The sequence below is a fragment of the Triticum urartu genome, chromosome 3, assembly GCF_003073215.2.
Source record: "Triticum urartu cultivar G1812 chromosome 3, Tu2.1, whole genome shotgun sequence".
In the NCBI taxonomy this organism is placed as follows: Eukaryota; Viridiplantae; Streptophyta; class Magnoliopsida; order Poales; family Poaceae; genus Triticum; species Triticum urartu.
The window spans coordinates 718,165,875-718,310,053 of NC_053024.1; the positions used below are offsets into that span (position 1 = coordinate 718,165,875).

General features: G+C 45.1%; 3 pseudogenes; 1 reads left to right on the top strand and 2 right to left on the bottom strand.

Moving 5' to 3' along the window:
• Nucleotides 1–50,386: 50,386 nt before the first annotated feature.
• On the bottom strand, nt 50,387–53,707 carry LOC125549387 (annotated as a pseudogene).
• Nucleotides 53,708–56,555: 2,848 nt separating this feature from the next.
• On the top strand, nt 56,556–118,597 carry LOC125546173 (annotated as a pseudogene).
• Nucleotides 118,598–126,528: 7,931 nt separating this feature from the next.
• LOC125547281 lies at nt 126,529–128,208 on the bottom strand (annotated as a pseudogene).
• Between the last annotated feature and the right edge of the window lie 15,971 nt (nt 128,209–144,179).

A 144,179-nucleotide genomic window follows, 5' to 3' on the forward strand; every position in this document is an offset into this window, starting at 1 on the left:
GCTTACCCAAGCACCGTTTTGAGCGGTGGGAGCTGAGTAGTCGACGACTCGCCAGAAGATGAGTGGGAAATAGCCTGATAATCGGAGTCAGACGGATTAAGAGGTTGACGAAAGCAGCCCGCTTAAGGACAAGTACTGACAAGCGAATTAGAGACCTCGGAATGACGTTTCCGAACCGGACTGTTCGGTAAACCAGCAGAGGTAACTACCTGGCCGCTGTGCCGGGTGGTGCGGCAAGCTTCGTGTTGTTGAGTCTTCATAAGAAGTTTAGGATCCAAACAAGCAAGAGGATGAGAAAATTTAACTTTCCGGTTTGCCTGACGGATTTTTTGTGAAGACAAAGTTTCTGAATCAGAAGAGAGAATAATTACCTCTGCAACATCCGCATGGCTGGCTTCAGCATCATCCTGACAAATATCATCATCAATAAGATGCATGAAAAATAAACCAAGTGAGTCAAGCTCTACCTCAAAGTCCGGATTATCCACCTCGTCATCAGGGGCCGGATTAGAAGATGCAGTGGTTCTTTTCCGGTGGGCAGTCTTCTTCACAACTTTAGATTTTGCCGGGTTGCTCTTTCCGGTTTATCTGTTTTCTCTGGTTTCTCCTGCGGCAGCTTTTTGCTCCAAAACGGATCATCACCCTGATTATGCAGACACTGATATTAGAAACAATGGCCAGAGATATCGATAACAGATTCAGCAAAGAGAAAAATTAAAGTCTTACAGTTGGCGGTTTGTTGGAGGCGCAGAAGGGAAGCAGGCCGGTTCTAGCGCAGATGTGCTCCGGTTCATTCAGTATCTTACGCACAGCCTCCGTGATTTCTTCACCGGACAGCTGGAGTCTTGAATGTCGCAGTGGGTCATCCACACTATCAGTATATTCGCACATCAAACCGGAGCGCTGACTAAGGGGCAGTATGCTCCATGATATCCAACAGCGAGCAAGGTCAACCCCTGTTAAACCGTTGGCCATAAAGGCTCTGAGCTTTGACAGCTCGGGAGCATATTTGCTTCTCTCCTGGGCAGTCAATCGTTGAGGAAAAGGATGGGTATTGCTGAGCCGCTCCGGACGAAAACCAGGCAAGGGATTCTCACCAGCAGGGGAGGTGTCTTTGTAGTAGAACCATGTCTGATTCCACTCCTTGGGGTGACTGTGCAGCTTGGCGTGAGGGTATGTGACCTCTTTCCTTTTTTGAATCGCCATGCCACCCAACTCCGTATTAGAGCCATCAGTAAACTCGGTACGGCGGTTTAGATGGAAAAGATCTCTGAATAATTCCACTGTGGGCTCCTCTTGAAAGAACACCTCACAGAGCACTTGGAAGTGGGACATAATTGTAACAGAATTGGGGCCAGTGTCTTGCGGATGGAGTTGGAAATCAGCTAGAACATCCCGGTAAAATTTAGAACCGGGCGGCTTAAAACCCCGGGCTAAGTGGTCTACGAAGACAACAACCTCTCCTTCTCGAGGTGTGGGGGGGCATTCTTTGCCAGGAGCCCTCCAATGGATGGTGTCTTTGCTGCCCAAGGCGCCAATCAGGACTAAATCGTCCAGTTGATCCTCTGTGACGCGAGAAGGGACCCAGTTGCACTCATACACTTGCTTGGCCATGATGAAATCTACAAGGTACATTGATATGTGAAACGTTAAACCGGAAGCAGATCTATCTAAACCGGAGTTTTATGAAGCAACAACATATGGCGGTTCAACAAGGGGACTAATGGCATATACCGGTTTGGAAAATTTTCTATCAGGTTAAACCGCCTGATCTAAACATTGAAGCAATTGAGATTGCGGATGGTTAAGTATGCAGAAACAAGTTTCACAAGGTCTTGTTACGGCGTTGGATCTGAAGCAAGTTCAGAAAATAAGAAAAATAGTCGAAGATCAAAGCAGAACAGTATTGAATCAATGGGCAGAAGTATATGTGAGATCTACGGTTTTGGGCAGGAAACTAACGGCGGATACTAAAAGTTACCGCTACACAAAGCAAGGGTTCACATGTGCATCCAGGAGCTAGTACATGAGTATGAACTGGTGATGAACACCGCAAGAACACGAAGCCCTAGATCAGATCTATGTTGAGAAGAGCAGAAGGCCTACCAGAGCTGAGGAAGACGCGGAAGGTCGCCGCGGTTTTCTGGTGCGTTCAGGTTGATGCAGCGGCTAAAGATGATGCAGAAGACGACGGTGGCGGAGGAGCTCTCAGACTGGCGACGCGAAGAAGACGAAGAGGAAGGGCATGAAGGGGAGAAAGGAAATGACCCTTCGGACCTATTTATAAGGCAAAGGACATGTGTCAGGCGCGTGAATCAAGGGACCGCAGATTTTGGAAGTGGAGCTGTCACCTCGGTCATTGCGAATCTATTAAACAAGAAGATATCATGGATGTTTTTCTTTATGACAGATGACGTCACACCGGTTTACAGCAAATAGAGAAGATGACATCACAGCGGTTCAACAATTACAAGAAGATGTTGAAGACGAAGATTTTTTGCTAAGGATTGACATGAACCTGTTCAAATCAATCTGGGGCCTAATCTTGGGGATATTACTACTGGGCGTAAACCGGCCTACCTGGGTCGGATTAACTTCATCAGTAGTTCAAAGGTGTTAAAGCCCAAAGAGCCAGGTAAAGGCCTAGGGCCCGTAGTTGGTTTAAAACCTGTAGCCGTATACCGGCGTTTGTACATATACTTGTACTATAAGTTAGGAACAAGGAGAGACCAACCCGGATACGAGTATGAACCGGTGTTGGGACTCTCTGAACCGATAGGCGTCACCCGTGTATATAAGGGGGCGACCCGGCGGCGGTTCAAGGGGGATGACAACTCGAGACATAGGCGAAGCTTGTTTGCTCCCTAGTCATCGAAACACCCATCAATTCCATCACAACTAGACGTAGGCTTTTAGCTTCATTGAAGGGGCCGAACTAGTATAAACTCCCCTTGCGTCCTTGTGTCCGCTTTTACCCCTTCAAGCTAACCCGTCACGATGGCTCCACGACTAAGTCCTTTTCTCTAGGAAATCTGCCGTGACAACCCCCCGACATTTATGCTTTGCAGAATAATTCTACATTATCTCCGATCAACAATATGTCATTCACATATACTTATCAGAAATGATGCAGTGCTCCCACTCACTTTCTTGTAACTACAGGCTTCACCGCAAGTCTGTATAAAACTATATGCTTTGATCAACTTATCAAAGCGTATATTCCAACTCCGAGATGCTTGCACCAGTCCATAGATGGATCGCTGGAGCTTGCATATTTTGTAAGTACCTTTAGGATTGACAAAACCTTCTGGTTGCATCATATACAACTCTTCTTTAATAAATCCATCAAGGAATGCAGTTTTGTTTATCCATTTGCCAGATTTCATAAAATGCGGCAATTGCTAACATGATTCGGACAGACTTAAGCATAGATACGAGTGAGAAACTCTCATCGTAGTCAACACCTTGAACTTGTCGAAAACCGTTTTGCGACAATTCTAGCTTTGTAGATAGTAACACTACTATCAGCGTCCGTCTTCCTCTTGAAGATCCATTTAATCTCAACGGCTCGCCGATCATTGGGCAAGTCAATCAAAGTCCATACTTTGTTCTCATACATGGATCTCATCTCAGATTTCATGGCCTCAAGCCATTTCGCGGAATCTGGGCTCATCATCGCTTCCTCATAGTTCGTAGGCTCGTCATGGTCAAGTAACATGACCTCCAGAACAGGATTACTGTACCACTCTGTTGGAAATATGCCCTACAGGCAATAATAAATTAGTTATTATTGTATTTCCTTGTTCATGATAATCGTTTATTATCCATGCTATAATTGTATTGATAGGAAACTCAGATACATGTGTGGATACATAGACAACACCATGTCCCTAGTAAGCCTCTAGTTGACTAGCTCGTTGATCAATAGATGGTTACGGTTTCCTAACCATGTACATTGGATGTCGTTGATAACGGGATCACATCATTAGGAGAATGATGTGATGGACAAGACCCAATCCTAAGCCTAGCACAAAGATCGTGTAGTTCGTATGCTAAAGCTTTTCTAATGTCAAGTATCATTTACTTAGACCATGAGATTGTGCAACTCTCGGATACCGTAGGAATGCTTTGGGTGTGCCAAACGTCACAACGTAACTGGGTGGCTATAAAGGTACATTACAGGTATCTCCGAAAGTGTTTGTTGGGTTGGCACGAATCGAGACTGGGATTTGTCACTCCGTGTAAACGGAGAGGTATCTCTGGGCCCACTCGGTAGGACATCATCATAATGTGCACTGTGTGATCAAGGAGTTGATCACGGTATGATGTGTTACGGAACGAGTAAAGAGACTTGCCGTAACGAGATTGAACAAGGTATCGGGATACCGACGATCGAATCTCGGGCAAGTATCGTACCGCTAGACAAAGGGAATTGTATACGGGATTGATTAAGTCCTTGACATCGTGGTTCATCCGATGAGATCATCGTGGAACATGTGGGAGCCAACATGGGTATCCAGATCCCACTGTTGGTTATTGACCGGAGAACGTCTCGGTCATGTCTGCATGTCTCCCGAACCCGTAGGGTCTACACACTTAAGGTTCGATGACGCTAGGGTTATAAAGGAAGTTTGTATGTGGTTACCGAATGTTGTTCGGAGTCCCGGATGAGATCCCGGACGTCACGAGGAGTTCCGGAATGGTCCGGAGGTAAAGATTTATATATGGGAAGCCCTGTTTTGGTCACCGGAAAAGTTTCGGGGTTTATCGGTAACGTACCGGGACCACCGGGAGGGTTCCGGGGGTCCACCAAGTGGGGCCACAAGTCCCGGAGGCTTGCATGGGCCAAGAGTGGTGAGGGACCAGCCCCTGAGTGGGCTGGTGCGCCTCCCACAAGGCCCAAGGGGCAGCTAGGAGGAAAAAAGGGGGAAACCCTAGGCTTAGATGGGCCTAAGGCCCACCCTAGGGGGCGCCTCCCTCTCTCTTCCCCTCTTGGCCGCCTCCCCTTTCCCATATAGGGCTGCCGCCCCCCCCAGGGGTGGGAACCCTAGAGGGGGTGCACCCTCCTCCCTCTCCCCTATATATAGTGAGGCCTGGGGCTGCCCATAACACGTGATCTGATCTCTGCCTATTGGTGCAACCCTCCCTCTCTTTCTCCTCATATCTCGCGGTGCTTGGCGAAGCCCTAAAGGATAGCCATGCTCCTCCATCACCACCACGCCGTTGTGCTGCTACTGGATGGAGACTTCCTCCACCTCTCCCTCTCTCCTTGCTGGATCAAGGCATGGGAGACGTCACCGGGCTGTACGTGTGTTGAACGCGGAGGTGCCGTCCGTTTGGCACTAGGATCTTCGGTGATTTGGATCACGACGAGTACGACTCCTTCAACCCCATTCTCTTGAACGCTTCTGCTTAGCGATCTACAAGGGTATGTAGATGCATTCTCCTTCCCCTCGTTGCTAGTTTCTCCATAGATAGATCTTGGTGACACGTAGGAAAATTTTGAATTATTGCTACGTTCCCCAACAGTGGCATCATGAGCTAGGTCTATGCGTAGTTTCTATGCACGAGTAGAACACAAAGTAGTTGTGGGCGTTGATTTTGTTCAATATGCTTGCCGTTACTAGTCTTATCTTGATTCGGCGGCATCGTGGGATGAAGCGGGCCGGACTAACCTTACACGTATGCTTACGTGAGACCGGTTCCACCGACTGACATGCACTAGTTGCATTAGGTGGCTGGCGGGTGTCTGTCTCTCCCACTTTAGTCGGATCGGATTCGATGAAAAGGGTCCTTATGAAGGGTAAATAGCAATTGGCATATCACGTTGTGGTTTTGCGTAGGTAAGAAACGTTCTTGCTAGAAACCCATAGCAGCCACGTAAAACATGCAAACAACAATTAGAGGACGTCTAACTTGTTTTTTCAGGGTGTGCTATGTGATGTGATATGGCCAAAAGGATGTGATGAATGATATATGTGATGTATGAGATTGATCATGTTCTTGTAATAGGTATCACGACTTGCATGTCGATGAGTATGACAACCGGCAGGAGCCATAGGAGTTGTCTTTATTTATTTATGACCTGCGTGTCAACTTAAACGTCATGTAATTACTTTACTTTATTGCTAACCGTTAGCTGTAGAAGTAGAAGTAATAGATGACGAGACAACTTCAAGAAGACACGATGATGGAGATCATGATGATGGAGATCATGGTGTCATTCCGGTGACAAGATGATCATGGAGCCCCAAGATGGAGATCAAAGGAGCTATATGATATTGGCCATATCATGTCACTATTATTTGATTGCATGTGATGTTTATCATGTTTATACATCTTATTTTCTTAGAACGACGGTAGTAAATAAGATGATCCCTCATTACAATTTCAAGAATGTGTTCTCCCCTAACTGTGCACCGTTGCTAAAGTTCGTCGTTTCGAAGCACCACGTGATGATCGGGTGTGATAGATCCTTACGTTCACATACAACGGGTGTAAGACAGTTTTACACATGCAAAACACTTAGGGTTAACTTGACGAGCCTAGCAAGTACAGACATGGCCTCGGAACACAAGAGACCGAAAGGTCGAGCATGAGTCGTATGGTAGATACGATCAACATGAAGATGTTCACCGATGATGACTAGTCCGTCTCACGTGATGATCGGACACGGCCTAGTTGACTCGGATCATGTAATCACTTAGATGACTAGAGGGATGTCTATCTGAGTGGGAGTTCATAAGATGAACTTAATTATCCTGAACATAGTCAAAAGGTCTTCGCAAATTATGTCGTAGCTCACGCTTCTGTTCTACTGTTTAGATATGTTCCTAGAGAAAATTTAGTTGAAAGTTGATAGTAGCAATTATGCGGACTAGGTCCGTAAACTGAGGATTGTCCTCATTACTTCATAGAAGGCTTATGTCCTTAATGCACCGCTCAGTGTGCTGAACCTCGAACGTTGTCTGTGGATGTTGCGAACATCTGACATACACATTTTGATAACTACGTGATAGTTCAGTTAAACGGTTTAGAATTGAGGCACCGAAGACGGTTTTGAAACATCGCGAAACATATGAGATGTTTCGAGGGCTGAAATTGGGATTTCAGGCTCGTGCCCACATCAAGAGGTATAAGACCTCCGACGATTTTCTTAGCCTGCAAACTAAGGGAGAAAAGCTCGATTGTTGAGCTTGTGCTCAGATTGTCTAAGTACAACAATCGCTTGAATCGAGTGGGAGTTGATCATCCAGATGAAATAGTGATGGTTCTCCGAAGTCATTACCACCAAGCTGCTTGAGCTTCGTGATGAACTATAATATATCAGGGACATATATAATGATCCTTGAGATATTCGCGATGTTTGACACCACAAAAGTAGAAATCAAGAAGGAGCATCAATTGCTGATGGTTGGTGAAACCACTAGTTTCAAGAAGGGCAAGGGAACAAAGGGATACTTCATGAAACGGCAATTCAGCTGCTGCTCTAGTGAAGAAACCCAAGGTTGAACCCAAACCCGAGACTGAGTGCTTCTGTAATAAAGGGAACAGCCACTGGAGCAGAATTACCCTAGATACTTGGTAGATAAGAAGGCTGGCAAGGTCGATAGAAGTATATTGGATATACATTATGTTAATGTGTACTTTACTAGTACTCCTGGTAGCACCAGGGTATTAGATACCGGTTCGGTTGCTAAGTGTTAGTAACTCGAAATAAAAGCTACGGAATAAACGGAGACTAGCTAAAGGTGAGCTGACGATATGTGTTGGAAGTTTTTCCAATGTTGATATAATCAAGCATCGCACGCTCCCTCTACCATCGAGATTGGGGTTAAACCTAAATAATTGTTATTTGGTGTTTGCGTTGAGCATAGACATGATTGGATTACGTCTATCGCAATACGGTTATTCATTTAAGGAGAATAATGGTTACTCTGTTTATTTGAATAATACCTTCGATGGTCTTACACCTAAGATGAATGGTTCATTGAATCTCGATCGTAGTGATACACATGTTCATGCCAAATGATATAAGATAGTACCACCTACTTGTGGCACTGCCACGTAAGTCATATCGGTATAAAACGCATGAAGAAGCTCCATGTTGATGGATCTTTCGACTCACTCATTTTTGAAAGGATTGAGACATGCGTACCATGTCTATTGGTGTATATGCATGAAGAAACTCCATGCAAATGGACCGTTTTGACTCATTTGATTTTGAATCACTTGAGACATGCAAATTATACCACATGGGCAAGATGACTGAAAGCCTCGTTTTTCAGTAAAATGGAACTAGAAAGCAACTTGTTGGAAGTAATACATTTTGATGTGTGCAGTCCAATGAGTGCTAAGGCATGTAGTGGATATCGTTATGTTCTTACTTCATAGATGATTTGAGTAGATGTTGAGTATATTTACTTGATGAATCACGAGTCTGAATTATTGAAAAGTTCAAGTAATTTCAGGGTGAAGTTGAAAGATCGTCGTGACAAGAAGATAAAAGATCTATGAGATGATCATAGAGATGAATATCTTAATTACGAGTTTGGCACAGAATTAAGACGTTGTGGAAATTGTTTCACAACTAATATATCCTGGAACACCATAGTGTGATGGTGTGTCCGAACATCATAACTGCACCCTATTAGATGTGATGCATACCATGATGTCTCTTATCGAATTACCACGATAGTTTATGGGTTAGGCATTAGAGACAACCACATTCACTTTAAATAGGGCACCATGTAATTCCGATGAGATGACACCATATGAACTACGGTTTGGAGAAACCTAAGATGTCATTTGTTAAAAGTTTGGGGCTGCGACGCTTATGTGAAAAAGTTTCAGGCTGATAAGCTCGAACCCAAAGCGGATAAATGCATCTTCATAGGACACCCAAAATAGTTGGGTATACCTCCTGTCTCAGATCCGAAAGCAATAAGGGATTGTTTCTTGAATCAGGTCCTTTCTCGAGGAAAAGTTTCGCTCGAAAGAATTGAGTGGGAGGATGGTGGAGACTTGATGAGGTTATTGAACCGTCTCTTCAACTAGTGTGTGGCAGGGCAGAGGAAATTGTTCCTGTGGCACCTACACCAATTGAAGTGCAAGCTTATGATAGTGATCATGAAACTTCAGATCAATTCACTACCAAACCTCATGGGATGACAAGGATGCGTACTACTTCAGAGTGGTACGTAATCCTATCTTGGAAGTCATGTTGCTAGACAACAATGAACCTACGAGCTATGGAGAAGCGATGGTGGGCCCGGATTCCGATAAATGGCTCGAGGCCATAAAATCCGAGATAGGATCCATGTATGAAAACAAAGTGTAGACTTTGGAAGAACTACTTGATGGTCGTAAGGCTGTTAGGTACATATGGATTTTAAAAGGAAGACGGACAATGATGGTAAGTATCACCATTAAGAAAGCTCGACTTGTCGTTAAGATGTTTTCCGACAAGTTCAAGGAGTTGACTACGATGAGACTTTCTCACTCATAGAGATGCTAAGAGTCTGTATGAATTATATTAGTGATTACTGCATTATTTATGAAATCTTGCAGATAGGATGTCAAAACATTGTTTCCTCGATGATTTTCTTGAGGAAAGGTTGTATGTGATACAACCGGAAGGTTTTGTCAATCCTGAAAGATGCTAATAAGTATGCAAAGCTCCAGCAAAGGTTGTATGTGGACTAAGGAATTTTTTCGATTATGGAGGTGGTAAAAGAGTTCGTCGTAAAGGGTTACGCCGAGTCAAACTTTGACACTAATCCAGATTATTCTGAGTAGTAGACTGGATTCGTATAGTAGAACAGTTATTTGGAATAGCTCCAAATATAGCGTAGTAGCTGCATCTACAAGATGACATAGAGATTTGCGAAGTACATACGGATCTGAAAGGTTCAGACCCATTGACTAAAACCTCTCTCACAAGCAACATGATCAAACCCAGAACTCATTGAGTGTTAATCACATAGTGATGTGAACTAGATTATTGACTCTAGTAAACTCTTTGGATGTTGGTTACATGGCGATGTGACCTGTGAGTGTTAATCACATGGCGATGTGAACTAGATTATTGACTCTAGTGCAAGTGGGAGACTGTTGGAAATATGCCCTAGAGGCAATAATAAATTAGTTATTATTATATTTCCTTGTTCATGATAATCGTTTATTATCCATGCTATAATTGTATTGATAGGAAACTCAGATACATGTGTGGATACATAGACAACACCATGTCCCTAGTAAGCCTCTAGTTGACTAGCTCGTTGATCAATAGATGGTTACGGTTTCCTAACCATGGACATTGGATGTCGTTGATAACGGGATAACATCATTAGGAGAATGATGTGATGGACAAGACCCAATCCTAAGCCTAGCACAAAGATCGTGTAGTTCGTATGCTAAAGCTTTTCTAATGTCAAGTATCATTTCCTTAGACCATGAGATTGTGCAACTCCCAGATACCGTAGGAATGCTTTGGGTGTGCCAAACGTCACAACGTAACTGGGTGGCTATAAAGGTACATTACAGGTATCTCCGAAAGTGTCTGTTCGGTTGGCACGAATCGAGACTGGGATTTGTCACTCCGTGTAAACGGAGAGGTATCTCTGGGCCCACTCGGTAGGACATCATCATAATGTGCACAGTGTGATCAAGGAGTTGATCACGGGATGATGTGTTACGGAACGAGTAAAGAGACTTGCCGATAACGAGATTGAACAAGGTATCGGGATACCGACGATCGAATCTCGGGCAAGTATCGTACCGCTAGACAAAGGGAATTGTATACGGGATTGATTAAGTCCTTGACGTCGTGGTTCATCCGATGAGATCATCGTGGAACATGTGGGAGCCAACATGGGTATCCAGATCCCGCTGTTGGTTATTGACCGGAGAACGTCTCGGTCATGTCTGCATGTCTCCCGAACCCGTAGGGTCTACACACTTAAGGTTCGATGACGCTAGGGTTATAAAGGAAGTTTGTATGTGGTTACCGAATGTTGTTCGGAGTCCCGGATGAGATCCTGGACGTCACGAGGAGTTCCGGAATGGTACGAAGGTAAAGATTTATATATGGGAAGCCCTGTTTTGGTCACCGGAAAAGTTTCGGGGTTTATCGGTAACGTACCGGGACCACCGGGAGGGTTCCGGGGGTCCACCAAGTGGGGCCACAAGCCTCGGAGGCTTGCATGGGCCAAGAGTGGTGAGGGACCAGCCCCTGAGTGGGCTGGTGCGCCTCCCACAAGGCCCAAGGGGCAGCTAGGAGGAGAAAAGGGGGGAAACCCTAGGCTTAGATGGGCCTAAGGCCCACCCTAGGGGGCGCCTCCCTCTCTCTTCCCCTCTTGGCCGCCTCCCCTTTCCCATCTAGGGCTGCCGCCCCCCCTAGGGGTGGGAACCCTAGAGGGGGCGCACCCTCCTCCATCTCCCCTATATATAGTGAGGCCTGGGGCTGCCCATAACACGTGATCTGATCTCTGCCTATTGGTGCAGCCCTCCCTCTATTTCTCCTCATATCTCGCGGTGCTTGGCGAAGCCCTGCAGGATAGCCACGCTCCTCCATCACCACCACGCCGTTGTGCTGCTGCTGGATGGAGACTTCCTCCACCTCTCCCTCTCTCCTTGCTGGATCAAGGCATGGGAGACGTCACCGGGCTGTACGTGTGTTGAACGCGGAGGTGCCGTCCGTTCGGCACTAGGATCTCCGGTGATTTGGATCACGACGAATACGACTCCTTCAACCCCATTCTCTTGAACGCTTCCGCTTAGCGATCTACAAGGGTATGTAGATGCACTCTCCTTCCCCTCGTTGCTAGTCTCTCCATAGATAGATCTTGGTGACACGTAGGAAAATTTTGAATTATTGCAACGTTCCCCAACACACTCTGGTGCGGATCTCACTCGGGTTTACCTACGAGGTTCAGTAGTAACTTGATCTGAAGTTACATGATCATCATCATTAGCTTCCTCACTAATCGGTGTAGTAGTCACAGGAACAGATTTCTGTGATGAACTACTTTCCAATAAGGGAGCAGGTACAATTACCTCATCAAGTTCTACTTTCCTCCCACTAACTTCTTTCAAGAGAAACCCCTTTTCTAGAAAGGTTCCATTCAAAGCAACGAATATATTGCCTTCGGATCTGTGATAGAAGGTGTACCCAACATTTCTTTTGGGTATCCTATGAAGACGCACTTCTCCGATTTGGGTTAGAGCTTATCAGGTTGAAAGTTTTTCACATAAGCATTGCAACCTCAAACTTTAAGAAACGACAGCTTAGGTTTCTTGCCAAACCATAGTTCATACGGTGTCGTCTCAATGGATTTAGATGGTGCCCTATTTAACGTGAATGCAGTTGTCTCTAATGCATAACCCCGAAACGATAGTGGTAGATCGGTAGGAGACATCATAGATCGCACCATATCTAATAAAGTATGGTTATGACGTTCGGACACACCATTATGCTGTGGTGTTCCAGGTGGCGTGAGTAGTGAAACTATTTCACATTGTTTTTAACTGAAGGCCAAACTCGTAACTCAAATATTTTACTTCTGCGATCATATCGTAGAAACTTTTATTTTTGTTACGATGATTCTCCACTTCACTCTGAAATTCTTTGAACTTTTCAAATGTTTCAGACTTGTGTTTCATCAAGTAGATATACTCATATCTGCTCAAATCATCTGTGAAGATCAGAAAATAATGATACCTGCCACGAGCCTCAATATTCATCGGACCACATACATCAGTATGTATGATTTCCAACAAATATGTTGCTCACTCCATTGTTCCGAAGAATAGAGTCTTAGTCATCTTGCCCATAAGGCATGGTTCGCAAGCATCAACTGATTCATAATCAAGTGATTCCAAAAGCCCATCAGCATGGATTTTCTTCATGCGCTTTACACCAATATGACCTAAATGGCAGTGCCACAAATAAATTGCACCATCATTATTAACTTTGCATCTTTTGGTTTCAATATTATGAATATGTGTATCATTATGATCGAGATCCAACGAACCATTTTCATTGGGTGTGTAACCATATAAGGTTTTATTCATGTAAACAGAACAACAATTTATTCTCTTACTTAAATGAATAATCATATTGCAATAAACATGATCAAATCATATTCATGCTCAACGCAAACACCAAATAACACTTATTTAGGTTCAACACTAATCCCAAAAGTATAGGGAGTATGCGATGATGATCATATCAATCTTGGAACCACTTGCAACACACATCGTCACTTCACCCTTAACTAGTCTCTGTTCATTCTGCAACTCTTGTTTTGAGTTACTATTCTTAGCAACTGAACCAGTATCAAATACCGATGGGTTGCTACAAACACTAGTAAAATACACATCAATAATCTGTATATCAAATATACCTTTGTTCACTTTGCCATCCTTCTTATCCGCCAATTACTTGGGGTAGTTCCGCTTCCAGTGACCAGTCCCTTTGCAGCACTCAGTTTCAGGATTAGGTCCAGACTTGGGTTTTTTCACTTGAGCAGTAACTTGCTTGCCGTTCTTCTTGAAGTTCCCCTTCTTCCCTTTGCCCTTTTCTTGAAACTAGTGGTCTTGTCTACCATCAACACTTGATATTTTTTTGATTTCTACCTTCGTTGATTTCAGCATTACGAAGAGCTAGGGAATCGTTTCCGTTATCCCTTGCATATCATAGTTCATCACGAAGTTCTACTAACTTGGTGATGGTGACTAGAGAATTCTGTCAATCACTATTTTATCTGGAAGATTAACTCCCATTTGATTCAAGCGATTGTAGTACCCAGACAATCTGAGCACATGCTCACTGTTTGAGCTATTCTCTCCTCCATCTTTTAGCTATAGAACTTGTTGGAGACTTCATATCTCTCAAGTCGGGTGTTTGCTTGAAATATTAACTTCAACTCCTGGAGCATCTCATATGGTCCATGATGTTCAAAATGTCTTTGAAGTCCCGATTCTAAGCCGTTTAAGCATGGTGCACTAAACTATCAAGTAGTCATCATATTGAGCTAGCCAAACGTTCATAACGTCTGCATCTACTCCTGCAATAGGTCTGTCACCTAGCGGTGCATCAAAGACATAATTCTTCTGTGCAGCAATGAGGATAATCCTCAGATCACAGATCCAATCTGCATCATTGCTACTAACATTTTTCAACATAATTTTTCTCTAGGAACACAATAAACTAGGAGCAACATCGCGAGCTATTGATCTACAACATAGATATGCTAATACTACCAGGACTAAGTTCATGATAAATTAAAGTTCAATTAATCATATTACTTAAGAACTCCCACTTAGACAGACATCCCTCTAATCTTCTAAGTGATCACGTGATCCATATCAACTAAACCATGTCCGATCATCACGTGAGATGGAGTAGTTTCAATGGTGAACATCACTATGTTGATCATATCTACTATAAGATTCACGCTCGACCTTTCGGTCTCCGTGTTCCGAGGCCATATCTGTTATATGCTAGGCTCGTCAAGTTTAACCCGAGTATTCCGCGTGTGCAACTGTTTTGCACCTGTTGTATTTGAACGTAGAGCCTATCACACCCGATCATCACGTGGTGTCTCAGCACGAAGAACTTTCGCAACGGTGCATACTCAGGGAGAACACTTGTACCTTGATAATTAGTGAGAGATCATCTTATAAAGCTACCATCGAACTAAGCAAAATAAGATGTATAAAAGATAAACATCACATGCAATCAATATAAGTGATATGATATGGCCATCATCATCTTGTACTTGTGATCTCCATCTCCGAAGTACCGTCATGATCACCATCGTCACCGGCGTGACACCTTGATCTCCATCATAGCATCGTTGTCGTCTCGTCAATCTTATGCTTCCACGACTATCGCTACCGCTTAGTGATAAAGTAAAGCATTACAGCGCGATTGCATTGCATACAATAAAGCGACAACCATATGGCTCCTGCCAGTTGCTGATAACTCGGTTACAAAACATGATCATCTCATACAATAAAATTTAGCATCATGTCTTGACCATATCACATCACAACATGCCATGCAAAAACAAGTTAGACGTCCTCTACTTTGTTGTTGCAAGTTTTATGTGGCTGCTACGGGCTGAGGAAGAACCGTTCTTACCTACGCATCAAAACCACAACAATAGTTTGTCAAGTTGGTGCTGTTTTAACCTTCGCAAGGACCGAGCGTAGCCACACTCGGTTCAACTAAAGTTGGAGAAACTGACACCCGCCAGCCACCTGTGTGCAAAGCAAGTCGGTAGAACCAGTCTCTCGTAAGCGTACGCGTAATGTCGGTCCGGGCCGCTTTATCCAACAATACCGCCGAACCAAAGTGTGACATGCTAGTAAGCAGTATGACTTATATCGCCCACAACTCACTTGTGTTCTACTCGTGCATAATACATCAACGCATAAAACCTAGGCTCGGATGCCACTGTTGGGGAACGTAGTAATTTCAAAAAAAATCCTACGCACACGCAAGATCATGGTGATGCATGGCAATGAGAGGGGAGAGTGATGTCTACATACCCTCGTAGACCGTTCGCGGAAGCATTATATCAACGCGGTTGATGTAGTCGTACGTCTTCATGTCCGACCGATCCAAGTACCGAAAGTACGGCACCTCCGAGTTGTGCACACGTTCGGCTCGGTGACGACCTCGCCTTCTCGATCCAGCAAGAGGGGCGAATTAGTAGATGTGTTCCGGCAGCACGACGGCGTGGTGACGGTGTTGGTGATGAACAATCTCCGCAGGGCTTCGCCTAAGCACTACGAAAACTATGACGGAGAATAAACTAGAGGGGACGGGGTTGCCGGCACACGGGTTGGTGTTTCTTGATGTCTCTTCGGTGCTAGCCCTACCCATCTATTTATATGTTGAGCCCTGGGGTCGAAACTTGGAGTAAAAGACTCCTCAAAGTCGGTTTCACCCGAAAGGCAAGAGTCCTTCTCGGACTCCAGGGCTAGACGCCAGGGTTCCCGGCGTCTACCCCCTAGACGCCAGGGTTCCTGGTGTCTAGCCTCTGGTCTCCGCAAAACTTCCTTTTGCACTTTCCAAAAGCCTCATGGGCTTTCCCCTTTGGCCTAGATAAAGTGTTCTCGTGCCCAAACATTTCAGAAAACATCCGGAACCCCTTCCGGTGAATTCCGGAACCCTTCCGGAGATCAAACACTACTATCCCATATATCAAACTTTATCTCCAGACCATTCCGGAGTTCCTCGTCATATCTGTGATCTCATCCAGAACTCCGAACAACATTCGGTCACCAACATACATAACTCATAGTACTATATCGTCAATGAACGTTAAGCGTGCGGACCCTACGGGTTCGAGAACTATGTAGACATGACCGAGACACCTCTCTTATCAATAACCAATAGCGGGACCTGGATGCCCATATTGGCTCCTACATATTCTACGAAGATCTTTATCGATCAGACCGCATAACAACATACGTTGTTCCCTTTGTCATCGGTATGTTACTTGCCCGAGATTCGATCGTCGGTATCTCAATACCTAGTTCAATCTCGTTACCGGCAAGTCTCTTTACTCGTTCTGTAATACATCATCCCGCAACTAACTCATTAGTCGCAATGCTTGCAAGGCTTGTAGTGATGTGCATTACCGAGTGGGCCCAGAGATACCTCTCCGACAATTGGAGTGACAAATCCTAATCTCGAAATAAGCCAACCCAACAAGTACCTTTGGAGACACCTGTAGAGCACCTTTATAATCACCCAGTTACGTTGTGACGTTTGGTGGCACACAAAGTGTTCCTCCGGTAAACGGGAGTTGCATAATCTCATAGTCATAGGAACATGTATAAGTCATGAAGAAAGCAATAGCAACAAACTAAACGATCAAGTGCTAAGCTAACGGAATGGGTCAAGTCGATCACATCATTCTCCTAATGATGTGACCCCGTTAATCAAATGACAACTCATGTCTATGGTTAGGAAACATAACCATCTTTGATTAACGAGCTAGTCAAGTAGAGGCATACTAGTGACACTCTGTTTGTCTATGTATTCACACATGTATTATGTTTCCGGTTAATACAATTCTAGCATGAATAATAAACATTTATCATGAAATAAGGAAATAAATAATAACTTTATTATTGCCTCTAGGGCATATTTACTTCACTCCCCCCTTGCTCCATTATATACGGGGGCAGGGGGCACCCTACGACACACAAGTTGATTGTTCCAAGCCGTGTGCGGTGCCCCCCTCCACCATATTCCACCTCGGTTATATCTTTGCAGTGCTTAGGCGAAGCCCTGCGCCGGTAGCTTCATCATCACCATCATCACGTCGTCGTGCTGACGAAGCTAGTTCGTGGGACGTCACCGAGCCGAACGTGTGCAGATCGCGGAGGTGTCGTACGTTCGGTATTAGGATCGGTCGATCGTGAAGACGTACGACTACATCAACCGCGTTGTCATAACGCTTCTGTAAGTGCATCTAGTGCCACCCCTAGTTGGTTTTGGAGTATTGACGACAAACCTAGTTGAGGGACTAATGTGTTTGTGAGAATTGCAGGAAAACACAGGTAGAAGTCCCTCATTGATTCGGTTTCACTACCAGAGATGACCCCTAAAAATGTACGAAGACATTGAAGACAATGGTGGTTTATCAAGATATTCATATTGAAGACAATGACATGAGAAGACTCCCTATGAAGCTTATGGAACTCGAAGACTTAGATCCTTCGTAGTTTCATTTCATTTATGTTGTGTCGTAGGAACCACCGTACTGTTAAGTGGGGTCCAGGAGAACCAGTCAGAATGACTGAAGTGATGCCAAATTCAAATCCTATGTCTTCGAGCGAAGACTTTGAGAGAAAATCTTGTCCAGAGTCAGACAAGTCAGCTTTACTTGTAGCCCAAGTAAAAGTTGCCGTGTGAGTTTGAAATCCGACCGTTGGTACACGTGTCAGTTCCTTAGTGACCCAGGGTCATTTCGGACAGATCAGGTCGGGTTGCCAAGTGGCTATAAATAGTCCACCCCCCACAACCTTAAATGGTTGGCTCCTCAGATTTCAGCGCACGGCTTTTGTCATTTGAGAGCAACCCACCTCGAAGCCTTCGAAAGAAAAATTCCTAGTGAGGAGAAAAGCCCTAACCACCCAGAGCCAGAGTAAATTGGGCATCACTTAAGTCTTCGTGTCTGTGTGATTTGAAGACTTATTACACTTGAGGACTGTGCATCCTCCAGACGGTTAGGCGTCGCATTCTGAGCATCCAAGAGAAATTGTGGATTGCTAGTGAACGAAGTCTGTGAAGGTTTGGGAGTCTACCTTGAAGACTTACCAGAGTGATTGGGCGAGGTCTGTGTGACCTTAGCTCAAGGAGAAAACGGTGAGGACTGGGTGTCTTGGACTAAGTGTCCTTGACTGGGTGTCCGGGACTGTGTGTCCTTCGGTTTAAATACCTAGCTGCTCCAACCAGACGTACAGTTGTCACAGCAACTGGAACTGGTCCAACAAATCATTGTCTTCAACGTGTCACTGGTTTCATCTTCACTTCCCTTCATTTACAGTCATTCATTGTGAAGCCATTGCATGCTTGCTTTATCTTTTGTCTTCACAACATGAATGTATGACCTGTTCGGCTTCATAACTTCTTCCTACCTGATCCTTATTACACTGAAGTTGTTTGTCATTGCGCTTTCACTCTATTGAATACATGACCATGGCTGCCCTAGTGTAATCTAACTTCCGCTGCATAGTAATAGGCATAATCTTCACTGTTTGTCTTCATAACTCTCACGTTTTGAAGACTTTCATAAAAATCGCCTATTCACCCCCCCTCTAGTCGATATAACGCACTTTCAATTGGTATCAGAGCTTGGTGCTCCCTTGTTCTGTGTGATTCGGTTTAACCACCTGGAGTTTTAGCTATGTCGACTGCAGGGATAATCAAAGTCTCCGCTGCTTGTCCCGTCTTCGATGGAACTGAATATCCCTACTGGAAGAATAAGATGCGCATGCATCTTGAAGCCATTGACGTCGACCTATGGTATGTCGTCGAAAACGGCGTTCCCAAGGCTTGAGAAGGTGTCACTGCTGCTGATGTCAAGAAGTTCGTTCAACTGGACTCTACTGCCAAGAATATCATCTGTGGTCATCTGACCAAAGGACAGTATGGCCGTGTGAGTGCCTTGAAGACATCCAAACTGGTCTGGGATTGGCTCTCCAAAGTTAATGAAGGCATATCAACCCAGAGAGATCAAAGAATCAGTGTCCTTCGCAATCTCTTCAACCGCTTCAAACGAAATGACAATGAGAGTGTCCAGCACACCTTTGATCGGCTCACTGACATCACAAATGAGCTTCAAGCCCTCGGCGCTACTGAGATCACCAAACATGAAATCGTCAAGACGCTGCTGAGATCACTTGATAGTTCGTTTGACATTCTGGCCCTGATGATTCAAGAACGTCCTGATTTCAAGACACTCGATCCGTCTGACATACTTGAGAGGCTCAACACACATGAGTTTCAGCTTTCTGAGAAAAGAGATATCTACGGCCCAAACTATGGGCGAACTCGTGCCTTGAAGGCAAAAGCTGCCTCCTCATCTGAAGAAGAATCTGACTGCAGTTCTGATGATCCTGAAGACATTGGAAGAGAACTTGCAATGCTAGTGAAGAAGTTTCAAAAATTCACCAAGAAGAAAGGCTTCAGAAAATCTTCACGATCAAGCTCAAGGAATGATGAAGCTTCTGCTCATGACTACAAGAAGAAAACATGTCACAAGTGCAAGAAAACTGGGCACTTCATCTCTGAGTGTCCACAGTGGGACAATGAGAACAGAAGGAAGAAGAAGAGCAAGGAATATGACTCTGACGACAAGAAGAAGAAGAAATACTCAAAGTCTTCTTCCAAAACTTCATCAAGGTCTTCATCACACAAGAAGAGCTCATCTGGCAAGGCACGTGCGTTTGTTGGAAAGGAGATGGATTCAGAGGAGGAGTCCGCATCTGAGGAGGCAGAGGTGGAGTCTGAGGAGGAGTCTGATTCTGGCATTGCGAGTCTGGCTACAGCATACGTCGCCAAGTCCATCTTCAATACTGAAGACAATGACTGCATCACCGACACCGACGCAAATGACAAGAACGACTCCACTCCTACCTACTGCTTCATGGCACGCGGTGCCAAGGTAAACACACGCACAACTCGCTATGAAACATCTAGTGACGATGACTCTGAATGTGATTCAAAACCTAGCTACAAAACACTTGCTAAAATTGCAAATGAACAACAGAAAGCAATGGAACATATTCAAAAATTGTTAGACAGAAGCGATGATCTGTTGGGTGCTGAAATGACTCGATCTGAATCCCTAATTGAAGACATAAAAAACCTTCACGTTAAGTATCAGGAACTTGAAGATCGTCATGATACTCTCTCAACAACTCATGAAAAGCTTTCCTATGATTATCTTCAAAGGAAGCAAGAACTTGAGAAATTGAGGGTGGCTCATGAAGATCTTCAAAAGGAAAACGAGTCACTTCGCGCTGAACAGATCAGTCCCGCTCAGGAAGGATTTGAACCACCATGTCTTAAATGCATTGAGCGTGATAATGCTGCTTCTGTTGCTGAATGTTCCACTGCTACTACTGTTTCAATATCTTCAACTGTTGATGTGGTAACTAACCCCTGTGCTGAGGATACCACTGCTATTGCTGATGAGAATGCTAGGTTGAAGACATTGCTTGAAACAGGGATGTACAAAAGTCTGAAAGGGCATCAGACATTATGTGATGTCCTTAAGAAGCAGATTCTGAACCGAAACCCTAGGAAAGAGGGTGTTGGGTTCGTGAGGAAAATTAATGCAGATGGGTCTTACTGGAAACCTGAGCAGTACCCCAAAACCACATGGGTTGCTGCAAAGGAATCCTCAGCAGATCCATCCAATCTGTCTGGCTTCACTTGTGCTAACCCAATTATCATTGATGAATCCTTTGATGGAAACTATAAATTGTTTAAGAATCAGAATGATGAAGTGTTTGCCAGGTACATTGGTACTAACTGCAGGAATGGACCGCCTATGAAGAAGATCTGGGTTCCGAAAACATGTCTGGAAAATCTTCCTGTGAATGTCTTCGTGACACCTCACTTGAAGAAGACAAACCTCAGACCAAAGGCTTCATATGGTCCAAATGCTTCATACAAACAGGGGACTCACCTGAGTCGCACTAACGCAAATGTTTTGCAGGGGAACCATACTCAGGCATATGAATATGAGAGTGGTTCATCGAACCGTCATGTTCATATGACCAAACATTATTCTGCTTATTCCTATGAGTATTATTGTCCACCTGCTAGACTGTTTGCTAAGGTTTCAAAGCCAAAATTCTCAGATGCTGCACTTAGACTTATAGCTTCTAAGCCACCCTTGAAGATGTGGGTGGTTAAGAAAGCTTAACTCTCCTTTGCAGGGAAAGGTCTCCAGCACAAAAACAAAATCTTCTGATGCTATTGCTGGGGACCATAAAAATCTTGTGGGGCGCAAGATAAAATGCCCAAATGGCATCATTATGTACTTCATTCCTGAATCGCATGCTACTCTCCCCATTAGTCCTAATCTGGATCTAAGTTTTCATAACCCACTGGTTCGTCAAATGTTTATGCTTCACAACACTCTTCGTGAAGCCTATCCCCCTAACTGCACTGTAGGGTACGATACCAGTGACTTCAAAGTCTTCAGAATGGATTATTGTCAGTGGGTGTACAAATCACATGACTGGCAGAAGAAGCCTTCTTATGGACTCAACTTTACGTCCATCCAACAAGAGCCACATTACATTCGCTGACACTGGTAAAAGTAAGGTATTGGGTCTAGGTAGAGTTGCAATCTCAAAGGATCAACACATGGATAAAGTCATGCTTGTTGAATCCCTTGGCTTCAACTTAATGTCTGTCTCAATGCTTTGCGATTTGAATATGATTGTAATGTTTGGCAAATATCGCTGCCTGGTGCTAATGGAATCTGACAAATCTCTAGTGTTTGAAGGGTATAGGAAAGATGATTTGTATGTGGTAGATTTCTCAGCAGGACCACAAATTGCAGTATGTCTTCTTGCAAAAGCTTCAGATTGCTGGCTTTGGCATCGAAGGCTTGGGCATGCTGGCATGAGGAACCTCCACACCCTTGCGAAGAAAAAGCACGTCATAGGCATCGAGGGCGTCAAGTTTAAGAAAGATCACTTATGCGGTGCTTGTGAAGCAGGGAAGATGACAAGGGCAAAACATCCTTCGAAGACAATCATGACTACTACACAACCCTTCGAACTGCTTCACATGGATCTTTTCGGTCCCACTCACTACTCAACTTTTACTACTTCTGCATGCCTCTATGGCTTCGTAATTGTTGATGATTATTCTAGATATACTTGGGTGCACATAATCCTTTACAAGACTGAAGTGCAGGATGTCTTCAGACGCTTCGCAAATCGAGTTATGAACAATTTTGGCGCCAAGATAAAGCACATCAGAAGTGACAATGGCACCGAATTCAAGAATACTGGCCTTGATACATATCTGGACACCTTGGGCATCACACATGAATTCTCAGCTCCATACACGCCACAGCAGAATGGCGTCGTCGAACGCAAGAACAGAACACTCATTGAGATGGCCAGAACAATGCTAGATGAATACAAGACTCCAAGAAAATTCTGGACTGAAGCCATTGATACTGCATGCCATATAATCAATCGTGTTTATCTTCACAAGATTCTGAACAAGACATCCTATGAACTCCTAACTGGCAAGAAGCCAAATGTCAGTTATTTCAGAGTATTTGGCGCAAAATGCTGGATCAAGGACCCACACCACACCTCAAAGTTTGCACCAAAAGCACATGAAGGCTTCATGCTTGGATATGGAAAGGATTCGCACTCCTACAGAGTCTTCAATCTCTTCCACTACAAAGTGGTTGAAACAGTGGATGTGCGATTTGATGAAACCAATGGATCACAAAGAGAGCAATTGCCAAATGTGCTAGATGAAGTTCCATCAAATGAATCAATCAAGCTTATGGGAACTGGAGAAATTGTACCTTCTGAAGCTCAACCTGAAGAAGAACTTATCATCTCAGCACCTGATCCACATGAAGACAATGCTCAGCCTGAAGATATACCTTCAAATGACCACATAGATCAGCAAGAGCAAAGTCTTCGCCCCACACACTCTCGTGTTGCAAATGAAGTACAAATTGACAAAATACTGGACAGCATCAATGCACCTGGTCCACTCACTCGTTCAAGGGCAACTCAGCTAACGAACTTCTGTGGGCATTTCGCATTTGTCTCAATATCAGAACCCAAGAAAGTTGAAGAAGCCTTCATGGAACCTGAATGGATTCAAGCTATGCAAGAAGAGCTTCAACAGTTTGAGCTGAATAATGTATGGGAACTGGTTAAGCGTCCTGATCCACGGAAGCACAACATAATAGGCACCAAATGGATATACCGCAACAAGCAAGATGAGCATGGTCAAGTTGTCAGAAACAAAGCTCGTCTAGTTGCTCAAGGATATACTCAAGTGGAGGGCATTGACTTCGATGAAACATTTGCTCCTGTGGCTAGGCTTGAAGCCATACGCATACTACTGGCCTATGCAAATCATCATAACATACTTCTCTATCAGATGGATGTGAAAAGTGCCTTTCTCAATGGCAAGATTGAAGAAGAAGTGTATGTTGCACAACCACCTGGCTTTGAAAATCCAAAACATCCTGATATGGTATACAAGCTCAACAAGGCACTGTATGGCCTCAAACAAGCCCCTAGGGCCTGGTATGATACACTCAAGTACTTTCTGAAAAGCAAAGGCTTCATACCTGGTTCCCTGGATCCCACTCTTTTCACGAAGACATATGATGGTGAACTGTTTGTGTGCCAAATATATGTGGATGACATTATCTTCGGCTGCACCAATCAGAAGTATAGTGAAGAGTTTGGATACATGATGCAAGAGCAATATCAGATGTCCATGATGGGGGAGCTGAGGTTCTTTCTCAGTCTTCAAATACGGCAACAACGCAACGGCATCTTCATATCTCAAGAGAAATATCTTAAAGAGTGCCTGAAGAAGTTTGGCATGCAAGACTGCAAAGGCTTCACAACACCAATGCCAGCCAAGCATCATCTGGGTCCCGACGACAATGGTAAAGAGTTCGATCAAAAGGTATACCGCTCCATGATTGGGTCTTTGCTTTATTTATGTGCATCTAGGCCAGATATCATGCTTAGTGTTTGCATGTGTGCTCAATTTCAAGCGACACCAACGGAGTCGCATCACTTAGCTGTGAAGCGAATTCTTCGATATTTGGCTCACACCCCAACTCTAGGATTATGGTATCCAAAGGGCTCAGAGTTTGATCTGGTTGGATTTTCGGATGCTGATTATGCTGGTGACAAAGTTGCTCGCAAATCTACATCAGGCACATGTCATTTTCTGGGACGATCACTTGTATGTTGGTCTTCAAAGAAGCAGAACTGTGTATCTCTCTCCACTGCTGAATCTGAATACATTGCTGCTGGATCTTGCTGCGCTCAGCTTCTGTGGATGAAGCAAACACTCAAGGATTATGGCATTCATCTGAAGCAAGTGCCACTTTACTGCGACAACGAAAGCGCCATCAAGATTGCCAACAACCCAGTTCAGCACTCGAAGACAAAGCACATTGAAATTCGTCATCACTTTCTCAGAGATCATGTTGTGAAGGAAGACATTGATATCATACACGTCAACACTGAAGAGCAATTGGCAGATATCTTCACAAAGCCCTTGGATGAGAAGAGATTTTGCAAGTTACGGTGTGAGCTAAATATCTTGGAATCCTCAAATGTCCTGTGATCAGGCACACATCCTAACACTTATGCATATTGATGACTTAGATGTGCAACACACGAAGAAGCGTATATCTTCAATCAATGAAGACATACATTCTAAGTGTGAGTACATTAATGTGGAATTTGACTTCGGAGCGCCACGATAATTGTGCGCCGTGTCTGGGTCCAATACTTCCTATACGGTGGGTAACGCCACCACCAAACGTTCCATTTTGAAGTGTTTCTCTCATGGCGTCACCTCTCAATGTCTTCACAATTGGTTTGGCTTCATTCTCTGTATGTCTTCATGATTATCTTCACTGCGTTGATTATATGGATATATATGTACTGATGTTCTGTCCTCTACAGCATTCACTTATAGCTATGTCTTCTTGGTTGAATCTTTTGAACTAAGTGAATGTGATCGGACCCTAACCTCTCTATGCTTTCTATCTCAAACTCTATCTCTCCAAGTCATATGCATTCTGTTGAAACTGTCGAATGTCTTCACTGTGTCCTTGTCAGCCGAAGACATTGAGACAACCATAAAAGTCAGTTTTAATGCTCATTCCTCCACATAAGATCCGGAGAAGCAGAAACGACCGCCCGATAATTTAGGCGTGCGTGGGACGTGGAACAAATCCCGATAATCTAACTGGCCACGCGTGCCTAAAATGCGAACCGCCAGGGGTACCTGCGTAATAGTGCAGTGCCGCCTCTATCCCTATAAATATACGATTCACTACGGTCATTATCTCCTTCTTCCACCCTCGCACGAACCCTAGCGCCACCGCTAGCACTCAACGACGCCGGCGACGAAGCGCTTCACTGCCGCAACCTCTCCGACGCCATTTTCACGCCGACAGCAGACATCACTTTCTCCGCCGTCGCCGTAGGTGTCTTCCGTCGCCAAGTTAGGGCACGGAGGATCGAACTGCTCGGCCTCAAATCTCACTTCGTCTAGCAGTTCCAAGTGTGGTAAATAAAACCTCTTTTTACAGCTTCTTTTGATCCTACAGTTCAGTCACTTTCTGCCATAAGAAGTTTCTCTTCACACCAGTTAAATCTCTCGCTGCATCTCATAACATGCCTAGTATATTCACTTGTGCTTCATAAAGTAGTTAGATTCCTCACTTGTACTGATCTATGGGTTCGTACAAATCTGGAACCAACTTCTTATCTATAAGTGAATGTCTTCGCATAATGAGGTCAATGTCTTCTAAACCGATTTATCTTCAAAATCTTCTGAGAATGCATATGACCTCTTCCCCTTCCCTCGCACCTTAATGCTGTCACAGGTACATGTCCGTGGGATAATCCTTCGGTTCTCATAGTCTGCATTCATTTGCAGAGTACTTGCAGCATCACATCAACTCGCCTGAAGCCAGTTCTTGCAGAAGGAAGCCCTTGAAGCCTTTGAACATCTTGAAGCCTTCCAAGTTATCCATGGCTTCAGAAACAGCAGCAAGGAAGGGAGGCAGATAGCGACGTGGTGAAACGTCCAAAGATCTGCCTGATGAATTGGCAGAGATGTACAAAACTGATCCTGAAGAAACCTATGGTCAGCGCAAGACACGAATCCAATGGATTCGAAGATATTGGGCAGAGCAATGGTTCCACTACCGCTTCGTCACTCAGGAATATGCGGAGAAGTGCGCCATCAAGAGACCGTGGGGAGATGTATTATACAAAAATCTCGTACCCAAGTCCAAAGACGAAGCCATTGCTCAAGGATTCTATCCATGCATGGTGAGAGGACCACAGCCAGCTGAGGCACATCCGTCATCACTTCTCTGGTGCCGTGATGATAATCTCTTCAAGCGCAACTTTCAGTTTGCACAACAGTCAGCGAAGATAAACAAGAAGAAATTTGGGCTTGACTTCAACCCTGGTCCCTCCTCACCAAGGGCAGATGGCACACGCAACGCCAATCCCAATATCCTCGGGCCGTATGCCAATCTTGCAGGCCTCATCACTCGCATCCTAGTCCAAGGGACTGCTGTGAATGACCCTCCAGCAGATACTGAGTCAGATGACGCCCCTGCTGCTCTGAAGCCAAAGCAGAAGAAGCCAAAAGCTCCAAAAGCTTCAAAGCCAGCCCCTTCTCCCAAGATCGCAAGAGTGAAGCCTTTAGCAACTGCACCTCCTGAAGCCAGTGTGCAGTCAGAAGGCTTATCACGAGTGTCCAAGCCCCAAAAAGCCAAGAAGCCTCAGCCACACACAGGCAAAGAGCTCACAGCTGTTGACATTCTGCGCTGCAAAGCCATTGATCTCTCAAGCGATGAAGATCTTGGAGATGATGCTCTTGAGCAGCTCATCAAGAGCAAGGAGGAGGCTGAAATCTTCAACAATCTGCCTCTGTTTGATGTCGCCATCATCCACAACTTCATCGATGAATGGTTTGACACACCAGACATAAGCTTCAATGATCTGCAGCTACCCATAGGCCTCAGCGTTGCCTTTCAAGGTGCAATTGCTTCAGAACTTGCAATAGCCCAGCGCATTGTAGAACTGAAGCAGAAAATTGATTATGAAAAGGCTCAGTTCAAGAAGCACGTGGCCAAGCTCAGTGTGCAAGAAGTGAAAAGCTTCAAAACTATGTTGCATGAGCTGAAAGAGAGCTTCCTGAAGACGCGTGCTGAAGCTCAAGGCTCGCGAGAACGCATGAAGACTTTGGCTGATCACTGCGTGCAGGCCTACAATGAGGCAGAAAAGCGCAAGGCGCTTGGACGTCTCGGCATTGACCCCAGGATGGCCGCGAAGAAGAAAAAGAAGGTGGCTGTGACCGAACCTGAAGCGCCAAGGTCAGAACCTGATGCTCCGATTGTCTTCCCCGCTGCAACGACTGGCTCGAAGCCAAAGAGTCGATCAACCGCCTCACAGCACAAGAAGACACGGACTGCAAAGGCTAAAGCTAAGAAGAGAAAACATTCTGAAGCCTCTCCTTCTGAACCCATCATCAAGAAGCGCAAGACAAAGAAATCTCGGCCTGCTCCCACAGAGCCCCTGATAGTTGAACCACTCTGCGTCCGCTATCCTGACGCAGATCGTCAGTTGACAGTGCATGAGCCTGCTTACATAGAGGCTCCGCACGCTGAAGACATTCCAGCAGCCAACCCCAATGCTGCTGAAGACATTGATCCCCAAGACAATGTGCAAGGTGATGCAGCCCTTCCTCAGCTTGAGACAAGCGAACAGATCAGTATTGGTCGTCCATTGACGCCAATCACACAAAATGCGTCATGGGCAGATAGCCCACATGAGGAAGATGAGCCCCATCCCACTGCAACTCCACCAGCGCCTACACTCCATAGGCTTCGCAAAGGGCCAAGGGCTCAGGCTGCTGAAGACATTCCGGCTGCATCAGCCGAAGAGCAAGCAGAAATACCACAAGCTCCAACTCCCCCGCACCAACAAGAAGCAGTTCTCAAGGAGAACGTGCCTGAAGCTGAAAATGTTGAGGCTGCCACAAACAACGCCGAAGCAAATGTGGAGCCCTCCCCAACAACAGCTTCAGAAGACACCGAAGCTACTGCTCCTGAACATTCTGTGCCTGAGTCTGCTGCCGGACCACAATTCCACTATCATATTGCGCACAGGCCCCAGGTCCAGAAGCCGATCCCACGACTACCAAGGTTCCCAGGTCCTGCATCAGCTCCTGGTTCCTTCAACATCAACGGCTTCAGGGCAGATAACACGTTTTTCGACCGCTCCAAGAACCCTTATTCAAGGGAACGGATTGTATCAGATAGGTTCTGGAGCCATCAACAGCGCAGCTATTATTCATGCATCCTCTACAACCAAGGCCGCATCTTTCCTCACAAGCACCTTGAGGTTGAAGCTGTTGCAGGTCTGCCTGGTCTAGAAGAAGCACTGGATTGCTTCAAGCAAGTGGGTCTGCAGCCATTTATCACTGACGAAGAGCACTGGAACGAAGAGCTTTTGCTCCAGTTCTATGCCACTTTGCATATCAAAGGCTATAACAGAGATCCGAAGACATGGATCCTGGAGTGGATGACAGGCAATATCCATCATGAAGCCAATGCTTTCGACCTAATTGAGCTTACTGGCCTTCCCACTCCTGGCGAATTCTTTGAAGACGGGTGCCAACTCCATGCTGAAGCAATTGAGAGCATATTTCAGCGTCCTGAGCCAGATATGAGTCAGATGCTCTCAATGATGAAGCCATTTCCCCCAAATGCACTCTATCCAACTAGGTTCTTCGTTGAAGACTTAGAGTACCTGCCCAGAACAATATATCACATCATAAGGCGGACTCTCTGGCCAGTCAAGGGACACTCTCGATATGCAACGATTGATGGTGCAATGAAGACTCTCATCTTCTGCATTCTTCATGGCAAATGCTTCAATGCACAGGATCTCTTCATCCGCCAATTTGCAGCATCTGCTTCAGAACTGTTTGGATTAAAGTTTTATGCTCCTTGGGTTATGAGGCTGATCAAGCTTCACTCTGCAATCTCCTATCAACCCTCAGCCCGCAATCATAGGATATTTTTGCCAGATGTGGACACATCTGCTGAAGCAATATATCCCGAGCCGGCCAAGCAACCACTAAGTCTTCAGAATGCAGAACACCAGAGCTTCACTCAAAATATTGAAGGTGTTGAAGCTCTCTCCCGAGTGTATCCAATGGCTGGCACCACACGTGCCCCTGCATCAACTGAAGCCACCAACAGCACAGCTGCAAAGAGACCCAAGAAGCGCGCTCGTGCACTCAATGACAGAGAGCTTCTTGTGGCTCTTCACCAAAAGCAAGATAGGCATCACGACTGGCTCAAGAGGCAGATGAGAAGCATCATGCAAGACGTCAATCGCATCAGAAATCTGGCAACCAAGAATGCATTTGTCACACACGAGACCTGTCGCCGCACTTGGAAGGGCCTCACCATGATGTGCCCTGAAGCTGAACTGCATGAGGATGGCTTCACAGAGCACTTCAAATTTGACTCCACGCCTCCAAGAAGAGCGGTGATGCGCAGCACACCATCACTTGAAGAGTCAGAGTTCTCTTCTTCTGCTGCCACCGTGTCTGCCCGGATTATTGAAGAAGAAGACGACGCGACATCATCTCCACCTGCTTCAACGCGCGTCGAATCTGCACCAAGCTCGTCTGCACCGCCGCCAAACAACTCCACCGACCCTGCTGCGCCTGGGAACGCGTAGAAACCTCTATGTCTTCAAACCTTTTTGGTCATCACTGACAAAAGGGGGAGAAGCATATGATGGTTATAGTCTTCAAGCGGGTCACTATGGGCGGGTGCCTTCATATCTTGCTACATTTTGCTTCGTGCTTACAACTCCCGTTTTTGCTACATTTGCTTCCTTGAGTTGTAACACTTAGCCTTGATGGCCGTCTGCTACCTGCTTGTCACTCCGTTATGCGAAGATAAATTCCGCATGTGCGACGATAAATTCCGCACTCATCTCATTCTGCAGACGTCCATTTTCCATTATGCATGTCATTATCTTCATATACTTTCACATGCATAGTGGATTGTCATAAGTTGAAGTGGATCTCCACAAGTACAACCTGCCATGTGCATTTGCATTCAAGAAGCAAATTACTTATATGCACATCTTCAGGGGGAGCCCTTGCAACTTATGAAGACAATTCTTTTACAATTTCGCAAATTATGTTTCCCGTTGAAAACTTCAACTAGTTTGTCATCAATCACCAAAAAGGGGGAGATTGTAAGTGCATCTAGTGCCACCCCTAGTTGGTTTTGGAGTATTGACGACAAACCTAGTTGAGGGACTAATGTGTTTGTGAGAATTGCAGGAAAACACAGGTAGAAGTCCCTCATTGATTCGGTTTCACTACCAGAGATGACCCCTAAAAATGTACGAAGACATTGAAAAGACAATGGTGGTTTATGAAGATATTCATATTGAAGACAATGACATGAGAAGACTCCCTATGAAGCTTTGAACTCGAAGACCTAGATCCTTCGTAGTTTTATTTCATTCATGTTGTGTCATAGGAACCACCGTACTGTTAAGTGGGGTCCAAGAGAACCAGGTCAGAATGACTGAAGTGATGCCAAATTCAAATCCTATGTCTTCGAGCGAAGACTTTGAGAGAAAATCTTGTCCAGAGTCAGACAAGTCAGCTTTACTTGTAGCCCAAGTAAAAGTTGCCGTGTGAGTTTGAAATCCGACCGTTGGTACACGTGTCAGTTCCTTAGTGACCCAGGGTCATTTCGGACAGATCAGGTCGGGTTGCCAAGTGGCTATAAATAGTCCACCCCCCACAACCTTAAATGGTTGGCTGCTCAGATTTCAGCGCACGGCTTTTGTCGTTTGAGAGCAACCCACCTCGAAGCCTTTGAAAGAAAAATTCCTAGTGAGGAGAAAAGCCCTAACCACCCAGAGCCAGAGTAAATTGGGCATCACTTAAGTCTTCGTGTCTGTGTGATTTGAAGACTTATTACACTTGAGGACTGTGCATCCTCCAGACGGTTAGGCGTCGCGTTCTGAGCATCCAAGAGAAATTGTGGATTGCTAGTGAACGAAGTCTGTGAAGGTTTGGGAGTCTACCTTGAAGACTTACCAGAGTGATTGGGCGAGGTCTGTGTGACCTTAGCTCAAGGAGAAAACGGTGAGGACTGGGTGTCTTGGACTAAGTGTCCTTGACTGGGTGTCCGGGACTGTGTGTCCTTCGGTTTAAATACCTAGCCGCTCCAACCAGACGTACAGTTGTCACAGCAACTGGAACTGGTCCAACAAATCATTGTCTTCAACGTGTCACTGGTTTCATCTTCACTTCCCTTCATTTACAGTCATTCATTGTGAAGCCATTGCATGCTTGCTTTATCTTTTGTCTTCACAACATGAATGTATGACCTGTTCGGCTTCATAACTTCTTCCTACCTGATCCTTATTACACTGAAGCTGTTTGTCATTGCGCTTTCACTCTATTGAATACATGACCATGGCTGCCCTAGTGTAATCTAACTTCCGCTGCATAGTAATAGGCATAATCTTCACTGTTTGTCTTCATAACTCTCACGTTTTGAAGACTTTCATAAAAATCGCCTATTCACCCCCCCTCTAGTCGATATAACGCACTTTCACTTCCGCTTACGGTCTACGAGGCTACGCGGACGACACTCTCCCCTCTCGTTGCTATGCATCATCATGATCTTGCGTGTGCGTAGGAATTTTTTTTTAAATTACTATGTTCCCCCAACAGGTACTGCTCCTGGATCTTTGCCTTGATGGTGTAAAGGTTGTCTGACAGGTGGACCCCCATGAGACAGATTTTTCTGCCGGTGGGATTCTTGACAAAGATGTGCACTTTGGATGGGCTAGCAAACCAAAATAACACCAATTGTTAGAAAATATTTAGAGTGTAGAACAATACAGAAAAACATCAACAATTCCATCAGGTAGTACAAGCAAGTACCTAAATAAAAAACAATACAAGCAAGAAGAGAAATATACCCTGTATGTACCTTGTTTATACAAAACATGGTATCGCACCAAGCCTAGCATGCAAAGTTCAACACTTGAGCAACCATAAAAAAAATACATGGTATCACTCAGTTATATATATTTGAAAGACTAGTCATAAGTATTCGTCAAGTGATAATTCTATTTAGTTATAACAAGGTGTTGTCTTGCATCTCCATCTTCACCTTCCTCAAGGGAGAACACGGTCTCTCTCCTCGCCTCTCTCTGCCCAAAACGCGAGTGAATTGCAAAAAACATCGACACTTCAGACAAGGTTTGCAGGAACCACAAGTCTACGAAATTGTGCCAAAAACCACTAACTTTTTGTCTAATTTTTTTGCAAAAAACACTGGTTGCTCATTTGTACCCATTTAATGACGATTATGACATGCGGAGCCCACAAAAGCTGACATGGCGTAACAGTTCGTACAGGACGTCGTTAGGCATGAAATTTTGCCGAAAACTCCTTCCTTGAAAAAATCCTACAAAACAGTAGGAAAAAATCCATTGTGCGTGCAAGCCAGCCACTGGCCCCGCCGCCGGCCACTAGCCCCGCCGCCCCTCTTCCCCGGCCTGCCGCCCTTGCTCACGTCGCTCCGCCTCCCTCCCTGTCCCGCCGCCGCTCCGTCCCCGGTCTTCCGCCATTCCCAAGCAGGATCTTGCCACATCGGGCCACCGCCGTCGCCAAGCATCGGGCCGCCACCATCCTCGCTCCCAGCAAAGGATCCGGCAAGGGTCCGGTCGGGGGTCCGACCGTTGAGCTCGCTCGACCTCGCGGGCAGGGGCGGCACGGACGTCCGCATCCCTCCCCCTCCAGCTCCCCACTACTCGTCCCGTGTAGGCGTGGCGAGGGAGGCTGCCTCGCCGTTTCCGGAGTTCAAGCCGCCGCCACATGCTCAAGCCGGCGCCACCGCCCTTGCTGCTCACCTGCATCAACGCCGGCGAGGTGACGAGGAGGAGCGACGGCGGCCCGCGTAGGCGTGCTGAGGGATGGTGCCTCGCCGCGGCCGGAGCTCAATCCACCGCCTGATGCTCATGCCGCCGCCCGAGCTCCATTGCCCCGCCGTCCTGCCAGTCACCGACCGCGCCGAACCACCCGTTAGCCCAGCCGCCGGTGCAAGCAGCAGCTTCGCCGGTTGCGCACGGGAGGCAGTGGTTGACGGCGTCCACCACGGGACCATTGGGAGATGAACTCTTGGAGGACCCGATTACTTTTATTATTTTTGACTAAGGGGTTCTTTGTAATATTATAGGGTCTATTTTGTAAATCTAGAAAAACCCTCAGCTAACGGTGTCTAACTTGAACCGTTACGCCACGTCATTATTTGCGGGACCCATCTGTCATAATCATGATCAAAACGGTCTAAGCCATCAACTAGTGTTTTTTGCAAAAATTTAGTTCATGCAAACCTTGCCTGAAGTGTCGATATTTTTTGCAATTCACTCCCCAAAACGCACTCCACTAAAGCTCCATCATCACCCTCTGGTCCCCCATCATCCCCCATCAGTCTCGCAGTTTAGTTATGCTAATGGTCCACTCCTCCACCATTTCGTCCCACTCTGATGTCATGTGCGTGTCCAGCAGATTTCTATCATATTCCCATGGACAATCATATAGGAGATGCGGTAACTTCAACACATGCCCTACTGTGTGGTAACGAAGGTGCACCATTCGATTCTTGCGGCAGTGGCAAACAAAAATCTTCTCCAAGTATGATGCCTCACCCAGCAAGCTTTGCTACCTATCGTGTCAGGACAAACACCAACTTTCTTCCATTTTCCTCCTTGTCAATCATCGCACACCCCTACATCTCTATTCCATCTCGTCATAATTATATTCAGATATGTTGATGCATATCGTGAGATGTACATGAGGCAAATTTACATGGACTAACCAAATCAAAGGAGAAAAACTATTTTGTTGATTATCCTCCATATATTAAAACAAAAGGTACAACTACAAACAAATACAAATCAATAATCCAACACTTTAACGAATATGCATGGCCAATATAGCTGGAGAAGAAATTCATGGCGAAGACACCGGCTAGCTCTGTGTGCAGATTTGGAAGCTTTTCAATATTAACACGTTAATAATATGCACTATTTTATGGAAGGGATTATTCATATGTTCTTTTCTAAGAAATCAACAGATCAAATAAATAAAAGCAGGATAAGAAGCAGAAAGCACATGTGCTTTTAATCCAATCAACCAACTATTGCTTGTTGCTCTGACAAAGTTTTTTGATTGTGAATAGGAAAGATGAAACTGCAGTTCGGTATAACGAAGTAATCTTCTGGCCAAAACAATTACCAACTAATATACATAAGCTTGTTCCCGTGGATATAAGAAGCAATCACAGTACATGATTAAAAGGTTTGATTACAACTTGCATTGATTACAACCATCGGCATTTGAACACAGTGAGACTTAGGTGTTCGCGGCCACATTTGAATGTAAGCTCGTATATTTTTCCTACCCTTCCGTCGTAATCTACTTCATTATCTCCTTCAGTGAAGACTCCGGTATTTATGGTTTTGGGATCAGGCCGACTGTTCTGGTGCTCCTCTGTATGGAAGCGATACCCATTCACATCATACTTTTCGCATGTCATGACGACAGGATCAAAACCCATGGAAACCCATCTCAATTCTTCATCCATTGATTCGGTCGGATCATTTCCCTACAAGTTTAATTGAAATTATAGGGTGCATGAGTTTAATTGAAATTATAGGGTGCATGAGTTTAATTGAAAGTGTGAAAAATTACTTTCTTGATGAACCACGCAACGAAATTTTTCCTTCCATCAGCACCCTTTCAGAGAAGAGCAAGTGCCTCCGCTTCAGAAGGAGGCAGCATTCCCGTCCATTCTTCTTCAACGAATCGACTACAATAAGAAAAGCGGTATAAGAACTAGGCAAAGTGAACATAACGAATTGACTAAAAGAATGGTGCAAAGGTATTACCTCATCCACTCATCCTCAACTTCCTTGATGTTGTGCAAGATATAGAACATGACATCCTCCCACTCATCTCGTGGCATGAGATAAGATTTCGAGCATCCAGCCCTACTACCTTGCCCAATGAATAGAGGCAACTTGGGTTTATACTTGGGTTCTTCTGTATTGTATTGAGACACCTTATTGTGCAACGTGGGAACATGGTCCGGATAGTAGGCTGTCCTGAGGTCTGCCACCTCCTCTAGGATAACTGCCTCAGCATGGAAGCTTCAATCTTAGCTTTGTTTCCACATTTCTGTCTCAGATGCTTGTTCTGTCTCTCAGGGCCGTACTGCCAACGATTCTGCACAGGGCCCCCCAACAATACCTCATTCGGGAGGTGCAAAAGGAGATGTGTCATCGGAGTAAAGAAGCCTGGCGGGAAGATCTTCTCTAGCTGGCATATCAACTCCGGTGCCTTCTTATGCATTTCTTTTATCTTCTCAGGACATACTTCTTTAGCACAAAGCGTGCGGAAGAAATGGCTTAACTCCGCAAGCACACGCCAGACACGCTCGGGAACATAGCCCCGAACCATCACCGGCATAATCCGCTCAATCCATACATGATAGTCATGACTCTTGAGCCCGGTCACTCTGCCCGTTGAAAGATTGACCCCCTTACTTATATTCGACGCATAACCATCAGTGAACTTCACGACGTGTTTCAGCCACTTGAATGTCTCCATCTTATGATCCTTTTTAAGTACGAAGTCAGCATCTGGCTTGAACCAAGATTTTCGACTGCCTGTGGGAGGCTGCATGTGTAGACGTGGTCTATCGCAAATATTCTGTTGATCAACTCTAGCATTAACATTATCCTTTGTCTTATCAGGAATGTTGAGGATCGTGTGAAAAAGGGACTCTGCGACATTCTTTTCGGTGTGCATCACGTCTATGTTGTATGGAAGTTTGAGGTCCTTCAAATAGGGAAGCTGCGTGAAGGGGGTAATGTGAGTCCAGTTGTGCGTCTCACCATATCCTTCAAAAAATTTCCCTTTACTTTTTCCTTTGCCCTCGCCCTCGTCTTCGCCTGTGGCTTTGCCTTTGCCTTTGCCTTTGCCTTTGCCTTTCCCCTCACCGGCAGGCTTAAGAGCTTTCAGCTGAGCAAGCACATCCGTACCAGAAAACGTTGGAATCTAGTTTACTTCAAGGACAACTTTGCCTTTTGTGAAGTTCTTCTTGTCTTCCCTATCAGGATGGTCTGGAGGGAGGAACTGTCGATGCAGGTCAAATGCAACATACTTGCCACCCTTCTTCAGCCAAATGAAAATCAAGGCCTGCATGCACACTGGGCAAGGCATCTTTCCACTTGTACACCATCCGCAGAACAAGGCATAACCGGGAAAGTCATGCATGCAATATTGTAGCCAAACTTTCATCAAGAAATTTTTCTGCAGATGTCGGTCGTATGTCAACCTCGGGAAGTACCAAGGATGGTGCAAATCATCCACCAAGGCTGCATAAACACACTCAAATTATTCCCCGGATATTCAGGCCCCAGAATTATAAGCGACAGGAACATGGTCTTGCGTTGCATTATGGCGCCGGGAGGGAGATTCAGCGGAATAACAAATACGGGCCAACAGCTGTATGGATTAGACGACATACCATATGGATTGAACCCATCACCTGTTATAGCAATTCTGACATTCCCAGCCTCGGCTGCTTCCTCCGGGTACTCTATATCGAATGACTTCCATGCTTCACCTCCTGATGGATGTACAATTTTTTTTGGATTGTACCTTTTCCCTTCCTTGTGCCACTTCATCATTTTGGCAGACTCCTCGGTGATGAAAAGGCGCTGCAGTCTTTTTATAAAATCAAGATACCGAAGAACCTTCACAGGAATTTTTAGCTGCTGCTTCTGACCATGCTTATCGACCACCTCAATATACCGAGAGGAACCGCACTTCCTACAGTACTTGTCATCCGCATACTCATGCCTAAACAAAAGGCAATTCTTTGGACAAACATGTATTTTCTCATAGTCCATCGAGAGCGCCTTCATGATTTTCTTCGTACCGTACATGGTTTTCGGCAGTTCATGGCCCTCAGGCAGGCTGTTAGCCCATACTCCCAGAAATGCTTCGAAGCAACCTCGACTACAGCCGTACTCAGCCTTGACTGCCATCAGTTGCGAGATGGCATCCAGCACAGACAGCTTGGCACCCTCATAGAGAGGTTTCTTTGACGAGGCCAAGATTTCCAGGAAGGCCTTTGCGGTTTCCTCCGGCTCCTCCGGTTCATTCGCTGAATGTGACGGAGGTGTCGGCTGTGCAGCAAATACATCATCTAGCATGTCTCTAACCCCATCGTCCTCATAACCAGCGACGCGTTGTCGTATCACATCCTCTCTACCACGGTCCCGCTGGGCAAAGTTTATCGGCATATTAAAGTTGGGCATAAATCCATTCGTGCGAAGGTGCTTAGTCATCTCACTCTTATCTCTGCGGATACGTCTCTTACATTTGGCACACGGGCATTCTGGCACCATCCTCATTGGACTACGGAATATCTCTTTCAAAAACACATCAGTTTTCTCGACCCACTCTGTTGTTACTTGATTCCGACGGAAAAATCCACTATACATCCACTGATTATCTGCCATCTCTGCTTTATTGGAAGCCACACAACAAAATTAAGGATTCATTTAAATTACCCACATCAATATTTTATTTTTTACAAGGTTGACGAGTAATCCACCTACATCTCTAATAGGTAAAGATGGGTCCTAATCCCACCCGAGAATGTATAGATTGAGTACGGTCCATGCTCTACCCTATTCCGAGACAAAATTTCGGCAGCACCTCCCCGCTGTTCTCCAAATACATGTCTCGGCAAAATGCCGAGAGAATGTGCATCCGGAGAACAACAGGGAGGCGCCGCCGAAATCCTGTCTCGGAACGGGGTAGAGCATGAACAACGTACCCAATCTACACATCCTCGGGCTGTCCGTGGAAAGCGCTGGACAATCCGAAAGAGCTGCGGTGATAAATATGCAATTGAATGCATATTTATTGATGCAACCCTTTCGGACGGGAGACCTAGGTTACGCGACTTGATGTGAAAATTTAATCTACTGACATGGAAAAAAAGTGGACGAGGTCATGGAATTGTTGCTCACCCTCCGATGTAGTCGATCAAAGGAGAGGGACCAACACCTCCAACGTCGACGATGACTCCATGAAGATGGAACACCACAAATCCTGTTAATTACACTGAGTGAAAAAAATTTAGGTCATCACATCACATTAAGCATTGATACTTTTAACTATGAAAAAAATCATGTTTCGTCAAGTGTCAAATTTTGTCCTTCAATTTTTTTAGCAAGATCATCATGATTAAATAACCACTCATCATATCATAATTTTGCAGCACATCTCACATAGCTACTTAACATTAAGCATTGACACTTAAAACTATGAAAAAATCATATTTTGTCAAGTGTCCAATTTTGTCCGGTTCAATTTTTTCGACAAGATCATCATCAAAAAAATAACCACTTTTCCAACATCTAACATCTAACATCCATCTAACATCCAACATCCATCCATGCATTCATTCATCCATGCAACAGTAGCAAAAAAATGAAGAAAAAAAGTATCCCCCCGAGAGGGGTGGGGCAGGGGGCGCGGCGGTGGAGGGGGTGTTGAGGCAGGGGCGGTCAGGGACGGGAGGGACGGGGCCGGCCGGAGCCGCGACCGGCTGCAGCAGCCGCGGGGTCGGGGGAGGCCGGGCCAGCACGCGGTCGGGGGAGAGGCCGGGGCAGCGGCGAGGTCGGGAGAAGGCCGGGGCAGCGACGGCGGGTGGAGACGGCGGCGATGGCGGGTGTGGAGGCGGGGGCGGCGACGCGGCTCTACTGGAAGAGGTGCGCCGGCGGCAGGGGGAGGGGGTGTGCAGGGGAGTGGGAGGTGCGGCGGCGGCAGGGGGCGTGCTGGAGTGGGAGGTGCGGCGGCAGGAGAGGGGCGTGCGGCGGCGGCGGCAGGTCGGGGTGGGGGTGCGGCGGCGGCGCAGGTCGGGGTCGGGGGGTGCGGCGGCGGCGCGCTGGTCGGGGTCGGGGGTAGAAAGAACGAGTGGCCAGCTAGGGTCGCGAGTGGATAAGGGATTTCTATGCCGACGGCTAAGCCCTCGGCATAGCTTAGGTCGCCACGTGGCACCTGTGCCGACGGCTTAGCCGTAGGCATTTTTTTTTTTTGAATGATACATGATATATAATTATATTAAAAATGATACATGGTATACATATTTTTGACATGCATGAACATTATTTAAAATGTACCATACATTTTTTTAGTGGTTTGAAACATTATTTTTAATTACATGATCCTTTTTTATATTGTACAACAATTTTCTAAAATATCACGTATTTTTTTTTGAACCGAATTTTTTCTATGGTCAGCAACATTTCTTTATGATATAAATATTTGCTAAATTGTACTAACAAAAAATGTACATTGTGTTAAAATATTTCGAAGAGGGGGGCAACATTTCTTTATGATATAAATATTTTCTATGGTCTCGCGAAAGGTGATACATAGGAGAGCAACTGACTGAGGGGTACCGTTACCGAGTGCCTGATCCGGTAAACATGCGAATGCCTGATCCGTCTACTACCGTTTCCCCCCTCCAGGTGCCGGTGGCGGCGCCGTCCGTGAGGGGGGCACACCCCGGAGACGCGTGCCGCCTCTTCGGACATGCCACAACACCACCCCGCATGTATGAGGGCCGGGTACGACACTCCGGTGGCATTGCTACCCCCTAGAGCCGCCGTCCCACCTAACCCTGGAGCGGTGACCACGAGATCTAACCCTTTGACTTCCCACGGACGGGCTTTGACCAGTAGACCTCTCCACCTGGTTGTGTCAGTTCGGCACATAGGGACACCAGGGAGCAACATCCGGGCCAAACCCACAGCTACATCCACTCCATGTAGACCCGACGTGTCCGTTTCCCCCCTCGAGGTGCCGGCGGCGGCGCCGTCCGTGAGGGGGGGCACACCCCAGAGACGCGTGCCGCCTCTTCGGACATGCCACAACACCACCCCGCATGTATGAGGGCCGGGTACGACGCTCCGGTGGGATTGCTACCCCCCAGGGCCCCCGTCCCGCCTAACCCTGGAGCGGTTGACCACGAGATCTAGCCCTTTGACTTCCCACAGACGGGCTTTGACTAGTGGACCTCTCCACCCGGTTGTGTCAGTTCGGCCCATAGGGACACCCGGGAGCAACATCCGGGCCAAACCCACAGCTACATCCACTCCGTGTAGACCCGACACGTCTATTTCCCCCCTCGAGGTGCCGGCGGCGGCGTCGTCCGTGAGGGGGGCCACGCACCGGAGACGCGTGCCGCCTCTTCGGACATGCCACAACACCACCCCGCATGTATGAGGGCCTGGTACGACGCTCCGGTGGCATTGCTACCACCCAGGGCCCCCGTCCCGCCTAACCCTGGAGTGATTGACCACGAGATCTAGCCCTTTGACTTCCCACGGACGGGCTTTGACCAGTGGACCTCTCCACCCGGTTGTGTCAGTTCGGCCCATAGGGACACCCGGGAGCAACATCCGGGCCAAACCCACAGCTACATCCACTCCGTGTAGACCCGACGCGTCCATTTCCCCCCTCGAGGTGCCGGCGACGGCGCCGTCCGTGAGGGGGGCCACGCACCGGAGACGCGTGCCGCCTCTTCGGACATGCCACAACACCACCCCTCATGTATGAGGGCCCGGTACGACGCTCCGGTGGCATTGCTACCCCCAGGGCCCCCGTCCCGCCTAACCCTAGAGCGGTTGACCACGAGATCTAGCCCTTTGACTTCCCATGGACGGGCTTTGACCAGTGGACCTCTCGACCTGGTTGTGTCAGTTCGTCCCATAGGGACACCCGGGAGCAACATCCGGGCCAAACCCACAGCTACATCCACTCCGTGTAGACCCGGTGCGTCCGTTTCCCCCCTCGAGGTGCCGGCGGCGGCGCCGTCCGTGAGGGGGGCCACGCACCGGAGACGCGTGCCGCCTCTTTGGACATGCCACAACACCACCCCGCATGTATTAGGGCCCGGTACGACACTCCGGTGGCATTGCTACCCCCCAGGGCCCCCGTCCCGCCTAACCGTGGAGCGGTTGACCACGAGATCTAGCCTTTTGACTTCCCACGGACGGGCTTTGACCAGTGGACCTCTGCACTCGGTTGTGTCAGGTCACCCGTAGGGACACCCGGGAGCAACATCCGGGCCAAACCCACAGCTAAATCCACCGTGTAGACCCGACGCGTCTGTTTCCCCCCTCCAGGTGCCGGCGCCGTCCATGAGGGGGGCACACCGCAGACGTGAGGGGGGTCACACTCTGGAGACGGGTGTCGGGCGTTTGCAACCGCCACAAAACTTTTGTCGGCATAGCTGTTTTTGATTTTAATAAAATATAATGATCTATATTCAAAAGAACATGACCGCACATTATTAACGTGCTCGAAAAAATACAAACCATATATATATATATATATATATATATATTCATAATATATGAAAAAAATACAAACTACATATATATTCATATGTATGTTTATATTTAACATGCTACATGTTAGTTTATATAATAATACATAAAAAAGCTTAAAAAAATACATATGAAAAAAAAAGTCTACCTACGCCGATGGCTATGCCGTCGGCATAGAGACGGCCAGGTTTTAGGCGGCGGGCAGCGTGCCACGGATCGCTGACGTGGCAGGTATGCCGACGGCAGCCGTCGGCTTAGCTCATGGATGGTGCGCCGCGGATCTGTGACGTGGCATGACGATATATGCCGACGGCCGGCCGTCCAGGCCGTCGGCATAGATTTGACGACGTTAGCCGCTGGTCACGGGCGGGGTCGCCGGGCCCACGGGTATGCCGACGGCCTGGATATGCCGACGGCTGCTGTCGCCATGTTCGCAGCTGGGCCGACGACATATGTATGCCGACGGGTGCCGTCGGCTTAGGTCGTGGTAGCCCGACGGCCAAGATACGCCGACGGCCAAGACGTGGCTGTCGGCATAGCGCAAAGTAGGCCGACGGCAGCCGTCGGCATTGATTTGGCCGTCGGGGTAGGGCCAGTTTCCGGTAGTGATTGGGAGCTGGAAGCAGCATCCTTTTTTGCTGCAACCGGCCATCGCCGGAGCAGGAACCATCATTGTTTTGCTGGAACCGGGCGGAGCGCGAGCTGGAACTGGCATTTAATTTTGTTGCAACCGGCTACAGAAAAGCTTCAACCAGCGGCAAAAAAAGCTTCAACCATACACGACGGAAGCCATGGACGACGCCGAAAAGCTGCAACCGGCTTCGTTTTTTGTTACAACCGGCTTCATTTTTGATACAAACAGAGGATGGTCGTGGGGCACCGGCGATGACAAGTTTTGCTGTAACCGTAGTTGTTTTTTGGTACTACCGGCGAAGTTTTTTGCTACCTCCATCATGGCAGAGCTATGACCTCGTGACGGCGGCGATGATGATTTGCTACAACCATAGTTGGATTTTGCTATACTACCGGCGAAGTTTTTGCTACATCCATTTTCAAGCGCGAACGGGGAGCACGAAAACAAGATGCTGGTGTGGGGTTCCCGCGAATCCCGGCGACGAGAACTAGCAAGGAGCAGGAAGGGAGGAGCGGTGCTGCGACCTGGAGGGAGGCGGGTAGGAGGAGAGCGCGCCCCCCGCCCCGCCGAGCTGCACGAGATGCGGGGAGGAAGACAAGGGTGCTGCGAGAGGAAGAAGGGAGCTAGGAGTTAAGTCATTTGGATTTCATCGTGACTGAACACGGAACATCTCCTCAAGTGAAATGCAACATACATGAGGTTCAAGTTCTTCTTCTTCTTGGCCACCGGGAGTCCAATCAATGCATCCAATGCGTGTAGTCTTCGAGCCTCTGTCAGACTGTATAAGTCTGCCAAAGGTTCAAATTCTTCATGGCCACTGGAAGTCCGATCAGTGCATCTAGTGGGTGTAGTCCCCGAGCCTCTAACAGACTGTGTGAGTCTGATGGAGGATCTCGGTGATATTCCTGGGACTTTCGTTGGACAATGGTTGTTAGGCAAAGAGAACATAGTAAAATTTTCTACTACATCTCACCAAGTGCTTGCGATGTCGACTAAACATTACTATGCATGTTTAATTAATTTAAATTGCTTCGATGCAGCCCCTGGGTGATGTCTCAAGGAGATAAGAGATGATGTAGCCCGGGTATGACCTCAGAGAGTCAAGTTAGCGCGTCGGCGCGCAGTGGGTGCCATAACTTCACAGTGGCTATTAAAACAAAAGTTGGACCTCACCCTTTGGTCCCATAGGTTGAAGCTTGGTACTATGAGGGATCACGCCGGGTTGTGGCGTGATTACATGTCCTCTCATGCCCCATAACTCGCATGTAAAAACTCCTTGGCGGGGAGCTTTTTCATGAGTTGGCAGACCATTAGCTTGTGCTCTTCGTGACCAGACAATCAGGTTGCGACCGGTTTTGGAGATGAAGAGTGGGCGTTAGGTATCGAGCGTATTTATTTAGACGTCTTGCAAAAAAGATAGAAAACCAAACAAAAAAGTAAATGCAATTTCGAATGAGCGGCAACTCTCGTGGGTAATGCCCTCCCGTGTGGAGTAGCCCCGGAGTGTACTACTGTACTGCAATGCTCAAAGGTAGTCCAGTCATAAACCAAATAATATAGTTGAGGAACTAATAAATTTTATTTCATCGATTTTGACTCGGGCGCGGGTGGGGAGCAACTCCCGAGTGACACTCGGAAGTGACAAAAAACAAACTCGCTAAGAAGTAAATATGCAGTTTAATCACAAAAATTGACTTAGCTGTTTCATGCCCGTGCGTTGGTGGTGTGGTTCTAGTTGTGAAGCGACGACACGACGAAGCGGAGTCCTCGGAGGAGTCGGCCGCGGAGAACACATAGTTAGTGATGGCCAAGTCGACATCACTCGTGTTGCATCCGGAGTCGGTTGACTGTGTTTGAAGTCAACGTAGCGACGAGGCCAGTATAGCGAGGTTGCTGTGTGATAAGATTGGTGCGGCGAAGTGCGGAGCGACAAAGTCGGCATGTTGAGCGACGAGGATCGTACGCTAGAGTGAGAGGGCGTACGCCAGAATGATCATGTGATATGTGTACACAAAAGTAAGTACTCCCTCTGTCCCATAATATAATGTCAAAAACGCTCTTATATTATGGGACGGAGGGAGTACAATCCAAAGTAATAATTTATTAAAATAAAATACGTGCTAAAATAATGGGAGTAGGAAGCACCTTCAGTGTACGAGGAGCAAGTTGGGTCAGAACCAGCAGGAACCCGGGCTCCACCGGCAAGCCAATCTTCCGGATGCCTAAGCATAAGGGCTTCATCTTCTCAGCAGCCCCGTCCATGGCGGCCCTGGTCTCTTCCGGACATCTGGCCCTAACTCGCTCCACTTTTGGAAGAGAGACGGCAATGACACCGCGGCTAAGTTTGCCGCCGCCTTCCTCTTCTTCTTTCGCCTCATATTCAGGCCAGTGTCCTTGGGCTTTGAGGCATGGGTGGTAGGCTTCGACGGAGGTACTAGAGTAACAACGGCCTCAGTCGCGGGTTCCGCCGATGACACCACCTCAAGCGGCTCCGCAGCGCCAGGAGCGCTGGTCCCGGCTTCCTTGACGCCATCGGCGACAACTTTCTTTGCTAAGGGAGCCGTGGGATCCCAAACCCCCATCACGACGACAACATGCGGGTTCGGAACCTTTACCCTTGGCACAACCACATGGGCGGCAGGATAAGGCGAAGCAGTTGAACACCACCAAAGAAGCAACACTAAGATAGCATCCGACCACGCACAAGTAACAAAGGAAAATAGAGTCAACACTCTTACATGTCCCTGGTGAGCTCCCAGCGGAGGCTCCTACTCGTGTTCCCGGACCTCTGGCATGCCGGGCGTGGGGGCTTCAAGCACCGACGAGGGCATGGACGAGCTCCCGGGCAACGTTGGCCTCCTTGTTGGACGAAGCGAACCTAAAATCACCAAGGCTCGAGAAGAAACACCTAAAGTTACTATCCAGGAACAAAGCCAAGTCATCGGCGGAAGACTTACCGGCCTTGCACAAGGATGTCGCATTTCCTCTGCGGCCTTACCACCGTGACGGGAATCGCCATTAGTGAAGATGCCTCAAAACCCCCAACGTACGGGCTCACGGACCCTCGGTGGGTCCTACCACTCATCTCCGGACCCGCGGGCATGGGGTCCTAACTATAGTTACTATCCCTCCAAACAAACATGGTTGAATATAAATAAAGTGCGTTGTTTTCAACTAAAAAAATCCTCTATCTTCATTTCCCTAGAAAAACCTCTCCTATCTTTTTCTCTATTATTAATATAGAAAAAGAAACCCTTTCCTCTCCACTCTCCCCCTCTCGCTTGGACCGCTCTCCTTCCCCCGCCAGCGCCGCCCGCCCGAAGTTCCTACCGGACTCGAGCGGAGATCTTCCTCTTCTCCTCTCGGTAAGCCCTAATCCGCTCCCTCCCCTTCCATCTTCTTCGTCTGCGCCGTGAAATTTTGAATCCTCATCCTACCCCGAGCAACCCGTCGCCAAAACCCTACCCGCCTGAGCTAGCTCCGAGGGTGATGACGAGAAAGAGGGTGTTTCTGAGAGCCCTCCTGCTCTAATGTAGGCTAGCGAGATGCATCCGCCACTCCCCCGCTCTAGTGTTTGCTGCGATGGCTCGACCCCCCTCAGAAGCAGCTTTGGTTGATCAGATCTGCGTTGTTTTTATGCTTGTGTTCCTCACAGTAGTTGTTTAACCGATTTCCTAGCTCAGATTTACCGCTGTACAATTGTTCGCATATGGATTTGGTGAATTTTTAGCCCTCTATAGAGCCTACTGTCAGTGTCAGGTAGCTAAGAATACATTGCAGGGTTGCGAGGCCCCATGGATTGGGTGAAATTTAGGCTCTCTATATCCTACTGTCGGTGTCAGGTAGGATTACATTGCAGGGTTGCCTGGCCTCATGGAATTTGTTGCTAACCTTATATTATCTTATATAATATATCTTAGAGCTATAGGATTATAATTGTCCATCATTTCTCTTCACAGAAGAAACTCTTCATCTAGAGAACAATGGAGTATATAAGTTAGACACTTTATTCTTTTGAAGTTTTGTTTTGTTTATATACAAAAATAAAACAATAATAACAATAAACAACAAAGATAATCCAAAATCGTTATATGTCACTAGTAGAAAACGGGCCATTAGCACCGGTTCGTAAGGCCCTTTAGTGCCGGTTTCGGAACCGGCACTAACATTTCGGCACTAAAGGCCCCCCCTCCTTTTAGTACCGGTTCAGCACGAACCGGTGCTAAAGGGCAACCACGTGGCACGAGCCAGCTCCGGGGGGCGGGAGCCCTTTAGTACCGGTTGGTAACACCAACCGGTACTAAAATGTTTGGGGGATTTTTGGTTTTATGATTTCTTTTTCATTTAATTTTGTTTTTTCCATTTTAATTCTTTTTCGTTTGCTGGTATTTTACGATACTACACATTGTACACGTTATGCATATATATATATATATATATATATATAGAATTTCTAGTAGAACCAATCATATATATATATCATCAATGTCTCACAAACCACCATATTAATTTACACATACACACATGTATAGCTATATACAATTTCTCCTACATATGCATGTTGCCTTCGGAGCCAGTGGCATTAGCCTAATTGGTGCCTTCGGAGCACGATGACAATTGGAAGTGGTTCATGACATGTTCGATGGGGGCGGTAGCGGGTAATAGTATTCTCCCTTCGGATTTATGACCTGGTCGAGCAAAAATCCCGCTATTTCCTCTTGAAGTGCTTCTACGCGCTCCGTTTCTAGGAGCTTGTCCCGCACCTCTTTGAACTGTTAAGAAGGAGATCAATATGCATGTAAGGTGAAATTATCTGGTAAGGTGAAATGTTCCATGAGAGTATCCCAAAACAGATTTTTTTGCTTCTCGTCGACAAAAGTAACATCTGGACGTGGATTTGCTGGCTTTCTCCATTCTTGAAGGGAGATCGGGAGTTGGTCCTTCACAATAACTCCGCACTGACGAACGAACTTATCCGCAATCTTCTTAGGCGCTAATGGTTCGCCATTAGGTCTGATTGCCTCGATATTGTACTTTACGTCCTCCTTCAACTTTTTGTTCGGGCCTCGTTTCGTCCTTTTGCCTGAAGATTTGCTCGATCCGGATGGCTGAAAGAAGAAAGATCGATTCGTTAATATATCTTCAACTCATTTAAAACATGTGATGATCACCAGATTCCTGCTTATATAAATATATATACCTCGCCGGTGTTTGTTGTTTCAGGATCAACATGTTCTTCGTCGTAGTTCATGACTTCATCTTCTCGGTCGTCGCGATCGAATATCATATCACCCTCTCCGGTGTTGTTTAGAAATTCGGAGCCGTCAAAATCTTCTTCATTCTGATCATCATCTGGCCCGCGTATGATATCGAGCATGGTCTGTTCTCTATCTCTGTCGGTATTGTCCGCCATAGATTTTATTTAACTATGCCAAAAGAAATATAAAACAATTTAGTATAATCTCGAATAATAGATATAATCTCGAATACATCGTCTCGAATAATAGATATAATCTCGAATACATCATCTCGAATAATAGATATAATATTAAATACATCACTAGCTAGCTAGCTAGCAAGCTAATAAAGATCGAATAGTACAGAGTAATCTAGGCCACTCGCGGTTCCTGAGGTGCGGGCGGTGGACACCCAAAGAGAAGGAACCATCACTGGATCATAGCTCGGGTGATCTCCCCAAAGAACCTGTCAGGTATTGGAGAACCTGACGTCCATAGCAGCCATGTAGCGATGGACGTGCTCGTCCTCCTCCCTGACACGGCGACGTACCACCTCCGGCGGGGCCGGCTCCTTCCGCACCGAAAGTGGCCCACGTGAATGCCACCAAAGGAGATGAGGGTCGACGACGGGACCCGGGGCCGGGTTCCTCACCAAGCGTCGTGCCCCTGAAGGTAGCACCTCCCAATGCCAGCCCAGCGGAGCCCAGTCCCGGACATGGGTCCTCTGAAGCAGGACGTCGTCGCGGACGTGTCGACGGCGAGGATGCGGGCCGGGCACCGTCGACAACAAAATACTATATGCCGCAAAAGTAAAGTAACATTTTTTAAATGATGGATTGTGATGATTTCATATATGCAAATTCTAAATTTTATAACTAAAAATATAAGAAACTAAAAAACCATCGATCATCGTCTAACAATTTGAAATTAATCTAATTCATCTAGCTAGCTAAAACTAACATTTCCAAAATTTCTAATATTTCTATATAACTAACATTTCTATAACATTTGACATTATATATATTATAACAAACATTTCTACATACTATTTGACATTAATCTAATCTAATTAATTAATTCATCTAAAACTTTGTATGAAAAACAGAAAAACAGAAAAAACTAAAAGCTAAAAACAGAAAAATTGTGTGTGTGTGCGCCTTGTGTGTGTGTAGTGTGTGTGTGTGTGTGTGTGTGCATGTAGTGTGTGTGTGTGCGCGCGCGTGTGTGTGCGCATGGTCGGCGCCGGCGCCGGCGCCGGCGCCGGTGTGCGCTACGATCGATTGGAGGGAGGAGAGGGGCTAGGGGAGGGGCTCACAGCGCGCGCGGGCAAGGTCGAGGCGACAGCGACGGCGAGGGCGAGGTCGATCCAAAGGCGACGACGACGGCGAAGCGAGGGGATCGGCGACCGGGACGGCGACGGGGGTGCCGCGGAGTCGACGGGGACGACGCGACGAGGACGGGGGCGTCGCGGAGTCGACGGGGACGGCACGACGGGGGCGGCGACGGCGCGGGACGGGGCGGCGGCAGAGAGAAGTGGGAGATGAGAAACTGAAAATTTTCGAAGTGTTTCTTATATAGGGGACACCTTTAGTACCGGTTGGAGCCACCAACCGGTACTAAAGGTCTGTTTTGGCCAGGCGAAGCGGCGGGAAGCGCCGCCCTTTAGTACCGGGTGGTAGCACCAACCGGTACTAAAGACCCCCCTTTAGTACCGGTTGGAGCCACGACCCGGTACTAAAGTGTGCTGCCAGGCGAGGGGCGCAGAAGTTTAGTCCCACCTCGCTAGCCGAAGGGCGCTCACACCTGCTTATAAGCCCCGCCGCCGCTGCTGTCTGGAGCTCCTCTCTAAAGCAGGCCTTCTGGGCCTACCTCTGCTACTCTGCCCTGTGGGGCCTATTGGGCTTGCGGGTCTGCATCCTGGCCCAACAACAGGTTGGGTTTCTAGTCGTATGCAGGCCGCTGTGGCCCGGTAGGTGGGCTTTTTTCATTTAGTTTTTTCTTTTCTGCTTTATTTATTTTGTTTTATTTATTTTTAGTTGTTTTTTGCTGTATTTAGAGTTTCTTTGTGAATATTTTTGATAGTTTTTAGAAACTTTCAGTTAGTGCCGGTAGTTTTTAAATTTGAATAGTTTAAATTTTGAATTATTTGAAATTTGTGTGAATCACTAGTTTGTGAATAACTTAACTTTAAAAATACATTTTCCAGTGATTCTTTTTTATTATGTTTAATATTAGTGTGTTTTATCATTATATTCAATTTGGTAATGCTTAAGTTATTTAAAAATGAAATGCCTTTGTAACGGATGAGTTTTCGTTCGAAACCCTGATACTTCAAAACAGATTGTCCATTTTGTACACGAAGTGTATCCAGTTTTTGCGGTAACCCTCTCTACTTTTTTGCACATGCTATGTGGGTGAAATTATGATACCATGCCAACTTTCATCCTTTTCTGAGTTCATTTGAAATGCTTTTCAATTTCAGGGTCATTTTGCTGAAAAAATCAATAAATGCATGAAAGAATTTGCTTGCACATAAAATTTCTTCGCATTTCAAATGCCAAAACACATAACTAGCTACCCTAACTATTACAGAGATTCCCTCCTAGGTGTGAAACACAGAAGAAAGTGATGATAGCTAAGCCGATCACATCCCAGATCTTTGGGTGTGAAACTTTTTCTTCGCATGTGTCCCTTTGCGTCGTAGCCATGGAAAATCTTCATCATTTAACGGGATGCTCGAGTCAATATTCACTGTGAATGGAGCAATTTCATCAAACTTTTCATAATCTTCTGACTTGTTTGTCTTGTCATCCACTCCCACGATGTTTCTCTTCCCAGAAAGAACTATGTGCCGCTTTGACTCATCGTACGATGCATTCGCTTCCTTATCTTTTCTTTTTCTTGGCTTGGTAGACATGTCCTTCACATAGAAAACCTGTGCCACATCATTGGCTAGGACGAATGGTTCGTCTGCATACGCAAGATTGTTGAGATCCACTGTTGTCATTCCGTACTGCGGGTCTTCCGTTACCCCGCCTCATGTCATATTGACCCATTTGCACCGAAACAAAGGGACCTTCAAACCACATTGATAGTCAAGTTCCCATATGTCTTGTATATAACCATAATATGTTTCCTTTCCCGTCTTGGTTTCTGCATCAAAGCGGACACCACTGTTTTGGTTGGTGCTCTTCTTATCTTGCGCGATCGTGTAAAATGTATTACCATTTATCTCGTACCCTTTGAAAGTCATTATATTCGAAGACGGTAACTGGGACAGCAAGTACAGGTCATCTTCAATAGAGGTGTCATGCATGGTACGTGCTTGCAACCAGCTGGCGAAACTCCTGGTTTGTTCACGTGTAATCCAGTCATCAGACCGCTTCGGGTGTTTGGAGCGTAGCAAATTCTTGTGTTCATCCATATACGGAGCCACCAAGGCGGAATTCTGTAGAACTGTGTAGTGTGCTTCAGTGATAGAATGTCCGTCCATACATATTACTTGTTCCCCTCCTAGCATGCCTTTTCCATCCAGTCTGCCCTTATGCCGCGATTCAGGAACACCAATCGGCTTAAGGTCAGGAATAAAGTCAATACAAAACTCAATGACCTCCTCATTTTGACGGCCCTTGGAGATGCTTCCTTCTGGCCTAGCACGGTTATGAACATATTTTTTTAAGACTCCCATGAACCTCTCAAAGGGGAACATATTGTGTAGAAATACAGGACCCAAAACGTTAATCTCTTCGCATAGGTGAACTAGGACGTGCGTCATGATGTTGAAGAAGGATGGTGGGAACACCAACTCGAAACTGACAAGACATTGCACCAAATCATTCTGTAACCTTGGTATGATTTCTGGATCGATTACCTTCTGAGAGATTGCATTGAGAAATGCACATAGCTTCATAATGGCTAATCGAACGTTTTCCGGTAGAAGCCCCCTCAATGCAACCGGAAGCAGTTGCGTCATTATCATGTGGCAGTCATGAGACTTTAGGTTCTGGAACTTTTTCTCTGCCATGTTTATTATTCCCTTTATATTCGACGAGAAGCCAGACGGTACCTTAATACTGAGCAGGCATTCAAAGAAGATTTCCTTCTCTTCTTTGGTAAGAGCGTAGCTTGCATGACCCTGATGTATGCCGTCTTTTCCGTGCATACGTTGCTGGTCCTCCCGTGCCTCAGGTGTATCTTTTGTCTTCCCATACACGCCCAAGAAGCCAAGCAGGGTCACACAAAGATTCATCGTCACGTGCATCACATCGATTGCGGAGCGGACCTCGAGGTCTTTCCAATAGGGCAGGTCCCAAAATATAGATTTCTTCTTCCACATGAGTGCGCGTCCGTCAGCGTCATTCGGAACAGGTTGTCCACCAGGACCCTTTCCAAAGACCACCTTCAAATCCTTGGCCATATCATGTACATCAGCACCAGTACGGTGGCGAGGCTTCGTCCGGTGATCTGCCTCACCTTTGAAATGCTTGCCTTTCTTTCTTACGGGATGCCTGCTCGGAAGAAATCGACGATGTCCCAGGTACACATTCTTCTTACAATTAGCCAAATATATACCGTCGGTATCGTCCAAACAGTGCGTGCATGCGTGGTATCCCTTGTTTGTCTGTCCTGAAAGGTTACTAAGAGCAGGCCAATCATTGATGGTCACAAACAACAACGCCTTTAGGTCAAATTCTTCCCCCATGTGCTCATCCCACGCACGTACACCTGTTCCATTCCACAGTTGTAAGAGTTCTTCAACTAATGGCCTTAGGTACACATCAATGTCGTTGCCGGGTTGCTTAGGGCCTTGGATGAGCACTGGCATCATAATGAACTTCCGCTTCATGCACAACCAAGGAGGAAGGTTATACAAACATAGAGTCACAGGCCAGGTGCTATGGTTGCTGCTCTGCTCCCCAAAAGGATTAATGCCATCTGCGCTTAGACCAAACCATACGCTCCTTGCGTCATTTGCAAACTCCTTCCCGTACTTTCTTTCGATTTTTCTCCACTGCGACCCGTCAGCGGGTACTCTCAACTTTCCGTCTTTCTTACGGTCTTCTCTGTGCCATCGCATCGCCTTGGCATGCTCTTTGTTTTGGAACAAACGTTTCAACCGTGGTATTATAGGAGCATACCACATCACCTTGGTAGGAATCTTCTTCCTGGGGCGCCGGCCCTCGACATCACCAGGGTCATCGCGGCAGATCTTATAGCGCAATGCACCACATACCGGGCAAGCGTTCAAATCCTCGTACTCACCGCGGTAGAGGATGCAATCATTAGGGCATGCATGTATCTTCTGCACCTCTAACCCTAGAGGGCAGACAACCTTCTTTGCTTCGTACGTACTCTCAGGCAATTCGTTGTCCTCTGGAAGCATATCCTTTATCATTACCAGCAACTTTCCAAATCCCTTGTCAGATACACCATTCTCTGCCTTCCATTGCAGCAATTCCAGTGTGGTGCCTAGCTTTTTCTTGTCACCTACGCAATTCGGGTACAACAATTTTTTGTGATCCTCTAACATGCGCTGCAACTTCTTCTTCTCCAAATCACTTGCGCAGTTTCTCTTTGCATCGGCAATGGCCCGACCTAGATCACCAACGGGCTCATCTGATGCCTCTTCTTCAGCTTCTTCCCGCATTGCCGGCTCAGCTTCTTCCCGCATTACCGGCTCAGCTTCTTCCCCCATTGTTGTATCATCGTATTCAGGGAACCCATGGCCAGGATAGGTGTCGTCGTCCTCTTCTTCTTCATTGTCTTCCATCATAACCCCTCTTTCTCCATGCTTGGTCCAAACATTATAATGGGGCATGAAACCGGTCTTAAACAGGTGGACGTGAATGGTTCTTGACGTAGAGTAATTGTGACCATTCTTACAGCGAGCACATGGACAAGGCATAAAACCATCCGCCCGCTTGTTTGCCTCAGCCGCAAGTAGAAAAGTACGCACGCCCTCAACGAACTGGGGAGAGCATCGGTCATCGTACATCCATTGCCGGCTCATCTTCATTACACAACACCGAATAGACCAAATTAATACAAGTTCATACATAAAGTTCATACAACACTTAAATGCAACAAACAAATAACTCTCTAGCTAAAGCATTTAAATGCAACAACAAATACAATCAAGATCGCAACTAAGGTAACAATGGATCCAACAGCATAATGATACCAAGCCTCACTATCGATGGCATATTTTCTAATCTTTCTAATCTTCAAGCGCATTTTCTCCATCTTGATCTTGTGATCATCGACGACATCGGCAACATGCAACTCCAATTCCATCTTCTCCCCCTCAATTCTTTTCAATTTTTCTTTCAAGTACTCGTTTTCTCTTTCAACTAAATTTAACCTCTCGGCAATAGGGTCGGTTGGAATTTCAGGTTCAGATACCTCCTAGAAAAAATTTCTATGTCAACTTGATGGGCATAATTTGTCATAAACACGAAATGCAACTAGTTTTAAAAGAGAATATACATACCACATCCGAATCATAACAAGGACTAGGGCCGACGGGGACGGATATCAAAACCATGGCACTATATGTATAACAAACAACGTACGGGTAAGATAATTATACGAGTAACTATATATCCAAATCACAAACATCAATTTTTATATAAAATTTCATGAACAAGAGGCTCACCACAAGGTGGTGCCGGCGACGGGATGGTGCGGGCGATCGACGGTGGCTACGATGGAGATTTAGAAGGCACTAAGTAAACCACACCTACATATGCAAACTAAGTGTTATTTTTGACCTCAAATTGCATATAAATCAAATACTAGCACACACATATATATATATCCTCCCAAATTACTAAACTCACAAATTAATCACTATATAAAGCATTGCAAGAGCTAATCTAGCAATGGGAGATGAAAGGACAAAGTTGCTAACCTTTGTGATCATTTGAATGGATGAGGGCCTTCAAATCTTGACAAATTTTGGGCAAATTTTGTGATGAACTCGAGAGGAAGAAGGGAAGAACAGAGGAGAGGGCCGGAGAGGGGAAAGGGGGAAGAACAGAGTGCTGGTGGACGAAGGGTTTATATAGGACGACCTTTAGTACCGGTTCGTGGCACGAACCGGTACTAAAGGTGCTGGAGGGGCCCCACTCTGGCAACATCCTGCCACCACTCTCATTAGTACCGGTTCGTGACACGAACCGGTGCTAAAGGTTCGCCACGAACCGGTACTAATGAAAGCGGCCCGGCTAGCCGTTGGAACCGGCACTAATGTATACATTAGTGACGGCTCAAATACAAACTGGCACTAATGTGCTTCACGATTGACCCTTTTTCTACTAGTGTGTGTTTGTTAACCTCTGCGACTAGATATATCTTGTCGTTTCTATGACCTACCTGTTGTGCAAGTGTTTGACATTTCTTTATGTAAATAAAAGCTGGACGGAAGCATCTGCATGCTGTTAACTTTAGTTATTAAACCTGCATATTTTGTTTTCCCATTAAAATCGATGCATTGTAGTGTAACAACTATGAAGGGTGCATATTCTGTTTTTCGGTTAAGATCAATGCCTTGTAAGGTAGCAACTCTGAAGGATGCTGTAGCTAGCAAGCTTCTGTAACTGGGAGTCTTGTTGGCTGATTTGGCATTCGCTTGTTCGCTGTCGGTACCAATTCTACCCCCTCCCTCCTCGACCCAGCATGCCACACCCATATCGTGCCTTGACTAACATGAAAATAAAATCTTCCATTACCAATTGCTGCTAGGCTGACGTCAGTGTGAGCTCCTTGGTCAGCCTGCCACCAGTGCACCCGTGTTCAATGTTGTCAAAAGGCTGTGGAGACGCCATGCTTTCATGGCAAATCTCATTTACAAACATCCAGCCCATGTAAGCTCTTCCGGTCGGGTTATCAGTTTTGTAACAGGCCGCCTTCGTCTGGATTGGGAACCGCCTCTTCATGTTTCGTACAGTGCATTGGAAGTGTCTCCAAATTTCTTGGTCATGAATTGTCCTGTCGTGCTCTCAATAACTATTTGGTTCTACTGTTGCTATCCCGACCCCCATGACTCCGATAGCTCTTACGCTGTTTAAGCCTCATCTCACTTCTGTGCATTCATCTCTCTTATTATCCATGTGAATACGTGATAGTGTATGTTTTACCTTTCATCAGCTGTCTTTGTGAATAATTCCCCGGTACTGAAATGCAGAGCTGTTTCAGTGAGTCTTTCCTTGCTACTAAAATTCATAAGCTCACAGATAGAATGTTGTTCTTTTTAAGACAGTTTTTCCATCCTGTATGCCTCAGAGAAGTTATGGTGCTATTGATATAAAATGAAACTGGAAATTTATATTTAGCAAAAAAACAACAGTAATATTCTCCTTTGGTGTACCACTAAGTTTGCCCAGGGTATAATTCAATTTGGTGAGTATATATGCTGAGATAAATCAGGAAAGTAGAGAAAAACAGTGATGTTTGTTACTATCCTGTGAAAAACTGCACTTGACAGGTGTGTTCACCAAATAGAAGTATCACTTGATTGATAATACTATATATGTTCCGTTTTATTCCCTAGAAACTCACGGGCACCTAACTAGTCTCTTCAATGTACAGAACCGAGTGAACCATGCATGTATATTATTAATGATTGCTCAAGACTTAACTTTGCATGCTAGGCTTAGTGTGGCACCTTGTTCTGTCTAAACGAGGTATTTATGCAGCAGATTTCTGTTCTTGCGTGTACTGTTCTTTTATTTTAAAAATGGGCTCATTCTACTACCTAGAATTGTTGACGTTTTTTGTGTATTGTTCTAGAGCCTAAATATTGTCTAACAATTGATGATGTTTGGTTTGCTAGCTAATCCGGAATGAGAATCTTTGTCAAGACCCCCACCGGCAGGACAATCTGCCTCAAGGTCCACTCATTAGACACCCTGTACACGGTCAAGGCAAAGATCCAGCAGCAGTACCGCCTCGTCTTCGATGGGGTGCAGCTAGAAGACAACCGTACATTGGCTGATTATGGCATCCAGCATGACTCTACGATTGACCTCCAGGAAAATATGCAAATCTACGTGACAGAGACGCGGGAAGGCAGGACCATTGCCCTCGAGGTCGACAGCCTAGACACCATCGGTAACGTGAAGTCCAAGATCCAGGACATGGAGGGCTTTCCCAAGGGCCAGCAGTGCCTCATCTTCGTCAACAAACAGCTGGGGGACGACAACTGCACCTTGGCTGACCACAACATCTGGAAGGAGTCCACCCTTCTCCTCGTCCTCCGCTCGTGTAGGCCAGGAGAAAGTAGAATGATGCGCATCTTCGTGAAGACGCTGACTGGAAAGACCATCACTCTTGAGGTTGAGAGCTTGTATACCATCGACAATGTCAAGGTGAAGATCTATGAGAAGGATGGCACTCCCCCTATACAGCAGCGCATCATCTTTGCTGGCAGGCTGCTGGAGGATGGCCGCACCCTGGCAGACTACAACATTCAGAGCAAGGATACCCTAGATATGGTGACCCGCCTTTGTGGTTGCCGAGCTGCATGGCCTGCAAATTCAGCAACTAGTTTTATTTTGCTGGAGCCTTCCTTCCAGTAGTGGTGCATTATCAGTTAACTATCATTCTAGTACTGTACGGTAGTACTCCCTCCGTCCGGAAATACTTGTCATCAAAATGGATACATCCATTTTGATGACAAGTATTTCCGGACGGAGGGAGTATATATATATATGCTCCAGTATTGTTCCCTCACAGTAGATGTGTGGTGTGTTATCAGTAAAACTATGTACCCTTATTTAGTACTCTCCCTCTGTATATTAATTTACAGAGGGAGTAGTATGTTAATGTGGTTGAGTAGTTTCTTTTATCCATCTATCAAGAGGGACTACTTTAAGAGAGAATACAGTCTATATGCAGTTTGGCCAACAAATAGCCTCCTTTCGTTACTCATTCCCGGTGTGGTTAATTTCTGTATCCATGTTTTCATCTTTGTCATCACAGTCAAAAGTTGAAGGGATGAGGATGATAACACTGTTATTGCATGTCTTCTAAAAGAAAATTTATTATGACATATTGTGAGCCACATGAGTGTAACATTTTTTTTAAGGAGGTCATCCCCTGGCCTCTGCATCGGAGAGATGCATACGGCCACTTTATTAAAATAAGTTCAACAAAAACAAATAGTCTGGTCTGCAAAGTACGGCTCAAAGAAGGAGCAAAAAAGATAAAACAAGAGCAACTCAAAGCCACAACCGGCCGGACGAAACGATACTAAGGACATATCCTATTATGCGGCCGCCATCCAAACCAGTTGAATATATCCCGTGCTATCATCTCCCACCGGTCTCCCACCGGTTGCACCCAGTAGCCAACTGCTCCCTGGAGCCCGTAGGAGTGAGTAACGACCACGTACGGATCCCTGTCGTAGCCCTGAAGATAACCTGCAAGAAGTTAACAATAGATAATCCGTTAAAAGTCGTATCACTCTTGCAGTTCCATATAGGCCAAATAAGTGTGCACCTTCCAATTGGAATACTTGATGCAACATGAGGAAGCACTCCATTTAGCCACGTCCCAAACAACGTGTCAATGCTAACCGAAGGCGAAATATTAAAGGCTATATGGACAGAACTCCAAAGTAACTTCGGGAGAGGGCAATCAATAAATAGGTGTTGAATTGTTTCAGCGTGAACACAAAAGCAACATCTTGAACTACCTACCCATCGCCGCTTTATTAAGTTATCTTTGATGAGGATCACTTGCTTGTGCACAAACCACATAAAATTTTTGATACGCAAAGGAACCTTAACTTTTCAAATGTGTAACGATCTTGGGATTGGACCAGAGTTAATGAGATCTAAGTACACGGATTTGACCGTAAACACTCCATTACTCGTTAACTTCCAGTTCGATGTATCTTCCTGACCAGAGAGTTGAACATCCATCAACCTCCTCACTAGGTGTAACCAGGAAGCCCATCGTTCCCCTACCAGGGACCTCCTGGACTGGATATTCAGATGTACAGTCTGCAAAACCGTTGCTACGTAATCGTCTTTACATTGAGCTATATGATACAAGGAAGGATATTGAAGAGCTAGCGGTGTGTCGCCTAACCAAGTATCCTTCCAAGACCTTGTTGTTGTTCCGTCCCCAACTATACATGAGTGTCATATGAGTTGGAATCAGGACTGCAAATAAGAGTTGAAATCACTTTGTCCCCGTCCTCGCTGCTGGAGGAGGAGAAGGAGAAGGACGCGTGGCCTATGAGCGGTAGTGGCGACTCTTTGATGTGTTAAGCTTTGTAGGAAGGACTAGACTTGCAAAAGGCCGAAAACGGTTTTATGGGAGATAAAAGGAATTTAGAAAAATGGTTAGGATATGTTGGAGTCCTATGGAACGGTCCCTCTCATCTGTTTCAGGATTAACAAGCAAGAGATTACGTTCCCTCAAAATGGGACTTAGGATATGTTGGCAGAAGGTGTTGAAGAGACAATCAGCTATGCTAACAAGCCTTCTCTTTATAACTTCGCAGGAGTACATTTTCTGCTAACTTTTCCCCCATAGCTGAAAAGGGTGGTAAGTTAGGTTAAAAGAAGAAGGGCAGTAAGTTGTCCTCTATTTATACTTCCCTATTTTCAACGGGAGGTTCGACCACATGGTGATAAACCTTTCTATTAGCTTATTTTTACTACTTAAGTTTGACATGTCAGATGGATGTGGATGGTTCTCATTAGATTGATCTAATGTAGGCCAAGCATGCAGTACATCGGAGTTCGCACCACATTTTTATTAAGAAGATTATATTGTGTGAATAACCAACAACTAGAATAACAATATTTCTTCCATAGCCTTAGATGATGACAACTATACAAACTACTCCCTCCTATTCATAATAGTTCAAAACTGCGACACTTATTATGGACCGGAGCTAATAGACGATTGCCCCTTGAAAAAAATTGTAACCCAGAAATGTGTATTGAACTTGACAACATATGATTTTCCATTCATATAGTGACAAGTACCCACACGCGCCGCTTGTTTCATAATTGCATCAGGTATGCGTCTATCTATTATTCTCTTTGTTGACCAATATAAGATGTTTTAGACTGAACATACAAGTCTCTAGAAACATCATATACTAATGAGCAGAGTTACAAAGGGAGTATATGATAAGTAATAGAAAGGCATCAAAATACCTACTTGAAAGTCCTATGAACAATATGTCTTGGTGCGGAACCACTTGTCGCCGTTGCCGCCCTCGCGTGCACGTACAATTCCTTTTTTTGCATGAAAAACTTTCGATCAATTCATCAACTGTCGAGGTAGTATAAAAAATACCAGAAGTAAAACTTGCATCCATGTTCATTGACCACCTAGCGCGACTACAAGCACTAGACTGAGGCGAAGGTGCGCCGCCATCATCGCCTCTCCCTCACCGGAGCCCGGCAAACCCTGTTGTAGTAGACAGTCGAAAGTTGTCGTACTAAGGCCTACAAGACTAGCACACCAGAACAACAACCGTCATTGATGAAGAGAAGCGTAGATCAAAATGATCCAACCTGTAGACACATAAATACTAATGAACAAAGACTAGATCCACGTGAATCCATCGAAGACAAACGTTGACCAAATCCCGCGCATTCCGCATGAGACAAATCTCCACACGCCCTTAAAAAATGCTAGAAACACCGCTGGAACGGAGCCGGATGGGGAAAACCTTATTTCATATTCGAAGAGCTGCCACCGCCTCACCTCTTTGCGTAGGGACACAAACTCTAACAAAACTAAAAACAAATCATTCAAAAACACCGGCAAAGGTTGTGACCCACCGTACCTCCATAGCTCTAAGGCCACAAAAAATGAGGCAGACCGTCGGCGACGGGAGGCACATGAAACCAGAGCACCGATGGCGGCTGATCCGGCAACGTATACTCGTGTAGCTTTCGTGGTGGGGCTCGATCACATCCACAATACCTGCTTGAAAGTTTCATATTTTCTTTTCTGAACCAACACGCATGCCTTCGTCTTCATGAAAACTTGCATGCACTTTCATGTGATATTTTCTCGTTCCTTGGGTGAAAAGTCGTCTTCATGTGGTGTGGGGCTTGGGCGGGGTTGGGTTGCGGCCTGTCAGCAGGCTGCGCCCGCCCGCGCCAGGTTCGTGGGCCCGCGTCGTCAGTTGGCTTCCTTCCCCCACACACCTCTCCTCTCCTTTTTCCCCCTCTCATATTAATTAAAAAGGAAAAAAAAACTCTCTCTCGCTTCGACCGCTCTCCTTCCTCCGCCTCCGCCGCCGCCGCCGCCGCGCCACCCGCCCGCAGTTGCTACCGGACTCGAGCGGAGATCTTCCTCCTCTCCTCTCGGTAAGCCCTAATCTGCTCCCTCCCCCTTCCATCTTCTTCGCCTGCGCAGTGGAATTTTGAATCCTCATCCTTCCTCGAGCAACCCGACGCCAAAACCCTACCCCTGCCCGCCTGACCTAGCTCCTCCGAGTCCGATGACGAGAAAGGCAGTGTTCTTGAGAGTCCTGCTGCTCCAATGTACGCTAGCGAGATGCATCCGCCCCTCCCCTGCTCTAGTGTTTGATGCGATGGCTCGACCCTCCTCAGAAGTTGTGTCTTGTGTGGTGCCTGTGTGTTATTTTTTGATGCTATTGAATGTAACGGATTTCCACCCTCGGATCTACCGCCGTGCAATTGTTTGCATATGGATTTGTGAATTCTACTCTGTAGATCCAACTGTCAGTACGTCAGTGTCAGGTAGGATCCTTAGGATTATTGTCCATCAGTTCTTCTCGTGGAAGAAACTCTTCGTCTAGAGATAGTTGATACATAGCAGTTCTTGTTATATGTATGTCCTCGCACCACAGAACCTAATAAGTTAGACACTTCATATTTCTGAAATTTTGTTTTGTTTATATGCACAGGATAAACAGCAAAGATTGTTGATCTTAGCAAAGACTGTCATATGTATTCGTCAGCCTTTGTGACTAGATATTTCTGTCGTTGCTTGCTTGTACGACCTGTTGCAACATGGAAGTGTTGACGTTTTTTTACGTAAATATAAAAGCTGGACAGAAGCATCTGCATGCCGTTCACTTTAGTTACTAAGCCTGAATATTCTGTTTTCCGATTAAGATCGATGCATTGTAGTGTAGTGTAGCAACTCTGACCTGTGCTCTAGCTAGCTTCTTGTAGTGTCGCAACTCTGTAACGGCGTGTCTTGTTGGCTGACTTGGCATATGCCTGCTGGCTGCTAGCTGTTGGTTCTATTGTAGAAAGTGTTAGTAAGTTAATTGAGAACTTTATGTTTACTTTTTGGAGATGAAGATATGCCATTTCTCTTTCCAATTGTACCTCACCCCCACCCCAGCTTGCTGCACCTCCATCACGCTTTACCGAAAAAGGGTTTCCCCCCGCTTTGTATTCCAAAGCACCAACACCGATTACAGAGCAAACGCTGGGGCGAGCAGCACAACAAGCCAAAGAAAAAGAAAAAGAAACAATGCCAACACCGGCAGCTCGACAGACGCGAATGACCTACAACCGCTGCGCCCTCCGAAATCTACCCACCACGATCCTAGGCTCCGATCCTCCGTGTACCAAGCAGCACCTCTAGGAAGGAAACGACGCCAACGACGCTGCTGCCCGGACGTATCCTAGGGTTTCCCCCGGCACACGGAGGGAAGAGGGGAATGAAGACCACCGACACCCTCCAGGGAGGAATGGTGCACCCGCAGGCGTCACCGCACCGGAGCCGGAAGATCCGGCAAGGATTTCTCCCAACTCCAAACCCCACCGCCCAACCGGATCGAAGCCAACCAGCTCGCCGCCCACCGCCCACCAGCATGTGCCACCGCGGTTGCAACGCCACCAACGCCGCCTCACTGAGATCGCCACCACGAGGCCAAGAGAACGAGGAGGAGGCGTTGGACGATGGGAGCAGTAGCGCCGTAGCCGCGCGGGAGGGAACCACCTCCTCCGCCGTCGTGCAGGAGGCTTGAGCCTCCGGCACAGTCGCGGTCGCCGTCCGGACGCAGCAGCTGGGCATACCAGGCCACCCCTGGCCCGGCCAGGCCCGAATCGGGCCTGCTAAGCCCCGCCGGCCACGCTGCAGCAGGGCAGCGCCAGCACCCCAACGCCCATCGTCGCTCCCCCGCCTCCTGGGAGCCACGCCGTCGACCCGCCCCGCCGTCGGCCCGCCCAGACCCAGATGGGGCCCGAAGGGCCCAGATCTGGGCCGAGCGGGCGCCGCCTGGCCGCGCCACCGCGCCACCCCGCCGCCAACGGCGACGCCGCCGTCCAGCCGATCTCCCGCGCCGCGCCAGGAAGCCCCGCCGCCACGCCGGACCGCCGCCGCCTAGGGAACACCCCCCGGCGTCCTCCGCCCCGCGCCGGAGAGCAACCGAGAGGGGAATGGCCGGGGGCCGCTGCCACCAGCGTCGCCCGGGCCAGGCCCGGCGGCGAACGCCGGTGACGGCAGCGGGGAGGGGGGAAAGAGGGGGAGCTGGCGGAGGAGGAGCCGGGGCGCGGCCGGTCGCCCGCGGGGGTGACGCAGTCGCGAGAGCCCGAGGAGGGGGGATCCCTCTTTCTGCAGATGCTATTAAGAACTGGCTACAAGAATCTCATAGATTTAGATTCATCCAAGTACCTACACCCTCCATCACGCTTTTACTAACATGAAAAATCGAGTCTTCCATTAGCAATTAGTTGGCATATCAATTACTGACTGTCACAGAGATGCCTGCGTAGAATCCTTTACTAACATGAAAATCAAATCCTTGACAGACAGCCTGCCAGAATGCCCCCGAAGAAGCGCCTGCACCTGTCACCCGCTGTGCCCAAGCTGGAAGACCATGTCGAGGAATCTGCTCCTGCTGTCTCTACCTCTGACACGGAAAGTAGCATGCATGGTGAGTTGTACCGACTCCTGCTCGCAATGTGCACGATGCATACGCATCACATTCTTTGTTCTGTGCGGGGTCGTTGAGTGGCTTGCATGTTTGATGGACTTGTCAAATTCCGAGGATGAAGTTGGCGACAGCGGCAGCAGCGGCAGGGACATCGAAGACGACGATGGGAGCCATTCGTCGCAGATTGATGGTGCCGACATGGACGAGTAAGTGATCAGAGTTCTTTTTTTAGACAGTTTTTCTATTTTGTGTGTGTGTCTCCTGCAGTTAATGCTAGCTGCTAGGTGCAAGTCAGCCCCTCGGCTGCTGTTACGATCAGTGCAATATCCTGTTAGGAAAGCATTTTGTTCATTGGATAAACTCTATTATCAGATTCTGGAACACATACTTTGTCAGCTTAGATCCCTCAGCTGGCTAATTGAATCAAATAAACTCTTCTTCGGCCTGTCAAATATGAGTTTCCAGTATGCTAATAGTCCCATTTTGAGCACCTGAATGTTATATTGTAGCTACATATTTCTTTGAAAAGGTACTAAAATATCACAGAACACTTGTAACTGTTCTATAAAGTTTTAATCAGTAATTGATATGCCAGTCGGTAATGGTAGATTTGATTTTCATGTTAGTCAATGCTTATAAATTGTTTATTAATCTTCAACCTTTCAATCAATGCAAGTTGTAATCAAACCTTTTAATCATGTATTGTGATTGCTTGTTATATCCACGGGAACAAGCTTATGTCTATTGGTTGGTAAGTTTTTTGGCCAGAAGATTACTTCGTTATACTGAACTGTAGTTTCATCTTTTCTGTTCACAATGAAAAACATTTGTCATAGCAACAAGCAATAGTTGGTCGATTGGATTAAAACCAGAGATGGTTTCTACATGTCTGCTTTTTGCTTCTTATCCTGTTTTTATTTATTTGATCTGTTGATTTCTTAGAGAAAGACCAACCCCTTCCATCAAATAATGCATAATGTTAACTTGTTAATATTGAAAAGCTTCCAAATCTGCACACAGAGCTAGCCGGTGTCTTTGCTATGAATGTTCTTCTCCAGCTATATTGGCCATGCATATTCTTTAAACTGTGGGATTGGTGAGTTGTCTTTGTTGGTAGTTGTACCTTTTGTTTTTATATGTGGAGGATAATTAACAAAATAGGTTTCCTCCTTTGATTTGATTAGTCACATGTAAATTCGCTTCATGCACATCTGACAACATGCATCATCATATTTTGAATACAATTGTGATGAAAGGGGATAGAGGTGTAGGGGTGATGCGATGATTGACAAGGAGGAAATGGGAGAAACTTGATGTTTGTCCTGGCACGATAGGTAGCAAAGCTTGCTGAAGGCAAGGCATCATACTTGGAGAAGAATATTGTTTGCCACTGCCGCAAGAATCTAATGGTACACCTTTCTTACCACACAGTAGGACATGTGTTGAATTGCCACATGTCCTATATGATTTGTCCATAGTAAGATGCCACCATCCATCGCTGGTGGTGATTGGCAACATGGTAGAGATCTGCTGGGCACGCACATGACATCGGAGTCAGACAAAATGGTGGAGTGCATAACGGAATTGCGAGACTGATGGGGAATGATGGGGGGCCGAAGGTGATGAACAGATGATGCAGCTGTAGTGGAGTGAGTTTTGGGCAGAGAGAGGTGAGGAGTGAGATTGCGTTCGCCCTTGAGGAAGGTGAAGATGGAGATGCCTATGGGGAGAAGACAACACCGTAGTGGCTGTATAGGGGGAGAGTAGAGAAAGATGCCGATGTTTGTTGCTACACGGTTAAGAACGCGTGTCTCACTTGACAAGTGTGTTAAACGAATAGAAGTATCACTTGATGAATACTTATAACTGGTCTCTAAAATATACAGAACTGAGTGATACCATGTATATTTTTATGGTTGCTCAAGTCTTGAACTTTGCATGCTAGGCTTAGTGCGATACCATGTTTTGTATAAACAAGGTATTTAAAGAGTAGATTTCTCTTCTTGCTTGGAGTTTTTTTTTTAATTTCGGCACTTGCTTGTACTACCTGATGGAATTGTTGACGTTTTTGTTTATTGTTTTACAGCCTAAATATTGTCGAACAATTGTTACCTGATGGAATTGTTGACGTTTTTGTGTTTTGTTCTACAGCCTAAATATTGTCTAACAACTGTTGATTTGGTTTACTAGCCCATCCAAAGTGCACATCTTTGTCAAGAATCCCGCTGGCAGGAAAATCTGTCTTAGGGGGGTCCACTTGTCAGACATCCTTTACACCATCAAGGCAAAGATCCAGGAGCAGTACCTCCTCGTCTTTGACGGGGTGTAGCTGGAAGACAACCGTACATTAGCGGATTACGGCATCAAGCATGATTTCACGCTTGACCTCCAAGAGAAGATGTAAATCTTCGTGACAGAGACGCTAGAAGGCAGGACTATCACTCTTGAGGTAGACAGCCTAGACACCATTGACAAGGTGAAGGCCAAGATCGAAAACACCGAGGGCTTCCCCAAGGTTCAGCAGTGCCTCATCTTTGCCAACAAACAGCTGGAGGACGGCAAGCGCACCTTGGCTGACCACAACATCTTACATCTGTAAAGGGTCCACTCTTCTCCTCCTCCTCCCGTGTAGCCCGGATGTTGTGATGCCAATCTTCGTGAAGACGCCGCAAGGGAAGATCCTCACCTTTAAGGCTGGGAGCTCGGACACCGTCAACAGTATCATGGTGAAGATCTATGAGAAGAACGGCGTTCCCCCTATACAGCAGCGCCTCGTCTTTGCTGGCAAGCAGCTGCATGACGACCGCACCCTGGCAGACTACAAGATTCAGAGCGAGGATACCCTTCATTTGGTGTTCCGCCAATGTGGTTGCTGAGCTGCATGGCCTGCCATTCAACAACCTGTTTTATTTTGCCGGTAGTGGTGTATTATCATCATTCTAGTACCTTGGTATTGCTCAATTCTAGTACGTTGATGTGCTGAGTAGTTCTTATATCTATTACTTAAGTTGATTTAAGAATACAATCTGCATGTAGTTTTGCCGACAATACTCATTTCCACATACTCAGTGCCGTTAATTCCTATGTTTATCCTTGTTTTTGCCATTACAGTCAAAAGTTGAAGCAGCCGGAATTCTAACGAGCAAAGTCAGTGCATGTCTTTTAGATACAAGATTTACTATGGTAAAGTCATTGCATGTCTTTCAGATACAAAACTTACTATGGTAAACGATCCGTTCCGTTTAACCGGATGAAAGTTCCCGCTGGTCCCCCGCGTGCGGTTGGATAGGTACACTCTCGGCCACACGTTTGGTGTGGGGTCCACACCCTGCCTCTCCCATTCTTTATCTTTTTCTAACGTGTGGGGTCCACACCCACTAGTAGAAAAAGGGTCAAACGTGAAGCACATTAGTGCCGGTTTGAATTAAAGCCGGCACTAATGTGTACATTAGTGCCGCTTCGTGGCGGCGATCAATAGTACCGGTTCATGGCGAACCTTTAGTACCGGTTCATGCCACGAACCGGTACTAAAGAGGCTGTGTCAGCCTGCGGTCAGGCTATGGCCCCACCATCATCATTTAGTGCCGGTTCGTACCACGAACCGGTACTAATGAGGTTATGGCAAGCTGTTTTTAGTCCCACCTCGCCAAGAGAGAGGCAGTATGAGCGGTTTATAAGCCGTGAGTGCACAGACAATGACGAAGAGTTGCAATGCTCATCTACATGTTGATTAGCTTCAAGCCTTGCGGAATAGCATAGATTGCACTGAGCTATGTGCAGTGCAGTCTACACTATTCCGAAAGGCTTGAAGCAAATTAACCAGCATTGCACCTCTTTTTTATTTTTAATAACTTATTTAAACTCCGGACTTCTTTTGTGTTCAGTATGCAGCATTTAAAGCGACGTCATCAATTTCCAACATGTTCTGACATCATTTGTTGTTTTTCGGTCATTTACCTAATTGTTTAGAGAGCTAAATGACCGTGAAATTGAAAATCACTACAAAATGAATCCTGAAAATGTTGAAACTTGGCATGATATCATCATATCACCCGCATAGCATGCGCGAAAAAGTAGAGAGGGTCACGGCAAAAACTGGACGCACTTCGTGTACAAACTGGACATACTCTTTCTGAGTATCAGGGTTTCAGACGAGAACTCATCTGTTACATGGCCACTTCAATGTTTTTTAAACTTATTTGAACTCCGGACTTCTTTGGTGTTTAGTATGCATCATTTAAAGCGACGTCATCAATTTCCAACATGTTCTGACATCATTTGTTGTTTTTCGGTCACTTACCTAATTGTTTAGAGAGCTAAATGACCGTGAAATTGAAAATCACTACAAAATGAATCCTGAAAATGTTGAAACTTGGCATGGTATCATCATATCACCCGCATAGCATGCGTGAAAGAGTAGAGAGGGTCACGGCAAAAACTGGACGCACTTCGTGTACAAACTGGACAAACTCTTTCTGAGTATCAGGGTTTCGGAGTACGGAGTGGGTACTAATGTGCATCCCACCAATCAGAAAGAATCACACGGATCGTGTGTTTCTTTCTAGCTCTTGCGAGTCGTTGGATCAAGGGTGTGTTTCTTCCTAGTTCATGTGAGTCGTTGGATCGAAACTACCACAATCACTTTGTGAGCCAGACGACCCTATATATAGCCCACCTCTCGCCTTCCCTGCATAAGTCTTTCAGTTCATCGACTACATACATCTACCAGTTCATCGACTGCATACATCTACCAGTTCATCGACTGAATACAAATCATTCGAATTCGCCATCATACGTCCAACCGTGCATTTGATATGCATATATATGCATCACGAGCAACGGTTGGGCTGTATGATGGCGATACCGATTGGTTTGTTCTAGATCCGACATAAAAGGTTTGATACAACTTCTTTTTTGTGACATAAGAGCTATCGATCTCTCCTCCTACCTATTTTAGTTACACAACTACCTATTTGTGCCAAATTTTCACTTTTGCTATTGCTCTTGCATCATAAGCATCCATGTTAACTGGACTTACAAGTAATGCAATTTAACAAAACTATCTTGTGATCCATGTTGATTAGCTTCAAGCCTTGCGGAATAGCATAGATTGCACTGAGCTATGTGCAGTGCAGTCTACACTATTCCGAAAGGCTTGAAGCAAATTAACCAGCATTGCACCTCTTTTTTATTTTTAATAACTTATTTAAACTCCGGACTTCTTTTGTGTTCAGTATGCAGCATTTAATGCGACGTCATTAATTTCCAACATGTTCTGACATCATTTGTTGTTTTTCGGTCATTTACCTAATTGTTCAGTATGCAGCATTCAATTTCCAGAAGAAAATAAATAGAAGAAAATAAACAATGCAGAAAAGAAAAAACTATATAAAAAACTACTCAAAAATAAATATAAGAAAATAAGTAATGCAGAAAAGAAAAAACTATATAAAAAATTTGTTGGCACGCTGCCCAGTGGGCCTGCCAGACCTAGGGTGTGCAAATGCAGGCCCAGACGGGCCAGCAGGCTCATAGGGCAGCGTGCCCTAATTAATTAGGCCGAGAAGCCTGCTATATAGAGGAGTTCGAAGAGGTAGCCGCAGCTGGATTTATAAACCAGTGCGGCTGCCCTGCGCCGGGCGAGATGGGACTAAACTTTGGGGTGACAGCGCAAGGCCTTTAGTACCGGTTGGTGGCTCCAACCGGTACTAAAGGCCCCCCTTTAGTACCGGTTGGTGGCTCCAACCGGTACTAAAGGCCTTCGTTTCCCGCCGCTTGGCCTGGCGAAAATAGGGCTTTAGTACCGGTTGGAGCCATGAACCGGTACTAAAGGCCCATCCTATATATATAGCACTTACGAAAATTTCAGTTTCATCTCCCCACTTCGTCTCCAACCTCCGCTGCGCGCGCCGCTCGATCCCGTCGTCGCCGCCCGTCGCCCGTACCGTCGTCCGTCGTCATCGTCGCTATCCCCGCCGCCGCCCGTCGTCGTCGTCGTCTCGCGCTGCCGCCCGAACGCCGCCGCCGTCCGTCGTCATCGCCGGGGCCGTACGTCTCTCTCTCGCTCCCGCACACACATACACACACATACATACACACACATACACACACACACCGGCGCCCCCGCCCCGTACGCTGGCGCCCCCGCTCGTACGTACGGGGCGGCGGCGTACGGGGCCGCACACACACACACATATACCACACACACACGCATACACACACACATACACATATACGTACACACATATACGTATACACACACACATGCATACACACACACATACACAGACACACATTTTTTTTTACTTATTTTCTGTTTTTTAGAAAAGTTAATTAGATGATCGAATGTTAGATTAATGTCGAATGTTAGATGAATTAGCTAGCTAGATAGAAAAATTGTCGAACTAGAGATTAGAACTAGTTGAATAATTAATATAACTAGTTTATTTTTAGTAAGAAAATTTAGGTATATGAGATTAGAACTAGTTGAATAATTAATATAACTAGTTTATTTTTAGTAAGAAAATTTAGGTATATGAGATTAGAACTAGTTGAATAATTAATATAACTAGTTTATTTTTAGTAAGAAAATTTAGGTATATGAGATTTGATGATCTAATTAAAATATTATTTGTTAATGAGTTTTTCTGTTTATTTAATTTTTATATATTTTGAGTTTATATAAATGTTAGATTAATGTCGAATGTTAGATGAATTAGATAGAAAAGTTAAATATATAGTAATGTCAATTGAATATATAGTTAGATATATTAATGTCAAATGTTAGATGAATATATATTTGGCTAGATTTAGGTGTTTAATGTTTCACCTATATGAACATAGGAAATGTCACCTGACGACGAAAAAGATTTTATTATGTGCGAACACTGTGAAGACCTGCGCGGCCTGTGCGACCAAAATTTCCTTGTTGATGGTAGGCGATTCAGCATCAAGCTGGATGAGACATTCGAAGTTGATACAGTAAGTCACTTTGTCAATTATTATTTGAATGCAAAACTTATGCTTCATTTGCTTCAACTTATAATTTTAAATTTTCACTATTCTACTAGCGCATCCCCTGCCATGCACGAATTTTTGTCTTGGATAAGATAGGTTTTAGTGCTATAGATGATATGGAGGTAAAGAGAGTTTACTTGAAGACGGAGCATGGGTATACTTTCAATGTCAAATTATATAATGGAGACACATACACCCATTTTGAATGCAAAACTTGGCAAGCACTATGCAAGGCTTATGCATTTGAGCCTGATATGGTTATCACCTTTGATATTCGCCCGGAAGATGATATTGAAGGTAATATAGACATCTGGGTCGATGTGCAAACGCCTCTACCATTTGGTGAGTTTTTCTCAACCATGCATGCATATGTTTATGTCTTTCATACAGTTTATTCAAAAATAGTTGACAACTAATTTGTATTGTCAGCTTATTTCGGTTCAAGCAAACATGTCCGGCGCTTGGTAGACAGGACCTACTACTGCCCCGTGGCTCAACTAAACTGCGAGGAGATAAGTCATTATGTTTCATGGCTTGAGGATCTTAATACTATCAAGACAAATTTTTTTCCTAAACTTAGAAATGTTAGTACTCAAAACGTGCGACCAATGGTGATTGTATTGAACTACGGTCACATCTATAATCAAAAGATGGTAAGATTTTAAATATTTGTCCTTAATTAGTGCATCTTTTGCATACATTATTTTTGAAGCTAAACTTTCATTGCTTAGTATATTAATTACTATACGATGTTGTTCAAAAGGGACTTCCGATGACAGTTGTGCCTTAGTGGATCGAGACAAAAGGTCGCATGTCAATGGTTAGCTTACGACCAAGATTTCCTACATTGCACATGAGTGCATTCAGGATTTCTGAAAGCTAAGAATGCTTAATAGTGAAAGATTGGAGCAAAATTGTTAACGATCGCAGAGAAGTACTAGGGGGCAGTAAGGAGAAGCGCAACCCAAGATTAGGAGACAGATTCATCTGCATGCTCCAGTATGATGAATCAGGAGAGCTATACATGTTCTATGCTATTCTACCTGAGAGGGAGCAGCAGGATCAGTAGCTAGTAGTTCATGCTCTTAATTAGTACTTGTCTCATGTCCGTGTCCTGAACTTCGATGTTGGTGATGATTATGTTGAACTTGATGATATCTTTGCTTCTGTTACAAAGTGAATGTTTCCTCTTTAAGCTAGCTAGCGTTGATGATGATTAGATAGCTAGCGGTAATGACTATGATGATTAAATAGTGGTAATTAGACGACTACGATGATTTTTAGCTAGCTAGAGTTTATTTATTTATTAATATGCGATGATGATGATGATGACGACTACAACTCATTATAACGTAAAACAATCCTAAATTAAATTGATAACACAAATTTAATTGAAAAATACAAAATAAAACAAAAACCCACAACCATTTAGTACCGGTTGGTGTTACCAACCGGTACTAAAGGGCTCCCGGCCCCCGGAGCTGGCTCGTGCCACGTGGTTCCCCTTTAGCACCGGTTCATGCTGAACCGGTACTAAAGGGGGAGGGCCTTTAGTGCCGAAACTTTAGTGCCGGTTCCTGAACCGGCACTAAAGGGCCTTACGAACCGGTGCTATTGCCCGGTTCTGCACTAGTGACCCAGCCCCTCCCATTCTTTGTCTCTTTCCTCCCGCATCTCTCTTTCTCCTCTTTTCTCTCATCATCAGTCATGGGGAGCTCCTGCCCTGAGCTCACTCTTTTCCCTCCTCTCTTTATGGCATGGCCAATACATAGCCTTATAGTGATGCCCCGTAGGCCCTGTAGGATCGGATATCAGGAAAAAAATATTCGAATAGTGTAGTGGCAGGAGGCAGGTGCTTGGGAGAAAAAAATATGATCCAATGCATAAAGATGAAAAAGTTAAAGTGGAGAGTAGGGATGCATGTGTAGTGGGAGTCTACTTTTTATTCTTTGACCGAGGCCCACTAGATGTAGCTTGCGTTGGGAAGAAAAATAATATCAATATAGATGTCTTAAGCTACTTTTTATCATGATGCATCTGTAGCCATATGCCATCATTGTCATGCCCTTACTAACTCTTCCTACCTTGAGTGCTAGCGCGTCACCCGTCGGATGCTGCAAAGGGTCGCGACAACCCATGCAATACGACCTGCTGCCAGGGGCGTGAGACAAGTTCTCTTCATGCACTATAACAGACACTGTAGCTACAGTGCACAAAGGCAGCCGGGGGCCTCGTCTAGCCCTGGCGTCGCCGTTGCTCGAGGCCATGGCCGCACGCCCAGCCGCCCGCGATGTTGTAACCGCGGCTACTGCAACCTTTTTTTTTCGAATTTTCACCAAGGTACTTTCCACCTAAATTGAACCCTTTACGCGTCGCCGCCAGAATGCATTCTGGATGTGATTGCGGACGTGATTCCGAACTTCGTTTAAGAAAATAAAGCGGCGATATTTACCCTCAAAAAAAATATTAAACCCTTTACGTGTTGCGCAAAGGGCGCGAGTATGCCACGTCGGAAGATGCGCACTGTGCAGCACAGCCAATGGGAAGTGATGACACTATTTTGTCGATCAATAATTTTGGCTGGGCGCAGCAAAGGAGGCCACATGCACGCGGCCCAGCCCAGCATTCCATGCTCTCTCCATCCCCATACGCAACCTCTCTCTCTTCCTCACTGTCGCCGCCACTGCTTCCTCTTCACCCCCTGCCTCCTCTCCCCTCCGCGCGCTGGTGCGGATGCTAGCCATACCGTGGCCACACGGAAAATGGCGGCGATGACGAGGGTCGGCCCTTGGCGCATACCCGCGCCCCCGATCTGTGGCAGTGACGGATCTCTCCGTCTCGCGGGGCCAGGCCTCCCGTCTGCGCCGCGACGCCGCCGGCATGGAGGCCCGGGCTCGGGCAGCCTCCGCAGTGTTGGGTGCGCCGGCGAGGTGTCTTCTGCAGCGGCTGGCGGGCGTGTCAGTTCACTACTCATCTCGTCCATCTCCAAGCCTCCAATATGGTAAGTCCTCAATTCCTCTTCCTTAGTTCCTCACATTGTCAATCTTTCGTGGTTTGATTGAGTTTCAAAAAGGAAAAGTCTTGTTTTGATTGAGGTTCAAAATGAAGTAGAAAAAGCTTGGTTCAGTTTTGGTTGTCATGGATCCTTACCTGTATTCATGGGCGGATCTAACTTAAATGCATGTTTTTTTACAGTAGCAGACTAGCAAGATATCTTTATTAGGATCAGTGCCTATGAAGTATGCACTATGGATGTTTAAATTTGATTGCCGCTACGTGCTGTAGCATTTACTGAAGTCTGAACTGTTGTTCTTATGTGTTTTGGGTAATTTGGGTGACGAATTTGATGCTTTGGTTAAATGTTTGTGGGTTTCTTGGGGGAAGAAAATAGTGGTAGTTAATGTATTGGCATCGGTCAGCAGTTAGCACTGCTGGTTTATGATCTGCATCGTTAAGGTCTTTAGCTAATTGCTCTGCTATGTGCAATCTTCAAAATCAAAAAAAATGAAGCCTGGAGCATAACAGAGGAAACTAGATAAAAAACAGTAATGCAGGAGCAAAACGGTGCAGCGGATGATGCCAACGTGAATGACGATTAACTTCTCTGACCTTGTGGTAGGCTGGATCTGAATCACATTAATGGGTGACCTTTCTCGTAATCCTTTTCCTGAAAGCATTAAACAATGGCTTAGACTGACATTTTGGTAGTTGTGTAAGCTGAAACATGAAGCTAAGCTGAACAATTTATTGTCCTTTTTTCGCATGAGATCACATTTTGGTAGTTGCAAAGCCTAAACCATAATGCTTTTTGCTGCTTCTGTAGTCTGGAAGTTGTATACTTAAGCTAAGTTTCTTCTGTTTCAATAAAATACAGGTTGGTAGTTGCATAACTTGAACTATGATGCTTTCTTGCTGCTATTGTCGTCTCTAATGGAATTGCGAGATAATTTAGTTAATCTCATTGGTTTGCACTCTAAAAAAAATCATAAGAGCCATTTAGAAGAAGGTAGGGTACTATTATACATTGGTCATGTAATGTACAGATTTAGACAACAGACTAAAAATTTAATTGTGATACTTCAGATTTGCACAGTTTTTTGTTGTTGAAATTTCGTCCACATGAGGTCGTCCTCCTCTCTGGTTTTGCTGATTCCGACGGCATCTGCTCGACCTACAGGTCCTTTTCTCTCTCTCTCACCATGATCTGCACTTCCTGTGAGTTTCCTTTTATTTCGTCTCTCATCATCTCCACATGATTCTTGCATATCGTTGTATTGGCTTGAGTTTGTGGTACCTGCAGTTTATACCGGAACTTAATCATCTGGTCAGGATTCCATGCCCTTTTCTCTTGAGCTGATTTACTGCTTAATATCTGATGGGTAGTGCATTCTTTTGTTTGAAAATTATATTGTTTTGTCACCCCATTGGCAATTCAGTACCAATAACAGGAATTTACTTTGCAGGATATCTGTGACATTTGTTCGTATTGGGGTGTCAATGCTGGCGACGAAAAGATTATTAATGCTCTTATTGGGGTTTCAGTGTTGCAAGCTGCTCATGAGAAATATAACTTGAAGGTCCTCTGTAGTGCTACTTTTTTTTTACTGATTTTGGTTTTAATTAAGAACAACAGGTAGTGATTCCATGCTTGCTTGACCTCATGTGCTTCCTTGGACTTGATATATCCTGTTTTAACTGTGAGGGTAATTAGTCGCATTATATATCACAAGGAATTCTACTAACCATGTAAAAGGCTTAATGACAATTGAGTACAGATCTATCTGAATTTTTTTGGACACTGAAGCAGTTTCTAAGGTTACACCTTCACCATTATCAGTCATATCAAAGACAGGTTTCTTGACAACTAGATACTTTAGCTTTTATAGATTTTATCATGGTCTCAGTGAACTTTAATAATTATATCTTTTAATCATGGGTAATTTTGTCCTTTTTTCATCTGCTTGGCTGAAAATCATTTTTGTAGTTGTGTAAACTGCTTGATTTTACCCCTTTCTTGCGAAAAATGGTTTGCTTGCAGAATCTGCCCATTATTAAGATAATGTCTTATGTTGATAGGTAAGTTCAAAATTGGGTAGAGATATATCATTGCTACCTTTCCCTCCTTGTACACCTCCTTTGATTTTGCATCCTGTTATAATTTTTGGTTAAATTTTGTAGCATGTTGACTTAATACAGTACAAGACATACTTACCTAAAATTTGATACACATGAGCTAATCGTGTGACCTTTTCCCTAACATTTTGACAGAGAAGAGCTAATTCTTTAACACGATCTACGATTTCTGCTTCAACGCTCAACTTATCAAGTCAACAAATGTTCACTTTCAGGTATATGTCTATCCAATGTCGCGCCTATGTTCCCCTCTTCCAAAAGTTTGTTTGATCGTGCCCACGCCATGGCCGCCATGCTCCTTTTTGCTCTGCCTGTCAACCAGATCGGCCGATGAGGCGGATGCCTGGAGGCGGTGGACCATGGAGGAAAGGAGGCCATCCATGGTGCACGCATCCACCACACTCGCTCGTCTTTTCCTCCTCGGCTCTGTGGACGCTGGGTGCTCGGGCATGGCCGCCGCCACGCCCCGCTACTGCTGACCTTCATCAAAAGCGGATAACTGAGGGCTCTTCTGTTATCAAGCTGCTTCTTTTTTGTGCCAACAGTTGCAAGTTAATTTATTAATAGTTGGATACGGGCATATCTCAGATTTTGAGATTGGACAAAATACTGAATAAAATGGTAACTAGAGAAAAACAATTGCTCCTGATACATCATATCTGTATGATATTGTTGCTATAAGTCTCAGGAGGTGCACACACCGAGGCCTGCACACTACACAAACATTAGTCATTTAGCTTTCTTTCTTTGAAGTGCTATTTCTCTGTTTCTTTCCTAATAGTGGAACAAAATTACCGTTTCTTGGGCGTCATGTCACAAGCAGGACGTCAGGCTGCCCATTTTAGTGCACCATGCCACAAGTTCCAGAAAATTATTTTGTCTCCTAATTAATGATTTTGCGACTACTTTCATTTAACAAGGCTTATGTGTGCATAAGTTTGTTACTGAATCTGGGAGATGTAGCTAAATATAGAAAAAATGTGCTTCTTTGCATCAGGCAGATGGAACTATTCAGTTTATACTTGTTGTTAAGCTTCTGTGCATTGTGTATGGTGCATTCCTTATTTGGTTTGCACACCACAGAGTAAACTGAAAATAAGCTAACTTGCATTTTGGTTTGCACACCACAGAGTAACTGAGGGCTCTTCTGTTAATCTTCTGTGTACTGTTTATGTGTGCATAAGTTTGTTCTATTTTTTTTATGTGAAAAAATTAGTTCTCGACTTCTATGCCATCTTTCGTTGTTACAGGTATGAAGCCTTGTTTTACTATCCTCGGGATAAACATGTTTCAGATACTAAACAAGGGAACATCCATGCCCTTTTGTGATGTTAACCATGTTAACCATCTTATGCCAGGGCCGACGAGGAAGAGGACCGGCGGAGTGGGGTTCGACAAGGTGGCAGTGGTTACTTTGTATATATCCTGTTGGTTTGTGGTTACGTAATTCCTATAGCTGTAACTTTTGCACAATCATAAGGCCTTTATAGAATGCTAAAAGCTTCAGACCTTTGCATCAACCAAAGCTTACTCTTAGATATTTGGTCTAAGTTAAATTTGCTCCAAGTAGTTAAGGATATTAGGCCTCTACAAGAAAAGTAAGAATCTGAATCCGTAAGTAATTATAACCAATCAAGTGTGATATTCTTGTGTTGCTTAAATTTTCAGTTAAGATATCTTTTTGATATAGATTGCCAGGTTCCGTTCTCACATAAAACTCCCAGTTTTGTGATCAGCATGTACCTGTATATGATGTTTCTGCTAGAAGCTCTGCTTACTTTGATGTACATCTCTTTTTCTGAAGAAGTCACTAACAGTTTGTTTGGCTGAATATCTTATGTCAACTGGATTCCATCTCAATTTCTGTATATCTCTGTCCTGAAAAGGTCAGTGACAAGGTGGTGTGAAGTGAGGTGACGTAGATATGGATGAGGACGTTGGCAGGAAGTAGTTGCAACTCGACGGCCGGAAGCAGCAGCTCGCCCTCTGCTAGGTCTTCACCTACGCCCTTAGTCTACCTTTAGCAGCGGCCAGTTATTATACTCAGCTTCGTTGCTCCCACTCATGTTCCTTGCTCTTTCTTATATAGGTTTCCATCTAATGGCAGCTCTCTCTCCCTTTTCCATCTCTCTGTTTTGTAGATAGCAAAGCAACCTATCATATATACACACTGAAATTGATCTGTTGTAAGCTTATTCAGATTTTATTTATTTCTTATTGATTCATCAAGGAAGGGTTGTAATGAATATTTTATATGACTACATCCAAGAGAGCAGGAAATCGTGATGTTATACCATATGCCCATGTTGATGTACATGAGTGAGACTGATGATCAAACATGACAGTCCAATGTGCTGACATAAGATAAGTGCGCACAGTCCCGTCCCAGGAGGCGCCACCAGGTGGCGCCGCAGCCTCTAGTTGTATTCATTTGTTGCCTATAGGCTTGGCAACCTAATACAAGATAGGGTTCAAGTGAACCAGAAGTACAGGGGGCACATGAAGGAGAAATAAAGCAAAAACAACACAAAGACAACACATGGCGAGGAGGGACACAACACAACAAGGGGCACCACGGGGCGCTCGAACTGCAGCTAGCGGCGAGGCGAGATTAAACCATGACGCTGCACCATCGACGCAATCGAAAAGCACCGGGCAACCAAGACTGCACAACGCCGCGACACCACCTGTGTCATGGGATACATTCGAACAGTCACACCAGGCCAAGACGACGCCACAGCAGCTGTGCGCCACCGGCGTAGTTGAAGGGCATCACCAAGCATAGAACTCCACAAAACACACCCAAAACATCACACAAGGGGCACCACGGGTGCTCGAACTGCAGCGGCGAGCCAAGACTAAACCATGACACTACACCGTCGACGCAATCGAAAAGCACCGGGCAACCAAGACTGCACAACGCCGCGACACCACTTGTGTCATGGGGTACATTCGAACAGTCACACTGGGCCTAGACGACACCACGTCACCTGTGTGCCACCGGTGTAGTCGAAGGGCATCACCAAGCATAGAACTCCACAGAACACACCCAAAACATCACAATACCGAGGGATGAAGACAGTGCCATCAAGATGAAAACGACGGGAAGCGCCAAAGCTGTCTCGGCCAGCAGCATCTGGCCGACCATGGATTTCTCCCCAAACCCGGGTCACAACCTCCCCTCGATAGGACGCAGAGCAACCGCCCAAAGTGCCGGGCAGCGCTGCAATGGACGGCCCCAGATCCAGGTGAATCCAACCGGCAGCGACGCCGACAGGCACCCTTGACGCAGGCACCCTTTTTTTGTTGGGAAGGGATGATCAGGGGTGTTGGAGGGTCGGCCGCCCCTCCCCTGCTCTTGCAACGGCGACCTGCCCGTACGGTTTGCTGCCCTGCCCGTGTTTCCTCAGAGACAGCCCTTGCTTTGGTTGCGGTGTTCCTAGCAATAATCAATCGTCTTCTGTTGCTATTGTGGTTGCTGCACAACTGTATGATCGATGATGTGTGGCGATCTTTTCATGATTTTTCCCCATCCAGTCTGCCGCCGCTCAATTGTTCATATATGGATTGGGTGAATTCTAGTTTTATTTTCCTTATTCTCACACAGGGCTATACGTAGACTGTACTTGCTGTATAACAAATGTAACTGTTTCCCCCCCATCGGGTCTACCGCCGTGCGATTGTTCGCATATGGATTGGGTGAATTCTAGTCCTCTCTAGAGCTTTCTGTCAGTGTCAGATAGGATCCTCATGGAATTTGTTGCTAACCTCATATCATCTTATATGTTACTCCCTCCAATCGGAAATAAGTGTCGTGGTTTTAGTACGAATTTGAATTAAAACCATGACACTTGTTTTCGATCACAGGGAGTACATCTTAGGATTATTGTCCATCAGTTCTTCTCGTGAAAGAAACTATTCATCTAGAGATCGGTGGTACATAGCAGTTCTTGTTATATGCATGCCCTCTCACCACAGAATGTAATAAGTTAGACACTTCATATTTCTGAAATTTTGTTTTGTTTATATGCACAGGATAAACAACAAAGATTGTCATATTTATTCGTGAGCCTTTGTGACTAGATATTTCTGTCAGGTGCTTGTACGACCTGTTGCAACATGCAAGTGTTGACGTTTTTTATGTAAATATAAAGGGGACTGATCTGCGCCGGCGTTCCGGCCCAATGATTCGGCCGGTCGCGCGCGGGCCGTTAGATTCAATTACGTTAGCAGTTGTTTCCTTTCCCCACAAAAAACCTCTCCTCTCTTTTTCCTTAAAAAAACCCCTCTGCTCTCCTCTTTTTCTTCCCTATATCTTTCCCTAATAATAAACCAGCGATTGTTTCTGGTCGTCCGTCATCGAGCTTTTTGCAAAAAAGTCCCTACTGTTTTTTATTCAACCCGCGGTCCTCGTCATAAGTCAACTCGAACCGGTACAAAGGAAAAAAATAACCCAGCCCCGCCTCCGCCTCGCGGCGCTCTACCCCGCCCCACCGCGCGCCGTCGGCCGCCCCGCTGGCCGCTTCCTGCCTCCCACCCAGAAACGGCGACAGGCGTCTGCCAAGGGACGGATCTAGGCGTAGGAGGGTCAGAGAGGCGCTCGGAAGGCCAATGAGGCTGGAGGCGCCGGATCTAGAGTTCGGGGTGGCTCCATGGTTGCTCGGTGAGCTCCTGCCAGGAAACATGGCGGGGCGAGATTTAAAGGGAGATAGGAGAGAGAAGGGGAAGGGAGTAGCGACGGAGTCTGCTGCTCACCGACGAGGGCGACATGTGGGGAATATAGACGTTCCGTCCAGTCCGACAGACGAAGGATTAGGGGAGGGGCGGGCTGTGGAGACTTCGGGGTGGCTGGTGGAGATGCTGGCCTTGCCGGAAGGCCGGAGGAGGCGACTGGTGGCGGCTCGACATGTGTAACGCCCTCGATGTGGCTATATCTCCCACATGTCGAAGCACGACTTAGAGGCATAACCGCATTGAAAGCAATGTCGCAAGTGAGGTAATCTTCGCAAACAACCCATGTAATACAATAAGGGAAAAGATACATAGTTGGCTTACAATCGCCACTTCACACAAATACATGAATAAAGCATTACATCAACCAGATACACACAAGGTCCGACTACGGAACCAAAATAAAAGAAGAACCCCAAATGCGACAAGGTCCCCGATCGACCCCAACTGGGCTCCACTGCTGATCAACTAGAACAAAACAACACAAAGGATAAAATCTTCATCGAGCTCCTCCTGAGCTTGGTTGTGTCATCTGCAAGGACTCATCGGCACCTGCAGACTGGTTTGGAAGTATCAGTGAGTCACGGGGACTCAGCAATCTCGCACCCTCGCGATCAAGACTATTTAAGCTTATGGGTAAGGAAAAAGGTATGAGGTGGAGCTGTAGCAAGCGACTAGCATATATGGTGGCTAACACACGCAAATGAGAGCGAGAAGAGAAGGCAAAGTACGGTCGATAAAAGTATGATCAAGAAGTGATCCTAGAACAACCTATGTCAAGCATAACTCCAACACCGTGTTCACTTCCCGGACCCCGCCGAGAAGAGACCATCACGGTTACACACGTGGTTGATGTATTTTAATTAAGGTCAACTTCAGATTTTCTACAACCGGACATTAACAAATTCCCATCTGCCCATAACCGTGGGCACGGCTTTTGAAAGTTCAAATCCCTGCAGGGGTGTCCCAACTTAGCACATGACAAGCTCTCACGGTCAACGAAGGATATTCCTTCTAGCGGGAAGACCCGATCAGACTCGGAATCCCGGTTTCAAGACATTTCGACAATGGTAAAACAAGACCAGCAAAGCCACCCAGATGTGCCGACAAATCCCGATAGGAGCTGCACATATCTCGTTCTCAGGGCACACCGGATGAGCCAGACGTCGGGTGGGCCATCCCAGAGTTGCCCCTGGTAGCTCCGGACATCGCTCGGTTTGGACCAACACTCAGAGGAGCACTGGCCCGGGGGTTTAAAATAAAGATGACCCTTGAGTCTGCAGAACCAAAGGGAAAGAAAAGGCTAGGTGGAGAACTGTCAAGGGGTTCCATTATTACCCAACCGCGTAAGGAACGCAAAATCCGGGAACTTAACACCGATATGACGGAAACTAGGGCGGCAAGAGCGGAACAAAACACCAGGCATAAGAGCGAGCCTTCCACCCTTTACCAAGTATATAGATGCATTAATTAAATAAGAGATATTGTGCTATCCCAACAAAATAACCATGTTCCAAACATGGAACAAGCTTCAATCTTCACCTGCAACTAACAACGCTATAAGAGGGGGCTGAGCAAAGCGGTAACATAGCCAAACAACGGTTTGCTAGGACAAGGTGGGTTAGAGGCTTGGTTCAACAATATGGGAGGCATGACAAGCAAGTGGTAGGTATCGCAGTATAGGCATAGCAAAAGAGCGAGCAACTAGCAAGCAAAGATAGAAGTAATTTCGAGGGTATGGTCATCTTGCTTGAAATCCCGCAAGGAAGAAGAACGAGTCCATGAAGAAGACAAACGGACGTAGTCGAACGAATCCTCACAACATGACGTTATTGGAACCAACCCGAAGAAGCAACACCGGAAAGGAGCAAACAACATAGTAAAACAACCATCACATAAACATGGCAAGATGCACAATCAAGTATGATGCATGTCCGGATTAATGAGGCATGGCATGGCAAATTGCACAAGCAATCCTACAAATTAAGTGGAGCTCAATATGCAACGAGTTGCAACGAGTTGCATATTGACGGAACACCACATCAATTATTTAGTTCACTCCCGGTTAGGTACTCAACAATATTAAATGTTGATTAGCATGGCAAGAGGTGAAGCATAACAAAACTATACCATCTAACAATTTAAATGGGGCCGGATATAACAAATAACGAATCCGGTAAATCCCTATATCCCTTAGTAATTTATTGCAACAACAATCTAAACATTTTAATTGTTGTTATCATGATGCGGATGACATGAACAAGTTTATGAAATTTATTATTAAAAGTTTACAAGAGCATTATTATGAAGCATTTGTCATCGTGGCGGAAACAAAAGGGGTGCCACGGCAACGATAACGAAAACGGTGCCACGACAACGTTCCGGTTCTGGTAACTCAATTGAGATACCGATGCAAAGGAGAAGTGTGCGGATGCGTGCAAAAGATGGTGGGGCGCTCCCGGATTCCGGGTGTCCCACGAGTTGGCGACAAGGAAACGAGTGACAATTTGAACAGGGTGCAAAACACGAGCATGTCAAACATCGCAAACATACGTTCACGGACATCGCCTCGAGGTTATACCTTCGAAACGTGCGTTATCGGAGGGGTTCGAGTTCGATGCGATGTAGGGGAAGTAGACGTTCTCGGGACGTCGAGGGAAGTAGTGGTTCATGTCCGTAGATGTTCGGGGTCACGACATGGAACTTGACATCCACGGGGTCTTCAACGATGGTCGTGGTACATGTTCCGTAGACGTTAGGGCAGCGTAGTGGTACGTGTTCACGGAGTAGGTCGTACACGTCGTCGGTAGATGTTCACTTGACGGCCTTCAACGGCGGTAGTTGTTCTCGTTTCGTCGTGGAAGTAGTTGCACATCTCATAGTGGTACTTGACGATCTCGGAGACGACGAAAGACGAACTTGGCGGTCCCATTACACGGTTCCTCGGAGACGGTAGTTGTACATGACCGTATATGTTCAGGGTCGTCGGGGTACTTGTCGGTCGGGTCTTGACGGTCTCGTTTTGCGACGGTAGTCGTGCATGTTCGTTTTCGGAGAGGTACTCGATGACTCCAACATCTTCGGGCGATGGTAGTTGTACACGGTCCACGAGACGTCGATCGTTCAGGGTCCGACTTGCGGTAGTGGAACTTGGTGCATCCAAGGTCTCCGACGTAGTGGTACACACGTGTAGATGAACTTGACGGGTCGTCGTCATCCTGGTACTTGGCGTTCTCTCGGCCTTGGCAGTGAAGAAACGGAACGCGATGGTCGTGGTACTGGGCGCGGTACAGGACGAAGCAGAGGTTTGACGCTGGTCTTGGCGCGGTTCACGGTCCACGGGCGTTGCTGGAGCTGGACTCCGTGCGAGGCAGAGGAGGGTTCAAGGCGCGGCAGCGAGCCTCCTCGTTCGAAGCAGGGGAAAACAGGGCGACGACATGAGAGGAACCGGACGGAGGCGGCGACGCTGCTGGTGGAGGAGGGCGTGGACGGAGAAGGCACGAAACATGACGGAGACGGCGGGTTCAAGGCGGATGTCGCCGGATCCGGCGAGGAACTTGACCGGAGCGGCGGCCATAGCAGGGGCGGCAGATCAGGGAGCTTGAGGGCGCGGCACGCGAGGAGCGGGCGTGAGGAGCTCTCGCTCCTCTCTGTGTGTGTGCGTGGCGGCGGAAGGAGGATGGAGGGGAGAGAGCGGCGCAAGGGAAGGCAAGCGCGAGGAAGGAGAGAGCGAGAAATCGGGAGATGGGGGATCGGGCACCCTGGCGCTGTCGGTCCCTCTCTCTCTGGCGGCGCGAGAAGGGAGACAGGGAGGAGGGGATCGAGGAAAAGGCTAGCGAGCAGGGGGAACGAGGAGATCGGGCAGGCCTCTTGGGCCAGCTAGGTCAGGCCGCAGGAGTTGGGCCTAGGGACTGGGCCGGCTGGACTAAGCTGAACTCCTCTCTCTCATTCCTCTCTTACTCTTTTCCATATTAAAACAAAACAGAAAAAGAGGGAGAAAAGAAAGAGAAGGTATAAAAATGTGCACGGTCCACGAAAAATAGGAGAGGCAAGATTGGAAGATGTAATTCAAACTCGTTTGAATTTAATTCAAATGGGCTTGAACTAGGGCTTGGTTATAGAAGTGTCCAAAAATGTTCGGATTTTTAGTGGAGCTCCGGAAAATGACGAAAGAGTCTACGGACTAAGTTCGAGGCCAAGGGTTGTGATAACAAAGGCATTGGGATTTATTTGCAAGTGTGTCAACGGTTAATTCCAAAAGAATGGAATATTTACTAATAGCTTCATAATTATTAGGAGGATATGTTATACAGAGAAGTCACTCTTCCCTCGATTTAAATGGATCGAAGATCCACACAATTTATTTAGTTGAGATGCAAAAGATTTATGAGATGATGGCATGATGACATGATGCAATGCATATGATGCAACGAATCAAACAAATCACACGTCGAAACCCGAAAACCCTGGAAAGCATCTGAAGCTCCGGTCTTGGGGCGTTACAACATAGCTGCACTACACGGGAGCGGAGCCAAGAATTTGGTGGCCAGTCCGTGTGGATGCAGATGAGATCCAGCCGTGATGAGGGGGTGGGGTCTCATTTGACCCGCGCCCGATCCACTCTGGGGCGTAGCATCTGAGGACGCACCTCGCAGCGCCGGCTCGCATCGCGACTCTCCGACGTCGGGTCGCCGGCCAGCTGACATTGCTTTGCGGCCGTCGGAAGCAACGGGCCGGCCTGCATGAGGAAAGGAAACGGGAGACAGACAGTTGTCACGGCCGCCGTGTGCAAGTCAGCTAGCCCATTGGCGGCGTTGCCGAAGCCCGCGTTGACGGCCACCAGCGCCTCCCCGCCCCCCTCAGCCGATGCCGCCAACAACCCAGGAACAACCCACCGACGCCACCACAGGTCATAGCGGTGCGCGACTCCAAAGCAACTGTCCCTGCCTTCCCTCCTCAGCTACCAGCCTACCAACACTACTCTAGCACCGCTGCAACGCCGCTCTTGCTCCTGGGTTGTGATGATGGAGCGAGGCAGCCGATGTGCCGGACTCTACAGGCAGGGGAAAAGCAGAGATGTGGTGTTCCGCTGTGTGGTGTGGTGCCGAGAGAGATACAGATGGGGCAGAGATGTGGTGCTGGGGAGATAACGTGTACGACTTTGTCAGCGGAGAGTTGATCAACTGGGGATGGACGTGTATGTATGACGCGTGGAGCCACCAGCACAGCAAGACTGGTTTCTTCTAGCAATCTCTTTTTGTGGATACTTCTAGCAATCGGCCTCTCGAAAAAAGTTTGGGTGATAACGTGTGCACGCATGTCGACAGATAAATGTTTTCCTGTTTTTAGTTACAGTTGATTTAGTTTGGATCCTGCACAGACAGAAAATATCCCCAATTCCATCATGCATGCGTGCACGCATGTACTTGTTCTCCGACATTCACACGTTGCCCGATTTGGTGCTAAATATTTTCGTTATTAGGTTGGATACTTATGTTTGTCTCCCTCACAAATTCATACTGACGGAATATCTGGATACGAAAATACGAAGATAACGAAATATTTATATATAGCATACACGTCGAACGAAAATAAATTCTAAAATTTTGTAGCAATAAATATCAATTTGAACTTCAAGCCAAAATACATGATTCTAATGCTTATGTGCAGTGTAATTAACAAAAAAATTGAGTTTATGATGCAAAATCTAATCAATTTATTTCTTAATTAACACATTCTAGAAAACTCTCACGAGGGCAAAATAATGCGCATGAGAAAAAGCAAAGTTATGCAAATATGCAGTCAAAGCAAAAGAAAGCTAGAATAGACCGAATTATGTCTACCTATGAATTGAGACGCAGCAGACTAGGCAAAGACTTAGTCCTACATATATCACAACAAAATAGCAACTTAAAACATCTATATGACAAGGACTTCACGGTCAGCACACATGATAGAAGCATACATGTTTTGACGTTAAACATATACCGCGTTTTTGTTGTCTGATGATGTCACTAAATCAAAATAAGTACTATGTGTGCGATATTTTTATTATCGGTATGGTAATCTAAAGATAGAGTTGTTCACCCGATTAGTTAACTAGGATTCATGTCCCATGTTCCGAACTAACGCCCCAAAGAATCCTATTGTCAATTGAACTATCATTTTTATCATCATCAAACTTATCCTTTACCTTGTCAGCCTAATTGGGACAATTGGCATTTGCTTCGCAACGAAGCAAGTCAACTTATTTTTCTCCCGTTGCAACGCACGGACATGTTTACTAGTATATTATAAAATAAACAAGAAAACCCTCTCTCTTTCTCTCTCGCTTCGACCGCTCTCCTCCTCCTCCACCGCCGCCGCCGCAGCGCCGTGCGCACGCAGTTCCTACCGGATTCCAGCGAAGATCTTCCTCCTCTCCTCTCGGTAAGCCCTAATCTGCTCCATCTTCTTCGTCTGCACCGTGAAATTTTGAATCCACATCCTTCCCCGAGCTGAGCAACCCGTCGCCAAAACCCTACGTACCCGCCTGACCTAGCTCCGAGTCTGATGACGAGAGAGACGGTGATCTTGAGAGCCCCTGCTGCTCTTGTCTAGTGTAGGCTATCGTGATGCATCCGCCCCTCCCCTGCTCTTGCATCTGCGTTTGCTGCGATGGCTCCAACCCCCTGCCGGTGTTTCCTCAAAAACAGCCCTGCTGCTTTGGTTGCGGTGCCCTGTGTTCCTGCTAATAATTAATCGTCTCCTGTTGCTATTGTGGTTTGCACAACTGTATGATCGATGATGTGTAGTGTGGCAATCTTTTCATGATTGTCCTCTGCCGCCGCTCAATTATTCGCTTATGGATTGGGTGAATTTGAGTTTTTTTCTTGTTCACACACAATGCTCCATAAACTGTATTGTTGTATAACAAATTTAACTGCCCCCATTCCCCCCCCCCCATCGGATCTACCGCCGCGTAATCGCACATGGATTGGGTGAATTCTACCCCTCTATTGAGCCTTCTGTCAGTGTCCCATAGATAGGAGGAATATATTACATCAGAGGGTTGCCTGGCCTCATGGGATTTGTTGGTAACCTCATCATCCTCTGCTAGATCTTAGGATTATAATTGTTAATCATGAAACTCTTTATCTAGAGATCGATGGAGCATATATCAGGTACACCTGATCGAGTTCTTGTTATATGTATGTATGTCCTCGCCACTGAATCTAATAAGCTAGATACTTCATATTTTTATAATTTTTTGTTTTGATTTATATACATAAATAATAAATGAAATGGTAATAAGTCAATAAACAAGATAAACAGCAAAGATAGTCCAAAATCGTTATGTGTTGTGACTATACATCTCTCTTGATGCTTCTATGACCTTACCTGTTGCAAACGTTAACGTTTTTTGTGTGTAAATAAAGGCTGGACCGCTGGACTTCGGCATCTGCATGCTGTTAATTTTTATTAGTTAGTAAGGATGCATATTCTATTTTCTTTTTGTTAAGATTGATGCTTTGTAGGGTAGTAACTCTGAGGGGTGCTCTAGCTAGCTAGCTTCTGTAACGGTGAGTCTTGTTGGCTGATTTGGCATTCGCCTGACACCGTTGATACCAACTCTACCCCTCCCCTCAACCCAGCATGCCACACCCCTATCGTGCCTTGATTAACATGAAAAAGAATCCAGTACCAATTGCTGCTAGGCTGACGTCCGCGTGGGCTCCCGGGTCAGCCTACCACCAGTAAACCTGTGTTCATGTTGTCAAAGGTTATGTGGAGACGCCATGCTCTCATGGCAAATATCATTCACGTATCACGACCATCCAGCCCATGTAAGCTCTTCTGATTAGGTTCGTTCCATAATAGGCCACCATCGTCTGGATTGGGAACCTCTTTCAAGTGTCCGCAAATTTCTTGGTCATGAATTGTCCTGTCGTGCTCTCAGTATCTAATTGATTGTACTGTTGCTATCCTGACCCCCATGACTCGGATAGCTCTTAAGCTGGTGCCTTAAATCTCTTTTGTGCATTCATTTCTCTTATCCACCTGATTATGCACGATTTACCTTTCATCAGCTGTCTTTGTAAATCTTTACCCGGTACTGAAATTCAGAGCTGTTTCGGTGAATCTTTCCTCGCTACTAAAATTCATAAGCTCACACATAGATTGTTGTTCTTTAAGTTATATAGTGCTAGTGATATAAAATGAAACTAGAAATTTATATTTATCAAAAAACAGCAGTAATATTCTCCTTTAGTGCATCAGTAAGTTTGCGCAGGGTATAATACAATTTGGCGAGTATATATACTGATTTGATTAGGGAAAGTAGAAAAAATGGCAACGTTTGTTGCTACCCTGTGAAAAATTGCACTTGACAGGCATGTTCATAAAATAGAAGCATCACTTGATTGATAATACCATATATTGTGTTTTATTCCTAGCAACTCCCGGGCACCTAACTAGTCTCTTCAATTTACAGAATTGAGTGAACCGTGCATGTATATCATTAATGATTGCTCAAGACTTAACTTTGCAAGCTAGGCTTAGTGTGGCACCTTTTTTCTGTATAAACGAAGTATTTATACAGTAGATTTCTCTTCTTGCTTCTACTGTTTTAATAATGGGCCCTTTCTACGTTCTTCTGTATTGTTCTACAGCCTAAATATATTGTCTAACAATTGTTGATGTTTGTGTCTGTAGCTCATCCAGTATGCATATCTTTGTCAAGAACCCCACCGGCAGGACAATCCGGATCAAGGTCCACTCATCAGACACCTTGTACACCGTCAAGGCAAAGATCCAGCAGCAGTACCACCTCGTCTTTGGTGGGTTGCAGCTAGAAGACAACCGTACATTGGCCGATTATGGCATCGAGCATGACTCTACGATTGACCTCCAGGAAAAGATGCAAATTTTCGTTACTGAGACGCTGTCAGGCAGGACCATTGCCCTCGAGGTCGACAGCCTAGACACTATTAGCAACGTGAAGTCCAAGATCCAGGACATGGAGGGCTTTCCCAAGGGCCAGCAGTGCCTCATCTTCGCCAGCAAACAGCTGGAGGACGACAACCGCACCTTGGCTGACCACAACATCTGGAAGGAGTCCACCCTCCTCCTTGTCCTCCGCCCATGTAGGCCAGGAGAAAGTAGGATGATGCACCTCTTTGTTAGGACCCTTGATGGGAGGACCCTGGACCTTGACGTCAGGAGCTCGGACACCATCAACACTGTCAAGGTGAAGATCTACGAGAAGGATGGCACTCCCCCTATACAGCAGCGCATCATCTTTGCTGGCAAGCAGCTGGAGGATGGCCGCACCCTGGCGGACTACAAGATTGAGAGCGAGTCTACCGTTGATCTGGTGCTCCGCCTTTGTGGTTGCTGAGCTGGATGGCCTGCCATTCAACAACTAGTTTTATTCTGCAGGAGCCTTCCTTCCAGTAGTGGTGCGTTATCAGTAAACTATCATTCTAGTACTGTACGTTAGTATATATATACTATATCCTCCGGTATTGTTCCTTCACAGTAGAAGTGTGGAGTGTTATCATCAAAACTACGTACTAGCAGTATCATTTAGCAGTTTGTTATAGTTTGTTAGTGTGTTAAGTCTGTTTATCCATCTATCATGCCGAACTACTATTAAGAGTCCCTGGATCTGTATTGTCATCAGTTGATTGAGAATAACAGTCTGTATGCAGTTTGACCGACAAATAGCCTCCTTTCTTTACTCATTTATTTCCTTTCTACATACCTAAATATTTGTATCCATGTTTTCGATCATCTATGACATGACAGTCAAAATTTGAAGAACCCACATGAATGTCACTTTGAGCTGGCATTGGGTAAGAGCTGGAATCAAGTTGTCCTCGTCCTTGCCGTTGGAGGAGGAGGACGGCAGCGGGAGGACCGGGACGGGGAGTGGTGGAGGATGAGAAGGAGGCTATGCGCGCACCCTCCTCCACCATCCCCCCACACCCCGGAAGGGGCGTCTTCTGCCCGATGGCCATGTGGTCTTGTGTCCATGGCCGACCGGGGTGGCTCCGGACTCTCGGCATGGCCCGGAAGCTGCGCTCTTTCCGGCTCTTTCGGCTTGCCTGTGCCTTGGTGCCTCCGCGCCCCCACCCTGTTGGTGTCCTTGGTGCTCGTCCATCTCGGTGCATCCTTGATTGTGGTGCACTCCGGGAGCTGCATCCCCCCTTTACGGCTCGCCAACATCCTTGTTGCTCTGGCCCCGTGGACCTAGATCTGTGCTACCCTCTGGATGCGGGCCTCCGGCCATCGTCCAATTCCTCACCGCCCCTCATTCTGCCCAGCCGCCCACTCTTTTGCTCGCACTTCCAGCGGCGCCCGGCGGGCATGGTTCCAACCTATGCCCGACTCCCTCTTATCCGACTCGTGCTCCGACGGCTTGGGACTGCTCGGACTCTGGACAGGGAGAAATCGCTGCATTCTATGCTAGCAACGATGACACTGACGGTGGCCATCCCCTTCTTGGAGGCGTTGTCACGGCCGTTACCCGGTTTTCCGGATCGGACGGCAACGGCGTCTCGGCGCTGTACTCCTTCGTGAAGGCGTTGTCTTGGTTGCTCGCAGTGTCCTCGGGGCTGGATCTGAAGATGTTGGTCGTCGTGTTGTTGGTCTGAACTACTTAGGATGGCGGGTTTAGTTGTGTTTGTTCTCTTGATTGGGTCGAGCATCTCATGTCTCCCTGCTCCAGACACCATGTTCACTCCTCTTGCGTCCGTGTCATGTGTTGTATCTCGCCTTGTACTTGTTCTAACTTCTTCTATCAATGAAATAATATGCAAGCTTTGCGTATTCGTGGAAAAATAAATAGGCCCACTTCAGCCACCATGGAGCATTGGGAGCATAGTCACCTTTATTGCAGACCATGGTGGGTGGGTGGGTGGCGTGGAATTGGGGATTTGGGGGGTAGCGTCTAGGGTTCGAAGGTGGTTTGGCGTTTCGGGGGACGATGGCAGGGTATTTATAGGAGGACGAGAGGCTAGAGGGCCATGGGGTGGCCTAGGCAAGTGGAACGACGCCGGTTTTTAGAGGGGTAGGTAGGGTCTGGGGATAAAGACTATTTTGGTCAAATTTGAACTAAACGAGTAATAGTAGTTTCAGGGGTAAATCTTTGAGTTGTTCTACTTTGTAGGGGAATTGTCTAGTAAACAGTGGGGTAAGTGGCTAGTGGCCAAGAATAGGGTTGCACAAATGGCGCAAGGTGAGGGCAGCGACGGAAAAACTTTCAGGAGTTATAGAGGCTCTGGTCATGCAAGAGGCCAGGAGGCTGTGGTGGGGCTCCACGTAAACATACATCTAATAATGCACGACTGGAAGACGATGATGATCTTGATTCTCGCAGTGCTCTTGCGCCTGACGGAGTTGGGTGGATGTGTCGGACAACGAGTTCTAAAGCTGTAGAACTTCTTCCTCAAGCTTCTTGCAGACCTTGTTGCGACTCCGGAGCTACGTCTCAAGGGTTCCGGTCTCATTACGAAGGCGACCCTGCTCGCTCTTGCTAGGGTTCGTAGGGCCTCACGCGCATCCGGCTTCGTCTTCACACTGGCTTCGAGGTTCAAGATGGTAACGGGGACGAAACCCATCGGGTTTTGCCTTCCCAAATCCATCCCCACGAGAAAATCGTAAACCCGTCCCCGTCCCCATCACCGTGTGCGGGGCTAGTTTTCTACCCGTCCCCTAAACTCATCGGGTTTCGGGAAACCCACGGGGAACCCACGATAAAATCAAAATATTTAAACAAACATAGTGGCGACAAAGAATAACACTTCAACAACAAAACAAGCACATTTCAGCAGCATAACTTGAGTAAATTTCAACAAAAAACAATAGTAGATGGTTCAACAGCTATATAAGTTTTGAAGTAGAACTAATAGTTCACAAATCACTTTAAAGTTGGAATCATCATGGCATCTTTCACATCTCCAAGCCTCCAAACGACCATCTTCAAATCTTCCAATGCCAAATCAAAGTGCCAAGTACTAGGAAAGATCAAAACTCGCTCAAGCTAAAGTTAAACATAAGAAAAATATGCACAAGTCCAAAAACTTTGTCCTTATTCATTGTCAGCATCTATGAGAATCAAATAAGTAGTAGCGAACATCTTATGAAATATTGCAACAAGATAATGATAAACTTTATGATGATATGTAAAGAAAGACACACCTTTATATTTGTTTTTTATCCAATCTTGTGAACACATCAAGGCCTCTAAGATTTCGGGGGTAAGATGACTACGGTGATAAAAAAAAATAATGTAATTTCGCGGGTATTGCCGGGTTTCGGGTTCGGGGACTACCGAAACGGGTGAAAACCCACGAAACGTGTCGGGTTGTATAATGTGCCCAACAACAGCCCCGCGGGGATGAAAAGATACCCATCCCCGTTCCCTAATAGGGTAAAAACCCACGGGGACGCAGGTTTCGGGGCTCCATTGCCATCTTGATTCGAGGTCGTGGATGGTCTCCTTCAGAACACTAGCTTCCTCCCCAGCAGCACGCACGACGTCTTTGGCCTCGTCACTCACATGGTGGGCATCCTCGAAAGTCTGTCGGAGCTGTGCCGCTTTCTCGGGGGCTGCAAGGCAGCCCAAAACCAGAGCTCAATAAAAAAGAAGAATAGCAAAGGGACAATATGGAAAAGGAGGACGGGAACTTACAGATAGAATTAGTGCATGCGCGCTCCAAGCGCTCATTGGCTCACCGCCGAGCCTCAAGCTGTTGACGCAGCTCGGAATTCTCGGCGGTCGGCTTGCGGTTTTGGCATGTCGGCCCCTGCGAAAAGAATGAACGCATATTCAGTAAACAAGGGGCTGATAAAAGCGGAATGCTCGGTTCAACATAAACTAAGCCCGATTCCATCCTGTACCGCACTTAGTCTTGGGGCTACAACTACGGTAAGCACAAATCAAATGACGAAGATAGGAATGACTCACCATGAACCCGGGGTCCACCGACAAGCCAAGCTTCTGGATGGCGGATCAGAAGAGCTTCAACTCCTCGGCAACCCCGCCCATGACGACCCTGGTCTCCTCCGCCACATCGGCCCCAACTCGCTTCCCTTTGGGAAGAGAGACGACAACGACACCATGACTGAATCTGCCACCGCCTTCCTCTTCTTCTTTTGCCTCATATCCAGGCTAGTGGCATCAGGCTTTGAGGCATGGGCGGCAGGATTCAACGGAGGTATAAGGGCAACAATGGCCTCGATCGCAGTCTCCACCGTCGGTACCACCTCAGGCGTCTCCACAGCTCCAGGAGCGCTAGTCCCAACTTCTTTGATGCCAACAGCGACAACTTTCTTGGCTATGGGAGGCGCATGATCCTAAACCCCCACCTTGATGACAACAAGCAGGTTTGGAACATGTACCCCTGGCACAACCATGTCGGCGGTCTTCGGAATGGCAAGAGAAGATAAAGTAGTTCAACACCACTAAATAAGCAAAACTAAGATAGTATCCTACCACGTACAAGTAACAAAGGAAAACAGAGTCTTGGCGGCCTCCAGCGAAGGCTCCTGCTCATGTCGCGCGGCCTCTGGCATGCCGGACATCAGGTGCAACGACCTGGGCTGTGCCCATCTATGTGTGTGTGTGAGTGGCCTGCTGGACCGGCCCATAGTGGCTTGTAATAACATATAGCCTAGCTCGAGGAGAGACGAGGCATGATCTGTAATGACTGATACTTCCTCTGTGCTTATTCTTCCTCTCCACGCAATTCACCTCTGTCTGTAGCTACCACATCCTGGCGTGACGCAAGGAGTTGATGTGATCCCATAGCACCAGGCGGCAGCGGGGGGCATGGCTGAGCTGCCGGCTGTGCTGACCTCCTTCATGGACCGAGCGAGCCTGGAATCGCTAAGGCTCGAGAAGAAACACCTAAAGTTACTATGTAGGAACAATGTCAAGACGCAGGTGGAAGACTTACCGGCCTTGCGCAAGGATGTTGCGCTTCGTCAGCGGCTTGACGGGAATCGCCAGTAGTGGAGGTGCCTCAAAACCTCCCCAACGGGTCCTGCCGCTCATCTCCGAACACGCGGGGTCCTAACTTTAGTTACTGTATAAGAGCTTCTACATCCGGACTTGTTAAATCTGCCCCCCTATACGCCCACGGGCGCATTCAGGCGCAGTTGTGGACAGCGCCCGCCGGCCCCTCATATGTTGCGCCGGACATCCACATATCTCAAATTTCGATCCTCAAATCCATGCAATCCATGCACGCCGATCAAACGATATAAATTGCCGGAATTGAAAAGTTTGAAACAAAGCAAGCAATTCATAGTTCAACGAAGCGGACATGCCAAAATGAAATCAATATCCGAGCGTGACGGATGTCCTCGGATCATTGGCCGAGTGCCTGCTCCAGGCGGAATGTGTCCTGCTCATCCTGCTCCGCCTACATCCGAGCTGCCTGCTCTGTCTGCATCCGGGCTGCCTGCTCCGCCTACATCCGGGTTGCCTCCTCCGTCTGCATCTGTATCGCAACCGCCCTCACCGCCTCGTACTCTCTACGTTCGTTGATCTCCTTCTTCTTGTCCGGAAGCCACTTCTTCGCATGCTCATCCAATAGGGTTTTGTCCGCCAACATGATCCTCGCATCCTCCATGTCCCGTGCGAGTTACAACCTCTTCTTCTCAAGCTCTATCTCGCCAAATGTCCTGGCCTTCTCGAGTTCCCATTTGAATGCCGCTTGTTGCTTCTCCAACTCAATCTTATCCCGCTCAATTTCGAACTTCTTCTCCACCCTCTTCCGGTCCCACTCCATCCTTTCCTTTTGCAGATTCAATATGAGCTTATACCTCTCCTCCTTGTTCTCCCCTACTGAAAAAATGCTCGTCCATGTGGACGTCATTTTTGTAGCCGCGACGTCACGGAAGGCATGTCTGCCGGCATTTGCATGGGCGGAAAGCTCTCTGGAATCGCCCAGTCGACCGTCGAATCCTCCTTTGTCCCAACGGGGTCGGACAGCGTAATCCGCGTCGACGCTTGGATGGAAAGGGTGCGGGGATCCTGGCACGGTGGAGGAGACAGCTCCTCCACCATGTTCGAACCTCCCTGGGACGCCGCCACCGCCTCCCTCTCTTGCTGCCAGCATCGCCACAACTTCCGGGCGACGTTCTCCGTCTTGCAAGTCGCAGCCAACCAAGGGATCCTGCTGACGAACGAGGCGGACCGCGTCTCCGTCGCGGCGGTTTGGGTCGGGCTGGACGACATCTCCGGCGTTGGATTGGGACCGGTGGTGGGGATTGGGAGCAAGGGGGTGAGGACTGTGAGGGTCCGGGCATGGGAAAAGGTTGGAGGGCGACGGGAGGAGGAGGAAGGATTTGATGGATTTGGTGCAATTTGCGGTGGGATCGGGTTGTGCTTGAGGTCCGTTTAAGGAGCCCGTCTGGGTCGAAAAATCGTGACCAGGCAGCCCATCCGTATGTATGAGACGGGTTTGAGGCGGCCGGCCCTAGATGCTCTAAGCCTGCGTATAAACTTGGTTGAATAAATAAAGTGTGTTGTTTCTTCAACTAGAAAAAACTCTCCTCTCCTTTTCCCCCCTATAAAAAAGACTTGTCCTCGGAAGCGGCGATTCGGTGCTCGAGCCCAGATGCTCCTGAAATCTTCGTCGTCCGCTCGTTACTCGGGATGCGAACAAATCCTGCTGCCGCGTCTGCTGCGGAACGGGAAAAAGGGTTGTATTCTGTTAGGAGTTAATTAATTAAGTTAATTAATAGGTTAATCCCTGCTATGTTGGTTGTCTCATTGACAACTGCCCCTTTGTAAACCGCCTTTGTATTGGGTATATATACCCCTATTCTTCAATCAATGAGAAGACTGTTCATTCCAATCATTCTCTCCCCTCTCGTTTTCCCCCTCTTCACACGTTATCAGCACGCCTCTACCAAGAGCAAGTTCATCCGAGATAGGAAGAGAAATGGCGCAGCGGCTTCTAGGTGCGCAGCAGCCAGCGCAGTGGCGGCGCTCTTCACCGCGGCTTCTCCCGCTCCAAGCGGCGTCCTCCCCGCGCGCTACGGAAGGGCCGAACGACGTCGCCCCCGGCCATCGGCCCGGCTTCCCGGCGAAAAGGCGCAACATCCCGCGGCGTTCTCAGACGCACATCTGCATCAGCGACCACAATCCCCGGCCAAGTACAGAAGAAGAAAGAAGGGGGTCACAAGAAAAATAACGAAGATCTAGGCCACTTTTTCTGCAGGACGATGACGCATTAAATTATGCGAATAGCAAACTCGTGATCTCAATTGTTACTACGACCAAGAACGAGAAGGAGTTCCAAGTAGTACATCATCAGGATTTTTCTCAGAATCTTCATCGGAAGGAGGACCAAAATCTAGTGCAGAAAATGGAGGATGAAATCATTTGCATTCAAGAATATCGGAGACCTCAGGTAATCTCCTAATTATCACAACATATTATTAGCCTATACTTGTACTACTACATGTAGTAAAATGTCCAATATCATATCCCTTGGATACAATATTCAATAAATTTGAATGTATGTTTCAATTCATACTCAATATTGTTGCGTACACAATGATTTTCTAAGTATTAATAAATAAAATATTAGGCTTGATAGCCTTAGCCATCCTGGTTTGGGGATGATTAGAAAATCGTTGACAATTCGGTTGGTCACAACTTAACAAGTTGCACAATATTCCCCATATCATCAAATTATATGTGCACCACATGTGCCATAGGGGAAATCAGTTTTAAGGAACTCTCACCTTAAAATTCTAAATGAGCCACTTATTCTTACTTGAATACATTCAAAAGATATATGTGGAATATTGGACCATTGTCTGGGGTAATTTAGATACTTCATGGTACTCATATACACATTCATAAAATATTTTTTAAGTGTGTCTCTTATCACACACAACCATGATCTTACTCATTAAATTGCTTAACTTATCAAAGTAGGAGCAAATTCTCTTGAACAAAGGATAAACCCATTCGAATGGACAATGTCGTTGAACTCATTTCACGAGACTTTTATGATTGCATTCGATACTCTATGTACATACCCAAAATGGTTTAACTAAATTTCTTATCAAAGATAGTCAAATGAATTACATGACCACTTTTAAAGAATTGTAAATTTACCAGCCTCTTGTTGGACACATACGGCCTTACACACCGTAAGTATGATCTAAATCGTACCAACTGCATATCATACTACTTCCCCCTTGTAGTAACTACGTGGAAATCAACAAAGTATTTCTCATCTGCGATAATTCGGTTACATGCCGATATCACCACTCTTCCGTACATCAATGGGCACTCACAGAAATTTAGGGATCTATGTGAGGAATAACAATTTATCCGTCAATCAAAATTATTCATAGCCCGTATGCTGATTGCATCAGCAATAAGGATATTTTTCGGCATTAGGGGGAGATAAGTACCACAAAGAATGTCGAGAAATAAATTAGAAATGTTATTGACATTCAATCCTTATATCCACGTACTCAAAGAATCTGAACTAGAAGTTTAGAGAATCATATATTTGCAACACATTGCAAATCAGCCATATACATTTACTCATGACAAGGTGTCAGAAATTATATATTCCTGCAGTAAAGTGTCGGAAAGAGTGGAGGTACCTGATAAACCACTCTTCTCCCCAAATGAGAGCAAGAGGGGGAGAAAGCCTGACCACACGAGATATAATTTCTCATATGCTTCCGCGGAAACAGAGGAAATTACATCCTCAACCAGTAAATGTAATTCAACATCAAGTTGAGAGACACCTTATAGGATGCTCATCATCTGAAACCCGGCATAATTGTGCACAAAATTTTGGATGCCGGGACATCGAAACACCTTGACTTTCTTGTTTTAGGAAATCACAAGGAGTTAAAAGGAATAGATACATTTCCACAAATTTCATCGATTCCACCAGAATCATATAACATAAAAGACTACATTTGTCGACATATATTTCTTCTTAAATTACTAAACCTTTTGGGCCCTGAACCAAAATCCATGGTAGAGTGCCTCTTGCACTCATATTGGTTCACATAAAAGGAAGCAAGTAATGAAGAATAGCACTCGCTCTGCAAACGAGTGGTATTTACCGCAGTAATACCTACTCCTCATAAGTATCTTCCACATGAAATACTAAAAACTTCTCATTCATAGACAAAGTTAATGAGGTGGTGAGAAAGCGAGGCTTGTAGCAAAAGGGTTCCCGCAGAGACCCGACATCGATTACAATGTAACATACCCTCTTGGTATGAGTGGAATTATGTTTCGATACTAAATATCATAGGGAATAAAAATAATAATATTGTCCATGCAGCTGATGGATGAAGTGGCTACATACTCATATGAGTCGCTCATTTCAGATATCTCTATTGAAGTCCCTGAAGTGCTAAAACTTCCGAATCCAAACGCAAATCGTAACAAGTTTTGTGTAAAACTTCATAAGTCACTCTATGACTTGAAATAGTCAGAAATCATATGGTACTACCGACTAAATGAGTTCCTTCTTCAAATAGGATTACTCAAAGAATGATGATTGCTTATGTGTTAATAAGGGAATCCCAAATTTGATTTCCTTATATCACTTAGTGTATATCAATGACTTCATCATCAATGTCTATAGTCTATACAAGACCTAAACATACACAAAATCATCTCAAGGCGGAAAATTTGGATTAAACCAAATTTAGCTTAAGTTTACAACTTGAGCATTCTCTCAAGAACATATATCAATCAACATATATCCAAAACATATATGAGAAGTTCAATGTGGATATATCACACGAACAAAACTTATATGGTCGATGTGAGGAATATTGAGTTATATCCCAAGTTCACAATAAATCTTAGACAATTCCATCAGGAAAAACAAGATTTGACCATGATATGATATATGATATTGGCTCTTTACTTGATCCCAACAAAGCCATATCAATGACTGAGTTTGATGGAATAGCCTTCTTATGGAAGTCGTCTAAATAGAATTTAACGGCTACTTCCACTTATCATTCTGACATAATTGATTTATATAAAGGCATTGAAAATATGCTTTGCTTAGCAGAATGATTAATCACACTTAAAACCATGTGGTTGAGATTCATCAGAATAACATAACTTGATTTATCAAGATGCTACCACTTGTGTTACTCAATACATACAGGTTATATGAAGAGCAATATCACAAAGCACATTGCTCGAGGTCACTTATCCTCATGAATTATAGAAAGCGAGGAAACAATTTGCAAACAAAATACTGGAAAATCCAATGGATTATTCCTAATGTCATGATCATGTCAATGTAATTGATATGAGACATCCTCGAGATTGGCAAAGTTCAGGGGGGGAGTAATCTCCCAAAGTATAACCCATTAACAATCATTAGATTGCATATATTGTACTCTTTTTCCCTTCATGAGTTTTTCCTAATGGTTTCTCATAAAAGGTTTTTAACGAGACAATACACCACAAGTGTATGTATATGCCATATCATTTTTCTCCTTATATTTTTCCCACTGGGTTTTAAGGGAGTTTTCAATGGCATATCAGATTGCACTCTTTTCCCTTATGAGTTTTCTCTCGAAGTTTCTCATAACGGTCTTTAATGAGGCAATATCTTTTAAAGATCATATGCTATACTTTCAAGTTTTTTCCCCATCGGGTTTTTAAAGGAAAATATACAAAGCATATTTATTGTTCTCTAAACTCACCAACGAGTTTTATCCTTCCTCAAAGGTTTTTCTCATATGAGTTTTCAAGAGACAATAATCATTATATGTTGCATCATTTTTCTCCTTATTATTTTTTCCCAATGAGTTTAAAGAAGTTTTAGCAACATATCTACACTATTCTCCTCATATTTTTCCCACAGGGTTTTTGGAGGAGACTTTAAAGATTATATAAGGATTTCTCAAGATGAAGATGATGAATATTCCTAAAGGCAAAGACATACAAGGAGTATTATTTATCAAGATGATGCATACTCACCAAGACAAGCATTGATTAGGGGGGGGGTGTTAGGAGTTAATTAATTAAGTTAATTAATAGGTTAATCCCTGCTATGTCGGTTGTCTCATTGACAACTGCCCATTTGTAAACCGCCTTTGTATTGGGTATATATACCCCTATTCTTCAATCAATGAGAAGACTGTTCATTCCAATCATTCTCTCCCCTATCTCGTTTTTCCCCTCTTCACATATTCGATATACAGTAGGAAACAGTGGAGCTTTTGTGGGCCCAGATCGTACGCGGGGAAAGGCCCGTTTCGCTTGCCAGTTATGTGGTTCATGGACCAGGACGTTAGTTTGCACCGAGCCACGGATCAGAAAAGTGTGGAGCCCGTTTGGATAAAACAGCGACGTTTGGAGTCGTCTCCCCCCCTCTACCCGCAGAAATCACCTCTGTTCCGCCTTCATGGATTACGGGAGGACAGGCGGCGGCGCTTGATCTTACCAGAAACTAGAAGATGGAAGATTGTGTGCTTGAGTCCATGCTTGATGCCGTGGACAGGTTAGTTCCCGGGGGATCTAATATGTTTCTTGGGGTAAGCAGTGTCAGTGGGCACGCTGGGAGAAATAAGCTAACGCTGGCCATGATCGGCGCTGGTTGCCACTTGAAATCAGGTTCCCGCTCCGGGAGGAGTTCGTCGATAGCTTGGATCACACAGATCCGGTGCCTCTGGCCTTTCTGCTGGAGAGCTTGACCAACGGTGGAGTCCCGGGGGACTCAAACAATGGGTCTGGTTGCGGGCAGCAGATCGGCAGCGCTGTCCCGGAGAGAGCACACGGGGTGGTGTGCCGTCGTCCGGATGCTTCTCCTACTTGGTCGGCGCAGTCAACTGACAGAATCAACCGGCAAGGCCCCGCTGGACGAAAAGGTCTGAACCCCAAACATTGTCATTGTAGAATTGCATTTGTTCAGAGTGTTTGCCCCACGTTCATGTAGCCAAACAAAAAAAAGAATATCTGAGCTCACAGTAGCATGAATGAAAAATGCAGGAACTGATCTATGCAGCAGTAGAAATGTAAACCATGGTAGGCGATCGTAACAGTATAGCTGCTGTAACTACTTTTATGCAAATTCAGCTGGAAGTATTTTACTATTGAAGGCCGGTTTGTAAATTTAGGTTACGACTCGGTAGTGCACCACTAGACAGGACTCCATGCCCATCACGGATGAGTGCATTGGAACAATCTATTCGGAAGTATGCGGAACCTATGAAAAGTTTAGTACATCCCACACTAGGCCTAAGTTTCAATTCATTGTGAGAGGCGACTTCTATAAGAGCCGGCTAAACGCCGAAAGGACAAAGTCAACGTAAGAAATTGTCTGCGGCTGCTCGGTAAAAACTGATTCATGTAATTATCATTTTGGAAAATAAGTGGCAGCCATGGGTTTCGGTGCTGCAAGTGTGTTTAAATGATGGCATTTGTGTTTTTATCAAATTATACAGGGGAAACGAGAGGCAGAGAATAATAGGTCATGCCACTATGAGTGTCCTGCATTTATAAGGCTGCTGCGCACGACCCACAACAGCTGGTACATAATAGAGCAAGGACATGGCCCATGACAAATATAACAAAGGCTATCTGGAAACAATCTTTTTCAAGCTTGCTGGAATTCTCGTTGATGTCGCGCAAAAGGAACTCTTCTGCTCCGCACAAGCTGTGAACCCCTATCTTATTCATTTCAAGTGATACCTATAAGAACTAAATTGCTTCAGGGTTTATGTTGGCATCCGTGCCTTTTATTTTGCGATGACTGCAAGGGATCCCAAAAACCTTGTATACATCCTCAGCCCAGAACTTGAGGACCTTGATGTCTGTCAGCACTATCTCTCTCCAACTAACACTTACCCTGCTCATTATCCAAGAGAAGGTAACAACCGAAGCTGATAATGCATGTATTACATGTAAAATAGGAGTGGAAGAGGTGCTGTCCAGATACATGAAAAATTGTACTGTTCAGTTAAAATTCGAGGAAGAGAATACGAGATATGGTGAGTTCCTGTTCAATCCATTTTTGTTGCCTTGCCTATCATGCCTTCATTGAACCGAAAAAATGGACTACGACAAGAATAGACAAGTTTATATTTAGGCATTTCTGCAAAACAGAAGACACAACTTTGCCAGCTCAGCTCAACTTTGCCATAGGCCACGATCATCACAAACAGCATGAGAACCACTTGATCTTGGACTTCTGAAGATGCGTCTGGCCTGCGCAGCTCAACTTTGCCATAGGCCAACTGGCATCCGCTGGCGACAAAGCATAGGCATAGTCTGGTCTTGAAGCTGCTCGCATGACTCATTGGCTTCCTGAGCTTCCCATCACCGCCTAGACCCAGCTGTTCATCTTTTTTCGTAATAGCCTGATCATGTCCATTGTGGCTGCTTGTAAAGTGATGGAGGAAACGACAGTCATCGCCGGAGCGGTAGTCGCTGCTGCTGCGCATTGACAAAAAAAAAATAGATCCACCGCAAGGAAAATGAGAGAAAATAATCCAGCTGTTGCAAAGTGATTGCAGGCAGCAACTTGTTGTTGTAGATACATAAGGTTGTTGTTCACAACATGCCATCCTTTGAGAAAAAGATTTGCTTTTCGAATGGAACAGCTTGATATTTATGACCGCAGAAAATTAACCTGGAGGACCTGGTGTATATCTTCTTTGATTTGTTAAATGCCAACAAAGTCAGTGTATCTTTTAACTGAAGGAACTGGTTACATGCTCCCATACTACTCCCTCCGTCCCATAATGTAAGACGTTTTTTGACACTACACTAGAGTCAAAAAACATCTTACATTATGGGATGGAGGGAGTACTTTCAAATGCAAAAAATGTTTTGAGACATCAATGCATGATTCTAGTTGTTCCCATGGACTGTTGGTGTGGAAGCAGATTGAATGCCGAGAGGACAAAGTCAATGCAGGATATCGTTTGTGGCTGCTCGGTGTGTACTTAAATCTGTTTTTTTTCGTTTGTTAGAGAATATATGAGTCCCGCTTCGGTACAACCCCCCATCCAAAACGTATAAAGGGCAATATGGACTTTTGACATGGTATACCCACTTTATACGTATGATAAGTTGCCCGCTAGAACGTATACCCTCTGCGTACCACCGATTGGGCCGGCCCAGGAAGGTATCCCGTAGCGCTCGCACCTACTGCAGGTATATAGTCGCTAAAAAAAGAATTACAAGGGACCGGCCTACAGGGATTCGAATTCTGCAGCTCCAACTTAGAATGTTGCAGCTACCTACCAATCAACCTGATAGACATTAGTGGAAAATAAAGAGCGTGCCACTTTAAGAACTAACTACAACACATAATCCTGGCAGCTTTTGGATTTTTTATCTTTTCTTGGAAATTATGAATAATTTTTTCTAAAAAACCGAGTAATTTTTTTAAATCCAACAATTGTTTTCCAACAACTCTAGAAAAGGTTTAAAATTCAATTTTTTAAAAAAATTGCCTTTTTGAAAATCCTAAATATCTTCTGCAAATACGTGGACATTTTTGGAATTTCGGAAATTCTGAGCAATTTTTCAAAACCGTGAACATTTTAAGTAATTCCGAAACATTTTTTGAGTTTTGAGAAAAATTTGAAAACTGGAACAGTTTTCAGAAAACAATAACCTATTCTGAAATTCTCGTATATTTTTATAATTTATGAAAAATAGGTAAACATGAGCATTTTTTAAATTTTTGTAAAAAAGCTCAAACATTTTGGGAAACCACAAAATTTTTTAAAAAACTAACATATTTTTAAATTTCCAAACATTTTTGGGAAAGTCAACATTATTAGAGTGTTGAGAAAAAATTGTAAACAGCAAGATTCTTAACATTCAAAACAATTTCTAGAAAAAAGAATATTTTTTGGAAATCCTGTACATTTTTTGAATTTATATTTTTTTAAAGGAACACATTGTAAAATACTGAATTTTTTTGCACAGGTTTCAAAAAGAATAGTCTATATCTATACCAATATAAAAAGATCCAAAGAGGCAGGTCCAACTGACCTCGGCCATCGAACTAAGTCAATCCAACGACCTAGACTGCTCCAATGACGAGCACTAAACGTGTTTGACGTGCAATTAATATCATACCAAATATTGCACTAATTACGAGATTAATATACAAATAATAGCACACCTAATATCCGCGTGCAATTAATATATTGCTTAAATATTAACGTGCGTTGTACGTGCGCATTTACTAGTAAAGTTCAAGAAGGAGAAAATCAATTAACCAGAAGAGAAGAAAAAATGCTTAAGCCCTAGAAAACAAATAAATTCAAAAATTATTCGCAAATATGAAAAAACACTAGGAAATTTGAAAAAGTGTTCACATCTTCACAATGTGCATGCCCACCTGTTGACCAAAGTTGATGCCTTTTTTGAATGTCCAAAAAAAACCATGTACAACATAGGGTGCCTAGATATGTGACAAGGCTGCACTGAGAGCATGTTGTTTCTCAATATCCGTTAAATGAACTCAATTTTTTTCATTGACTTGTATGATCAATTCAAGGCACCGTGCCAAGTTGTATTGGTTTTCTAGAAATTTTCCGTTTTCTGGTGTTTTTCTTAGTAAAAAAAAGGCGATAAATGGCCAGATGTGACGCAACTTGCATATGGTGTCGGAAATAATTCAAACCCGGCATGGATGCCTACCATGAGCATTCTCACCTGCTCGTAAAAGTCGGGGTCAGTTCATACATGTCCGAAAATAGACCATGTTTAACAAGGTGCTCGGGCAGGCCAAAAGGCTCCGTATGAGAGCATGTTTTATTCGACATCTTTAAATGACTCCAATTTTTCCCCATAAGCTTAAATAGCCAATCCAAGGCACCATGCCAAGTTGTTTGAGTTTTTAACAGTTCTTTCAATTTCTATAGTTTTCTCGATGAAAAATGGCTATACATGCTCGAACATGATGCAACTTGCATATCGTGTCAAAATTCGTTCAAACCATGAGCATGCCCACCTATTGGCAATAGTTGGATCATTTCATGCATGTCCAAAAAATGGACCATTTTCAACGGGTGTTGTTTGGGTAGGCGAGATGGGTCCGTATGAGAGCACGTTTTATCGGCATGGTGAAATGACCCAAAAAATTCCATGAGCTTATATCACCAATTCAAGGCACCATGCCAATTTGTTTGAGTTTTCAATTTTTTTTTTGCAATTTATGGAGTTCTCTCGATGAAAAATGGACCACAAATGGCCGAACGTGACGCAACTTGCGCATGGTGTCGGAAATCATTCAAACCTGGCATGATTGTCTGCCATGGGCATGCCCACCTGCTAGCAAAATTTGGGGTCATTTTATGCATGTCCAAAAATATACCATGTTCAATGCAGGGTGTCCGGGTAGGCCAGATGAGTTCGTATACGAGTGCTTTTTTCGCATCTTCAAATGACCGCAAATTTGTCCATGAACTTTTATGACCAATTCAAGGCACCATCCCAAGTTGTTTGAGTTTTTCGGCAGTGTTTGCATTTTCTGGAGTTTTCTCAATGAAAATGATCGATAAATGGCCAGACGTCACACAACTTGCATAAGGTGTTGGAATCATCCAAACCTGGCATGGATGCCTACCGTGCGCATGCCCATCCGCTAGCAAAAGTTGGGGAGGTCTCGAGAATGTCCAAAACTAGACCATGTTCTAAACACACGAATTTATTTTCCTGAAAAAACCCAGAGTAAAATAAAACAAAAGCCGGTTTTAAACACATGAATTTGTTTTCCTGAAAATTTGTAAAGTTACATTAGCCACATAAGAAGCTAAAAGGAAAGGAAGTGTTCAAAAAACTGTTCAAACTGTTAGTTCTAAAGTTTGCACGCTCCTCATATTTCTGTAAAAGTGTTCAAAATGTTGCTCGGAAAAAATGTTCTTAATATTTGGAACTAACATATCTCCTTAAAAATTTGAAATGTTCATGCTTGTATAAACTATTATTCAATTTTTTAAAATATTTTCATGCTTTTATGAAAAATGATTTTTTTAAACGTGTTCAAGTTGTTCAAAAAAAATGTTGGATTATGAAACATTATTCAATTTTTAAAAATTCATTCAGAATTTTCTTGGTGTCACTCTCTCCATTTGGGTTTATTGGGTCCAAGAGCCACCAAAACTTGTACCATGTTTACTAGGCTGTTGTATAGTTTATAAAAAAAACAATTAGGCTGCTGCATTTAAGCACGTCACTTTATTCCCTAGTCTCTCCATGGAAGCTAGCGCATGGGTTTCCTTGATTGGATCATGCAGCACCATTGCATGCACATGTTAGTTAATATGCCTAATTAATAGCGGCGATTAGCTAAGAGATTTATTTCCATTTTTTCCTCTGCGTTTTTCGTGGTGTTCCCGTTTCGGCTCATGGGCCCAATAATTCCGTGGGGAGGGTTTCTTAAGTTTGCACGTTCCTAACCATTCACAAACGCTAGTCAGGTCAACTGGCGAGCCTTTTAACTTAATGTATAAAGGTCTGTGGTTCGATTCTTAGCGAAGGCATGTATTTTGTGAATTTTTACATCTCGTGTCGCCCTCTCTCCAGCCTTCACCAATGGGCCGGCCCAGTTGAGGGTGTCTCCCATCCCATATACACGTTCGGGACGTATTTTAAAAAAAGACCATCCTACCCTTTGTTATGAAGGGGTATGAAGAAATCTCGTGCGTTGATGTGTTTAGGGGGGTTGTATCGAAGAAGAAGTGAATATAAAATAGTTGTGTTTAGGGGTTGTACCGAAGAAGAAGTGAATATAAAACAGTTGGAAATGTAATTGACAATGACTCGGTTTTGCAAAGCAGGGTAAGCCAGATGCAGAGAATAGAAGGTCGTGTAGATGACGACTGACCTGCATTAATACGGCTACTGTGGGCGGCTGACAATAGTTGGTACTCTGCATCTGGCTTACAGAGGGAGTATATAATAGAGCATCATGAGAATCACAGCCAAGCACATAGATGTGTACACGAATGATCTGATACAGCCAGATGAAGCGGCGCAGGATGATGGTGAGGTGAGCATTGCAAACTCAGAGCAGTCAACGTTCGCCTTTGGTTTTATGCGATTGCTCCACGGTGATAAGTGTTCCAAGGTGAAGTTGTCCTCATGGATGGCAAAGGCGGAACGAGCTGCAAGCAGGAAGTGGGCGTGGACTCAGGTTGCGGTTCTTTTGGAAGAAGGTTTCGGCGATTTCCCAACCTCCGGCATGCAGGTCGAATAAAGTGTTGCTATAACTGATGTGGAAAATGGATCCGACCATGTATGTGCCGATTGACTTTAGTGACACTTGCTCACACGAAGAGGGGGTCAGTAGCATCTCCTGTAAGCGTAGGCAAACAAAGAGTTGGTTTTGTTGACTGTCTGTGTCGCTGTGTTTTTTCGGTCTCGCATGTAGAGCTTTGACTACTAGCGTAGTTACTGGGGTTTGCATTTTGGGAGCACTTGTTGAAGGCAGTAGTCTGATATGCGTGAGCCAGCTTTTTTGATCGTCGAAACCATTGGTGTTGTAATGTAGGACCTTGTTGCCGGAGTGCATCTGTTAGTACATTTCTAGCCGTAGTTTTTTGGTCATGGCTGGTGTGAGGAGGTGCGTGCGTGTAAAAGATGCAAATCATGTCTCAGGAAATAGAAAATGGCATTCATATTATTTCGTTAATGACAAATCATGCCTCATTGCCATGTGTAATACAGACGAGCCGGATGTGTGTCCCTTGCAGCAGCTAACCAACCAAGACGGCTCAGCCGGGTACAGGACTGAGCCGTGCACGGGTCATCTGTTCCAGCTGAAGGTGACGGTGGCCGTCGCAATTAATGCACGCAGGAACATGCCATATTTGAATGCAATACAATGGCTATACCTGACGCAAATACAGTCACATGCACAGATCCAGATGGTAGCGAATGGTGCTGATTTCAGGTTCAGCTGAGCCCGAGCTCACAATGGAATATCCGCTTGTCCTCTCCTTTTCTATATATATAATAAAAAAGAAACCCTCCATCGCCAGAAAAGAAAAAGAAGAAACCCTCTCCTCTCCTCTCTGTCTCTCGCTTGGACCGCTCTCCTTCCTCCGCCGCCGCCGCCGCCCGCCTGCAGTTCCTACCGCACTCGGGCGGAGATCTTCCTCCTCTCGGTAAGCCCAGCCCTAATCCGCTCGCTCTCTCTTCCATCTACTTCGTCTGCGCCGTGGATTTTTCAATCCTCATCCTTCCCCGAGCAACCCAACGCCAGAACCCTACCCGCCTGACCTAGCTCCTCCAACTCCGATGACGAGAGAGACGGTGTTGTTGAGAGCCCTGCTGCCCTAGTGCAGGCTAGCGAGATGCATCCGCCCCTCCCCTGCTCTAGTGTTTGCTGCGATGGCTGCCCCCCCCCCTCAAAAACAGCCCTGCTGCTTTGGTTGTGGTGCCTGTGTTCCTCACACTAGTTGTTTTTTGATGCTATTGTAGTTGGTGTACCACTGTTTTGTTTTTTATAATGAATGTAACCGATTTCCAGACCTCGGACCTACAGCTGTGCAATTGTTCACATATGGATTGGTCGAATTCTAGCATCTCTAGATCCTACTGTCAATATCATCTTATATGTCCGATCTTAGGATTATAATTGTCCATCAAATTGCTTCTCGTGGAAGAATCTCTTCATCTAGAGATCGGTGATATACATGGCAGTTCTTGTTACATGTATGTCCTCACACTACAGAATCTAATGATTTTTGAAATTTTGTTTTGTTTATATGCACAAGATAAACAGCAAAGATTGTCCAAAATCGTCATATGTATTCGTTCGCCTTTGTGACTAGATATTTCTGTCATTGCTTGTACGACCTGTTGCAACTTGCAAGTGTTGACGTTTTTTATGTAAATATAAAAGCTGGATGGAAGCATGTGCATGTTGTTAATTTTAGTTACTAAACCTGAATATTCTGTTTTCCGATTAAGATCGATGCATTGTAGGGTAGCAACTCTGAATGGTGCTCTCTAGCTAGCTAGCTGGTGAGTCTTGTTGGCTGATTTGGCATTTGCCTGCTAGCTATTGATTCTATTCTAGAATGTGTTAGTAAGTTAATTGAGAACTTTATGTTTACTTTTTGGCCCCCCGCACCCCAACTTGCCGCACCTGCATCACGTTTTGACTAACATAAAAAACAAATCTTTCATTATTAGCAATTAATTGGCATATCAATTACTGATTGTCACAGGGATGCCTGCGCAGAATCCTTTACTAACATGAAAATGAAATCCTTGACAGACTGCCAGAATGCCCCTGAAGAAGCGCCTGCACCTGTCGCCCGCTGGTCCCAAGCTGGAAGACCATGTCGAGGAAGATGCTTCTGCTGTCTCTACCTTTGGCACGGAAGGTAGCATGCATGGTGAGTTTTACCGACTCCTGCTCGCAATCTGCACGATGCATAGTACTCATCACATTCTTTGTTCTGTGCGGGGTTATTGAGTGGCTTGCATGTTTGATGCACTTAGCAGATTCCGAGGAGGAAGTTGGCGATAGCGGCAGCAGTGGCGGGGACAACGAAGACGATGGTGGCAGCCATTCATCGCAGATTGACGGTGCCGACATGGACGAGTAAGTGATCAGAGTTCTCTTTTTAGACAGTTTTTCTATTTTGTATGCATGTCTCCTGCAGTTAATACTAGCTAGCTGCAAGGTGCAAGTCAACCCCTCGGTTGCTGTTACGATCAGTGCATTATCCTGTTATTAGGAATCATTTTGTTCACTGGATAAACTCTATTATCAGATTCTGGAACACATACTTTGTCAGCTTAGATCCCTCAGCTCGCTAATTGGATCAAAAGATCAAATCGACTCTTCTTCGGCCTGTCAAATATGAGTTTCGAGTGTTCAAGTACTCAAGTGCTAATAGTCCCATTATGAACACCTGAACTTTATATTGTAGCTACACATTTCTTTGAAAAAGGAACTAAAATATCACAGAACACTTGTAACTGTTCTATAAATAATTGGTATGCCAATCGGTAATGGAAGATTTGATTTTCATGTTAGTCAGTGCTTATAAATTGTTTATTGATCTTGAACCTTGCAATGAATGCAAGTTGTAATCAAACCTTTTAATCGTTTATTGTGATCTGCTTGTTATATCCACGGGAACAAGCTTATGTCTATTAGTTGGTAATTTCTTTGGCCAGAAGATTACTTCGTTATACTGAACTGTAGTTTCACATTTCCTGTTCACAATGAAAAACATTTGTCATAGCAACAAGCAATAGTTGGTCCATTGGATTAAAACCAGAGATGTTTTCTACATGTGTGCTTTTTGCTTCTTATCCTGCTTTATTTATTTGATTTGTTGATTTCTTAGAAAAAGAACATATGAACAACCCCTTCAAACAAATAGTGGATATTTTATTAAGGTTTTATTTTGAAAAGCTTCCAAATCTTCACACGGAGCTAGATGGTCTCTTCGCCATGAATGTTCTTCTCCAGCTATACTAGTAGAGCGCCTGTGCGTTGCCACGGGCCAACAGATGAATCTATCACAGGCCTCTCAACTTCAGCTCTTCGATCATTTGTGTAATAATTTGCTATGTTGTCACCCCACTTCAAATCTAACAGATGAATACCAAACACTTGGCTTCGGCTCTACATTGCCACCCGGCTCAAATTCGCATATGTTTTCTTAAGTTCGCCATATTGCCATAAGCATTCCCATCATCTCTAACTTTGAATGTCTTCCAACATTCATCATCATGCACTCCCTATAAAAAGTTCTGATAGTTAAATAAGGTCCTTGTACAATTTTGCAATGTTATACATCAAAAAACCTAAATTGCTCTCATTATTTTCCCGTGTAAGCATTGCATGAGATAGGATAGCTCCACTCGTACGAACCCTCCTACCTCACTATTAGAATCACCCCATACAAAGAAAAATATCTAGGATCATATCACATGCACATAATGATCAAGGCGTAGCACTTTTGTTGTCGAATTAGGTGTTGTGCAAACAATTTGTTTCCGCTTTTGGCCACTACAAATCACATGAAACAAGTTCTTCTCACTTGAATTGATGACTCATCCATCATATTTGTATTTTGTTATGGAACTGATTTCATGCATCATCCTCCCTCTAGCTGGTTACTATGACACAACTTCATAACGGGCATCTAGTCCCTGGTCTCTGCACTGCACTATTTCTCTCACATGCTCGTGCTCCTTGCCTCTCCCATGGACACCACAACTTTCACCAAGTAGGGGATCCCTATGATGTAAAAATCCTTCATAGAAAACAAAATAAATGTCATATGCGTATATTTTGCTATCTCAACCATTTACAATCCCTGGAATGATTCTCCCCGTTTCTCCTACAGCCTACATTACCAAACTTTGTCGTCGTTCAGCAACAATACATGCCCTTGTTTCTTTGATACGCACCCAAAACAATTAAAAACTCCGCTAATGAGATTCTTCGTATTTATCATAACACGGTTAATCAAAATAGAAGAACTAATAACCTTCTCACTGAAAAAAGAAAAAAATATAGTGCCCTACTGTCAGTGGCAACGTAGGCAGCCTCGACTTGCAGCCACTGATGCAAACCCACAATCCAAGGAAAAAAACCATGACTTCATGCAAAAATCATAATAAGTATTGTCTTGTTGTATAAAGAATATTTTCTTTCGAGAGAGACTTATAGTACTTGACATGAAGAACATGGACTTGTCCTCTTGACACCATTAATATATTATTAAATAGATACAAAATAACAGGACACATACACATGTTCATCTTTTCAGAGCATGCACACATAGGACATTTCCAACATGTAAGTTCTGAAGTATCCTTCGTTGAAATGTTGCCATCGCTGATAGAAGTATCCTTCACTGAAATGTAAGTTTTGAAGTATCCTTCACAGCCTGCACACAAACGACTTTTTCAGAGCATGCACACAGACACCACATCAGGTTGGCCACCTTAAATGTTGACTTCGCTGAAAGAAGTAACCTGGAAGATATGGACAAAACTATTCATAAAAATTGAATTGTTTTTCATTACAATAACAATTAGCATATCCATGTAAGCATGTATTGAGATTAATTATGAAAGGAGGCTAATTATCATAGTTCTAGTGGTGATTAAATTTTGGCCTTCACAAGAGATATGAAGCACCATGTGAATGGTATCCAGAAAGGGAATGCTAGCGAAAATGGGCAGATCAAACGATCTCATAATTTCACATCATCAGCTAGCCTGCTAAATCATTTTACAGAAGGATGATATTGATGAATGGACTGGTTATTAGTTATATGATTGCATTGAAATAGTAGGACAAGCCCCATGATCTTATTGATCTGCTTCGATGAGTCTTGACTGCAATCCGGACCGTGCTAATTATGGTGCTAAGCGAGGCACGGCAGCGGAGTCATTCCTAGAGAGCTTCCAGCACAGCGAGACCTGATGCAACACCTGCTCATAGTGGTCATGGGTAAGAAGGTTCTTGAATAACTTTGGGTCCTTGCGTACTTAAACTAAAAATGAAACGACATTAAAATCAACACAATTTTGAACAAAATTGAAATCTTGCCAATCCTTCTATGTCGAAGCAAAAGCATGTCAAGTATTTGCGCACAACTATATGCAACAACTGAAAATGTTTGGGGAGAAATCAACAAACCTGTTATAGATGTGGTCCTTATAGATGGGATAGTTGAGATCTCTCCCCTGTGCCTTGATTTCAATTCTCGACCATCAACTACTTCACACTTGGGCGTGTCAGCTGTTTTCGATTTGACAAGAAGGGAAATCATTTCTTCTGTAATACAAGCAATATAATGAAGGATTATTAACTGTAACATTGTACTTCTTTAAAAAGAAATGAAAAGGTGGCATTTTATCCGAAAGTGGCAGCATGCAGAGAAGATAGGTAGTCAGGTAATTGAGATGCCAGTGCCTTCTGGGTTAGTTATGTACTTCAATTTGTAAGTAATTAATAGTTCAAAAGTCCAGAGCCAAAACTACCCCTTGAACTAAGCATCATTTTCTCTGAAAATTTGAAGTTGCACAAAACTTGCTATTTCGTTCTGGCTAGACATATCAGTTAAATCCAGAGCTCACAAAAATTATATACATAGCTAGCTGGTTGACATATCTGACATCATTGTTCACAATTTATTTGACAAATGAATTGATTGTCAAGCATTATTGACGTGGATGAGAGACCTAGTTTCTAGAGCTGCAACACATCATTATCAGAAAAAGGATAATATACTAACATGGATGGTTATTCATATTGCTAGAAAGGTTCAAATATATAGTTGGGACTTATATCAGTAAGAACCTTAGTAAAAAATTATTGTGTGCATAACTGATGCATTTAGGAAGTAAATACAGAACTTAAAAGAACTGTTTGGTGCAGCATTGTTATTTCTTTGTTGAGCAAAATAAGAGGTGTTGCAAAACCACACAATTTTAAATGTGTCTTCTAAATTGAATGGTCGTTCAACGGGCCATGTGAAAAGTTAAAACATGCTAGACAAAGGGATTGTTTTATTCCATGAAATTACTACTTGTGTGGTGGTATCCCAAGAAACAAAATATGATGCCTTACAATTTTCTACTTTATACCCCATGTATAATTGATTCTACTATATCTCATAAATAGTATAACTATTTACTATCAGGTGGAAGTCACATACTCCCTCCATCCCAAAGTTGTACTAAAGTTAGTACAAAGTTAAGAGACACTTATTTTGGGACGGCGGGAGTAATACCAAAAAATTAACACAAGCTGCCTTAAGTATATTACATTTTCAGAAAAGCATATTTGAAAATAAGGTGCATCTAGTACTTTGCATGGCGCTACTTCACTACAAGTCTGCAATATTCTACAAATAGGCATACTGAACGCTAGGTATTTAAAGTGCACAAAGCAGAAAATAATTGAAATGCTCTGGACACTTACTGATTATGATCAACACCAGCTATAAAGCTCATTGTAAAATGTAATCTTGTTAAATCTGGAACTAAGTTCTGTGTACGCATTTAACAACATAACCTTAAGGCCTTAAATTAACAAAAAGAAAAAATAACAACTCTTGTTGATCCATAACATATATGTACTATATAGCAGTTGTCAGCCAACTCTTGTTGATCCTACCTATTACATGACCCTGTTTGCAATTGGCTAAGCGTACTGAATTAGCCTACTTCAGAAAATAAGCTGGCATTACATGAATGGTCATGCTAAAACCAGCTTGATGCATTTCACCAAAAGATTCAATGGCTCGAGAATAAAATGTGCTTGCCCTAACTACCAGATAACCTCTTAGCCAAGATTCAACTGAATTAGCTATACCCAGACCTGTAGCATCCAATGGTTGTTGAGAAAATAGTTCTCAACTGAATTGTATGCCTCCATTGAAACAAGTTCAGATCTTTAAGAATATCCCATTGGGCACACAACCTAGTACCACTGAATTGTAGAACATGAAAACAACTACATCACATAATTGAGCATGTGCACTCACGAGACCTTAGTGGGCTACAGAGTCAAAGGTCAGGTACTAAACGAAGCACGCCTTAGGGTGGTTGAGGGCACCCCCAACCAGCTGGCTAGGGATAGCCCTTTTTCAGTTTGGTTGGAAGGGTGGAGTTATCCCATTTTTTTTTGGTTCAAAAGATGAAACGTGGTTGAGGATAGCCATTGTAGTGTTTGGTTCGAGGGATAAATGAAGGATAAGGGTTGTGGTAACCTTTTTGACTTGAGATGGTGAGATTACCCTCATAATTTTCAAATTTTCAATGGAAGGAAAGAAAACATGTTATGTACAGTCATAATTTCGAAAAATTATACTGTTTCATAATAGACCAAAACAAAAAAGAGTGCAAGAAAGGTTCTCTAAAGATTTGACAAAACCTAAAGAAATGTTCTCTCCGAAGCCTAAGCATGTTCAGACAAGTTGTGTCATTCTTCCATATTTTGTTGTCAAAATACTCTCTTCTCATCCTATCTCTCTCATCAAATGGGGCGTACGTAATTGCCTCTCTTCTTTGTCTTTTTCTGGATTGAACAACCAATGTTATCATGTTGACAAACACTGGACTGCAGACCACATAAATTAACATCTTTGTTTTTCTGTCCATCTACAATGCAATTACAAATGATACTTTAACATGTGAACAAGAATAATTCAATAGCACACAATTTGTCTACAAGAAGCCAATTATTCAGAGGTAAATCAACGTTCTCTTCTAGTGTCAAATATTTCAGAAAAAGAAATAGGGGGGTAGGCAGTGGGGTGTATGTTTTACCTCGGATTAAAGGAGTTGTGCTGCTAGATGTGCTCACGGTGACCTCAAATATCCTGCAACAGTAGATAATATACATTAGTTCCCGCAAAAAAAACAGATAATATACATCAGTCTAGCACACGCACACATGAGCAGACTCTAGCACATGCACGCATGAACACTGAATCAGCCTACAGCAGCAAAGCATCAACCGCACACACATCAGATGATCAGAACACACACACGCCGACACAGCCGAGCGGACGCAGCCGTTCACAGCTCCACCGGGTGCGGGGGAGGAGCCGCGTAAGGTGCCCCATGGCATCAGCAGCTAGAATGGCCCCATGCAACCATCCACCCTACAAACTGTGGAGCCCTGACCATGCCGCAGCCTGGACAGGTGTGTTTGGCTCTGCAATGACTGCCGGCACGACACCGAAGCGGATGGAGATGAGACTCTTCGACTCTTCGTTCATTCTAAATAGACTAGTTCTTGATCTCGTGCAGCGAGGGCGCTCTGTCGTGCTCCCCTCAGCCTCATTTGCCTAGATTAAGATTTGTTATTGAGGAATATCTCATTTTGTTTTGGAAGGTTATTGAGGAAAATATTACGTCTATATTTTAGAAAGGTAATCTCAAGTATATGGTGAGAATTCTGAATTCTGAATTATCTATTTATTTACGTGATTGGAATGAATCAGAACCTGCCAAAGTAAGCACGAAACAAGATATCTCCTTCAATAAGATTTGGTTTTTCATGGAAAGGAGAAAAACCAGTTGATGGGGGTGGTGGGAGGTGACGAATAAAAACCGGACGAAAATAAAACCGGAGTACCAGGCTACCAACTGCTCCATTAGGAGTAGAGATTAGTCATGCATATTCGTTGAAGTTTGGGATTAGTGAGCTGTCTTTGTATATAGTTGTACCTTTTGTTTTTATATATGGAGGATAATCAACAAAATAGCTTTTCTCCTTTGATTTGGTTAGTCGCATGTAAATTTGCCTCAAGCACATCTGACAATATGCATCATCATATTTTGAATACAATTGTGACGAGAGGGAATAGAGGTGTAGGAGTGTGCGATGATTGACAAGGAGGAAATTTGGAAAAACTTGATGTTTATAGCGACACGATAGGTAGCAAAGTTTGCTGAAGATTAGGCATCATACTTGGAGAAGAATCTTGTTTGCCACTGTCGCATGAATCAAATGATGCACCTTTGTTACCACACAGTAGGACATGTGTTGAAGTTGCCGCATGTCCTATATGAGTGTCCATATACTAAGATGCCACCATCCATTGCTGGTGGTGATTGGGAACATGCTTGAGATCTGCTGGGCACACACATGACATCGGAGTGGGATGAAATGGTGGAGCGGGCCATTAGCATAATGGAACTGTGAGACTGATGGGGAATGATGAGGGGTCAGAGGGTGATGACGCAGCTGTAGTGTGGTAAGTTTTGGGCAGAGAGAGGTGAGGAAAGAGATTGTCTTCTCCCTTGAGGAGGTAGAAGATGGAGATGCCTAATGGGGAGCAAGACAACACCGCACATGGTGGTGGCTGTAGAGGGGGGGAGTAGAGAAAGATGGAGATGTTTGTTACTACACGGTTAACAACTTGTGTCTCACTTGACAAGTTTGTTAACCGAATAGAAGTATGACTTGATGAATAATTCTATATGTTCCCTTTTATTTTCTAGAAATGTATGGGCACCTAACTAGTCTCTTCAATGTACAGAACTGAGTGAACCATGCATGTCTATTTTTATGGTTGCACAAGTCTTGAAATGTTTGCATGCTAGGCTTAGTGTGAAACCATGTTTTGTATAAACAACGTATTTACAGAGTATATTGTTTTTTATTTAGGTAGCTGCTTGTACAAACTGCTGGAATTGTTGATGTTTTTTGTGTATTGTTCTACAGCCTAAATATTGTCTAACAATTGGTGGTTTTTGGTTTGCTAGTCCATCCAAAGTGCACATCTTTGTCAAGAATCCCGCCGGCAGGAAAATCTGTCTCAGGGGGGTCCACTTGACAGACACCCTTTACACCATCAAGGCAAAGATCCAGGAGCAGTACCGCCTCGTCTTCGATGGGGTGCAGCTGGAAGACAACTGTACATTGGCGGATTACGGCATCAAGCATGATTTCACGCTTGACCTCCAAGAAAAGATGCAAATCTTTGTGACAGAAACGCTAGAAGGAAGGACCATCACTCTCGAAGTCGACAGCCTAGACACCATTGACAAGGTGAAGCCAAGATCGAAAACACTGAGGGCTTTCCCAAGGTCCAGCAGTGCCTCATCTTTGCCAACAAACAGCTGGAGGACGGCAAGCGCACCTTGGCTGACCACAACATTTGTAAAGGGTCCACTCTTCTCCTCATCCTCCTCCCGTGTAGCCCAGATGGTGTGATGCAAATCTTTGTGAAGACGCCGGAATGGAAGAGCCTCAACCTTAAGGTTGGGAGCTCGGACACCGTTGACAGTGTCAAGGTGAAGATCTACGAGAAAAACGGTGTTCCTCCTAGACAGCAGCGCCTCGTCTTTGCTGGCAAGCAGCTGGAGGACCACCGCACCCTGGCGGACTACAACATTAAGAGCAATGATACCTTTCAATTGGTGTACCGCCTTTGTGGTTGCTGATGAGCTGAATGGCCTGCCATTCAACAACCTGTTTTATTTTGCTGGAGCCTTCCTTCCAGTAGTGGTGTACTATCATCATTCTATTACGTTAATATTGCTCCACTCTTGTTCCGTTGTTCTGGTAGTGGTGTGTTAATTAGCAGCAAAACTATCATTGCTAGTACGTTGATGTGTTTGAGTAGTTCTTATCAATCAAGGAAAGAATCTACTATTAAAGAGTCCTTGGGTCTGTCTTGGCATAAGTTAGTTGATTTAAAAATACAGCCTGCAAGCAGTTTTGCCGACTGCTAATTTACTCAGTGCGGTTAATTTCTGTGTTTATCCTTGTTTTTTTATCTATGCCATGACAGTCAAAAGTTGAAGCAACCGGAATCCTAACGGGTAAAGTCATTGCTTATGCTTGTGGTGATGTCAGGCTAGTAGGACATAAGTGTTTGTTCATTAATATTCAGATTTTTTTTATTTGACCTTGTATATTTGTAGGTTGCATCAATTATTTTCCAATTATTATATGAACAGGTTGGCGTCTTTTTAATACTTGTAAGAATATCTCCAAATCGGCTTTACTCAGCCCACGGTTCCTCTCATGGTTCAAGGATTGCTAGGATGTATCTACCTTTTAGAAACTATGTTTGGTTGTTCGATACGTAGGTACCAGTATGTTTCACGCCAGCTATGTGTCTTCTAACATGTTCTGGGATCTACCAATGTGAGACCTATTTTTACTTTTACTGTATGAAAGAAAAGCTTATTTGCAGCTTGATCTCGTTCAAATGTTACTACTTATAAGCAGAGTATTATGATCTGTGTAAAAAAATAATGAATGACATTGGTTATGCACATTTCATATTTGCTTTACTCCCATTTTAATTTTTTATTTTCTTCAATATGTTTGGCAACATTAACTAACACAATAACTTTGTACTACCGGTTCTTCTATAATTTAGTAGAATGAGTTTTAGTGAAGTCTCAGTCAATTCCCTGGCAGTTAGATCTTTTGCGTTGCTTTAAAATGCATGCAACTCTATTGTCTTTTGTAAATAAGCCCGCATAGGGGACGGACTGGGCAAGGCTGTTTTTCATCTCGGTGTTTTTGTGTGTGCGTGTGTGTGTGTTCAGTGGTGGGCTGAGCCTGGAGGGGGTCTTTTCTCTGTCTATAGGGATTTATTTTGCCAATTGCTCTACAAAGGTTTGGGTTGGTTGCACCTCTTTTTTTGGATTTTTCCTACAGTAGGTGATGAACAGATAGAGTGAACAACCTTGTGTATGTGTTTTTCTGTTCTTAGTTAGTACAAGTATAAAGCATTTAGTTCAGATGCCTTCTAAATTTCACGTTTTTAGGTTTTTTATTTTTATTCTATTTTCGATTTCTGGTTCATACAGGATTTTTAAATTAGCCCTATTAACTCTTAGCCAAGTCTCGGTCAACTCCTTGTCCGTTAGATCGTTGTCGCTTCGAGATCTTTGTAGCTATGCATGTGTTGTAATGAAATCGGACTATTTAGGCCTTGTTTGGTTTATAAGTCCTAAGACTTTTTTTAGTCCCCACTTATAAGTCTCAAGTCCCTAAAAAGTCCCTACCTGTTTGGTTCCTGGGACTTAACATGGACTAAAAGACCATATTACACTAGTAGAAAACAGGGCTTTCGTTCGGACCAGATAAGCCAATTAGTCCCGGTTCATTCACGAACCGGGACTAATGTGAGCATTGGTCCCGGTTCGTGCGCTAAAGGCATTAGTCCCGGTTTAAATGAGCCCTTTAGTCCCGGTTTGAGACACGAACCGGGACTAAAGGGTGTGATGCCCCTTAGTCCCGGTTCATATCTCAAACCGGGACTAAAGATTAGTCCCGGTTTGGGACACGAGCCGGTACTAAAGGGTGCAATGCCCTTTAGTACCGGTTCATGTCTCAAACCGGTACTAAAGGTCCCATTTTCAAACTCTACCCCCCCCCCTCCCCGGTGGATCGCCTTTTCAGTTTTGTAAAAACCAAAAGAAAATGATAAAAACTTCAAAAGTTAAAATCCTTCGAGATGTAGTTATGTTACTACATCTACTAGTTATGAAAATTTAAAAACATAAATTTGGACATGTTTTGCAGAAAGTGTAGGGAAAATGTAAAACGGCTGTAACTTTTGCATACGATGTTGGAAAAAAACGTATAATATATCAAAATGTTCAGAACAAAAATCCGCATCCAATTTTGACCGCCTACGGCATGTTTCAAATTTTTAGAATCCTCAAATTCCAAAAGGAAAAAAAGATATGCTCAAATTTCAGTTTTTTTAAATTTTGGTTAAATCTGGTCAAACTATGGTCAAACTACTTATTCAAAAAGTATTAGTGTTACTAAATAATTATTCAAGAATATTAGTGTTACTAAATAATTATTTCAAATTTTTTGAATTTTGGTCAAATCTGGTCAAACAGGGTTCAAACTATGGTCAAACTACTTATTCAAGAAATATTAGTGTTACTAAATAATTATTGTTTTTTTAGAATAATAGTTTCAAACTCAAACAGTGAAACGTGTGACTTCATGCTCAAGCTAAACTCCTGAGGGTTAATACGATTGACATCTTACTATTGTCAGGAAAACAACAAGTGCAGACTTGGAAACGAGGGGCAATAGAACCCGGAAGTTAAGCGTGCTCAGGCTGGAGTAGTGAGAGGATGGGTGACCGTCCGGAAAGTTACATGATTTGAAATGATGAGGGGTGATTAGAGATTAGAGGTTAAATTGAGCAGTGGTGAGGGTGATTAGAGATTAGAGGTTAAAATAATTCAGAAATTTGAAAATCGGGAAAAAAATCAAAAAATTCAGAAAAAATTAAAAAAATTCATTAAAATTCCTTGATTTTTCTGAAGAAACATTCGACTCTTTTACTAAACACTTATCATGAACGTCTTTTTGATGTCGAGTGAGTTTTTCAATCTTTTTCATTTTCTTGTGTTTTCATGTCGCAACTCAAATTTTCTAATTCTAGAACTGCGGAAAATCAGAAAATAAAAACTAAGAAGCCAATATCATGCACTAAAAACTAAACATAGAAACAAAGAGGGATGAATTAGCCTTTCATTAACTTGGGAAGAGAACCATGTGGCGGCACCTTGTGTGGCTTTGATAGTCCGCTCGATCTTCTTGATGAATTGGTGATCTAGCACTCTTGCCCTCACAGGTCCAGCGACAAGCAACAAGAGGATTGAAAGTAGTAGATGAGAGATTTAAGAAATTGAGTTAATAAAAGAAGACACCAGAATAAATAGATGGACTATGATGGAGCTGCCATAGTACTAAAACTACAGATTGAAGAAGACACCGAATAAATTGCATCAGAAGACTGTTTTGGGGAGAATGCGAATGAATTAATCTACATGAGTAGAATCGGGAGCTGCTATAGGACCATGGGAAGACGCACTAAGAGAAAGAGAGAAGAGAGAGAAGAGGAGGAGCCGTGCGTGAGATACGGTCTTGAGAGTGATTTGTTGCGGATTCCTACGTACTTAGTGTTTACTCGATTAATTGACTACTAGTCATGGCTTTTTTATGGGAGAATTAGCCACGGCTAAACTGGTCATTAGTTAGAAAATTGGGGCTCTGCTAAATTGGGGGCCCTGTTCGGTCGAACACCCTGCACATGGGTGCAGTACGGGCCTGAGAAAGAGAAGCACCGTCACAACACTGTTGGGAAATCGTTAACTGATAACTGCTTGGGTGGTCATTGAGTCGATTAACTAAGTTAATTGGCCATTTAATCAATTAGTCGGTCAATTTAGCTGTTTATCGGTTACTCGGTGAACCGGCGACTAGGGATTTATGTGCAAGTTAACTGATTAAGTGGATGAGTTCGTGAACATGAGTCACAAGCACAAATCAGTAAGCATCGATTGATGTCGACAAGATGGGAGGCCATTTGTCTCCTCAAGACAGGAAAAGAAAAGAAGACTCATTCCGTCATGCACGTCTCTGGAATTCTAAGTTTCATTCTAACAGAATGTCGTGGTGACAATAATAAGCATTCTTCTTGCATGTTTACAATTGAACAACATCCATGGGGAGAAAACTGAAAACAAAGTGTGGTTTGTAGAAAATTATCCGTCTCCATGTAGTGTACGGGTTTACTAACCATCAATGAATATCAAGAAAATAGGAGGCAAGGTGCATGTCTCCACAACACAGAAATTTCCTCGTACTGAAGAAAAATGGTCCCCGGCTGTCTAAATGCAAATAGTTTGGTCATGCACGTGTACGGATTTTTCAGAGAGAAACCCATCATGCCTAGCTTTATTGATATTAAATAATTGTCACGGTGAAAAGGCCAATGCGTTGATCACTCCAAAAGATGGAACAACAAAAGATGGCGGCCAAAGATCAAAGAGCGCGTGCATATGGTGCGCACCAAGGATCCGCCAGACCAGTAGGTGCTCCTGGTTCGTAGGCTGCGCCTTGGTGAGGCCACCGGATTTCATGGTATGTGCTAATGCAAGGTCAGAGCACATCATCAAGCTTGTCGGTATGGCGATAGTGTTTGTCAAGATGGTGGCTTTGGATCGTTTCATGTATTTTTTTTATCAGGCCTTGGTGAATAATATAATATAAAGATGGCTGAATGCATCGCTCGATGCAAAGGCTAGGGATGATCCTCCTTTTCGCAAAAAAAAATTCACAGCGGCGACTATGAACTTTAACAAAAAAGCTAAAGTGCTAAACTACTAAGATATAAAATTATAATAAGGAAAAAGAACAGGTTATTTCACGTGTCAGGTGCTTCCTCCCATTTTGAACTATACCGACCATCCTCATGGATTAAATTTAGAATAAGAAAATGGACAACGTATGAACCGTACCCTCCCGGTTGATCCAGCTTATTCCACACAATCTTTAAAAATCGATTTTGCTTAATTGCAATTGCACGGAGCTACGTGCCAACCCCACATTATATTTGTCAGGACCAACAAACCCCACATATTGCTTGCGCTTCTGCAAGACTGCAATCACAGCGCTTGCCATATGCAGTAGGAATCAACAGGAAGCTGGCATAGATCTTTCGTTAACATTCCATGAATTAGGTGAAAGTTTGAAAGTTACTATATTTTAATTACTATTTTATTCTATATTCTCTTTTTAGGTTCATATGGGATTCTTAAAACTAGTTCTACTGAGTTTTAGCCAAGTCAACAGCTAAGACTCATAAAGATTCTTTATTTTCCTTTGAGTCAACTCAACAAATTTTGGTGAAATACTACCCTCGAAGACTGTCGCGACCCCCTATACTTATGGGTTATCACCCATCCCCATGTAGGCTCTAATTAATATATACAATACAAATCTATCGGCTTACAATATATATAGGGATTGATTAATATACAATAGTTATTCTTCACCCACTCTATTTTAACATTAATGCTCCATAAATTTATGTTATGTAAATTTTGTCTTATTTCATACGTAGAAAAGAACGTAAGAAAATATATAATCACCGTAAAAAATATTTAATCTTACATAAAATTACAAACGTAAAAATATAGTGTAAAATATACATAAAATGCAATTTTTGGTCTTATGACCTATATATTTGCTTTCTTATGCTAAATTTTAGGTAGTGAATCAATATGAATGTAACTATTTGTATTCTAAATGTAATTTATTTCTGAAACGGTCGTAAGATTACCTCAGGTGAAAAATAAATTATTCTGCACCCTGGGTAATGAATAGTCAATATATTCTATGTTATATACATTGCAAAAATAAAAACCAGCCACTAGAAAGAGTAAGTGTGGGCAATCACTAGTAGAAAAGGGGGATTTGGTTCGGCCAGAAAAGAGCATTAGTACCGGTTGCATTACGAACCGGGACTAATGTGAGCATTAGTCCCGGTTCGAGCGGCTAGGGCACTGTACAGGCATTACTCCCGGTTCAAATGGGACCTTTAGCCCGGTTGGTGCCACGAACACCAACCGGGACTAAAGGGTGTAATGCCCATTAGTACAGGTTCGTGGCACGAACCGGTACTAAAGGTCTAACCGTCTAACCTTTAGTACCGGTTCGTGCCACGAACCGGTACTATTGGGGTTGAGACATTAGTACCGGTTCGTGGCATGAACCGGAAAGGTTAGACCTTTAGTACCGGTTCGTGCCGGTACTAATGGTGCAATTTTCAAACTCTACCTTCAGTTTTGTAAAAAGCAAAAGAAAATGATAAAAACTTCAAAAGTTAAAATCCTTCGAGATGTAGTTATGTTACTACATGTACTAGTTAGGAAAATTTAAAAAGTTAAATTTGGACATGTTTTGCAAAAAGTGTAGGGAAAATGTAAAACGGCTATAACTTTTGCATACGATGTCAGAAAAAACGTGTAATATATCAAAATGTTCAGCACGAAAATCCGCATCCAATTTTGACGGCCTATGGCCTGTTTGCAAATTTGTAGAATCCTCAAATTCCAAAAGGAAAAAAAGTTATGCTCAAATTTCAGTTTTTTTAAGAAACATTCGTTAAATCTGGTCAAACTATGGTGTATTAGTGTTACTAAATAATTATTCAAGAAGTATTAGTGTTACTAAATAATTGTTCAAGAATATTAGTGTTACTAAGTAATTATTTTAGTTTTTTTTGAATTTTGGTCAAATCTGGTCAAACTATGGTCAAATTGTGGTCAAACTATGGTCAAACTACTTATTCAAGAAATATTAGTGTTACTAAATAATTATTGTTTTTTAGAACAATAGTTTTAAACTCAAATAGTGAAATGTGTGACTTCATGCTCAAGCTAAACTCCTGAGGGTTAATAGGATTGACATCTTACTATTGTCAGGAAAACAACAAGTGGAGACTTGGAAACGAGGGAGAATAGAACCCGAAAGTTAAGCATGCTCAGGTTGGGGGAGTGGGAGGATGGGTGACCGTCCGGGAAGTTAGATGATTTGGAATGATGAGGGGTGATTAGAGATTAAATTGAGCAGTGATGAGGGATGATTAGAGATTAGAGGTTAAAATAATTCAGAAATTTAAAAATCGGGAAAAAATTCAAAAGAAAATTTTCAAAAAAAATCTTTTAGTACCGGTTGGTGTTACCAACCGGGACTAAAGGTGGACCTCCAGGCAGCGGCCACGTGGAGGGCCTTTAGTCCCGGTTCGTATAAAAACCGGGACTAAAGGGGGGGGGGGCTTTAGTAACGACCCTTTAGTCCCAGTTCCAGAACCGGGACTAAAGGCCCTTATGAACCGGGACAAAAGGCCCCTTTTCTACTAGTGAATGGTCTGGCCTGCTTACTCTATCCAAATAGGTTAGACTCTCAGCTAAGGACTGCCATTTCTAGCATCGTAGGAGCATACAAGTCTTGGAGCTCTATGATGTGCGGTGTTGCAAGAAATTCAAACGATCATCTTTGCTATTTTTATGATTTCGATGCGGGTCTTTTCTTTGCACAAAACCAAGGGTTATGTATGATGTTTGTACTTCTGGTGTCTGCTATTTCAAGTATGTTCGAAGAATGTTTAATTTTTGTGGTCTTGAACTATAAAACACTTTTATAAATAATAATGTGCATTATATTTCAGTATTTTCATGTGGTGGGCAAATTCTAAAAGTGAAACCATGATAAGATTGGACGATGGGTATGTAGTCATATACTCAAATGTACCATATGGGATTCCGCATCGTATATACACATGTTTGTATACTTGTGCTACCTTAAGTCTGAGTCCATAGGAGAATATGGATGCCCTAGCTTGCCTCTGCTTCTACCTAGTGATACGGGGAACCAATTGGTTGGCCCAATCTTCATGAATTGGAGGTGGATTTGAGGAAGAACACTGAGATAACAAGGGATAAAGAGGGGAATCACAAGAGAAGTAAGCACAAATCAACACATAAGATGGAATACAAGATACACATAGGTCCTTTTCTAAAAAAAAAAACAACATACACATAGGTAGATACTTGATCTCAATCATCCACAAGGGAAAGAGGGAGCTAGATAGATGGTTCTTCCCCAAGTCCTAAAACAAGGAGGGCTTTTATTCATCTCTTGTGGCTGCGAGGTTTCAGCACCAACAATCACACAGTCCAAGTCCAACGGTACTTGGAATATTATTCTACTCCTCGTGGACTAGTTGACTCATATAGTAGTTTGGGTCATCCCAGTGACAGTGTTGGCACCGGGCAGTGCCACGCGGAGCGTAGGGCGCAGCAGGAGGTTGGCCTTGCGCCGCGCGGTGACGCCGACCGCCTCAGTCATGTCGAACTCGGCCGGTTCAGGGATGCCCGGCGCCTCCCAGTCGAAATGGAGCAGCAGGCTGGCGAGCGGGAGCTCCACGTTGGCGAGGCCGAACGCCATCCCGGGGCACATCCTCCTTCCGGCGCCGAATGGCAGGAGTTGGAAGTCTATGCCCCTGAAGTCCACCCCCAGATTGGCGGCCTCGAAGCGCTCCGGCCGGAACTCCTCGGCCGCGTCGGGCCCCCAGCACCGTTCGTCACGGCCTAGCGCCCAGGCATTCACAATCACCTGCGTGCCTCTCGGCACGTCGTACCCCAGCTCCTTGCACGGCTCCCGGCACTTTCTCGGCAGCAGCAGCGGCAGCGGCGGGTGCAGGCGCGCGGAGCGTCTCCCGGATGACAAGCCGCATGTACGGGAGGTCGCTGAGCCTGCCCTCGTCGACTGTGCCGTGGGCTTCGAAGGCACTGCGTACCTCAGCCGTCGCCTTCTTCATCACCGTTGGGTTCCTGATCAGCTCCGCCAAGGCCCACTCCAGCGTCGTCGCCGACGTCTCGCTCCCGGCGCCGAACATGTCCTGTGCATTCATGCACGTCAAACCTTCCTGTACTAGCTAATACGAGTAATATATATGGTGCAATATACTCCTCCTCCTATGCTTACAAAGATGACGGCTTCGACCGCAACCATGTCTATGCCACCTTCCTCGTGTATCTTCAGCAGCACGTCGAGCAGGTCCTCCTCGCCCTCGGCATCATCGCCACTCTGGACCTGCTTCCCCCTCTCCAGATGCTCCTGGATGACGTCTTTGATGATCCCAAACACGGTGGCATGGCTTTCCCTGGCACGGCGCAGGGCGTTGCTAAGCCGTCCAGCGAGCCACGATGACGGCCACAGGTCCGCCGTGTTGAGCCCCGTGGCGAGCCCGACCATTCTGTCCAGCTCTCGCAGGAACAGGTCGCGCTGCTTGTAGTCGCACCCGCCACCCATGACGGCGCGGAACGTGCTGTCGGCGACGAGCGCCGACAGCCGCACGCGCATCTCCGCGGCTGTGCCGGCCAAGGCAGCAGACTCGACGCCGCGCACCATGTGGGCGACCTCCTCCTCGCGGATGGCGCGGAAGGAGCGGACGCGGCGCTCCGAGAGGAGCTGCGTGACAGCGATCTTGCGGACCTGGCGCCAGTGGTCGCCGTAGGGTGCGAAGACCATGTCCCGGCCGCCGCAGCTCAGCACGCGCATGGTAGCGGTAAGCGGCCGCGTCGCGAACGCCAGGTCCTGCGTCCTCATCACCTCGCGTGCCGCGTCTGGCGAGGACACCACAAGCGTGGGCACCTCGCCGAGCCGGAGGAGCATGACCGGCCCGTGGCTCCGCGCCAGGTCGCGCATGGCGAGGTGCGGGAGCTGCCCGACGAGGTGGTGCAGGCTGCCGATGACCGGCAGCTGCCACGGGCCGGGCGGGAGCCGCAGGCCATTGTGTGCCATCGCGGAGGGCCACTTGCGCGTAACTGCGAGCGCCAGAGACATGAGGATGAGAGTCCAGCCGAGGTAGACGGAGTAGTGGTGGGAGGAGGTGTAGTTCTCCATTTCGTGTGTGCTGTGAAGGTCGTCGCATGCATGGTTCCAAACGTTTTGAAACGTGTATATATATATAGAGAGAGAGAGTTTGGACTGAACGCGCGTGTCCATCCACATGGCCTGACTCACTCTAGCACAATATTCTGCGTTTCTTTTCAAAAAACTTCGGATCTATTCATCATGCCGCGGTACCAAGAACACTGGAGCTCGTCCAAGGCATGACACCAGCATGGATCCTCCCTTGCCGGAGTAGGCTCAAACTTTTGGTAAACGGTTAGGAAGTCGTCATGCTAAGTCCCCACAGGACAATCACACCAGAATAGCAACCGTCACCGATAAACAAAAATATAGTTCAAAAGGATCCAATCTGCAAACACAAGAACAAAGACTGAATCCAAGCAGATCCATCGAAGACCAACGCCGACTGAATCCCATGAGATCTACCAGAGACACGCCTTCAAACGCTCTCTGACGGTGCTAGACACATCACCGAAACAGAGGCTTGACAAGGAGAACCTTATTCCATCTTTTCTTGAACATGCAAAGTTGAGAACACTCTAGGACAATATTTAACCGGTAGAGAGAATAAAAACATGCAAAGAGACCGTAAACGGGCGATGCTAGACTTATGAACGACTTTTTATGAAAAGATTTTACGGACTGGTGTGGATGAATACACTGTTAGAGCCTTTTGCTCGCTAACTTGCATATGACATCTGCTAGATGGCTACATGAGGCCTCCCTACCAGTTCCGCCAACCGGCCGGATGCTTGATGTCTCGTCTTGAATCACCGCCGACTGACTTCGGTGAAGATGTGGTGGGTTGCTGGATTGTCCCATATGGGTTTTTGGTGGCCCCACAAATTTATTTTTGCAGGTTGCGTGCGTACTCTGTGAACCCCTTGTGGGCTGTCAGCTGGCCTCTAAGATGGGCTCTTGGCAGCCTTAGCTAGCTTGTTTATTCCGGCGAGCATGCTCTGATTTGCTCTTCGTACCTTTGGTTGGGTGGTGATGTCCACGTTAGGACTCTGTATGTGTATGGTTATCGAGGAGAGATGATCTTGCTTGCAACAATGACTTCTGCATTGAAAGTGGGGACAGCAATACATGATGACTCAAGTTTGGTGGTGCTATTTAACAAATGGTCTTGAGCTCAGGAGTGAAAACTCTAGGTCTGACATGCATGCATTGCTTGATGTTTGCTCAGACTTTACTTTCAGGGTAAAAACCCAAGATCTATCTAACCTTCATGGGTAGATTTGGCGACGACGACACCAGTTTGTGGTTTCGTTTCTGAAGGCGTTGTTTCTGAAGAACTTTTCTCATGGTTCAGTTGTTGTCATCGGTGGTGGTTGATGTTGATGCTGTTGTTGTATGCTTAAGTTCCCTTCAATAGGACTTTTAAAGCTTGTATTTCAGTTTCTTTGTGTGTGTGTTGGTGTTGGCTTTATGTATCCTAGTCATGCATTGGGCAGACATGTGCCCATGATTATTGTATTCTCTTAATACAACATTATGAGTAAATAAAATCCACTCTTTATTAAAAATGCTAGGCTGAGGCTGCAGAGTCTAGCTAGATAGCCTATCTATATGATCATTGGGCTAATCATTGGTTTTTTACTAGTCATTGCTTGGATCGGTCGGTAAAAGGTATAGAGTTGTGGAGTATCATTGAAATAGAAATTTTGGCTTATGCTTGTGGTGATGTCAGGCTAGCAGGACATAAGTGTTTGTTCATTAATATTCAGATTTTTTTTATTTGAACTTGTATATTTGTAGGTTGCATCAATTATTTTCCAATTATTATATGAACAGGTTGGCGTCTTTTTAATACTTGTAAGAATATCTCCAGATCGGCTTTACTCAGCCCACGGTTCCTCTCATGGTTCAAGGATTGCTAGGATGTATCTACCTTTTAGAAACTATGTTTGGTTGTTCGATACGTAGGTACCAGTATGTTTCACGCCAGCTATGTGTCTTCTAACATGTTCTGGGATCTACCGATGTGAGACCTATTTTTACTTTTACTGTATGAAAGAAAAGCTTATTTGCAGCTTGATCTCGTTCAAATGTTACTACTTATAAGCAGAGTATTATGATCCATGTGACTCATGCTTTCTATCTCACCACTATATTTTCATATGTGAGATTACTTTTTTTCACACGTAGGCCCTTGGCGTTATCTTATTATACTTTCATTTGGCCTCCTCCCATGCACCACTCCTTGTCGGAGTGCGCAACCTGTCTGTCACCAGTAAACATGAGGTCGACCATGGACAATGATGGGAGCTGTCGTAGATTTAGACTAGGCCACCCTGTAGATATGTCCCTGTGGCGACTAGACCAAGGTTAAATTTAGGGCCTATTTGATTCCAAACAAGTCACCAACTTATAAGTCGAAAAGTGAAAAAAGTGATTTATTTTGCCAAACAGACCAGACTTATAAGTCACCCCAACTTATAAGTTATAAGTTGCTCCACCCCAACTTAAAACTTATAAGTCACCCCTTTTGTGTGGGTCCCATCACCTTTACATAAAAAAACAAGGTAGGAAAGTATGGTTAGATGACTTATAAGTCAGGTGACAACCAAACAAGCGTGACTTATAAGTCACTGGTTTTAAGTCACCTGACTTATAAGTCAGGTGACTTATTGGAACCAAACAGGCCCTTACTACAACAACACGTGATGCCTGCTTTGTGCCACACATATGACTTATGCCAATATGCACGTAAGCACCATCCAACCATGCCTATGAGAGAAAATCATCATGGTAGCTCTATTAAATAATGGTCACCGCGACCAGAAGGAAACTTCTAGAAAAGCTAAGGTTCTCAACTACCAACTTACAAAAATTCTAAAAAGAAAAAGGAACAACCTATTTCAGTGTGCCAGGTGCTTCCTCCGCTTTCAGAACTGTACCGTCCGTCCTCTTGGCTAACTATTATGAAAAAGGAAAATGTACGAACTGTACCCTCCCAATTGATCAAGCTAATTCCACGCAATATGCAAAAATCCCTTTTACTTAATTGCAGTTCCACAGCGATACATGCCTACCCCCATCATATTTGTCAGGACCAACCCACCCCACATACAATCGCATCGCTCTCGATATGCAGGACAAATCAACAGGAAGCTTCCATAAATCTTCCGGTCACATTAATTGAGTTAGGTGAAAATTACATATAGACATTCGAAATTCCCACGATGAGAAAAACAATGCAAGCCATCAATCTCGTGGGACCAAGTAAGGAAGGTTTAGACCAAGAGCCAACAACAATTTTTTGGCAAGTAAAAAATGATGGACGGAATATTTATGGCGATTAAGTGATAACCAAAGGACAAAATCAATTTAACTTTGACAGGCTAATTAAGTAAAAAAATAATGAATGCCATTGGTTATGCAGTACATTTCATATTTGCTTTACTCCCATTTTAATTTTTTATTTTCTTCAATATGTTTGGCAACATTAACTAACACAATAACTTTGTACTACCGGTTCTTCTATAATTTAGTAGACTGAGTTTTAGTGAAGTCTCAGTCAATTCCCTGGCAGTTAGATCTTTTGCGTTGCTTTAAAATGCATGCAGCTCTATTGTCTTTTGTAAATAAGCCCGCATAGGGGACGGACTGGGCAAGGCTGTTTTTTCATCTCGGTGTTTTTGTGTGTGCGTGTATGTGTGTTCAGTGGTGGGCTGAGCCTGGAGGGGGTCTTTTCTCTGTCTATAGGGATTTATTTTGCCAATTGCTCTACAAAGGTTTGGGTTGGTTTCACCTCTTTTTTTGGATTTTTCCTACAGTAGGTGATGAATAGATAGAGTGAACAACCGTGTGTATGTGTTTTTCTGTTCTTAGTTAGTAGAAGTATAAAGCATTTAGTTCAGGTGCCTTCTAAATTTTAGGTTTTTAGGTTTTTTATTTTTATTCTATTTTCAATTTTTGGTTCATACAGGATTTTTAAATTAACCCTATTAACTCTTAGCCAAGTCTCGGTCAACTCCTTGTCCATTAGATCGTTGTTGCTTTGAGATCTATGTAGCTATGCATGTGTTGTAATGAAATCGGACTATTTAGGCGTGCAACCGAAGTATCACCTTTTCTTCTTCTTTTTTTCCTCTCGTGTCTGCCAAGTATGATAGATGGGATGGGCTTTCTGAGTTTTTTTCTTGTCTGGTTTTGTGTTTTTCCTTTTTGTTTTTTCGTGTTGCAATTTTTCGACGTTGGGAAAACCATCCAGAGAGGGAAAACAAGCTATTGAGAACTATCAATGGTAATTATTTTCTATTTTTTAATTTTCTTGTAATTGTTTTTAATGTTTTTTTGTCTAAGTTGCTTTTGATTTTTTATTTATTTTCCTGCGTTTTGTATTTTAACTTTAGAGGAGGCAAAGATACGCCGTCGGACAGGCCGGCAGTGGAGAAGTACGGCGCAGACCGACATCCAACTCCTACAGTGGTCAAGTCCGCGCTAGTAGCTACCTCACCATTCGAAACCGAGGGTGAACATTTCCAAACATGCAGTGTGGAGAAAGAGAAGCGCCGTCACAACACTGTTGGGAAATCATTAACTGGTAACTGCTTGGGTGGCCGCTGAGTAGAGGATTAATAGGCCAATCGGCAAGTTAATCAGCCATTTAATCAATTAATCGGTCAATTTAGTTGTTTATCGGTTACTCGGTGAACCGGCGAGTAGGGATTTATGTGCAAATTAACTGGTTAAGTGGATAAGTTTGTGGACATGAGTCACAAGCACAAATCAGTAAGCATCGATTGATGTCCACAAGATGGGAGGCCATTTGTCTCCTCAAGACAGGAAAAGAAAAGAAGACTCGTTCCGTCATGCACGTCTCTGGAATTCTAAGTTTCATTCTAATAGAATGTCGTGGTGACAATAATAAGCATTCTTCTTGCATGTTTACAGTTGAACAACATCCATGGGGAGAAAACTGAAAACAAAATGTGGTTTGTAGAAAATTATCCGTCTCCATGTAGTGTACGGGTTTAGTAACCATCAATGAATATTAAGAAGATAGGAGGCAAGGTGCATGTCTCCACAACACAGAAATTTCCTCATACTGAAGACAAATGGTCCCTGGCTGTCTAAATGCAAATAGTTTGGTCATGCACGTGTACGGATTTTTGAGAGAGAAACCCATCATGCCTAGCTTTATTGATATTAAATAATTGTCACAGCGAAAAGACCAATGCGTTGATCACTCCAAAAGATGAAACAACAAAAGATGGCAGCCAAGGATCAAAGAGCGCGCGCATACGGTGCGCACCAAGGATCCGCCAGACCAGTAGGTGCTCCCAGTTCGTAGGCTGCGCTTTGGTGAGGCCACCGGATTTCATGGTATGTGCTAATGCAAGGTCAGAGCACATCATCAAGCTTGTCGGTATGGCGATAGTGTTTGTCAAGATGGTGGCTTTGGGTCGTTTCATGTTTTTTTTATCAGGCCTTGGTGAATAATATAATATAAAGATGGCTGAATGCATCGCTCGATGCAAAGGCCAGGGATGATCCTCCTTTTCGCAAAAAAAAATCACAGCGGCGACTATGAACTTTAACAAAAAAGCTAAAGTGCTAAACTACCAAGATATAAAATTATAATAAGGAAAAGGAACAGGTTATTTCACGTGTCAGGTGCTTCCTCCCATTTTGAACTATACCGACCATCTGTTAGAATATATAACCGTATTAGTTTTGTATAGTTATACAGTTGTATATGTGTAGTCCTTGTATAGGTATCCATATATTGTATGATACAAACTCCGCCTTGTATCCTATATATATTGATCAATACAAGGTACCACAACGTGTGGTTTCCCTAATCTTATATGGTATAGAGCCTAAAACCCTAACCCTAGCCTGTGCCGCCCTCCTCCTCTTTCCGCTGCCACCGAAGCCACCACCCCGATCGCCTCCGCCGCCGCGCCCCGATCGCCGCCTCCATGTCGCAGCCCGACGCGGACGCCACGAACCAGGCACTGGCCGTGGCCAAGGAGCGCCAGGACGCTGAGGCCGCCGAGGCCGCCAAGGCCAAGCTGCCTCTCGCGAACGCCCCCGATGGATCTGGGACGAGCGCGGGGTCTTTCTCCCTGACCTCGCTGCACGCCCAGGCCGTCGGCCTGCACTCCATCAAGGGACACGTTCCCGTCGAGCTCGCGCTTGACACCGGCGTTCACCGTCAGTGGCGCACCTTCTTCTGTGCCGCTTGCCGCAAGTACGCCCTCCTGGATCACCTTGACTTTGACGCCCCCAACGCGCCAAACCCGGAGTGGTCTCTCCTCGACGCCACCGTCGTCTCTTGGCTCTATGGGTCTGTCTCGCTCAGCATCCTCGACGCCGTCATGACGACCGGTGACGATCCCCTCGCCGTCGATCTCTGGAACAGCATCAACGGTCTCTTCAACGACCACAAGATCAATCGTCAGCTCCACCTCACGGCCGAGCTTGGCGATGTCAAGATGGGAGATTTGAGCATGGCCGACTATCTTCAGAAGGTCAAATCCCTCTCCGATGGGCTTGCGGATCTTGGCGCCCCCGTTGATGATGCTCAGATGGTGGTCCACTGCCTCAACGGCCTCTCCGAGCAGTACGAGGCCGCTGCTGATCTAATTTCCCTCATGCCGGGCATGACCTTCGCGCAGTGCCGCTCGTTGCTCGCGCTCCAGGACATGAAGCGCAAAAATCGCCGCGCCCGCAACTCCGACACGGCCCTCTTCACCAACACCGCCGGCAACCCTGGCAACACCGGCAACCCTGGCAAGGCCTCTGGAAAAGGAAAGAAGAAGAAGAAGGCTGCCGCTGGCGTCGCCAAGGAGATCATCCCGGCGCCCGCGACCCCGCAGGCTGCTACTCCTTCCTGGCCCTCGCCACAGCACCCCTGCCCGTTTACGCCCCGGCTCCAGGTTACGCGCCCCGGCACACCCCGTCGCCGCATGCGTTCTACGCCCAGAGCCCGTACGGCATTGCCCCCTACGGTTACGACTACACCCCTGGACAGTCCTCCTACGGACTCCCCGGTCCGGCTCCGTCATCACCGGCATCAACAACTGCTTCGTGGGACCAGGCCGCGCTCATGCATCAGTTCCAAACCATGGGGCTGCAAGCACCCACTAGGGAGTGGGTGATGGACACCGGCACCTCCTCCCACTTCGCCTCCGATCCCGGTATGCTCAACTCCGTGTCTCCCCCTCCTCCTCTCGGCGTGCTGTCGTTGTCGGTAACGGTTCCACCCTTCCGATCACCGGTACCGGGCATGCACGTCTTCCTATTTCCACCACCTCTCGTCCTCTTTACCTTCGTAATGTCTTAGTAGTTCCTAACATAGTCAAAAACCTTTTCTCTGTTCGTCAATTCACCATTGATAATCGTGTATCTGTCGAATTTGACCCCCTCGGTTTTTCTGTGAAGGATCTTCTAACCAGGACCGAGATTCTCAGATGCAATAGCCTCGGAGCTCTTTACTCCATCCATCCTTCCTCTACCAGTCAGCCACACGCCTTCCTCGTCGCCGATGCAGCACTCTGGCACCGTCGGCTTGGGCACCCTGGGCGGCCCGTTATGGAGTCATTAGCTCGTTCCTCGATCATCCCTAGGGAAAAGAATAAAAGTAGTTTGTGTCATTCTTGTCAGTTAGGTCGTCATGTTCGTCTTCCTTTTTCCTCCACCAATCGTGTAACCACTACTCCGTTTCAAATAATTCACTGTGATTTGTGGACATCTCCTGTTGAGAGTATTTCTGGCTTTAAGTATTATCTTGTTTGTCTCGATGATTTCACTCAGTATGCATGGGTTTACCCTCTACGGATTAAGTCTGAAGCCTTCTCGCACTTGTCGTCCCTTCATGCTTTAGCGCTCACCCAGTTTAGTGGACACTTGCAGGCTATTCAGTGTGATAATGGTCGTGAGTTCGATAACTCCCTCCTCCATTCGTTTGCCCAGCACCATGGAATTGCACTCCGCTTTTCATGTCCATACACTTCGCAACAGAATGGCAAAGCCGAACGCATTATTCGTACTCTTAATGACATTACTCGTACACTCCTTATCCAAGCTAGTATGCCACCTCGTTTTTGGGTCGAATCCCTTCACACCGCCGTTATGTTGCATAATCGGCTGCCTTCCAAGGCAATCTCGGATCGTATTCCTTTTCGTGCCTTACTTGGCATAGATCCTGCCTATGCTGGTCTTCGGGTTTTCGGATGTCTATGTTACCCCAACACCACAGCCGTTGCTCCGCACAAACTTGCGCCTCGCTCCGTGCCATGCGTGTTTCTAGGGTACCCATCACGGCATCATGGCTATCGTTGCCTTGATCGTTCCACCCAAAAGATCATCATCTCTCGTCATGTAGTGTTCGATGAGTCAACCTTTCCCTTTGCCTCCACTCCATCTTCGTCAACTCCTACTCCTTCCCTGCACACTTATGATTTTTTGCAGGGTACTGAGCAGCCGGTCTCGTTGATGCCGTTCACCGTGCCAGGCACGGTGACCCCAGACGCGGCCCCACGATCGCCGCCACGGTCGCCGTCGCCACCGCCACGGCCCCTCCACGGTCGCCGCCATCGACCTCGCCTCGGTCGCCGCCACCCACCTCGCCCCGGTCGCCTCGGGCACGAGCTTCTGCCGAGGGCCCTGCTGGGAGTCCCGATGGCGGCCCTGCTGGGAGTCCTTCTCCTACTGCAGCCGCGGCACTGCCGGCAACGCAGTCGCCGGCTCCTGCTGCTGTGGATCCACCTCAGACCCGCCGACCGCGGGCCCCTCCACCGCCACCATCCCACGCCATGGCCACTTGTGCTAAACAGGGCATTGTGCAGCCGAAAAAGATATTTGATCTTCATGTTGAGGGTTTATCTCCAATACCGAAGACTTATCGTGGTGCTCTCAAGGATCCAAATTGGCATTCCGCTATGGTTGAGGAGTATGGTGCTCTTCTCTCCAACAACACTTGGGACCTCGTTGATCCACCTCGCAATGCTAACATTGTTACTGGTAAGTGGATCTACCGTCACAAGATGAAGTCTGATGGTTCTTTGGATCGCTACAAAGCTTGTTGGGTGCTTCGTGGATTTACTCAGCGGGAAGGTATCGACTTTGATGAAACTTTCAGCCCGGTCGTTAAGCCAGCCACTATTCGAATAGTGCTCTCTCTTGCTCTCTCTAGTGACTGGTCCATTCATCAGCTTGACGTCAAGAATGCATTCCTCAATGGCACTCTCATCGAGACTGTTTATGCTCGTTAGCCTTCTGGGTTCACTGATCCTCGTTTCCCTGATAAGGTTTGTCGTCTCAACAAATCACTCTATGGTTTGAAACAGGCGCCTCGAGCATGATTTCAGCGGTTTGCTTCATTCATTGCATCGGTTGGTTTCATTGGCTCCAAGTCCGACAGCTCATTGTTCGTCTATCGGCGTGGTGCTGACATGGCCTATCTCCTGCTCTATGTGGATGACATTATCCTGACTGCATCTTCCTCGACATTGTTGCACAGCTCGATTGCCTCTCTTCATACCGAATTCAGTATGACAGATATGGGTGATCTTCATTATTTTCTGGGCATCTCTGTCACACGCAGCAAGGACAGTTTGTTCCTCTCCCAGGAGAAGTATGCATTGGATCTTCTTGATAGAGCTGGCATGTTGCAGTGCAAACCCATCTCTACTCCAGTTGATACTACCTCCAAATTTTCAGCCAAGTCCAGTGATCCAGTTGCAGATCCCACCGAGTATCGTAGTATTGCAGGCGGTCTTCAGTACCTCACGTTCACTCGGCCGGACATCTCTTATGCTGTGCAACAGATTTGTCTTCATATGCATGATCCTCGGGCTAATCATTTGCTCCTTGTGAAGCGTGTGCTTCGCTATATCCGCGGTACTACCGGCCATGGCCTCACTTTGTTTCGACGCAGCTCCAACAAATTGCTGGCCTATTCTGACGCTGATTGGGCAGGTTGCCCTGACACTCGCCGGTCTACCTCAGGCTATTGTGTATTTCTTGGCACTAACTTGGTGTCATGGTCTGCTAAGCGGCAGCACACGGTCTCTCGCTCCAGTGCCGAGGCCGAATACAGGGCAGTTGCAAATGTCGTGGCTGAAACATGTTGGTTACGGCAGCTTCTTCAGGAGCTTCATCGACCGGTGACTGGTGCCACTGTGGTGTTTTGTGACAATGTGAGCTCTGTTTACATGACACAGAATCCCGTTCATCATCAGCGCACCAAGCATGTGGAGATCGATTTACATGTTGTGCGAGATCGTGTCACCACAGGCGAGGTCCAGGTTCTTCACGTTCCGAGTTCTTCTCAATTTGCGGACATTTTCACCAAAGGATTGCCATCTCCTCTCTTTTTGGATTTTCGGGACAGTCTTAACATTCGCCAACGCCCGTTTACGACTGAGTGAGGGTGTTAGAATATATAACCGTATTGGTTTTGTATAGTTATACGATTGTATATGTGTAGTCCTTGTATAGGTGTCTGTATATTGTACGATACGAACTCCGCCTTGTATCCTATATATATTGATCAATACAAGGCACCACAATGTGTGGTTTCCCTAATCTTACACCATCCTCATGGATTAAATTTAGAATAAGAAAATGGACAACGTATGAACCATACCGTCCCGGTTGATCCAGCTTATTCCACACAATCTTTAAAAATCGATTTTGCTTAATTCCAATTGCACGGAGCTACGTGCCAACCCCACATTATATTTGTCAGGACCAACAAACCCCACATATTGCTTGCGCTTCTGCAAGACTGCAATCACAGCGCTTGCGATATGCAGTAGGAATCAATAGGAAGCTGGCATAGATCTTTCGTTAACATTCCATGAATTAGGTGAAAGTTTGAAAATTACTATATTATAATTACATATAGCTATAGAAATTCCCACAATAACCCACAAGAATAAGAATGCAAGCGTCAATCTCGTGGAACAAAGTAAGTAAGGCTTAGATAAAAATCTAACAATGTTTTTTTGGCATCTAAAAATTGATGCACGAGATCTTTTCAATTTATAGCAATTAAGTGAGAATCAATGCAAAAGATTAATTTTATTTTGACAGGGTAATTAAGTAAAATATAATGAACGATATTGGTTATTTACATTTCATATTGCTGTGTTCTTTAGGATGCGTGCAACTCTGTTGCCTCTTGTAAATCAGCACGGGACGAACTGTGTGGGGCTGCTTTTTTATCTTGGTTTCTTTTCCATGGTTTTTGGATTTCAGCAGTTGGCTGGGCTGTATTTTGCCAGTTGTTCTATGAAGGTTTGGGTCAGTTTCACAAAAAAATTTCCCTACAAGAGGGGGATGTACATATATAATGAACTGACGTGTGTCTGTTTTTCTTATATTCTTATTAGAAGTATGAAGTACTTTGTTCATAGGCCATGTATGTTTTTACCCATTGTTTATTTTATTCTATATTCTCTTTTTAGGTTCATATGGGATTCTTAAAACTAGTTCTACTGAGTTTTAGCCAAGTCTTGGTGGACTCCCTGTCCAGTAGATCATTGTTGCTTCAAGATCTATGTAGTCATGCATGGGTTTTGTGGAATCAACTGTTAGGTGTGCGGCCGATATGTTTCATTTTATTCTGTTGTTTTTGTTTCTATCGTTTAGTATGCTATATGGGCTGGGCTTTGAGAGTTTTCTTTTCTTGTTTGAATTTGTGCTTTTACCTTTTTTTTAGGCTGCAATTTTTCAGCGTTGGAAACAAACTGTGCATAGAGGGGATGGGAGCTGGTTGAGAACAATAAGTGGAAACTATTTTGTATCTTTTTTTTGTAAATGATTTTCAAGTTTTTTGTCTGTGTTCTCTGTGATTTTGTTTTTTCTTTATTTTGTATTTTTAAAATTAGCACGGATAACGGCGCTCCGGCGTTATGGCCGGTAGATGAGATGTATGCCCGAGACCGGCACCATACCCCCTTGATCGTCTAGTCCGGGCTACCTGCCGCCTCACCTTCCAGACCCAGACTAAGGCCCTGTTTGGTTCATAAGTCCTAGAACTTTTTCTAGTCCCAACTAAAAAGTCCCTAGTCCCTAAAAAGTCCCTCCCTGTTTGTTTTCAGAGACTAAAAAGTCCCTAGTCCCTTCCTAGGGGTTATTAAATGACCATGTTACCCCTAGTATATAGAAAAATAACAATCAAACAACACCATGGGGTGGCGGGCCAATGGGTGCATGGAGGGGCATTGTTGAAAAGGTCCCAAAAAAGACTCTTCTTGAGAGTCTTCTTCATTTAGTCCCAAAAAGCAACTTTTAGTCCCTAGTAGTCCCTCCTGTTTGGTTAAAAAGTCTCTAAGAGGGATTTTTTCTAGTCCCTACACCAAAACATCCCTGAAAACAAACACCCCCTAAAGATTTCCAAACATGTGGTTCGGAGAAAGCGTTGGATCCATTGTTTATGTGTCGCAAGCACATATAACTAAGCATGGATTGATGCTCACAAGATGGGAGGTCACTTGCCTCCACACATGTGTATGTAATTCTTTCTTCTTCTTTTTTGCAGGGAACATGTGTATGTAATTCTAAGATTCAATGTACCTGTTTTAGTTGTACTGTTAAAGGACAATGGACTACATTAGTTCATCCATGACTTTCTTTTTGGAATTAGTTGTAGCGTTTTATAATAAATAATGAATGGTGATAAAAGATTAAAATAAACCACACCATCTCAAATTTCTTGCGAAGCTGAATCTTAACTGATGTGAGGTCATAATATTCTTGACCTATTAATAATGTGGCATATCTACGTCGGCCGAGTGGACGGCTATATCCGTTTCTTCTTTTGGGTCGGCGCATGGATCCAACGCTGGTCTGACCCAATTTTTTGCACGTGGACTTAAAGAAAAGCCAACACAATCATGTCCAAACTTAACATAATTAAATATTAAATGCTAGTCAATCGCCAGTCAAATCCACCTCAACGTTAATATAACATAATTAAACATAAAAAAATGCCTGCGCCTCCTCGCATGCTGCCCTAGGCGTCGTCAAACTTCCCCGGGTCAGTAAGGTAGATCAGCTCCGGCGTCGGGCCAGCCCAGGGGAATGCCGCGCTCCTCCTCCTCCCTCTCCCGACACTCCTCCTCCTCCTGCCCAGCGGCGCTCCAGGTCCATCCACCACCGCGCGCCCTCCATTGTTGCAGCTAAGCCGCCTCTTGCTCCGGCATCGCGCCGAGCAACACAGGCGGCACGCGGAGCCACTCGTGGAGTTGGCCAGTCCACTGATACCACCCCGGCTCGGGCTTCGTGGGCGGTGGCGGCGGGGGAATGACACAATCACCCACCGTGGACAGCGCAAGGGCCTCCTCCAGTCCCTCCCAGTGTGCGTCCTCGTCCCTCCTTCTCTCCTGCAGAGGGCGCTGAATGGCCGCCTACAGTAGGCCTTCTAGGTCGCCTCCTCCTCATCCTGCTTGACCTCCGGGGCCGGTGGTGGGACGACGGGATTGAGCTGCACACCGCGGCGACACTCCTCCTCGTGCTTCAATGCGATCTAGACCTCCTAGTTGGGAGAGTCCGGTGCGTAATCAGGGAGCCGTCGCTGCTCCGACGTTAGAAGCTCGTGGCGCCTGTGCACCTCCGCATGCGCCTTCGCCGACCGGGGCACCGCCGGCACCGGGATGCGGTGCTAGTCAAGATGCCAATCATGGGGCAAGTTGACATCTGGATAGGTCAGCAGCTGTCGGTACTATCAGTGCCATCGCGCCTGGTGCACTAGGATGTATAGTCGCCCCCTTTCACGTGGCGGCCCACCGTGTCAAGGAGGTGGGGATGGTGGCGTGCGACACGAGCCGACGCTGGGGTGACCTTCCCCTTGCCATTGCTGAAGAACCCCTTGGCGAGCTATGGTATTCTGGTCGCCGGCAAGGGGCAAGTTTGGCTAGATGTGGATGGAGGAGGGAAGTGGATGAGGCCGGCAACTCCTTACGCTTGCATTAAAAAGGATGGCGACCACCCGTAGCTTCCACCCACTGCCAGGCGGGCCCGAGGTAGGTGGCCGCGTAAGACCGCGGGTGCTGGTTGGGCGGCCGACAGGTGGGGTCACGGCGGACACCGAGCAGATGTACAACACCTCTATTTTGTCTCCGTGGTGTGGATGCAAACCGGACGCAAATTTAGGCCTGAAATGCATCTAGACGGACATCGAGCGGGCGCGTTTTCGATTTGGGACCGCGCGTTGAGGCGGTGTTTTGGTCCGATTCGACCCAAGCGGACACAGACAGTTTGGTCGCCCGGTTGGAGTTGCTCTTATACCAAAGACAAATGTTTCTCCAGCTGTAATGCAAGTAGTTTCGTCATGAACATGTATGGATTTTTTGAGAGAAAACCATCATGTCTAACTCTATTAATATTAAATAATGGTCATAGGTACCGTAAGGAACTTTAATAAAAAGCTAAGGTGCTCAACTACCAAGATATAAAAGTTATATAATAAGAAACAGGAACAAGCTATTTCACGTCATCACGTGTCAGATGCTTCCTCTGCTTTGTGAACTGTACAGTCTGTCCTCTTGGCTAAAATTTATAATAAGAAAAAGGACAATGGATGAACCGTGCCGTCCCAATTGATCCAGCTAATTCAAGGCAATCTTCAAAATTTTCTTTTGCTTAATTCTAATTGCACGAAGCTACATGCCTACCTCGCATCATATTTGTCAGGACCAACAGACCCCGCATATTGTTTCCGCTTCTCTAGTCACAATGCTCGCGATGTGCGGTAGGAATCAAGGAAGTAGCCATTAATCTTCCCTTCACATTACTTGAATGAGGTGAAAGTTTGATTATTACTGCATAAGTTATCTATAGGAGTAGGTAAGTAAAAGGTTTAGAGTTGTGGAGTATCATTGAAATAGAAATTTTGGCTTATGCTTGTGGTGATGTCAGGCTAGTAGGACATAAGTGTTTGTTCATTAATATTCAATTGTTTTATCTGAATTTGTATATTTGTAGGTTGCATCAATTATCTTCCAATTATGATATGAACAGTTTGGCAACTTTTTAATACTTGTAAGAATATCTCCAGATCGGCATTACTCAGCGCGCGGTTCCTCTCATGATTCAAGGATTGCTAGGATGTATCTACCTTTACGAACATGTGTTTGCTTGTTCGATATATAGGAACCAGTATGTTTCACACCATCCATGATTCTCGCTTTGTGGCACACATACGATTTACGCCAGTATGCACACAAACACCAACCAAGCATGCTTATGGGAGAAAATCATCATGGCTAGCTCTATCACTAGTGGAAAAACCGCTCGCCATAACTTTCGTTGGTGGCGTGCCATTTTTCATCAAGTCTAGCATTTTTTTTCAAATAGTGCTGGTGTGGGCATAATTATCACGTCAACTTTACATGTTTAATGTTGGCGTTGATTCTTTTAGACACGCCACAAATCAGTTAGACCATATGTACTCACCGTATGGAAGATAGTGGTGGCGTTGGATTTCTATATACACGCCGTAGTTAATTAGTTATTGCAGGCATGCGAATTTATTTTACGCCAAAATATTTTTTCCACTTTTATCAAGTGTTTTAAGTATTTAATGATTATACTAGTCACAAAATAATGAAAATTTTATATTATATTTTTTTCATCATTATTAGTAGTATTTTAGTCATTTTGGGAATTTTATTTCTTTACTACCAGATCTAATTTTGAGTCTTTTATTATGTTAAGTCTTTCATTAATATTAGTTTTTTATTTGGGCTGTTATTAGTGTTGGCCTTGCGCTTTAGGCCCACTCCGGCAATGGCCCACCTGAGTCAACTCCACACCTTAGTAAAAGACATAAGTCGCCGCCTTCTAATTTTACACCCACAATACATATACACTCCCCATCAAACAACCGCCGCCGACACCGTCGCCCCATCGCTGACAGCAACGTTCGATCCTCTCCTTCCCCTCCCATCGCATCTCCTTCCTCTTCACTCCCACCTCCTCCGTCCACGAACACACCA